A 114,953-nucleotide genomic window follows, 5' to 3' on the forward strand; every position below is an offset into this window, starting at 1 on the left:
CCAATAATGAAAGCCACTATTTAGCCAATATTGGCTTAAGATCGGCATGCAATAATGGCTCAAGAGTGTGATAGCAATATTGGCCAATATTGTTAAAATGTATCCCCTCCATGCTTCCAATATTGTGAACCATTATTCAGCCAACAAAACGCCAATATTGGCTTTAGATTGTCATGCAATAATGGCACAAGATTGCAATAACAATATTGGCCAATATTGTCAAAATGTATCTACGCGCTTCAGCCAATATTGGGTGCAAATTGTACTCCAACATACAGCCAACGAAGTACAATATTGCGCCAAGATTCAATGCTACTTGGGTACCGTACTTTTTTCATTCTAAATACGAATGTTAATGAAATATAATGACACCTAAGAGTAATGTTCCACCTAAAGTTTGTCAAGACAGAAAGAAAAAGAGAGTTTCTGACTATTAAAGAAAAACTAAAGGTTCCCGATATGCTTGAACAACTAAAAAATGCGTCTATTGTCAATTAAATGCGATAATATTAGGTGTGAGTGAATCTTCAATATGTACAATTAAATGTCAAGATAAGGAAATTCGTAAAAGTTCGCTGAGCAAAATGCAAAAATTATGAAAATGGAAGCTCCTCGTTAAGAATTGAAAAAACCAAGAAGAGGGGTGTTTCCAAAAAAGGAAACGTTATAAAAGAACTAGCGAAGCAACTGTACTCAAAAATACCTTAGAATAACGATTTGACCACGCAGCATAAATCAATCAACATCCTCATTTATTAAAGTTACAAATATCATTACTGAATCTACTGCACAGTATTATTATAGAACTAGCAAAAAATACCCGGCGTTGCCTGGGTCAGTAATAATTATTAGAAAAAATCGTTACTTGCTTTTGTTTTCTGTTTTAAGTGAAAGAATTTAAAACACATCTTTTTGACGTGATTAAAAATCGAGTTTCTTCCTTACCCATAAAACTAAAATAGCAATAAGTATAAAGAACAAAGTAGTGTTGATTTAGAAACGAAAGCACTATATTTAAGCATATACAAATTTAAAAACATGAAATTAATCTTCTCATGTTTAAAAAGATTAATCTGTTGATACTTTTTTTTAACATGGAGTCTAAAACCTTCTCTGTATGGCTAATGAAGTACGAAGTGATTAAAAAAAAGTAGCTGAGCTCGTATAATCCCCTTATTCTTGCTTTAGTTATTTCGGAAAATTTTAATCATTGTGGCTCTTGGTGCGATTTTACAAATTTGCGAAAGTCGTTTCGGGGTACCTTCGATGATGCTCTCCCATTCTGTCCTTACTTTGTAAAACGATATGATATTAATTTTCGTTACAGAGATATCGTCGCCAGATGCTGAGATATTTTTGGTCACCATAAAATGGCGCTAAACAGTTTCATCCGAAATGTTACCAAAATAAGTAAATGTGATTGCTTGAAATTGTGCAAAAAGGAAAATTAATGGAAGTTTTTGTGCTGTTTATGGATTTGCCTAATTTAGTTGCTGGATTATTTAACACAGTAAAAAAAGTCTTTTGAAAATTCTTTGATTGGCGATATTTTGTTTACATGGTGAAAGCTGAGAAACATTATGACGTAGTCTTCGGCTTCAAAAACAGCAACGTTAAAAAAACTGCCAAATGCATCAGCTACGGAAATCTTTCTGCAAAAATTTTGGCGATCTGCTGGTTGTTTGGATAATGAGTAAGTGTTCAATCAGCATAAATAATAATAAAAACCATTAATTACATTAAAGTTCCGTTTAAATGGAAAATCATCAGCCAAATCATGTATTAATTGCCAATCTTGTGCAAAAATCTTACTTCAAGATTTGACTTGAGAAAAGCCTTGAACAATCACGAAAAGCAAAGAAAATCAACAATACAACAATTGTCGCTATCGACAGGGAGTTGAGATGATACACTAAATACTGTATTGAGTTGAGGAAAGCCTTCGAACATGGATCTAAAAAGCTCATAACTCGTTTTTATTCTACTTAGAAATTTCGAACAGGTGCCATCTTCAGCAGAAAAATCAGAGCTTTCGATGGACATATAATGTAAATATGTGCAAGTATTTTTTCATCCCAATATTAGAGAATTTATACAAAAATTGTGTTTTATTGCCCCCCTAAGGGGGTTTTGCCCCCCATAACGGGACGAAAACTACCCTTTGTGTTATTCTGATGCATAAGCTATATTATTGTAAAGTTTCATCAAAATCCGTTCAGTAGTTTTTGCGTGAAAGAGTAACAAACATCCATACATCCATACAGACAAACTTTCGCATATATAATATTAGTAAGATATCATTTTATTATTACTACGTACGGTACTGGTTTGTTTTATGTCTCTTTCCCGTTGATCACTAGTTTTGTGCATCGTAACATTATTTTATGCTGATTAAGACAGCTTTTTTAAAAATAGAAATAAAAATTCAGTTCTTTATGTAGGAAATGGTAATGTATAGTTAAGGAATGGTTTAAAACAGTTTGAGGTGGTGTTAACAAATGTCTAAACTAATTTGATATGTTTATAAAAAAAAAATTACGCATTCCCTTTTTCACAACGCGAAATTTCGACTTACACGAGGGGTCTTGGAACGCATCCCTCGCGTAAGTCGGGATTCGACTGTATTTCACTTTGCCTCATGTTTCCCTAGTTCTCATTTCTGTGTTTTTTTTTAATTATTATTATTATTATTGAGAATGACAACATGTCTTTTATATAACCTAAAAATTATGACCTACTTTGGCCCAGCGTAAAAACTTGAAAATATCCGCCAGGGTGATTTAGAAAAGTAAAGAATAGCTAAAATTAAGACTCTAAACAGGAAAAACTCAAGAAAAAACCTGGAATTCTCGGCAATGGATAAAGAAACGGATTGCAGACTCAATTCATCAGGGCTTACTTACATGGCTTTCAAGGCAGTTAAATAAGTAAAATAATTATCATAGTCGCAGTAATACTAAACATTTCATTACAGTCGACTCCCACTACAACGCGATTCGACTTACGCGAAAGGGCTATAACGCGAATTTTTCACGAGTAACGAATTTTTGAGCTGACGCGAATTCCTCGTCGACAATATGAATTTTTTTGGAAGGAAGTATCGGCTTTGTATTGGCTACTAAATATCGATTTCGTGAAACGTTATTACATCTCTTTATCATCACTGACAGCGAAAGCTCTCACACGAAACTAGTCTACGCATCGTTTTGTTAGTGCATCAAATAACCACCTCAGCAACTTTCTTTTTTTTTTTTCATTCTAATTATTAAAGTTGATGAAATATAATGACTCCTTAGTGCGCTGTTTCCTCCAAAGTTTGAAAATGGGAAGAAAAAGAAAGTTTCTTCCAAAAAAAAAAAAAAAAAAAGCTAAGATTCTCGATATGCTTGAACAACTCCAAAACGTCGACGGTAGTACAACAATAAGTATGAGTGAATCTTCCATACGTACAATTAAAAGTCAAAACAAAAGGATATTCGTAAAAGTTCAGAACTTAGTTTTAATATTGAAGCTTGCAGAGTTGTGTCTAAGCCTAAGCAAAGCAAATACAGTGGCTCCCAAAAGTCTTCGTACACCTACGACTTTCAACGAAATAGGCCTCTATCCATTGGTTAGAATTAATATTTCGGAATAGGTATTTAATTATAAGATCTATGATCAATTGTTAACAAAACTACATGAAAAGTTTTTAAAAAATATTAAAACTTAATTTTTTAAAAATCAAAAACCAAAAAGTGCCGGAAATTTTATCTCACAAAAGTCTTCGTACACTTTACAAAATGTCTATATATTATTGAATAATCTAATTTTTGATTAAGTTATTAATAAGTAGAATATCGTATAGTATTCATAACATCTTTTAAACCTCTGGGAATAGATTTCATTCTTTTTCTTTCTTTTTTTTTTTGCGTAATTTCTGAGTAAGTGTTCAACCACACTTCGAGTCGTACTGTTTCTAGCTCGATTTTCGTTTTAAAGCTCTATTTTCGTAATCTAGCCCCCAGATCTCTCTAAATACGTTACATTAAGTTAAAATCTGGAGATTGAGGGGGTATTTTCTAAACTTTAGGACAATTTTCGAGGCACTAGACGCAAACGTTGAAAACCGTGTGCTTCTTATCGTTATCTTGATAAAAAAACAAAGTAGTTTCCAATAACCAAATTTTTGGCTAAGAGTTCAAAATTGGTTTTTAAAATATTTAAAGGAACAGCATGATTCATTATTTCATCAAAAAATTACAAACTACCAAGTCCTGATGCTGATATGCACCCTCACACTAGAACACCTCCACCGTCCTGATTAACTAATCCAACTAAGTTCTTAAGATTAAGTTCCCAATTTTTTCTTCTACTTAAAGTTATGCAACAATTTAACCAGAAATGTTGAATTAATTTTTATCTGTAAGTAAGACGTGAATCTACAACGTTTCTAGCTTATTTATCATTGATTTTGCGACGAAAAGCGTAAGCTTTCTGTTTTTCGCACGACCAAGAAAATTTCTGCGGGAAGAGGTCCCATTTAATCCAGCTAATCAGAGAACTCGGAGAACAATTTTAGGTGAAAATTAAATGTAAAATGTTTCATTTAACTCTGCAGAAACTTTTACAGCTCTCAAATGTGTATTTTTCATAATTTTTTTCAACTTTAAATCTCCGATCACGTTTTGTCAGCTTTGCCGGTTGACCTTTTCTTACCTTGTTTTCGGTCCGATTCCTTTCTTTAAAGCATTTTATCAAGCACTTTACTATACAAACAAAAAAATTAACTAATTTAGAGACATTTCAAACCAATTTACCGCTACTGTGGGGAAAAAAATTCAAATTTTGCATGGTGTTTGCGGTTTTTTACGAATACCAGCCATTTTACAGTAATAAGCACAATATTAAGGAATAAATAAGCAAAAATTAAATCCAAATAACTTATGAGGGTCAACACAATGCAAAAATATTAATAAAGCGGCATATGATAATTTTAACTATGAATTTATTCGAAAATATTTGAGTGTACGATGATTTTTGTGGTGTGTTATTTCTCTGTCTCTTCGTTTTCTGACCCATTTCAAAAAGAAGATCCGTCAATATTTTTAAAAAACCAATGGGTTGCATTTGGAATGACATAGAGATGATGTGAAAAAATATTGGACTTCATATTCGAATTCAGTTTCGAGTTATTTTGGTTTTACTAAAAAATTTCAAAGTGTACGAACACTTTTGGGAGCCACTGTATGTATCATGAAAATGGATGCTGCTCTTGTGCTGTGGATTAAAGAGATCAGGAAGAGAGGCTGTTGCATAAATGGAAACGTTATAAAAGAAAGGGCGAAGCAAACGTATTTAAAAATGTATTAAAAAAGAATAACGATTTGATCATGGAGCATAAATCATCACCATCTTTATTTTTCAACTCTTGAATATTATTACTGTATCTACTGTACAGTACTGTTTTACGCAGCTTTTATTGTTACTACATAATGTGCGTGCCGTGTTGTTTTAAACTATGTCTTTCCCTTCCATTGATCATTCATTTTGTGCGTCTTAAAGTATTTTATTCTGAATAACGGCTTTTTTTATTTTTTAAAAACAGTAAAAATTCAGCTCTTTATGTAGGAAACTGTAATGTATAGATGCGAAATGCTTTAAAGTAGTTTAAGGGGTGTTTAACAGTGTCTAAAAGAATTTGGCATGTTTCTAAAAAAAATGTATACGTACGTTTTTCTATACTACGTACGTTTTTTCTACAACGCGAAATCTCGACTTACGCAAGGAGTCTTGGAACGCATCTTTCGCGTAAGTCGGGACTCGACTACATTCTTGTCAAACCCAACAAAGAAAAAAAAAATCGATGAAAAAACGGATGCAAGACATTTGAACAGATGATCTATTATTTCAGCGGCAGATCATAAACACCCGATAACAAGCGGCCTATCATCGCGATTATAAGTCATCGTCATTGGACTAATAACACGCTCTCTGCAGTGTTGTTTATAGAAACATTTGGAAGTCCGCATCCGCAAACTGATTTATTAACCACGTTCTGGAGCCTCGACTTCAGCGCTGGACGACGCTCTGTCCTTGCACTTTATAGCTTGAAACCGGAAGTCAGTCAAATTGCTTCCGGCTCACACTGTGAACAAGTTTGTAGAGTGAAACGAAAAAAGCCGTAGCGAATTTAAAAGTGAAAATTAAATTCAATAATGAAGTCTCAGACATATCTCCGGGGCAGGGCAATACCCTCCAGGAGGATGCTAACTGCCCCCCCCCCCTCGGAGAAAAAATTCGTTTTGCCTTACCATGAGAAGTTTTCTTTTATCCTAAATGAAAAAAATGTGGAAATAATATAAAATTCTGAAATTTATCTGGAGAAGACTGAAACCTATCTCGAAAGGGGGAAGAGGGGCTGTCGGTCTCTGTGACCGCCATTTTGCCACTGTCAATGAACAGACCCTCTCTGTCATCAAACTGCGTAAAGCACCCCCCCCCCCCCGGTAAAATTCAGGCAATTAATAATTAATGTTAGACGGTGAAAAAAACAAGAAGAAATCTTTCGTCTTTTTTTCCCCTCTTTTGTCTGTTGTCTCTTTATTGCTGTTCTGATAGGAATAGGGTGGCTGGAACTATGGCATACCTATCTAGTGAGATCCTGTTGGTAGGCTTTGTTCTGTCGGTATGGTCCGGTTCGGTACCTTAGGACATGTACTCTGTGGGCACTCTTGCTACAATCTGGTAGGAAATCAAAAGTATCCCGGATAACAATCGCTGTACGGAGAGGGAATGAATAGTCAGCTGATTTGAGTCATCTTTGGCGGACTAATGGAAGTACCTATGTTCGTTTCTCTTTTGTTTGAAGTTAAAATTATTCAGAATGGGAAGTTTTTAATTCATTTCTTAGAGAGGGGTTCGTGCCCGACTCCTTAAATATGCCCTTTACCCTTACGAACTCTTAAAATGCCCTGCCCCCTTAAATATACCCTTGACCCCCTCCCAAACTTTTAAAGTGCCCTCCCCCCACATCCCAGATCAAAAGATCTGAGAGAAATACTGATCCTTGTTACGCCTTGTAATAAGTTTAGTTTCAACTCAATATTGTTCGTCTCGTGTGTCGGCACCTCTGCTGCATTGTTAAAACAATAATCGTTTTGTTTTGATAAGTTTGTTTTGACAATTTAATTACATTAGTTTGCAATGCTTTGAGAGCAACTAAACTGGATATTCTGTTGATCCTAATTAGCTATGGAATTAAGTAATCTTTTGCGAGTATTTTAAAAGAGAGTTACAGATTTTTGGTTTTCAGTTTAATTTCAGTTAAAGCATGAGAAGGCATCATTTGGCGTCCGTGTAACAGGACTTGTAGCAAAAAACTTGCAAAAGCAAAGGGTACAGGACTCGTAGTATTAATTTTTTTGCAAAAAGTGAAGCGAACAGGTATTATTTTGAAGAAAATTATTTGTTCAGAATTGCGTAGGATATTTTTTTTTTTTTTTTTTTGCTTTAATAATGCCTTATATAATACAAAAGCGTCAAGTGCTTCGCTCTGCATTAACCCGTTTTTTCCAATAATATTGATAAGCCTTTAAAAAATGAGGACATTGGTAATACAGATAGTTGCGAAATGTTCACAGAACTTGAACTTCTTTTTGATGAATTAGTCGCCTTAAATGAAGACATTTTAAGGAAAGTGCTTGAAGATGAAAAAACCAAAGGTGATTTTGAAATTGAAAGTTGGACATATGATGACTATTTGATATTGAAATTTGAAACATGTTTCTTTATACATAAATCTTGAGAATGCGAAAGTAGGGTTCTAATCTTTCGCAACTTTCCCGGACTTGACACCGAATTACGGTACAGTTAGAAAAATGAAGCTGAGCACCTCAAATTGCTAGCCTAGGTGGCACAAGACGACAACAATGATGTTACTCCCGGGCCGCCGCGTCGTGAAAAACGAAAAGCAGCTTCGCAACAACAGAGCGGATGCTTGTTTCTCCGCAGTGGCCTGACTTAAAGCCCTCGATCCAAGTGGCGACACGCTCCAGCGTCCGCCATTTTGTGTCGTTCCGCAACTTTCTCCCTATCTCAACAGTAGAAAAATAGAGTTTCGCTCATTGAAAAGTATCTTTTTATCAACGAATGTTTACAGATTTTTAATCGTAACTTATGTAACTGATAATATACATACAAAAATGTTGAATTTTACCTTAGTAAAATATTTTTTTTAATTATTAAACCGAATATTAGTAAAAAGGTGTTTTGAAGAAATTTTCGACTATTTTTAAGAGTAATTTCTTTTTTTCCCCCATGTAGACCTTCTGAGTTATAAATTACTTGAAGTGTTTTAAATATGCGTTTTATTATTAGAAAGTTGATGTAGTAGAACCAGGGGCGGATACAGAAAATCTCTCGGAGGGGACCCGGGAAGTTGAATAGCACCTTCTCCTTCTCCTTGCCACATACGATGTTTCATAACAAAGTTTTCATTACTTTATTTTAAAATGTCTTATTTTAAATTTTTTTATGATCCCTTAAACTAATGATCCACTTCTAAGAACATACATATTATGTACCAATATATTTTGAATGTGGACGTAAAACATCTTTAACGTTTCAAGCCAATTAAATACTAAACCATAATAATGTTACCGAAATGCTATACAATTAGTGGTTTTAATTTTAGGAACAATGTCGTAATGATTATAACACGAGGGCAAGGTTATTCAATAAAAAATATACCCATACCTCATTTTTAATATTATTTTATAGTATTTTAACTATAAAATATTATTTAATTAAGAAAAGCTTAGCTATTAAACATATAAGTTTCACTGAAAAATTCAGGGCAATTTCTGTGTGGATTTCGAAGAGGTTGCTGATTGTTCTTGAAGCCATGATACAGTTGAGATAACATATTCATATTACATGCCGCCTCCATTAATATCATGGCTTTCTCAAGAAACTACGATATGATTTCTTTCATTTTGCATTTTTTATAAGCTGAAAAAGAAAAAGCTATTCTTTCGCAAATAGCTTCCTGGATCAAAATAATTCTTTTAGGCACGCCTGCACATTTTTTGAAGAATGTTAGTTATTGATTCCATCAGAGAAAAATTAATGGACGAATCGCGAAATTACGTTCCCTTGAATTCAAAACCAGCGAGTTAAATGTATAAATGTATTCTGCCACTCTAGGACTCCAGTATGACTTCATTAGCAAATAAAAATGCTATTATTCAAAATATGCTCTATGTGTGTTTTGTGTTTTGTTCAATTAACTACATAAAAAACGAGCTGATGTGTGCCTCACATGACTTCCTTTTACTCCATTTTAATGTCATTTTCCCATTATTGGCAATTTTAATGTGATTCAATAGTTTAATCTCTAAATATTAAAAACGATGGCCAAATTAAAACCAGATAAAAAAAATCGCCAAATTTTCCGCCAAGTTGGCGACAAAACTTGGCGACCAAAAGACTGGCGATATATCGCCAAGTGTCCGCCAAATTGTAATACCACTTAAGTTTGCATTGATATTAACAATGATTTCCCCCCAAAAAGGTGCAAAAGACCCCCTTAGGAACATCCGAAAGCAACCAAAAGGGGAGGTGCACAACTAGACCCCACTACGAGTCTATGTACCAAATTTCAACTTTCTGGACATACCATTTTTGAGTTATGCGAGATACATACGCACATACGCACATACGCACATACACATACGCACACGCCACGAGCAAAAAAGTCGTTGTAATTACCTCGGTGATGGTCAAAATGGATATTTCGCGTGTCTATACATTCTTAGGCACTTTTCCGCATGTGGTCGAATCGAAAAAAACTCAACATTCATTTGGGGGAGCAAATGAAATTAAGGGCGATTTTTGAGTGAAATTTTTCCAATACAATACTTTTTGTAAAAGGAAGTAAAATACAATGGAGAAGCCAATTAAAAAATAGTGAATAAAATAGTTAAATAAATTCATCCTTTTGGGGGGAGAGGCACGGGCCTCCTGCCCCCCCCCCTTAAATCCAGTACTGAGTAGAACAGTAGTGAGCTAAATTATGTCATAAATTATTTGTGGGTAACAGTTTGAACTTCTGCATGCAAAGCAGTATCATTTATATTGTTAATGTGTGTAGTTTTCTTATGGAAAATTATTCACTTCTAAAAAATTGCAAAATTTCTTTTTGTTTTAACTAATAAGGTTTTATTTTCGGCAGGACTCTTCCATGTTTTTTTTTTTTTTTTTTTTTAACATTTTACCAACACTTTCTTGTTTCTCATGACGATTTTACATTAAAAAATGCCTTTCATTTAAACCTGATATTTAAGGATACTACTAGTTCTTAAAAATTCAACGAACTAATAATAAAATGTAACCAGTTTTAAATCAATATTAAAAAAATAATAATAATTGAATTGTTTGATACCAATAGGAATTCAAATAAAAGAGTGCAGATTACATCTGCAGTCTTTACATCTTCTTTTTCACACTACGAACTGTTATAAATAGTAATAATGAATTTATAAATTAACAGATACTGGGATAAATCATATATATATATATATATATATATATATATTAATTAAAAAGGTTTTCACATCAAAATAAAAATTAAACGAAAACAGATTTCTTCCGGGCAAAAAAAAAAAAAAAAAAATTCACGTAATTATATAACTTGACTTGAGTTACATGTTACTATAATCTCAAAGAAGTTTAGTTTTTTTAATGAATAATTTCATACTTTTAATATCTTAATTTTTATGCGCAAAATAGATAAATAATTAACTTGGCAACACACTGAAAGTCATGGTTATGACACAATTAAAAGCAAAACGACGTGTTCTTAAAATAATTTTGCTACAGTTATTGAGACATTTTGAAACTAACTAAACAATAGAAAATTTACATTAAAAATAAATAAAAGAATATTTATATTTAAATTTTGACGGCTTTGTTATCTTAAACTCAGAAAAATCAATTTTAAAAATAGGGCAACTATTTTACTACTGCTAGCAATTTATTAGGTGCCGTTACATAGTTGAGCTTCACAATATCTGAAGGAACTATTTATGATGATTTTAGTGAATGTCCCTATTATCCCATGAAAATTAACAAACCATCAGCCAGTTTCATGAAAAGTAAAAAATATTATTTCAACAAGAGTTTCAAAAAGTTGAAAAGTCTGAAATTGCACAGCAGTATTGATAAAAAAATTTAAAATACATAAATAATCTTTCAATGTACTTCGATATAGTAATTTTGAACTGTTAGAACATCTTAATGCACTACACCAAGGTATCTTCACATTAAATATAGCGTTTGATGAAAAATACGAATAGCAAAGAGAAAATATCTAGTCTTCCGCACAATGAAATCACACAGGCAACGACACAAAATGGCGGACTGAACCCACGTGACTGCCCGCCTCCAATCGCAGTCGAAAGCGGCGCGCAGTGCATGGATCAAAGTGTGTCGCCACAGCCTGACCGATATGAGTTTGAGTAGTTTCAAAGGACAATGCAACGTTGTTGGGGGTCTATGCAACGCTTATGAAACTTTCCGCTTGTCATTGGTAATTCTTTTTAGTAGCGTATTTATTAGTTTTCATTTCTTTTACAAAACTCGGTGTCCATGACTGAACTAGTCGCAGTTTAGTTCTAATACAGGTTAGCATAAAGGAATATCCCGGTTTTAAACATTTATCTTACTACTATTATATATGCGAAAGTTTGTCTGTATGGATGTATGGATGTATGGATGTTTGTTACTCTTTCACGCAAAAACTACTGAACGGATTTTGATGAAACTTTACAATAATATAGCTTATGCATCAGATTAACACATAGGGTAGTTTTCGTCCCGTTATGGGGGCAAAACCCCATTAGGGGAGCAATAAAATACAATTTTCGTACAAATTCTCTAATATAGGGTTGAAAAAATACTTGCACATATTTACATTATATGTTCATCGAAAGCTCTGATTTTTCTGCTGAAGATGGCACCTGTTCGAAATTTCTAAGTATAATAAAAAACGAGTTATGAGCTTTTTAGATCCATGTTCGAAGGCTTTCCTCAACTCAATACAGTATTTAGTGTATCATCTCAACTCCCTGTCGATAGCGACAATTGTTCTATTGTTGACTATCTTGCTTTTCGTGACTGTTCAAGTCTTATCTCAAGTCAAATCTTGAAGTAAGATTTTTGCACAAGATTGGCAAATAATATATGATTTGGCTGATCATTTTCCATTTAAACGGAACTTTAATGTAATTAATGGTTTTTATTATTATTTATGCTGATTGAACACTTACTCATTATCCAACCAATCAGCAGATCGCCAAAATTTTTGCAGAAAGATTTCCGTAGCTGATGCATTTGGCAGTTTTTTTCAACGTCGCTGTTTTTGAAGCCGAAGACCACGTCATAATGTTTCTCAGCTTTCACCATGTAAACAAAATATCACCAATCAAAGAATCTTTAAAAAACTTTTTTTACTGTCTTAAATAATCCAGCAACTAAATTAGGCAAATCCATAAACAGCACAAAAACTGCCATTAATTTTCCTTTTTGCACAATTTCAAACAATCTCCAAATTTTACTACTTATTTTGGAAACATTTCGGATGAAACTCTTTAGTGCCATTTTATGGTGACCAAAAGTATCTCAGCACCTGGCGATAATATCTTTGTAACGAAAATTAATATCATATCGTTTTACAAAGTAAGGAAAGAAGGAGGGAGCATCATCGAAGGTATCCCAAAACGATTCCCGCAAATTCGGTAAAATCGCACCAAGAGCCCACAATGATTGAAATTTCCCAAAATAACTAAAGCAAGTATGTTAAAAAAAAAGTATCAACAGATTAATCTTTTTAAACATGAGAAGAATAATTTCGTGTTTTGGAAATTTGTATATGCTTAAATATAGTGCTTTCGTTTCTCAATCAATACTATTTTGTTCTTTATACTTATTGCTATTTTACTTTTATGGGCAAGGAAGAAACTCGATTTTTAATCACGACAAAAAGATGTGTTTTAAATTCTTTCACTTAAACCAGAAAACAAAAGCAAGTAACGATTTTTTCTCATAATTATTACTGACCAAGGCAACGCCGGGTATTTTTGCTAGTTATACAATAATTTAGATTGCCGGTGTAGCGCTGGATATTATGTATTAGATGGAGATCGGGATTATAAGGGAACTGTTTCACTTTATTTAAGAATAGTTGACCTCACTCGAATTGGATTTTTTGGGAATTACCCAAACTGACTTCTTTACAACTCCTGAACGTTTTCGTGATTTATTTTTTGCGATTTTTGGGTTTCTTCTCAGTTTTGCCAACATTTCATTTACTCCCTTTCCCCCTAATTTTCAGTTTTAATCATACCTTTTGACACATTTAAGGGGGAAGGCAATTTGAAATGTCGGCGAAACTGGAGACAAACAATGTTTTGGTAACTATTTGACCTCTGCCTGTAATGACCATTAACTTGAATCAATTGAAAAAAAAACTACATCAACGTGAGCGAAGTCGCGGGCAAAAGCTAGTATTTCATAAACTATTACACTTAGCACTATAAATGATACGTAAAAATAAAGATAGACTGTGAAAGATTTTTTTTAACGCACGTAACTACTTAAACGTGCACGTTCCGCGCTAGCGTAGCCAGAAATTCCTTCTGGGGGGAGGGGTTTTTTGTTCACAACAGTCCTTAAACATGTATTAACTACTGTATTACTATTGGCAACAATGTTAAAACTAAGACCTCGCGGGGGGGGGGGCTCCCACTTCGCTGCGCCACTAAAGTTCCCAAACGCTGAATTGGCCGTGCATTTGATGATGATTTACCCTTTATGCGTTGGCCAGCCAGATCCCCCAAACTTAACTCTATGTGATTTTGTTAACGAGGTTTCGTCAAAGACTGGTTTTGCACCACCATTGCATACAACATTGCAAGCCAAAAACCTAACCTTGCGCCAAAAAACCTACTCAAACCAACCAACATTGCAAGAGCTGAAAGATCGCATCTGTGTAGCATTACAAAAAATTGACAGTGAAACACTACAAAATGTATATTATAGACTGTGGGTCACGTTACGAAAGGCGCACGCATCGAACATTTGTGAGTGAAAAAAAACTTTCACAGTTTATCTTTATTTTTCACCGACTTCAAAAAGGAGGGGGTAATGCAGTGATTAAAATCTGCTTAGCTGTCACAGTGCTAAGGTTAGGTTTGCCTCAACTATATATATATATATATATATATATATATATATATATATATATATATATATATATATATATATATAGTATTTTTATTGTTATCATCTATGCCAATCACAGATGATCTGGGCTAAGTAAGGAGACACAGGATTGCATCACAAGCAACTTGTATGCTGTGAAATATAAATTAGTTACGGAAAACGTAATATTTAAATGGTTATAATTAAATTAACACACAAATGAATTCCAGGAACAGAGATAAATTTTTAGTGCCAATAGCTTAAAGTTTAAGGCACGTTCATAGTATTATTTTTTTTTTAGTATGGAGCATTTTTATGAAAAAAAATAAGGTGAAGTTTCGTGACGGAAACTTACTATTTCTGAAACACATTTACACTTAAAAGAATGAAAAAAAAAAAGAAAGAAAAAAAAAATAGAACCGACTTCAAAATTGCTCTAAAAAGTGAAAAATAATATTCTTTTTGAAACACCATCGATGATACTTTTAAACGTAATTTTTGAAGTTGGCGCAAAAACGATAGAAAAAATCATTCACAGCCATAACTCAACTACAACTATAAATTTAACCAGGCTCAGTTTCTTCACTACTACATGCATTATGCATTGATGACAGCATATGTGAGTAACGATATAAATGTTTCATTCCTAGCTTTGGATGATTTTCTGAAAAAAATATGAACGAAGAATGGTTACACTGGATTTTACTTTTTGCCTTTACGCCAACTTCAAAAATTATGTTTAAAAGTGTTATCGATGGTGTTTCAAGAATAAAATTATTTTTCACTTTTTAGAGCAATTTTGAAGTCGGTTCTGTTTATTTATTTATTTATTTTAACCGGGATATTCTTTTATACTAACCCTGTATTTAAAAGGTGCAGAGAAATATTTCGCATCCTGTAATACACCAAGACTTACGTTATTGAAATAGATCATTTTATGCCATCATATTTTTCTGGAAAACGGGAGAGTTGGGGAAAAATTAAACCTCCACCATCGGATTCAGTGCCCTCGATGTACATAAGAACTACTGTTTTGTAGTTCGTTAATGTTACAAGTGATCTGAATTGAAATGTAATGGCTTTTCTTGCGTTAATTTTTATTTTGTGGAATACAGTAAACGATAAACATTATTTTGAAAATGTTTTTTTTTTCACTGAAAATAAAAATTGTCTTTTAAATGATTGTCTGTTAATGGCCCGCCGAGATACCATCTGTTTAAACACACTTAGAGGTAATTACCTGTGCATAAAATTTGGTTGAAATTGAAGAGGGCCCATTGTGAGTAATTTTCTTTTCAAGTTACTCCGCTTTCGAGTCAGAAAACCATAAGTAAACGCTCAAAACAAAAATGTAGAAGAGTTACACAAGTTAAACCCGATTTAAATTGAAGCTTACATCATTCCGAACAAAATTTTTGAAATATAAAGCTCTGTGACAATATTTTAGGGAGTTGAGCCATTTATACCCGACTATGTGGTATTCAAAATGGCGGTAGAAAAATCATCTTGGCATAAAGGCTCATAACTTTTCAGTCCCTTCACCAATCTCAATATAATTTATATTTTCATAATCAGCATCATAAACTCTACAGGTACAGTAAATATGATTAAAACTGGAGATGGTGGCTGGCATTTTTGATAATTTTTGGATGATTTGACGTGAAATTACCCCATGTTTTTTTTCCCCTGGAAAACAAGTCCGTACCTTCCCTGTTAGTATTTCAAAAAATATGAGGACTTTTTTGATAAACTTCAAAATATGTTTTGCTTATTCATTGAGGTAACGAACGTTAAAATGTGTCCAACTTGAGTGGAAAGCCGATTGCTACTTGGCTTAATAGTTTCAAAATTTGGCCTAGGTCATTATGTTTTAATCAAAGCTTCACTTGATTCATTTCACTCTTATTCGGAGTCCTCCCTCCACATTTTCTTTTTTCCTTTCTCTTCCCCCCCTTTTTTTTTTTTTTTGTTGAGCAATCACGTTTGCTTATTGTTTTGATGTGCTATCATTTTATTTTCCCGCCAGCACCCTCTGCAGCATCACCGTCGACCGGCTCCTCACGATGCTGCTCCTATAGCGAAAACCGTCTCCAGGTTGCATCCATATGCTACACACACGCGCGCACACACACGCACACACACAAATACATATACCTACACACAAACAGATACACACACACACAAACCCATACAAACACACGCATACATACAGACACATACACATACATACAGACACCTACACACACACTTACACACAACTACCCACACACTCATGCCTACACACAACTACCCACACACTCATGCTCTTTTACACAGACACAAACACATATCCCTACATACGCATACACACTCCTGACCACACACAAACACTCACACACACAACTACCCGCACACTCATACCTGCACACAGACACAAACACACATGCCTACACACACATACACATACCCCCTACACACAAACACACCGCCCCCCACACACACATAAACACACATGCCTACATACACACACACACACACACACACACACACACACACTCGTGATTGCGAAAAACCTTAATTTGAATTCAAGAGGTCAAAATTCAAATTAATTTTTTTTTTTATTTGCGTTAGTATCCCGGGCCCCTAATTTCTGACTAGGCTGACATGGCCCCTCGTCGGGCCTGCACTTACTAATACTATATTTATTCCAATGAGGCTCCTCAAGTTCTCTTCGTGGAGTACTCTTCTCCCTAACACAGTATATTAATCCTGACCTTTTCAATTTTGCAAGCGGTGTGTGTATAAATTGCTTGTTTTTTGCATTTTGCCGATTGCCAGCAATAGTGAGGTGGACTATATTTTGAAAAGTTCCTTTCTACTCTGCAGGCACTCCGAGAAGCCCATGAAGATACTCGAACTGGCGCACTACGTGCACGCGCTGATAGCCACTTGCCACAATCCGAGGGACTTCCACGGCGTGAACGTGCTGAAGATGCTCAAGAAGGCGATGGCTGACCGGCAGGCCAGGGGACTCTTCGTGAGCCCCGTCGCGTACGTGGCCCTCTGCAACGCCAACGAATTTTCAGACTCCTACATCCGAAAGATGAAGAATATGGCCTACCGGAGGAGCGAAGAACAACGATGGTTGGGTAAGGAAGGATTCCCTCTTTTTGAGCACTCTCGATTACTTATTGTTTCCACTTAACTATAGTTGATGTTCCTTTGACTTTATTTTCCTATGCTTATATTGAAAATTCTTCTGGTCCACGGTCCTCCGCGAGCACGTCCTACCTCCTTTGCCTGTGTGGTGATATTTTGATGGTTGAAATTTTAACCCTAACACAGTGGATTAATCCTAAGCTCCAGTAGATAGAGTTAATTGTTTTGGTTTCTTCGTTTTCCTAAAATGAAAGTCTTACTAGTAAAACAGTTAAGTTACCGGGTCGAGTTCAGCGTTGTCACAATAAAGCCTTTCTCTGCATGTTAAACATTACCAAAACATATTATCAAACTATCATGCCATGGCGCGAGTTTCATTGTTGAAACACGCAGGTTACTCGATCATCGGCAATTATTTATATGAGTATTTTTTCTCTTATTTTTCGGCATAAAACTAGAGCACAGGACTTACTCCTATGAGCCCGTATGAAAAACATTTTCACGTTGCAAAAAAAAAAAAAAAGGAAGCATCGCATTTTGCATAGTTTGGGTCGCCTCGCCGATCTTCAGTAGAATCTTCCCGTATTATTCAACTTAATTTACATACATAATTAAGATTAAAAATGATATTAAGTATGCTTATATTGTAGCATTAATAAATATTTATGTTTCTGGGGATCCACTAGCTCCATTGCTAATCACGTCTTGATATAGTGAAAAATAATGGGGCAGTGCAATGATCAAACAAATAATTAGACTCTTGTTATTACTTTACGATCGATATCATCGATGTGTTAATTTTGAGCATCAATGTTTTGAAACATCGCTGTTTTTTCATCGATGTCGCACCACTAACTTCAAGGCTACAATGAAATCGCTTTAGGAATTGGGATCGATTGTGGCCATTTTGAATCAAACATCTCGACAATAGCACAATAGCAGTTTGACTTTTTTTTTTTAATTTTTTTACGGATTTTATAATTATAATGACTATTAATGCCCCCACTAGATGGCGCTGACGTTAAAGGGGCTTGTCAATTTATGACTTTTTCTGTGTTAAACCGATGATGTGTTATGATCATGTTAAACCGATGCAACTATGATCTGCTCATGCATCTACCAATGAATGTCAACGTTTCAAAATTCGTTTATGATTGATTGGACGTCGACCATTTTGACGACAAGAGGCTATGAACGGAACCCCAGCATCCAAAAATCAATGGCAACGTTAATGATAACAGGGGTTCCCTGAAGCGCCCTCTTTGTTGCCATGAGTTTCAGTGGTTATCACGGCCTATGAGAATTAAGCGCAACCATGGACTATTACTAAATTCATCTCATGACTGAGTCGCGCGGATAAGTTAACGAACTCTGTTTCTAAATGTTACACTGTTTTGGATATTTTTAGCGGTCTTTTCGCGAAATTGTGTTGCACTTAAATAGAATTACCGACTGAGATGTACACTTGTGATGAAATTTTCTTAGCTCCGTGGATTGGTGCTGCGGTTTTCATTAGTAAGTTGTCAAAAAATACCTATGTCACCTGCTTGTCGAGAATACGACTTTTACTCACTTTGCATTTTGAACGTAATTAAATTTACAATTAAAACGTTTGTTATGATTTCAGGTTTCGTGGCTGTGCTTTTAAGGAGAAAAGCGTTAGAAAAGGTTAGTTTTAACTTTGATGGGAAATTGAAATGTCTTGTGTATCCGGTTGTATTACGCGGTTGGCGATAGATGTGTAACTTTGGCGAACACATTTAAACTTTCATCATGTTCGCTGCATAGTATGAAATATAAATGAAGATGCTAGTAATTTAGTTTTTTGTAAAACTTTGCAGTTTACATATTTTTGGTTCCGTTTTCCAAGCAATTCAGTAAGAATTAAAGCATGTCGTACAATTCTTTTGGTGGCTCGGGAATCTTATGATTTACCATGGTCGCACTTGATTTGCTAAGCTTATAAAGCGTACATAGGGTAGTCATGCACCCCTTACAGGAATGTGTCGTATTCCGTCCCGAATTACTATTTGTCCCATTTTCTGGGGATATTTCGATAATTGGGAACCTGGCATGGTCGACTTATTTTTGGCGTAAATAATTTTATTTTGGTAACCCTGCTGATTTATAGTAACCCTATGTGAATAGATGTTTCCGTTCTTTTTGTTTAGATTTGCAACGAAAATACCTCTCGCGCAGGAGCAGAAGCCAAAACTTGACGCCATGAAGAAAGATCGCCAGATTCCCAATAATCGAAATATCCCCCATTTTCTCCTTATAAGGCTGCGCAGTTCCAGTTCTGGGCATTTTTAAGGCAAGCGTGTCCCCCATGTATTTGACTTTAGAAGAGTTACAGTAACGTAGTCGTTGCTTGTGATCCAACTCTGAAAAGTAACGTAGTAACAATTCATGATTTGCTAGGTATTTTTGTGTATATATATATATATATATATATATATATATATATATATATATATATATATATATATATATATATATATATATATATATATATATATATATATATATATATATATAGCGTTTGTAGGGGGGACACACCACAAATTTCCGCCCCCGGTGTCACCCATGCTAGGTTCGCCACTGCTTACACTAGTGGCCCAACTGAAATCGAGTTTTCTTCAGTTAGCTTTTCAGGGGCGGCATCCATGAAATAACTAACTATACTAGAGTAGCACATCACCCATCTACAGTCAGGTCTGTTATTTGGGAGGGAGGGGGTCGGGGGGAAAGATTGTCCTTCTGGATTTGAAAAATTAGTGTTTTTATTAGTCTCTGGGCAGGATTTTAGTTGTTTTCAAACAAAATGTGCATTGAGTATGCACTCTTTGCCCCCCCCCCCCGGGAAAAAAATTAGAAATGATGGGCCTGACTACAATCTACAATTTTATGGGCAGTTCTCTTAGAAAAGGCAATTTTCAAGTTCGATGAAAATTCAGAATAGAAAATATAGGAATTTTCTCAACGTTATCTCTTAGTATTATTTTTAACTACATTTTTCAGATTTTAAAGTTATTGAGAAGCGTTGGAATATTGCGTTCCCGGCAAAACCCTTCGCTAGTGATTTGTCAAAGAGATGTTATAGACCTCACAAAGGCTATCAATCAAGTAAGAAATTCCATTTATTTCTAAATGGGTTGATTCCCCAATTGATTTTTAACAATATTTTTTTCTGAAAGACCATGTTTAAAATCATGGGTTTAAATCATTTTTTAAATAATTTGACAAAGTTTAGAATTTTTAAAAAATTATTTTTATCGGTGTGCAGATTGCATTTCATTTTTTACGCTTCTGCTCATGACATCACAAGTGATGTAATGCACTGATGACATCAGCGCAGAGCTCAATATTTTGGTAGCGGCTAAAGTTAGAGCCGCTATATAGATAGGCCGACGCATCAGCTTAAGTTTAGCCATTTTGGATCGGATTTTTCATTGTTGCGGAGCTAGTGCTCCCCAGAGTAAAGTTTTGGGTTTTGCCAAATTCGCTAAAAATAATACTTCATTTAGTAAACAATTCACGTATAGCTAATAATTGCTCGGAGTGAGAAATTACCAAACGCGATAACTTGCCAGAAAAGACAACCACTTAAACACGCGCTCCGATCCAAAATGGCTGATCTTAAGCTGATGCGTCGGCTCGTATATATAGGGGGCTTAGCTAAAGATATTTATAGTGCAACTAGCAAAAATACCCGGCGTTGCCTGGGTCAGTAATAATTATGAGAAAAAATCGTTACTTGCTTTTGTTTTCTGTTTTAAGTGAAAGAATTTAAAACACATCTTTTTGACGTGATTAAAAATCGAGTTTCTTCCTTACCCATAAAACTAAAATAGCAATAAGTATAAAGAACAAAATAGTATTGATTTAGAAACGAAAGCACTATATTTAAGCATATACAAATTTCCAAAACATGAAATTAATCCTCTCATGGTTAAAAAGATTAATCTGTTGATACTTTTTTTTTTTTAACATGGAGTCTAAAACCTTCTCTGTATGGCTGATGAAGTACGAAGTGATTAAAAAAAAGTAGCTGCGCTCGTAATCATCTTATACTTGCTTTAGTTATTTTGGGAAATGTCAATCATTGTGGGCTCTTGGTGCGATTTTACCGAATTTGCGAGAGTCGTTTTGGGGTACCTTCGATGATGCTCCCCCCTTCTTTCTTTACTTTGTAAAACGATATGATATTAATTTTCGTTACAGAGATATCGCCGCCAGATGCTGAGATACTTTTGGTCACCATAAAATAGCGCTAAACAGTTTCGTCCGAAATGTTTCCAAAATAAGTAGTAAAATCTGGTGATAGTTTGAAATTGTGCAAAAAGGAAAATTAATGGAAGTTTTTGTGCTGTTTATGGATTTGCCTAATTTAGTTGCTGGATTATTTAACACAGTAAAAGAAGTCTTTTGAAAATTCTTTGATTGGCGATATTTTGTTTACATGGTGAAAGCTGAGAAACATTATGACGTAGTCTTCGGCTTCAAAAACAGCGACGTTGAAAAAACTGCCAAATGCATCAGCTACGGAAATGTTTTCTGCAAAAATTTCGGCGATCTGCTGGTTGATTGGATAATGAGTAAGCGTTCAATCAGCATAAATAATAATAAAAACCATTAATTACACTAAAGTTCCGTTTAAGTGGAAAATGATCAGCCAAATCATGTATTATTTGCCAATCTTGTGCAAAAATCTGACTTCAAGATTTGACTTGAGAAAAGCCCTGAACAGTCACGAAAAGCAAAGATAGTCAACAATACAACAATTGTCGCTATCGACAGGGAATTGAGATGATACACTAAATACTGTATTGAGTTGAGGAAAGCCTTCGAACATGGAACTAAAAAGCTCATAACTCGTTTTTTATTCTACTTAGAAATTTCGAACAGGTGCCATCTTCAGCAGAAAAATCAGAGCTTTCGATGGACATATAATGTAAATATGTGCAAGTATTTTTTCATCCCAATATTATAGAATTTATACAAAAATTGTATTTTATTGCCCCCCCTAAGTAGGTTTTGCCCCCCATAACGCGACGAAAACTACCCTATGTGTTATTCTGATGCATAAGCTATATTATTGTAAAGTTTTATCAAAATCCGTTCAGTAGTTTTAACATGAAAGAGTAACAAACATCCATACATCCATACAGACAAACTTTCGCATATATAATAGTAGTAAGATAATACTAATGAATTTCATGTTTGCTACAGAAACGCCTTCATTAAAATTCTCATTAATGATAGCTATTAATACTACTGTTTAATGACAACTTTTTTTTTCTTTGCGTAAACATTCAGTGCACCAATGGGGTAGCAAACCAAAGTACATCAAAGTAGTAATGTTAAAAACCAATCATAAAGAAACTTTTGAATCAAGACTTCTCTGAAGCAAACATGAAATTCAGCATAAATCCTAGAGAGGAACAAAGATTAAATTTTAGTGCCAACTGCTTGAAGTTTTCGACACGTATATAGGTTTTTTCCCTTTTAGTACCGAGCATTTATATGAAAAAATAAGGTGACGTTTCGTGATGGCAAAATTATTCTGTTTCTGAAATACATTTACACTAAAAAGAATAAAATAACAGAATTTTTTTAAAAATACTAAGTACTTTTCAAAATGCACTCAAAAGGACAAAATAACTTTTCAGGGTCAGAAAGGGCAATTTAAGTATTCCTTTAGTTTTCGAAAATTCAAAGAAATTGACACCACAAACGAAGAAAAGTGCGGTTCTAGTAATTTGAAACCAAACTTTTCCAATAAGAAAAATATGCATGTGTCAACAATCAAGATTATGATTGGAAGCTAGATAATGATAAGAGAAATTCTCTTCATGACTTGAGCCGCAGTTTTATTCGTTAGTGGTGTCATTTTCTTGGAATTTTCGAAAACTAAAGGACTACTTAAATTTCCCTTTCTGACCTAGAAAGGTTATTTTGACATTTTGAGTGCATTTTGAAAAGTGCTTAGTACTTTTAAAAAAAAAAATTTTATTTCATTGAACATATAAATATTTTTTTATCTCTACTTTATTCCTTCTTACTTTCTTTATTTTTCTCATTTAACATTTCAAAAAAAAAAAACCTTCGATCCAATTAAGTATGAACAATTAAACCACCTAAGTCGATTCAAATAACAACGTTGTTAGGCATTAATAGATCATAATTTTCATCCCAATTAATCACAATTTTTCAATTAATTACAATTCAAAAGTAATGTTATTTAATTTTAATTTAGTAATCGTAATTTGAGGTCGCGCTTGTTTAACTGATAAGTTGTTTAAGCGCTTTTTTCGTTAACTCGCAATAATTAAGAGATCGTACTGTGATCTCTTAATACGGACGGGTATCACGCTTAATTGGAAATACTCAGCCAGTCCTTCGCTCCGCTATTTTATTTGTGAACTACTTTTGAATTAGAAGTGGGAAATTCAAATTTGGATATGTGCCCTTTTGATATGAAAGTGAATGAGTGGGTACCGGCAAATGAGGGATAAGTTCCACTTAGCTGTAAAAGACCTGGCGAGAAATAAGCGGATGGATATACACAGTTTAGGAGGCAAAGTCAATGTTTACGTATTTTTAAACAGTAGATATAAACCACTTCGAGAAGAAAGAAATTCATGGGTCGAAAAGGCTTATATTAAAGATTCAGAAAACGAAAAAAGAAAAAAAAAAACTTTTTTTCAAAAGTAATCTGTTTTGAAGGTAAACTCAACTATTGGGGGGGAGGGGAGTTTTTTTCTGGCTCCATGTTACTATTATTATTTTTGCTTATTCTATCAATTTCAGTGGCTAAAAGTAGTACTTTTGACTGAAGGAAAAAAAAAAACCATTGTAATTTTTTGGTTTCTTCTTTTTTGGGGGATGTGAGAGACCCTTAGGCCTCCTTCACACAAGGCAATTTAGAGGAATCAACATTCGAACGGACGGTTATGAGGAAGTGCAACCAGGTCCACTAGGTAAAAAGTTGCAAATATATATATATATATATATATATATATATATATATATATATATACACACTGGTGTGCAAAAATTAAGGACGAGATGGTTTTTTTTAGTATAACTTTGTACAAAAGCTCTCCAAATCAACACATTTAATACCGTAAGATTCCCAATACGTAAGGACATACGTAATGTAAGCAACACTTACTAAAAGAGAAGTCAGAGGGATAAAAAGAAGCTTTATTGAAAAAGTAGCATGGAGCGCAATGCGACTGAAGGCCGAAACATCCCTGTGATGGGTATCCAGCAAGAAACATCCGGTCTTTAGTAGGGGATATGATCTCCCCCGACTGCTAGGCAGGTTTCACAGCGTCTGCCCATGCTGAGAATGAGGGTGTCAATGAGTTGTTGAGGCATTGCTGCCCATTCGTCTTGCAGCGCCAATCGAAGCTCCCGAATCGTTACTGGTGGTAAGGTACGAGTTACCAAGCGTCTGCCTAGAAAATCCCATACATGCTCGATGGAATTGAGATCCGGAGATCGTGCCGGCCAATCCATACGTTCAATATCCTCAGTCTCTAAGAGCTGTTCGACAGCTACTGTGCGATAACATGGTGCATTGTCGTCCATGAAAAGGAACTGCGGACCCATAGCGCCTCTAAAAAGACGCACATATGGAAGAAGAATCTCGTTACAATAACGGGTCCCGTTGACTGAACCTGCGTCGAAGATGTGAAGGTCTGTACGATTACCAAGCATGATGCCTCCCCAAACGAGAACACCGCGACCTCCATACCTGTCCCTTTCAATGATGTTCGAGGGATGATTGCGGCTTCCCCGCTCTCTCCAGATGAGAATGTGATGAGAATCGCTACTCAGACTGAATCTGCTCTCTCCGACTGAGTACTCGTCCCCATTCATTGTCTCTCCAATTCCGGTGTTCCCGGCACCACAGAGAACGCCTTCTCCGATGGGCAGGCGTTAGAGGTACACACCGTATACGACGTAGTGCAAACAGACCACCACCGTGCAGTCTTCTGGCCACGGTAAAACGCGATATCGGTCGTCCAGTCGCCTGTATCGTGTGTCTAGCGATTTCTCCCGCTGTCTGCCGCCTGTTTCTTCTGGCCTGTAAGACAATATACCGGTCATCTGCGGGTGTGGTTCCTTGTGAACGACCACTACTGAACCCCCGGATAGCTGTTCCTGTAGTTTGAAATTGTCTCCAAAGTCGTGAAACGATGCTGTGAGCAATTCCGAACTTTGCAGCCACACTTGTCACACTGCGGTCTTCCTCCAACCTCCCAATGATTCGACCTCGGGTAAAAGCATCCAGATGTCGTCTAACAGATTGATTATTCACCATTTCTCGCTGAGTTTAACTGCTATACGGCGTGCAATCTCTTTGCCAGAAATACTGATCTTTCCCCAAACAGCACAAATCGTCCCAAAATCGTAGAAGTAATGTAACATCAACGTGATCACATGTACCGAAATCCTCTTAAATTCGTAGAGAACTGGTTGATAAAACAGCAAAATGTCCGCCCAGCACATCGATTTTACGTGAAATCGCTGTAGATATGATATGACTTTCAACATTTTTGGGAGCAATTATCAACGTTTTTTGGATGCTTACAAAATATCAACGATATTTCTATTTTGGTTATATTGTTCTCTGGAGGAGTTTTCAACGGATTTTAGAGGTTAAATAGATTTATCTACCAATATTAGATGAACTAACAACCTGTTTCAGATGATTTATCAACGATTTTCTCATGTGTTTGTGTCACGAAATATCTACATAAATTGCATCTTGGTAAGTTACCAATAATTTATAGCCTGTTTGCACACTTTTTGAAAGTCTTAAAATCTTTTTTACCCTCAAAATTTTTAAAATATACTTAAGATTTTTTAAAAAATCATTTGAATGAAATTTAAATTTTTAAATATAACTCAATAAAATAATTAAGAAAGACAAGAAAATGAAATAATTTTTAAATTAATTTCAAATATAAATAAATATGTATATTTTATTTAAATAATTTAAGAAAATAACTATTTCTAGCGTTTTAAAAAAGTAATTTTAAAGATTTAAGACTTCCAAGAAACATGTAAGTAATTTATGAATCATTGATAACCTATTTTGTATTCATATTTAAGTAGACAATAAACCATTTCTTTTGTATGCACAATTCACAAATTTTATTCCAGCAACAATCTGAACAAACAAACAAAATAATAATAGTAATAACATGAGAACTTTTAATTCAGAGCTATCTCTACGTCGTTTCTACGATCAGAACATTGTTTCTTGAATTTAGAAAATATAATTTTAAAAAACTTAAAAAGCAGGCAATTACTTACTTCACGTTAATACAAGAAATCGCTAATTCTTTTACACACTCACGCTCGCAACAATACACAACCCGACAACTAACAACGTGGAAACATACTACAGTCAGTAAATAGCCATTTTTCTAAACTGAAATTGTTGCGCATGAGCAGATTAAACAGTTTTCAGACATGTAAAAACTCGTCAAAATGATTACAAAAATTAGAGATACGCTATATACTATAAATGTAAACTTTCAAACATATTTTGGATTTATTTTGAAACCTGTGCCAATTTCGTACTTTTGTCAACCATATTTGGAAAAGCCCAACTACGTGCGGAAATCTACATCGCGTCGATATCCGTTTGTGATATGTCATGAGTTTTGCACCAGTTCAACGACATAACAACGAATATTGGAAGGTCTGTGCTGTCTGGGTTGGGAACATTTGGTTTAAAATGACTAATTAAATGGTGCTTCAATATGTGGTTCAGGTTTATGACCAAAAGTGGAATAGTGTGGTGAATACGAAGATTAAGCCAGGTAAGTTTCATGTTGAACTGAAATAGCGTTCCTAAAATTTATCTACAAAACATTTGCTCAAAAGCCACACCTTATAGTTTCTATGTAATTTTCCTATTTATGACCTGTATGCAATTCTTTTAGATTACACAAGACTGGAAAGAAGTAATCAAACTTCTCATCACCATTCGAGACACTCAGGACGGCTTTGCCAATCAGATGAGGATGAATTACGAAGAACTGTTCGGGAGCTTCCAGAATGACATTAAAGCATCTTTGGAAGAAGAAAGCCTCAGAAGTCGCTATCTGTTCGCCGAAATTGTTCGAGAGATGGAAGCCATGAGAGCCGAAATGGAATGCATGAGGAAGACCATGAAAATGTTCTCCGAAGTTGATGGACCAAAATGTCTGAAGCAACCGGATGGAGTCCAGTGCAAGCAACTGTTGGATGGTGTCGAAAGTGGCACCCAAACTGACGGTGATATAATTTTACGAAGACGACCGAGAATAGGATTAGTGAAACCCGTAAGTTCTTAAGAGGAATTAACTTTCAGACTTTTAAGATATAGGTCACGGGAAAGCACTATAATCTTCGAAAAAAAATGCCCTTATTCAACAAGTTTTGTCTGACGATTCGGTAAAAATTATCATCATTCAGCAAAACTTGGAGATCCATTCGGCAAATTGAGAGTTTCCGCCCTCCCGAAAATTTAACTTCGGGGTGCTCTTGCAACCATTCCCTTTTACTTTTCCCGAGACACGAAAATGTTTGATCACGTAACCAAGATCTGTCAGTTTCAATTGCATAGTTGTGTCTGATGCCGGAGTATTTGCCACTTACTCCGGTAGCATTTAGAACAAAAATTGGGGTCCAGGCTTTGCTCATGTGGCTTATTTGTGTGTTATCAAACTCTGCCCACTTGCAGTGCCTATAGTTGGAGCAGACCTTACCTGGCAACATTATGAAGACTACGCAGATTCTAACCACAGCATTACGACGCTGCAAGGTTAGCTTTGCCTCAACTAACTATAGTAGAGGAGCGACATCCATCTTCAAAATAAAAACATCGATGTTATCGATACACCAACCAAAAAAAAAAAAAAAAATAATAATAATAATAATCGCTGTTTTAAATATGTGGGGTGTCCGCAAAAGTTCGTTGTCATCCTAATAATATCTGAACGGCAAGAGCTACAGCCATAAAAGTGGGATCTAGATATAGTGAAATTGCCTTGCGCCTCACAATGTAGCGACTAACAGCGCCACCTGACAGGAAAACTCGGAGTTAGCGTTTTTACTTAAAATTGGCACGAAATACAGCAAATTTCAGTTATAAAGTTTTTCAAGATCATCAAATGAAAGACATCTTTCCCACAGTAATGATAAAATATAATAGTCCAGTAGGCGTAAAATGCATTTCAGCTACAAGTCATAAGGTATGGTGGTTGAGTAGAATGACCTCCACGTTCACCTGACTTTTAGACCTTAAGACCAGAACCCCTTAGACCTTTTTTTGCAAAAAAGATACATCACGCAACGAGTGTCTGCAACATCCACTAGCGTTACAACAACTTGAAATCGTAATACATACGTTAATGCTAGCAGTGGTGTCACCTGCCATGTTGTGTAATTCAGTTGCATAGTGAGAAATTTTTCATGGGGGTTGGTCGTAGGCAATTTGTCGAAATTAAAGACCTAAAGCGAAATTAGGCCCTTACATGAGTTATTCATACTAGGCTTGGAGTCAATTAAGAAAGAATGTAATCGATTACGATTACGATTACAAGCTTGGCACATAGAAGATTACGATTACGATTATAATCATCTGCCAAAACATAATTACGATTACAGCAATGATTAGATTATTTTAAAAATGTAATCGATTACAATTATGATGGGCCGATTATGATTTTGATTACTATTACAGATTCGTGGAAGAAAAATACCTGCGCATTATACATATTATTCTCATTGCTCGTTTGCGGTAACTATGTAATAGTTGAAAAAATTATGATTTTTGATTGCGCATTTAAATACTACATAACTACACTCCTGTTTGTGAAAGTTGCAACACCACGAAGGACTTACGCGAGTGAGCTGAAAATTGCAGGAAATGTAAAGTAGGGTATGATATGCAAATGATTAGAATTGCAGACCGGTAGCGCATGCGTATGCTGAGCAGCGCCCTCTGAACGGCGGATCGAACCGAATATAAATAGACGACTGTAGCGAGGCGTGTATGATTATTGGTGGTTATATGCTAGAGTAAACGTTAACTGAAGCTTTACCATGCCTATTCGACGAAAGAAAGCGAAATTTGAGCAAAAATCGGAGTTTGAACGGGGCAGAATTGTTGGCCTTTGTGAAGCTGCATTTTCTTATCGTGCAGCAGCCGCTCGTGTGCAGCGTAACAGCAGCACAATCATACGTGTTTGGAAGCAATGGACGGACGAGGTCGGACAGCTCGGGGAGTGGATCCCGAAATGTGACGTCAGCTCGTGATGACAGTCACCTGGTGCGTATGGCGCTGACGGACCGCACAGCTTCTTCTAGACAATTGGCAGCACAGTGGTCAACAGCTACAAGTGTTTCATTGTGTGCTTCATCAATTCGGAGACGTCTGCTGCAGCGTGGGTTGCGCGCACGGATTCCTTTATACAGGATTCGTCTCATGCAAAACCATCGCTGCCTGCGGCTACAATGGGTCAATGGAGACGGCGTGCTGATTGGCAGCAAGTCGTCTTTTCTGACGAATCCCGCTTCAATTTGTGGCACCGTGATGGCCGAATTCGGGTCAAGCGCTATGCCGGTGAACGGCACATTCCGGAGTGCATTATCGATCGACACAGTGGACGAACACCCGGAATTATAGTCTGGGGAGCCATAGCACATCATGAACGATCACAATTGCTACGAATTGTGGGCAATTTGAACAATACCCGATACATAACGAAGTTTTACAGCCCCAAGCAATTCCTTTCCTGCAAGGATTGGAAGGGGCTGTATTACAGCAGGATAATGCCCGTCCACATGTCGACAGGACTGCCAAATCCTACCTTGATGCGCAGCAGGTACAGCTTCTTCTGCATATTCCTGCATATTCGCCGGATATGTCACCGATTGAACATGCGTGGGATTTCGTTGGGCGGCGTCTCGCTACTGATCCTTGTCCTGTTGCTTCGACAGACGAACTATGGTTGCGCATACAAACAATATGGAATACTCTTCCGCAGGAAGATATTCAAACTTTGTTTCACTCCATGCCGAGTCGTGTAGCAGGTCTTATTGCGGCGAGTGGTGGCCACACAAAATACTAATTTCTATCTTTTTTTATTGTTTGTTTGGTTTGAAAATGTAATCATTTATTTGTATTATTACCACTCATCTGTGTATTAAATTACATTCAACTATGATGCTTCCTTCATGGTGTTCCAATTTTCACAAACAGGAATGTATTTTGACAATATATCCTGCATAGGTAATTAGATATATCATATCTAAATGACTCGCCCCATCATGATGCATATTGTACGGGATTTAAATATTCATTGTTATTTTGCATACAATCAAAGGATACGGTTTCTAAAATTACCGTGCTGTATTTCTACATTCCATTCTCTACAATTTAATATAATACTATTTAATTCAGTCCAATTATTGAGAAAAAAAAAACTATGTTTTTTTAATGCAGGAATTGTAAAACATGCATAGCATTTAAATACAAATAAATGATATGAAAGTGAATGTTCAAAAATAAATACTGCATTTCAATAGCATCAACGCTTCAAAACTGTCAGGTGTCATTCTCTGAGAAGTATAAAATTTTCCAGCCATGCCGAACAAATGCTCAACTGGAGCTGATGCGCAAAGGTGCAATTTTACTAAGCAATGGGTACACATGAGTGTTTGATCCCGAGTATTTTAGGGGATCAATATCATGCCCATTTGGTGCGCTGGTTTCGTAAGCTTTTAGTTCGCTTCCAATTTTATCTTTTATGAAAGAACTATCACTTTTGGAAGTGTGGGCGGTTTTCCTAAAAATGCGAGCAGTTTCTTTCTTTCTTTTCTTTTTTTTTGAAGGTAGGTTTGGTAACACATCTCCTGTGTATGAAAATAAAAAAAATACCAAAAGGTATATCTTCTTTTTACGTTTCTATTGAAGTCTTATCTTCTCCATTTTCTCCTCTGTCCAGATCCCATTTCCTTTATACCATTGTAGAATCTCAGTTAACACGTTGTTCAGCAGCAAGTCAGGATTACACGATTACAAGACTTAATTACAATTATTGAAGTTTAGATTACAGTTACGATTATGCACAAGAAACAGTTGATTAAAATTACAAGATTACGAATGTCTCATTGCCAGATTATGATTATGATTACACAAAAATGAAATCGATTACGCAGATTACGATTACGTAATCGGCGATTACTCCAAACTTGATTTATACATATAGTTTTGAGCCTCAGGAGGGAGGCATGACCTCCCTATCCCCCCCCCCCCCCAATCTACCGCATCCTTGGAAACGTAACTGGTACAATGTGCTGAAGGAAGTGCAGTCCCGTGTCTGTCAATGTATTTATGCTGAAATACACCATTTTGAACATCACAAAAAGATGTGGTTCATTTCCGGCAAGTGCAGTTTTGTTCAACACGATAGAAAAAATATGCATTTTACGTATGGTGCATACACTTAAACTTGTCATCTTTACTAATAATAAAGCTGAAAGTCTCTCTGTCCGGAGGATGTCTGGATGTCTGTGACGCGCATACCGTCTAAACCGTTCGGCCGATTTTCATGAAATTTGGCAAAGTTAGTATGTGGCATGGAGGTGTGCACCTCGAAGCGATTTTTCGAAAATTCGATGTGGTTCTTTTTCTATTCCAATTTTAAGAAAAAAAAACATAAGATGGACGAGTAAATTACGAAATTATCATAACGTGGAACCGTAACATGGGCACAAGCCAATTGGCGAGATACGAAATTATCATAACGTGGAACCGTAAGATGGGTACTAGCCAACTGGCGAGAAAACTCACCATACATTATTTGTAAATATACAACGAACCAAAAGACCTTTTGATTTTTCTATTACGGGCAAAGCCGTGCGGGTATCACTAGTTTAACAATATAAATCAAAGACTTAATGGGGAGAAATTATATGTAGGGAGAGAGAGGAAAATTATAATAACTTTGAATTTAGTTCACACTTAATGCCAGAAAAAGAGATTGCGAACTTATTTCCAAAATAAGTCTACTTCTGTAAACAATACTGAAATCGCTTTCCAACATATTGGATGTCGTTGCCATTGATTCATGCAATAGTTTTTACCATAACTGCTCTTCCAGAAACATAATCTTGCCATGTTCTTCCTTCCTCCGCCCGCCCCCCCCCCCCTTTTTTCCTTTTAGCTATTTTGGGTTTAACACTAAAACATCGAACGCAAAACGTCGATGTCAACCCTAGTACATGGATGGTAATAACATTGGTTTTTCGAAAACATCGACATCGGTGTTGCGACCCGAGACAGAGGCGCATAGACTTTAATAGTTATAGCATAGTTGCGTAATGCCATAAAAGGAAGAGGTAAAATAATTTTTTTTTTTAATTTAAAGCCACAGTAATCTATTGTAATAGGAGTGAAAACAATGTACGTATTTTGCAGCTGTCGCGGGTAATGGGAAATTAAAATGATGCTTTGACAATAAACGCACAGAACTGTTTAAGGTGGCAAATGCTTTGCTGATTCAAAAATTTCCCCACAGGGTACTAACTGCGACTCAGAAGCCGGTAAAGCTGTAATTGCCGTTGTAAAGAAAAGCCTGGACCAAATTCTAAAAGAAGTTAATCATCATTTATCAGTGGACAAAGACGAAGAGCGTAAAGACCTTCAAACGATTTTCACCCAAATGAGGGAAGACAGGGACGACATTAAAAATGCCATCGTTACTGCTTTCTCTTTGACAGCCGAGAAGACCAAAAGGAATTTCGAACAGTTCGGCCAGTTGGGACAAGACGCTGTGCAGTACATATCTATGCTCATAGAAAAAAATAACAAGTTTCTTACGAGGAAGTTGGAAGAGGCTGATAGCAGACTGAGGGAGATTCTGAATGGACTGAACTGCCAAAATCTAGAAGTCAGATCGATTCAGGAAACGTTGGATAACATTTACAGGCAGTTTGATGAACTGTTTCGTCTTGTTCAGCTGGGATGCCAGCTGAACGCAGGTCGCTGTGAAGACATGGCACAGCACCTGACGGCTAAGGCTACTAACTGGGGCACGCAAGCATCGGAATTGAAAGATGTTGTTGAAAGCTTTGCTCAAAGGGCAGATAAGATTATGAGAACACTGGAAGACTTGAAAGATCTGATGCATGCGAGAGCGAGCAGTGTTCCAGAGACAATGTTCCCTCAACAACCTTCTATGAATTTTGAGGGCCACTGGTCGTCCAAAGCGAGTGCTTTTCAGCACCTTGACCAATTACACTTTCTGCCGAGTCTTCTGAACACCTGTTCCGAGAAATTGGAGCACCTGAACAAAAAGATAGAGAACGGCACCGAAGATGTACACGTCTTAGTGAAAGACCTATTGTTCAAATTGCGGTCCTTGAACGATTTAGTGGAAGTGATCGGCGAAGACATGAAGGGATTGAATTTCGACGGGTCCGATGACAAAATTAGCATGACTGCTGAAGTTGCTGGCGTCAAACATTTGCCGAACGCCGGCGATTGCATTCTCAACTCGTCGGAACAATCAAAAAGCGTAATTACAGATCGAAAGCTTCTGAAAATCATCGAGGTGATTTTGAAGTCTGCAAAAAAAGGAAGCTCCTTGGATGCTACAGACTCTTTGTACTGTTTGGAACAAACTGCACACTCAAACAATCCTCCAGATTTAAAAGACTGGTACCGGAATGGAGTTAAAGACGAGACATAACTGTTCCCTCTCTGGTAAGATTTAAAATCGTTTAATTAGGTTGCATTTTCGACTTTCACCGGTGATTCACCTGAAATATTCGATCTTTCGCCAATTTCTTTGGTAGGTGAATGTTGATATTCACCGGCTATTGTCGACATTTACCAAATTTTGGACTTTACAATAGCATAACCGAGATTAACTAGGGTAACGTGAGAAATTTTTTAATTCTTCAGAAGATGCCGTGATTGGATAAGTTTGGTAACCTTTTTGATTGTTAAAGACTATTTAAGTAGAAAATAAGTTCAGAAGACTTCAGTTCACCCAAATATCATCTAAAAGAGATTAATTTTTGCTTTTAACTGCCAACCCGTACAGCACTTTTGCAATTCATGATTTGTTTTCTAATTTATTCACATGATGTGTGATTCATAATATGGTTGATACGCACTAATTTTCATTCAAGAAAAAACGAAAACTTTTAAATTCACAATCAACTAATGAGCAGTAATATGTTAAGTTCTTATCCCAGTACTCAGTACACAAACTTATTAAGCACTTTTATTATACTTGGCCTGATTGTCAGGGAAAAATCTGAGGCCTGCTTTTATTTATATCTCAGCAACTAGACTATTTAGAGACTTCGGAATTTCACTAATTGATTTGCTTCATCTTAAGGTACAATTTGACGTTAAAAAATTCAATTCTAAAATAAAATCATTTTTTCGGTTAAGATGGAAAACTGCAACTGTTATGTAACTTCACCATCAAATGTTTAAATATAAAACGCATTGCTACAAATTCTGTTGCCTTACAACAGCAATACCAGTATTAACAGTAATCATAATAAAAATTTTGAATCAAGGCTGTGCTTTGGAGCAAGCATTGTATCCACTATCATTGCTTTCTTAAGATTTTTATCCTTATCTATGCCAATAATCGAAAGCGGTGCTAACTAAAGACACATATTAGGATTTGTATCACGAGTAACTTGTATGTTGTGAAAAATGAATTAGTTTCGCAAACCTTTAACATTTAAATGATTCTATTTAAATTAGCACACAAAGAAATGCTAGAGAGGAACACGGATTAATATTTACTGCCAAATGCTTTTAAAGTTTGAGACACGTCTATCGATTTTTTTTCCTTTTAGTATGAAACATTTATGTGAAAAAAAGAGGTGATATTTCGTGATGGTAACATTATTTTATTTCTGAAATACATTTGCTTTAAAAAGAATAAAATAACAGAATTTTATAAAAAATAGTAAGCACTTTTCATAATACACTCAAAAGGACAAAATAAATTTTCTGAGTCAAAAAGGACAACATTCAAGTTTTCCAGTAGTTTTCAATCATTAAAAGACAAGAACTCCACAAACTAGAAAACGTGCGGCTCAAGTCATTTCACACCAAACTTTCCCAGAAAAATATGCATGTTTTCAATGCTCAAATTTGTGACAAAATTGTTAGATAATACTAATAACTTCTCTATCTGACCTGAGCCGCACTTTTCCTCATTTTCAATTATTTCCTCCTTGGAATAATTGAAAACTACAGGAATACTGAAATATTGTCCTTTCTGACGCAGAAAAGTTATTTTGTCCTTTTGAGTGTATTATGAAAAGTGCTTACTATTTTTTAAAATATTCTGTTATTTTGCTGTATTATTCAACGCTGATTTTTGGTAACATAGAAGTTGTATTGAAAAAAAAAGCTAATTTGAAAACGATTACTTAAATAAGTTTTCTTTTCAGATGACGCTGGCCGAGAGTTAAAGTGAAAATCAGAAAATTTGGCAAAACGGTCTTTTATTAACTGTATGATTTCAATCAAAAACTTTGCAAAAAATAAACTAATTAATGGTCGTAGAATAAAATAATGTAAAATACAGTGGCGTAGCGAGAGTACTTCCCCTTAACGTGTCGCCACAGATAGCTTAAAATATCTCTTTTAGAAATTTCCGTAGAAGAGGCTCCAGAACTTTCCTTCGCAATGACTCTAAAATAATTGACCTCTATTTCGGAACAGATTTTGAGAGAATTTTGAAATCCCTACTACTCATCCTCCAAAAATTCGCGGTTATAGGATATCAATTTCGAAAAATTTCCGTAGAGAGTCGCCTAAACTTTTTTTTTCCTATCGCCCTGGCCTTAATGTCACCAAAGATAGCCTATGTAGTCCGGTAATTTAGACATAAAAATAGTGATCAAATAATAAAAATTCCGACAAAGTCAAATCTTAGCAGAGACCTTGGGTTTACCATTACAAAGAAAGTGCCAAAAGTCCCCATCGATCCCATGTGAGCTAAAAAAAATTTATTCAGGGTCAAAGGACAAAATTTTAGGTTTTTTGGATTTTCCTCGAAAATGGTAAGTTTTATCAAAAAGTACCTGAGACCAAAGTTGTAGCTCTCAAAATTCTCTATAAAAATGGCCCTAATGATTTTTTTTCTCTAAGACCAATCATTTCCCAGATATCGCGTACTATCAAAAAAAAAAAAAAAAGCCCGTCACTTACGGAATCTCCTCTACTCGCATAGCCTTGAATAACATCTGGCTATTCTAGTTCGCGTGGCGTCGTTCACGTACCCAGGGGTGCCCATCCCCTCAATATCGCGGAGACCACCAAAAGCAAGCCCCCCCCCCCACCTCCCAAAAAATGCTCCTCTAAAAATTTCGATGGCGCAGAATGCTCCTAGGTAGGCACCTCTGACGTACCTGCTACTTTTCGAGTTAAACGAGCAGTTCGAGTGAATAAACGTATTTATTACAAGCGTCTACTGTTGTTTGTGCTGATTAATATTTAAGAAAAATGTCACAGTTTTGCTTTATTTGCAATAAACTTTTGACTGAAGGTGAAACTTGTGCTGAGCAGTCGTGGAATGCCAACTTTAATCGATGCAAGTGTTGCGAGAAGTGATGAGTTTGCTGATTATTTAAGAAGTCAAAAGTCCGTTACAATTCATGTGGATTGAAGAAAAGCATACACCCGGAAAAGTTCAATCCCTGCAGCAACGTTTGACAGCAGAGGATGAGTCGGCCATTACTTCAAAAGTAAGTTCACCTCGTACTAGAGCGCGATTAAGTGAATCTGAATCCAGCTTTTGTTTTAAAAAACACTGCTTATGGCGATGAAGCGGATGAAGATGCTGAGAAGAAGAAAGCGCAGAATTATCACAGAAAAATTCATAAAGTTTTTACACTTACATTCTCAAAGAATCCTTTTAAAATTAGCTAAAGATTGTTCTGATAATGTTTCAAAAGCTGTCCTTGCACGTATTAATTTTGAGTATGATTTAATACATGCTTCATGAATTTTTTCTGCGATAATTCTGTGCTTTCTTCTTCTCGTCATTTTCATCGACACAAAATAAGCAGTGATTTTTAAAAAAAAGCTGGATTAAAAATCACTTTATCGCACTCCAGTACGAGGTGGACTTACTTTTGAAGTACTGGCCTGTACACAAGGATGGATACAAGGGAGGGGAGATGGGGGAGGGGAGATCTCCTTGAGGGACTCTGCACCGGCAATGTTTTGGAATTGAAGTGCTAAAAAACTAAACTGTAGGCTGCCTTTGATGATGTTACAGGAACGAATAAGATTCGAAACCCTCCCGGAAACTTTTCGAAATTAAAGTTTCAGAATAGCAATTTTAGAAGATCTTCGGTAATGTTTTGAGGCCTTCCCCCAGATGTTTTGAAAATTTAAGTTACAAAGTAGACCATTTCAAAAGGATAAGATACAGGTAATTTTTCGAAATTGACGATCCAAAAGAACGTAATTTTAGACAACTTTCGATGACGTTAAGGAGAGGGTGTTTGAAGCATTCTTCTGGAATTATTGCGAAATTGAAGTCACGAAAACGCAACTTTAGAATATCTTTGGTAGCGGAAAAGAAAAGAATAGGTCCGTGAACTACTTACCTCCCCCATCTTAGGCTAAATCTCTATATTTCAGTTGTTTCAAATTTTAATGATGTTGCAACCCCCCTACTAAGTATGTGTAAATCACATACGTAGTAAGATGCGAGTAAAAAAGTAAATCGCCCTCTCCTTGGCAAGTTTCTGGATCCGTCCTGGCCTGTTCACATAGGCGGATTTATGGGGGGGGCGGAGGGGGGCAATGCCCCCCCAGTCTTGGGAGGACTTTATACATAGTAACAATACACCTTCCAAAATCTTAAAAGAAAAAATTATGATTTTTTTTTTTTTTTGAATAGTTCAGAAGCGAAAATGAAGAAAAATAGCTCTTGTCCATTTCTAAATGGTGGGGGGCGGGGGGGCTGGGGAGAAACCATACAATGTATTACAAGTAGTAAAGTGGTCACTGGGATGCTGGAATGTAATAAAAACAACTACTTCGAACTGAAAACCATTAGGGAAAGTATATAAGGGTCATTCTCCAGAAAAGGTAACTTTTTAATTCAAATATTTTTCAATTTCAAAGCCTTTTCTTTTCTTATTTTTTATTCTTACATGAAAGTGTTACCTACTAGAAGTAACGACAAACAATGGTCTAGCAAGGTTCCAATAATTTTACTCATAAGTAAAAAAAAATTAAAAAATACTTTGTTCACGGAAAAAAAAGAAGAAAAAACTTTTAATGTTTAAAAACTGTGGCTATTTTAGTATCAAAGTAGTAATTTTGTTAATTTTTCAAACAATGAGCTACTTTAATGATTAGTGGGACTCTAATCAGGGGTCTGGCTAGAGGATATTTGGGTCCGTTAACGGACCCTTCACAAAAATCCGATCAACCAAAACGGACCTTTCACAAAATCCCGATCAAACAAAACGGACCTTTCACAAAATCCCGATCAAACAAAACGGACCCTTCACAAAGTTCTGATGAACAAGATCGGATCTGCCAAATTGTTTATTGAAAGAGCAAATCTGAAAGCAAAATAACGCATATTTCTGTGTATAAACCGATAATTTTTGGAACCCTTTTTAAGTCAAATTAGACTGATCAGCTTATACAAAATCGGCTAATTTTGTAAAAAAAAAAAAAATCGGCACTCTTGGGATGCTCCTGCAAGCGATAATTGCTACTGCCAAATAAATATAATGGTTGTTTGTTTTATCACAGCTAATTAGCAGCGGTGTTTTTGTAAACTTTTCTGAAAAGGCATTGGTAAGCACTTTTCTCCGCTCATGATTTAATAAACAATAATATATATATATATATATATATATATATATATATATATATATATATATATATATATATATATATATATATATATATATATATATATATATATATATATATATATATATGCGAAATGAACTTAGAACTGCAAAGGGATAGTAAGGGTGAGGAAAAAATATGATCGCTTCAGATAGTGTTACCAACTTCAAAATTATCACCACTTAGCGTCTGGCGTTGAACCTTTATAATGACTTGATTAGAAAATATTCTCATCATTTTGCCAGCTTGTCAATATTTGCGTTTTTTACGGTGCGGTGCGATGTTTAATTGTTATTTTGGGAGAAAATTATATGGGTTTTGATTTTTCGATGCTAATAAGGATGATTAACTTTAAATAAACTCTTTTAATTACCGTTTTTTTTTTCTTTAGATGTCTACATTTTGAAAAATGCAATCTTTTAACATCCGATATGAGAATCATATTTTGTTCTTTTTTCAAGCTAACTTCGCTTTATTAGGGTTCAAATAAATGAAAAGTCTCTTTATTTCTGTTAGAGCTCTCATTTCAAGTTTTTAAAGCAAAATTCCATTTTCTGTTATGAGTCAAAAATTAAAATGCTAAATAGATGGTTTATTTTATTTTATTTTTTGGGTCAACTGTGTCCACAGATATTAATGATATGTTTATCATAGGACTCTAAAATGCAATTTTAAAATAATTTTATCAAAAATATTTCTTTTACAAGCCGTTTTTATACTTTTGATGCCTTCACTTTGAGAATTGCGATCTCTTTGCATCCGCTATGGGAATCCGATTTTTCGAATTTTTAATGATTATTACGCTTTGTTAAGAGGTAAACAATTGAAATATCTTTATATTTTTGTTAAAATCACGGAATTTATAAGTTTTGAACGAAATTCTGTGCTTTTTAAGAGTGTCTTGGGTCAAAAAGTTGAATGCTGAACCCTATTCTGAATTTTATTTTATTTATTTATATTTTTGTTACAATCATTTTAAGTACTGTACAGAAATATATCTAGTATAATTTAACATAATGTAGAATGGTAGATAAATATTGATATTTGAAAGAGCGATGCCCCCCCCCCCCCGCCAAATATCAGAAAAAAAATCCAGAATGATTTTCTCGAAGAAGAAGAGGAAAACACTCAACTTTAAGTTTAATTAATGCAGTTTGTGCCATCTCTAAATTCTAAAATTTCGTTTTAATAATTTTTTTTTTTTTTTTTTTTTTGCGAAATTTTTTGATTTTTCACAAAATTAATTCATTTTTCACAAAATTATTTGATTTTTCACAAAAAACGGACCCTGTGAAAAATCCTGGACAGACCCCTGCTAATGTTAAGCTCTCTTAATTAAAGTACAGCTTAATTAGTAGGTTTCCTTTTAATTAAAATGTGTGTTAAAAAGTAGTATTTAGTAAATTTGAGAATATACTGGCAATTTAAAATTTTGGTTAAATTTGAGAATATACTGGCAATTTAAAATTTTGGTAGAATACCTAAGATTGCTGTATTTCCCCTCCATCATTTATTTTCACCTCAGAAATAATGACATTGATAAGGCCTGTCATAGAGGTGAGGAATTTTCCATTATTATTGGCCTAATATGGATACATTTTTCAGGGAAATATTTTTTTCTTCTTCGTTGCTACAATCTGTACGTGTAAAGCATATGAAAACATGTTCACTTATTTTTTTTACATTAATTTACATCCCTGAAATTCAAGTTCACGGAGGTGAGAAGTCACAGTAACCATACTTAGTTTTTAAAGCAAAATCTGTCTTCTTGTTTTTCGACAAAAATCTCACAACTTCTTTATGGCTGAAAGTAAACAAGGGGGCCCCCTTGTATCATGGAAAATAAAATTTGATGTCAAGACTGCCACGTGTTAATGAGGAATGGCATTTTGTGCTTCAGTAACGGAGGTGAGAATTTATTGTGTGACACAACTCCTTATCCTACTAAAACGATATAAAACACAATATTAAAAAATAAATATACTTAAACAATTGGTATTTAAGTAACTTGTGAAAGGAATAATAAATAAATAAGTATATACTTTTAATTAAACAAGTTATAAAGCAACATAAACAGTCACACAAGGTGTGTAACATGCCACGGAGGTGAGAATTCACATGTTGTGAACCAAAAAAACAAAAAAATACTAAAATAAAAATTATTATTAAAAAATTGTTGGCAGGTTTAAATAGATATATTTTTGATGAAATTAAAAAGCATTGTTATTGTTAGATGAATTGTTCCTTAAAATTTTTACTGTGAAAGGCGTGCGACTCAAAAGTTACACTTTTTAAAAAATGACCCATAAATGAAAATATCGACTGAACGACCTATGTATTTATTCAGCAGCAATACATGAAATAATCAACGACTATTTCAACAAATTAGAATCTCAAATAAAGATTAAAAAAAAGAAAAGAAAGTACTTGAAAAAATACATTTCATTTTAAAGTGCTTGAAAACTTTGGAAAAGTGTGGATACAAACCATAAATTTAAACATTTATAACAAATGGTAAGGGTTAGAGGGATAGATGCCGAAGTATGTTAAATTTTGTTCCTTGCCTCATTCTGCATCAAAAATGCAAAAATCATGGTTCTCACGTTTCTGTAACATATTGAGATAAATTGTTGTGACTCAAATGTTTCATATCTTGCTGTTTATTTAATCCCAAATGCAATGCATTATTTTGGAAATTCTAATATACTGCTTGCTTTTATCTTGCTTCGAATGCATATTGTTAATCTGTTCAGCACGAGAAAAAAAAACACTCGTTTTCTGCACTGCTTGTAATTGAAGAAAAAAGTTGTTGAAATGAAAAATCAATATATTTTTTTTTTTCTTTTAAACTTAAAGTAATTGTATCTTACAAAGTTAGAACAATACTGTAAAACTGTAAAATCTAGTACTAAATTTCAGAGACTGAAAAGAGCAAATGAAGCCTAGAATAGTTTTAATTGTTCTGGAGTCCTTGAAATGGATTAGACGTGTTTTTGAAATTCCTAAGCAAAGAGTGCTTCAAATTTATTTCATATCAAGTGTATAAATTATAAATTATTCAAATGAGCAGCATGTTAATCTGTTGTTACCTATTTTCCAAATCTGTACACAGTTTCTTTTAAAGCACTTTTTACTATTGATCATTTTGTATTTAATTCATTGTTGTATTTGCGGGTGGATTGAAGACGTGATCAAAAACTAATTGAATTGAACCGACAGCCGATGTAAGCAAATAACAATGCATAACCTTCTATTCTACCTTGCTTTTTCTCTCTGAGGACTGCCGTCACTCATTTGCCAACACGAAAACAATTTTTACTTTGTATTATCGTAATTCGCATAAGATTATTTTGCTATGTTTTTCTGAGATTTTTGTGGTTCCAATTACCCCTTATAAGGCTTAAAAATGCAGAATTTCATATCTATTTTACAAAAATTCCTCCGGGAGGGAAACCCCCTGACCCTTTAAATTGGGGATATTCTATACACTACTTAAAAAGGACACTATTTCCCAGCATATACCAAATGTATAATGCATAATGGGGGGGGGGGGTTCGGGGCCATATAAAATATGGCCTTTTTTGCCACCGACAGAAAAGCTGTTTGGACTACAAAAAAGACTCAAAACCTGAAATAGCTTAGGGTCACATGAAGTCTAAATCTAGCCTTGATTACAACTAATATTGCTCAAAAAAAAAAAAAAAAAAAAAATCCTGCCCCCCCAGGAACTTAGTCCTAAATCCGCCTATGCCTGTTCATCCTCACGTTGCTGCACAGATTGAACTTTTCCGGGTGTATGCTTTTCTTCAACCCACGTGAATTGTAACGGACTTTTGACTTCTTAAATAATCAGCAAACTCATCACTTCTCGCGACACTTGCATCGATTAAAGTTGGCATTCCACGACTGACCACAGCAGTTTCACTTTCAGTCAAAACTTTATTGTAAATACAGCAAAATTGTGACATTTTTCTTCGATATTGATCACCACAAACAGTAGACGGTTGTAACAAATACGTTTATTCAATCGAACTGCACGTTTAACTCTAAAAGAAGCAGGTACGTCAGAGGTGCCCACCTAGGAGCATTCTGCTCCATCGAAATTTTTAGAGGGGCATTTTTTTGGGAGGGGGGGGGGGGTTGCTTTTTGGTGGTCTCCGCGATATTGAGGGGGTGGGCACCCCTGGGTACGTGAACGACACCACACGGACTAGAATAGCCAGATCTTCATCAAGGCCATGCGAGTAGAGGGGATTCCCTAAGTGACTGGCTGTCTTTTGAGAGTACGCGATATCTGAGAAATGGTTGGTCTCAGAGAAAAAAAAAATCATTAGGACCATTCTTATAGAGAATTTTGAGATCTACAACTTTGGTCTGGTTTGCTTTTTGATAAAACTTAACCGTTTTCCAGAAAAATCCAAAAAAACCTAAAAATTTTGACCTTTGATCCTAAATAACTTTTTAATTAGCTCACATGGGATCGATGGGGACTTTTGACACTTTATTTGTAAAATTAAACACAAAGTCTATACAAAAATTTGGCTGTGTTGGAAATTTTTGTTATTTCCATTGTCTAATTTGACTTGACCAATGACTGCGTTTGCAGCAATGGCGAAAATTTTCCAGACATAACACTCAAACCTTCCCAGTTTTCTTAATATCGCCGATATTAGCTTAAAGTTGCGTTTTTATAACTTCATTGAGCTAATTCTTTCTGAAGAAAAGAAAACATCCTAACCTTCCCCATTCCTTTAACGTCAACAAGGATAATTTAAAATTTTGTTTTTAGAAACTTCAGCGCGCGCGCGGAAGATTCTTCGAACACTTCTTGCCCTAAGACAGTTAAGAGTAGACTTTAATTTCGGAAAAAAACCCCACAAAACAAAACGAGAAAGAATGCCTGAAGCCATCTGAATTATTTTTTCATTTCATGTTTGGGTTATCACCCTAACGTCACCAAATATAGCTATCACTATGCTTTTCAGACTACAATGACGAAAAATTTCTAGAGATTGCTCCAAGGGCGCCCATACAGAGGGGCAGGGGGGATCAAGCCCCCTCCCCTTAGAAATAAGAACTTCCTAGCTTAGTGCTTTTTTCTTTGCAAAATGTATAAAAATTTCTTTTCCAGCCATTAATGAATAAGATATTAAAAATGTCAAACTTTAATATCTCTAATCTGTACTGAAATCGGTTTCCACGGGGGAAAATTTTTGAGCCCCCCCCCCCTTTAAAATTTTGCATATGGGCACCCTTGGATTGCTTCCGAACTGTCCCAGTTTCTTTACGTCAGGAAAATTACCCTAAAACTGTGTTTTTAATGACATAGTCATCGAACCTTATCCTTTCCCTTCATCACTAAAAAGAGATTGAAGTTTCGTTTTTAGAAATTTCACCGACAACAATTAAGCAAACCTTTCCTTCTCAAAGATGGGCTAGAATTCACTTTTCAAAAACACCAGTTTCCTCGAAAGAAATTTCGGAAGGGAATCTTAGCCCCTTTCTTCTATCGTAACCAATCATAGCTTAAAATTGCGTCTGCAAGATTTCACTGTCGTAAAACTTTTAGAGAACAACCGAATTCCCCAGAACATGAACCAAAGATGGTCAAAAATCGCATCTTAATGACTTAAATTTTGAAATTTTTCCAAAGTAGATTACCAAAAATAGTATTCAATTATTAAGTTTTTCAGAGTTCAATGCCAAAACATTTTCGTGAAAGCTATAGAACCTACCTAAATGTCATTAAAGATAGCTGAAAATTAGGTACATCTAAAATTTCAATTCTGCAGATTTCCTGAAGGTATCCTCAACCCTCCAATGTGACCAAATACAGCGCAAATTTGACTGTAATTTTGAAAAAAATCGAAAAGGAATTCCTCCTCCCTCCACTTAACTTTTCCAAAAATTGTCTGGCTTTCGGCGCCAATTTAGCACATTTACAAGCCGAAGAGCGATGAAGATCTTTGAAAAAGGTGAGAAAGCTGACAAATTTGAAAACGATGGTGACAAAAAAGTAGCTAAGAGGGACTAGAAGCAATTTATTATATAATCAAGAGGCAGAAAATTGTACATAAATTTCGTCCTGATAACTCTTAAAAATAAAAAAGCCCCTATACTATCATAAGATTTCTTTGTTGTACTGAAAATGAATTTTGAAGTATACGGAAAACAAAGATAAAAATAGCAAGATAAAAATTTTAGAACATGTTTTCAAAACAAATTTCAGAATAAAATCTATGTAACCTTCAAAGAGTTTTTTTTTCTCTTTTTTTAAATCAATATCACAAAGCTTGATATTATGAAGATTCATTTAATGAACATAATTTTATTTTATGCAAACTTTTTTTTTTTAATAACCTTTGATCCTTTTGTATAATAAATAGCATTTGAAAATTTTACCATTTCAATAGCAGCAAAAGGTGAGTTATGCAATTCGCTCCTCGGCCTGTATTTATCAGGGGGTACTATATCATGATCTCCATTCTCCCCTCTTAACACCTCAGAGATAACTAAAATTGCCTTTTTTTTTAAAACTTCCACTTTGGAAAATTTTCAAGGGTGATCTTCTTGCCGATTTCTTTTGAAGGGGAGGAGGGAGGGGGACAGTCCATATCCTTAGACTCCTCAAATTTGCCCTGTGGAAAGTCAAGTTTGACATCCTATTAAAGAGCCCAGTCCGGCCCTGCATACACTTTTTTTTTTTTTTTTGAAGACTGAATTTTGCAACCTGTACAGAAAAGTGGCGCCTATGAATACAAGTATTCAGAATTGTAAAATGTTTTATACATTGATGTCAAAAACTAGAAAAAGCTATACTCAATTGAACTAAACTTATTAGAGTATGGTAGCAAATATGACTTTAAGTAAAGATAGTGTGATTTTCTTTTATTACTTGAAAACAATAATACATTTAATTGATGTACAAAGTAATATAATTCATTCTCTTTGAAATATAAAACTAGAAAGTTTAAAAATCTGTCACAAATGTCTCTGCTTCTTGTCATGATTGAGAAAACATGATGTCGTTTCCTTAGGTTTTCATAGAAATACATAAAGCATGTTCCTATCTCTCAGTTAAAATTATTTTTATTTATTTGAAGATCCAGGCAGAATATGGCGATAGTTCAATATATCTGCAGAAGTTAATGGCTGTTCATCTTCATTTATATGGCAAACTGGAAATGAATTGCCAGTTTTGGGAACTTTTTTTGGAATTGGACAGTCTTTAATCGATGTTGAGGGCTCAAATAACGAGCTGCCATTCCCCAACAATGCTGCAACAGCTTCTTCAGTTGCTGACGATGTAGATGGAACAGCATCAACAATAGTTTTTACTTTCTTCATTCTTCTCTTCAATAGGCTTACAATCAGGAACTATTTGGCAGTCTGTTTCATAAGACATACCCATCCTAAATGGAGGAAGAGTACCATTACTACGGCTAACAACAGAAAACCAAACATCAAACAATGTGACTCACTAAAACAAAGCCACCCTAATCATGAACCCAAACTTAATATGAAACAAATTAGACGATGTACGAATAGTGATTGGATCAAAAAACTGAATGTCGAACATTCGGCCAAAAAGGAGGTTGAGTAACAAATATTCGGTGGCCAAGTAGTAGCTTAAAAAAAAAAAAAAACATCAGTAAATATATAATTTATAATATTTTAATTTAACCATTAATAATGACAAGTCATATTGAAAAAAATTAACATTCTTGGCAAATTTGTTGTAATAGTCTGCAAGTTTTGAAACATACATTATATGGAATACGAATAAATAATTTATTTTATGAAGTATTTAAAATACAAATACAAATGTCACAAGCAGCAACAGGCTCTGGGCCTAGATAGGTTGGTCCTAGTCAATCATTATTCTCAAATGAAGATCAATGACCCTCTTAAAGCTATCGATCCCCTTGCTGATTTCAGCCTCTTCCAGCAAGCTGTTCTAAATGCCCACAGCCCTTCTAAAGTAACAATTTTCCTTAATTTCCAGGTCATCTTGAGATTTAGACTAGCTTAAAACAAAAATTTCGTTGGAAGCAAAAAATTTGTTTTCTCTGCATCAATAATAAGTCCCATCTCCTTTGTCGCTTTAGAATCAATAAAAAGGTGGTAGGTGTCAATATTATACTTTCTGGTTTTCCCCAAAATCTGCCGGATAGTGTGTATTTGATCGGTAGTTGTTTCGCCATTTCTGAATCTGCACTATACTTGCTTGCAACAAGTTGACAATGATGTCACAACCAGGGGTGTTCCCATAGGGTACACCTAAGGTAGGGGGGGTACTCCATATACTCTCAAACATTTTTTAAACATATAGCATATACCCTCAAGCTTCAATTTTTTTTCATTTTATGACATATTATGTATATTACCTCATACACATTTTGTGCGTAATGGATTACTGGGAGTATACCCTCAGAAAAATTGATGGGAACATCACTGGTCACGAAGCGAAGAAGAAAAACCTGAGTTAAAAGACAAAACGTCACACTTACTAGCTACTTACTTTGCGAATGAGAGGAGATTCCCACCTGTCTATGAACTGCTATTGGCTGGTGCGTTTGATTCAAATGTGTGAAATGCTTTGCGCTGCCTTGCTCGTAAAAGTGAAAATACTTAACGATTGACAGAAATTATGACAAAAAAAAGGTTACGTATATGCAGAGCCCGATTAAGATATCGAGGGGCCCTAGGCCAAATACTTTTTCGGGGCCCCCTTTATTCAAACTTTATAACTTTAGCCGTTGGCTGAAACAATTTTAGCCATAGAGTAAAGTAATTTCAGCCATTTAGGGGCCCCTAAATATTGGAGGCCCTAAGCCAAGGCCTAGTTGGCCTATTCAGTAATCAGGCCCTGCGTATATGTAAGTTCAACTAACTAATCCAATTTTTAAAGTGACACGCTTTATTTCACCAGAATATTGGACAAGGCGCTAGGAACTATTTCCTTCGCTTAGCCTCTGCATATTTCTCCATTTCCAAGTAAGCTTGTATTTGAGTATAGCAGTTTCCAATGATTTAGAGGTGTAGTTTTCTAATTGGTTTAATAAGATAATGGAGAATATCTTGTATGTCCGTAAAAAAAAAAAAAAAAAAAAAAAAAAAAAAAAAAAAAAAACAGTTAATTCTTGCAGCTTATAACATTGCAAGAGGAAGCAGGAAGGAAAAAATGATTCTAATAAGAAATCCAAATAGATGGTATATTTTAAACAGCTAAACAAATAAAGAATTCAACAATGAAAAAAAAACTTGATTTTTTTTAAACAAAAGTCATTTGGAATTATAAATGTTAATAAGGTTACTATGTTATATACATACATAAATAAATGAATGATCAAACCATATTCACATGATTTGGGTACGTTCTTTTTTCAAAGAAACTACTAATTTTGAGCAAGTTCAATTTTTCAGAACATTATAATTCTCTAACTTTGTTGCTACTCTAGAGAAAGCAACAGGAATAATAACACTGACAACAGTAGATATCTTTTCACAAAGCTACACATATTTATTTGACTAACTTACCAAGATCCTAACAAAGCGTTTAAAGCATCAAGAACTTGTCCAGCAGTCATTCTCTGCGTTGGGTTCAAAACAAGCAACTGCTTAATAATCATATTTGCACTGTCTGATACCCTTCCATCAGAGCTATTGAGAAAATGTATCACTAATGTAGAAATACATATACATGTTATAAAATCGAATGTACTATTCCAAACAGACACTAACCTAGGTATTGAATATTCAGATGCTTTAATTTTTCTGAATAATTCCTGTGGCACTGAATCATAAAAAGGAAATTGACCATACAACATAGTGAAAAGAACTACACCTAACGCCCACATGTCACTGGGCTTTCCAAGATAAGGTTTCCCTGGAATGATATAATACAATTAATAATTTACAATCAATACAAATCACAACTAAAATAGAGATATGAATCACTCAACAACATTAGTAGTCAAGAGCGTCACAACCGAGGAGGGGGGTCGTCCACCTTGTATGTCACCTGTCTAGGAGACGACACTCAGCATACATTTGCAAGTTTAGGAAAAATATAAATACTTTAGTTCGGAAAATTTTCTCCAATACAATGCAGTACCATCACCAGTAGCACCACCCCACGCACTGGATGACACTCCTAGGGAAGGTGGCACCAAAGTGCATCCAAGAGTATATGAAAATTATATATATTTGAAATTAAAATATTTTTTTTTCCACAACATTTGAAATTATATTTAATCTATCGAATGTATAGCAGCAGCACCTACTAAGGCTACTAGCAGTCTATGAGCCAAGCACCAATCGTTCAAATTTGTTTGCCAATCTTGGGGACTAAGAGAACTTGCTTGAAATCTATTATTATTGATGAACTCAATAGAAAAATGCAATGTTCCCAAGCAGAAACTGTCTCATTAAGTCTTAATTAGTGATTGAAATAGGAACTATGTTCCATGGCCTGTTAGCGCTTAAACAAAAGAGGGTTGTCTCTAGGTGGTGCTATTATGCAAAATATTTGTAATCTAAAAATTAAAGAACCTGTTTTTCACAACCGCAATTTCACTCTTTTACTCAATTTTTCGTTGCAAAATATATTAATACGTTTTAAATTCCTTACTTTTGTTTAGCAATTTTTTAATATAAAGGAAATCAAAAGTTGTATCCATCCGCAGTTCTGCATAATCTTATTCTCAAGATTCAATTCATTACACTAGTGGCAGCGCAGATATACATTGTTGAGTACAAAAAATTAAAAGGGACTTTACTTCACAAAAAAGACATTAATAGATCACCGAATAGCTATAACTGACCTACAAAATCTTAAGAACATAAACTCTAACAGATGCCAATACATGTTTAAAAATATTATAAAAATTAAACATTAGCAGATGATAAATTTAATAATTCAAGGTATATTTCACTTTCATATCACGATGTTTTATCTTTTTCTTTTTTATTAATATTGCTTTTTCATTATAGACGATATTTTGAGTTCATTTTTAAGCCTACTTTCCGGTTAAAGTAAAATAATATAAGTAAAGAAATGAAAGGTGGTTTATTGGGTTAAGGTTAATGTATCGTAAAAAATATTGCTTACTACAAAAAAAAAGTCAAAAACAGATAAAATAATTAAATAAATATCAAAAGATTAACAAGTGGAAAGTAGGGTTTTGAGATGGGGAAAATGTGTCTGTCGGTTGGCCTGTCTTCAAAGTCATCAGAGCAGTGTTGCACTTGGCATTCCAACATTTTTTATGCATTCCTTATTTTAGTATTATCAGGGAGGCGGTTTACCATCAATGCATTGTTCATTCGGTTTATCAGCTCCACCATAACCACCACCACTCATATCTGTTGGATTTCCTATCATATATTAGTTTCCAGGACAACGTTTTTTGCAAAATCTTAAGCAGCTGAAGCAGTTTATAATTCTTTCAAACCTGATTCCCTGAATTGAAAACTCATAGCATTAAACAACGAAATGATCACACAAAAATAATTTTAACACATGAATGAAAAAAGAAAATTAGGCCAGGGTGATTTTGATAACAATAAGCAATTGATAACACAAACTGTGAACACATTTAAAGGAGACTACAGGATTAGCTGAAAAAATTCATTTTAACTTTTGGATAACAAAAAAGAAAATTGTTACCCTTTGTAACTCCGACTAATTATTATAGTAAATGATGGTTTTCCCTTTTCTTTTTTTTTTTTTCGAGATTTTTTTTTTTTTGGTTTCCTTATTCACGCATTAAAAAACAATGAATTTGAAAAAAACACATGCTTTTAGTTTAAAATTAAAATACATTTTAGAAAAAACATACCACTAAGCACATCTGGACTGATGTAGGCTGGACTACCTCTCTGATCTTTCAGCAAGTCATTTTCATTAAGTAAATGTTTCCCAAGACAAAAATTTGTAATAATAATTTTTCTAGTTAATTTATTTAAAACAATGTTGCCCAACTTGAGATCACGGTGCACTATGTTTTGCTACAAAAGAGAAAAAAAAACTTTTAATGATGCATGCATTTTCATAGGACAGAAATATTTGTTACAAATTAAAAAACAAATTGTAAAGTAGATATAATAAGCAATGGAACAATTAAAATGTCTGTGTTTAAGTAAGTATGAGGTATGTTAAATCATTTTAAAAGAGTTTGGAAAAGGTTGAAAAGCACAGTGCCTGTTTACATTTTATAAATAAGACATTAAAAAATCAAAACTATTTCCATACCAACATCCTTTATAATTTCACTTTGTAGATAAGCCATTTTATGGACTTTTATATATTACTTTGAAATAGTGACTTTCTTTTGTTTAACAATGCAGAACAAAATTTTTAATTAAAAATGTTTGACCAAAACTTTTTAATTTTTAAAAACTGTTCGCCTGAGTGCAAAGCAAACTGGTAAGGGTTTTCTTACAAAAAGGCAAATTATGTTCCACATAACTCAAGCAAATGTAAGTCTTAGTCAATCGGACTTGGTCATACAGTCACAGCTCCTTAGAACAACCCCTCATTACAATCTATTCTTTTGTTATAGCAACCAATGCATGAAGTCCTGTTTGCGATTTCACAGATACAATGCTATTTTAATGTCTGTTAAAACATCCAAACTGAACTGTTTATTCCAATATAAACAGTTCCTTTAAAATTAAGTTTAGACTTTTTTTTTTTTTTGTAATTCTCGATTGAAAAGAATTACTGGACAGTGAAATGGTCAAAGAAACAATGAGAATTATACACAAGTGATCAAAAAATGAATTAAAATTTTTTGAAAGAGCAGAAAGCCTTCAATACCTAAGTTAAGAGAAAAAATTTGTTTTTGAAAAATCTCAAATAAGGCAGAAGCAAACCATGATCTCTAATTAAAACAAGCTGATGTGTGCATCACATGACTTCCTTTTACTCCAATTTAATGTCATTTCCCCATTACTGGCAATTTTAATGTGATTCAATAGTTTACTCTCTAAACATCAACCAACAGTGGCGAAATTGAAACAGATTAAAAAAAAAAAAAAATCGCCAAATTTGTCGCCAAGTTGGCGATAAAAGACTAGCGATATATCGCCAAGTGTCTGCCAAATTATAACACCACTTGAGTCTACATCGAAATTAACAATGATTTCCCCCCCCCCCCCCAAAAAGGGGCAAAAGACCCATTTAGAAACACCGGAATGAAACCAAAAGGGGAGGTGCACAACTAGACCCCACTAGGAGTCTACGTACCAAATTTCAACTTTCTTGAACTTACCCTTCTTGAGTTATGCAACATACATACGCGCATACATACAGAGGTCACGAGAAAATTCGTTGTAATTATCTCGGGAATCGTCATTATAGTCGGTGGAGTTTGTGAAAAAACATTTCACTTCCGGATACCAGTATGAAATTTTATACAGCGCTTATGTTCATATAAGAGAGCAAAAAAACGCCGGGAGGCAATTGATTGGTGGTCAAAACCCCCCTGTGGTGACGTCAACAAAATGCCCGCCTTGTATCGGTTAGTACGTTGGTTTAAAATGCTTAGAACTACATAATAGGTCATAATTTTGTAAAATTCATATACATTATCTGAAAGCCATTTAAAAAAGCTCTTCAACAGTGCTTAGTTTTATTTTCTACTAGCGGTACCCGCATGGCTTTGCTCGAAGTAAAAAAATTAGAAGGTCATTTGATTGTATTTTTACTTATTTTGTTTTACACACAATGGATGATCAATTTTTCGCCAATTTCCTATGTTAATTTGCTCGGCCATTTTATGGTTCCTTCCTTCCTTCCTCAGTTGCAAGACAGCCCTGGGTGAGCCCTGGCCTTCAACAGTTTTTTGTGTTACGGTTCCACGTCATGATAATTTGGTAATTTACTCGTCCACATTATGATAATTTGCTGGGTAAAATGTTCTTAAAATTGAAATAGAAAGGGAATAAAATCGAATTTTCGAAAAATCGCCGACAGATGCACACCACCATGCTACAAACTAATTCTGTGCCAAATTTCGTGAAAATAGGTCCGAACGGTTTAGGCGCTATGCGCGTCACAGAGAGACATCCGGACAGACATCCCGACAGATATCCAGACAAACTTGGAGCTTTATTATTAGTAAAGAAGACAAATAGTTTAATAATTATTACAATATCAACGTGAAAATTGATAGGAAAACAATGACTTTCTTGTATTCGCCGATATTGAAGTAAAATGTTTACTGTTCTACCTGCATTATAAAAGAACCTTTCAAGTTTCATTCAATTTAATTTTGTACTTCATGTTTTAACACCTTTTGTCAGTATTTTACCTGTATACTGATTGAAAGGGAGGTTAAAATGCAGAAATAATCAATGTCACGGCCCCAAATGGATCGAGGACTTAACTATTAATGCTAGCATACAATAAAACAATTTTGTTAAACATGCTTACATTTTAAACATTTAAGAGAAATAGATGAAAATTACATGCTTTAATACAAAGAAAAAGTACCTGTTATAACGAAAACTGTAATAAGATTTTTTAAGGAACGTTTTACGTATTGCACCGACTCTCACAACTACAAAGAAGTGTATAATTCAGACCTAATCTGACACATCGACAGCATGTAGACATCTCTTTGCACTTGCATGATATAAGTTCCTGTAATTTCTCAATTGTTATTTCGGGGTGTGCATACCAAAGAGGTTCAAACTCTTCACTAATTTTTTTCCCTCACCACTGACATGGATTCAAGAGCTGAAAATTTTTCTGAAGACATTTTGTCCATAGTGAACACTGCAACATTTCGCTTTAGGTAATGCAGAAGAACGTTGCTAGATGGTGGAATACATTTAACTGGTCTGTTTTGATGGGTGAAGAAAATTCTCCTAGCCTCATTTACGGTTTCCACTAAGCTTGATGAAATGATCACGTCAGGACGATGAAGCGCTGAATAAGTAGAAAATGCTTATTGTCTTCATTGATGCTTTCAGGTACTTTAGTATAGTACAAAAAAACTTTGTCAACATCTCTAAAACGCCATCCACATTTTCCATGCAGTACCTAGTTTTACCAATGTTGGCAAAACTAGACACCGGATCAACTCATGTAAAGGCATGGAAAAAAGACAGAAGATCTGGTGCACCTTGTGGAACTTTATGGTGCAAAACGTAGATGGAAAGATACCGCAGATATTCTCCACTTCCATACTCTATCCATAGCTCTTGCAGTTTCGGAACTCGGAATATAACTCACTACATCATCCCTGTCAACAGTTTTCACGGTGGTCTTAGCATGACTCGAGTATTCTATAGCATGCTGAATTTAAGGAATAGCATCGCATCGGCTTCTTCGTGGGATACAGGAGACATGGTTTCAAAATTGTTTTTGACTGAAGCAATTACAGTGTCTTTGTAGGTGCATACAACCTGCTTCCCATCCGGTAGATCCATCTTCACGAGATTATCTGATCACAGTATTGTTGGACAATTCGAGTAAACTGAGGAAAAAGCACGTGAATCAGTGCAGCTCCATCAATGAACAATTTGGTTCCGGAATAGCTGTCAAAACCTGTCCAGTGGATTGGACGATACAAGAAACTACGTCAGACTTTTTTCTTGGTTTCCTAAATTTGCCAGAGTTGGATATAGAAGGTGGACATGAGCTGTTTTCATGGGAAAAAAATCTTTTACATCCATTTGAGTTGCTTGGCCGGCAACATATAGTTTAGCAAAACGAGTCCTGCCCTCCTCAAATCAACAATGTTTTGCTTGTCTTTGCACTGAACAGAAATATTTTCTGCTCATCAAGAGGAGATTGTTTTTTTTAATAACATCATGTATGGATAATTTTCTTAACACTAAGCGATCTTCTACAAATGTATTGAATTGGCTTGCGCTGGCATTACAGAAATGGAACTTTCTTCCGAGAGAATAATTTTGTTGCTGTTTACTGCAGTTAAATCGTCATCTTCGAAAGGATTCCCGTGTTCTTCAATTGTTTCAACTAGGCTGGAAACATGAGTTTCATATTGAATATAAAAGCTTTTAGTATCTTCATGTATCTAGTATCTAGCTTTTCAGTAGTAACGTCAGACTTCACGCTCTGATTTTCTTCAAACTCCCCAATCATGCGCACAACTTCCTGTTGGCCCTCAGGAAAAGGACCAACGGATGTGGAATGGTAAGTTCGGGAGAAATAAAGCAATGGAAAGTGAATTTCAATTTAAATAACATTTTATTTAAAACATATGTATAAGTATAAATAGGAAAAACAAATATTCAACATTTATAAAATCAAATCCCCATAACAAATTAAATATTTCTCCCCAACATACATCAACAAGAAATATCACATTATTCGTTTTCTCTAAATTTCAGTTCTAAAACGACCTCAATAAACAACCCTAAAGAGCATGCCACATTTCCAAGAAAAACTATTGGAAAAATTTCATACCCTTGTAAGTCCACTCACAAGCACTTGGCACACAAAACATGAAGGCCACATCCATCAAAAGGATGAACTTTTGAGTTGAAAAAAACCACACGTCCACTCGTAGATGACAGACCATTCTCTGTCAATGGTCATTGCATTCCAGGCACACCCATACCACAGTAGAGGATTCCTCACCATATGCAGTACAGGAAATTATTTACCTGGTTTCTATGCCAAACAGGAGAATATTCAGCAGTAGAGTCTCTTAGAGGTCACCTCACCCTAATAGGGGACACGCAGTCGAAGAAATGCCTCACCCTACACTGAACCCGTACAGTCCGACCAGCTCGGAACCTAGGATGAGCAGCTTCGGTCCTCTGGTCCTGTTAAGCCTATTTCAATACATCAACTCTTTCTTTCTTTTAATTTTATTTTCACATAACCGCCTTCTAAACATAGGGTACTGTTTCAGAACTTATCCTGCACTTCAGGCAGGCAAAACGAACTTTAATTTTACACTTCTTTCTTAAAGTTCCACGCCCCTGCGTGGACAAATCAACCAGAGCTCTGATGCTCACATCAAAACAAACCGTCTGCAGAACGGAAGCAAATCATAAGAGATCGATTGATTGACTTTCTATTTAACCCATCACTGTTACCCCGACGCAATGACGTGACATCATCCAAATTTGCATCTGTTGCATCTCAAAGCAACTCAACACAGTTACTATTTTAACTGTTGCTATTTTTAAATTATCTTCTTTACTGCTTTCAGCAGAAAGATCCTCAACTCTTGAGGCCAGACATCACGTCCGCCGATGGGCGAAACACGTGATTGACTTGTTGGGTGTTTAGTCACTTGGGAATTTCATACCTCCGCCGGATAATTTACGTCTTTTAAAACCGGGAATCTATTTTTCTCGGATTAGTTTGAATTTACAGGTAAGTTTTAAACAATTAAAAATACATTCAAGCTCTTTACGAATCTCTCCAAGAACCAAAATAATGGCTTTTGCCAACACTTCCGGTCCAGCAACGATCCATTGTATTAAAGAAGCCTCATGTGACTTAAACGGGATAGATTAGTTGATGATTTTTAAATTAATTTGTTGTTTTGCTCATGCAAATGGTAGTGTGCCATCCTGGAAAATTTCCTCTGTTTTGGTACCAGATATATTTCCCCTATGAAACTCCTGGAAAATAGTTGGATGCATCTCTGGTAACTGCTTCCAGTTGAACAGAAATACTGAAGGTCATCGGGCATTATTTGTATGATCAAGAGCAAACATCTGTGGACATATGGTCTCAAGAGTGACAGTAAAACCTGAGAAATTTCCTTGACGAATAGTGCGCACCAGATTTAAAAGTATACATTCTAGCTCCATGATCTTCCAGTACTTAAACTGAGGCGATTCTTCTGATCTACGCTTAACCCAGTCTGTAAATGTTTTGTCTATATCTTTTCGATTTTGATACGCTTTCTCTAACAGAATTTGGAGAGTGGTTACTGCAAAATCGTGAGCGTTATCGACTTCTCTTCACATGCAAAACTTTCAGTGTTCCTTTTGCTCTTCCTGATGTTGTTACATGAGTTTCTACTAGGAGTTCAGTTCATCCACTTCCTCCCAGCCATGTACATATTGCAGATGAAACAGCCATTTCTATGTGGAGACCACCTAACATGACCAACCTTTTATTTTCGCCATACTCATTCGGCATAGCCCACTGAAAAGATTTTAGCAGGGCGGGTAGATGGGACCTAGATTACAAACACTTAATTCAAATTCATTAAATATTTTACTTTTTCAAAAGCACATTAAAGAAATGATTGCAAGCTATGTTAGTATTTTGATGTCACATGGAACAAATGAAGGAGAAAAATTTATTCTAAAATATATTGAGAGTTTTTTTAATACGTTTTGCTTATTGAAAATGACATAAAGGAATAAATAAAAGCTATATGATAATTTTAATACTAGATGGAACGAACAATCGAAGTTATCGATTTCAAACCGTAATGAAATTATATGACTCACCTTTATTTGATATTATTTGCTACAGCATTAACCAGTCAAAAATTCAGTTATTGAAAATTATATATGTATAATAAAGATATCACTGTGGAATTAGTTATTGCTGAGAACAGCAGAACTGGAGAGAAATGAACTAGGCGGATTGCAATCCAAAGTTACAGCTTGCTGGCGTGAAAAAATCGAGTAGTCGTTCTGATTCTTGCCGCTAGACGGCAGCTGTTCGCACTTGCAAGAGAAGTGAATTATTATGGGACAATACATATGTGTATTTAATCTGGTACGGAATTTTTAATTAAAAGTTTCACTGCAGGTTAGATGCGGCGGAACAGTTGGAACAGTTCAATCAGAATCCCCCCCCCTTCGCTCCAAGTAGTTACATTATTGCCGTGAAATTTTTAAAACTATTTACTAAGGGGGGGGGGGGGCAAATGCATATTTTTCTAGTTTATTTTAGAGCTTTTATTTAGTGCACCTATTTTTTACAGAAGAATGATTTCTAAGGGCGTTTTGAGCAGTAAAACGAAACTGTTCACCTTTTCACGACAGTCATTTTGATAACGGAAATTTTAATAACTCTAAAACTACTTGTCTTCGAGGAAAATTCAGTCTCTGTTAAATAGTTCTTTTAAAGCGTTTTCAGATGATACACATTAATACTACAACATAAAGATCTGTAATATAGTTCTAAGCAGTTAAACGTATGTACTTATCTTTCCAGGCATCCATTTTGATGACGTTAACTGTAATAACTCTTAAACAATTTGTGATAGGAAAAAAAATTCAATCATTATTAAATAGCTCTTTTAAAGCGCTTTTAAATGATATACTTTAAAATCACAATATTAAGATCCATAATAGAGTTCTAAGCAGTTAAACGAACGTACTTTTCTTGAAAATGCTGCCATTTTGATGACGTCATCACAGGGGGTTCATGACCTCTGATCAAATGCCTCCCGGCAGATTTTTGTTCTTAGATATGTACATAAGCATTGTGCAAAATTTCAGACTGGTATCCGGAAGTGAAATGTTTTGGGTATTTTTGTCACAAACTCCACGGACTATTATGGATATTTCGCGTGTCTATAGGTTCTTAGGCACTTATCCACATGTGGTAAAGGTCGAAAAAAACTCAATATTCATTCGGGGGTGGGTAAAATGGAAATTAAGGTTGATTTTTGAGTGAAATTTTTTTTTGCGAATACAGTATTTCCTTTTTTGTGAAAGGAAGTAAAAAACTACTAATTTATGTTGCTTATCTTCAATGTACTTTTTTGTTTAATGTACTTTTTAAAGTGATATGCAAGTGGGAGTATTGAAACAAAAATAAAAAATAAAAAATTGAAGATATTTAATACAAATATGATGACCAGCAACAGGCACTGGCCTCCGCTAGGCTAGTCTTCTACAATGAAGATCAATGGCCCTCTTAAAGCTATTTCATCCTTACTCATTACAGCCTCTCCTGGTAAGTTTTTCCCAGGCTCAAAAAAACCCTACTAAAGTAGTAATTTTATTCTAAATTGCTGGTTAGCCTGAGATTTGAATAGCTTAACAAAGACCCCTAGGCTTTCGTGCAAAAATTTAACCCACCAAAATTTAAATCTTTCTTTGTGATAAATTTAAACAACTGAGTCATCTAGTCTTTGAATTTCCTGCGTTGCAGGCTACACAAATTTAAGTCTTAAGTCTAGAATCATGATCTGAATTTGAAATTTTTCTTGCTAACCTAGTAGCCCTTCTTTGAATTCGCTTTCCGATAAAGAAATATCCTTTTTGAGATAAATTGACCAAAACTGAACAGTGTACTCCAAAGGAAGTCTTTCTAAACTTTTATATATAGGCAGAAGAACCTTAGATTTGCTTGAAATAGATCTATTGATAACCCCAAGCATTCTATTGGCTTTGTTACTTGCTATGCTGCACTGTTGATTACACTTATCCTGATCTATTAAGACACCTGAATCAATAACACTTTCTGCCTGGCTATTTACAGGGTTATTTACAGGGTTTTTGATTAAACCCTGTAAATAACACATAGGCTTATTTCAATGACTTAAATGTGTACACTTGACGTTTCCCAACATTAACTGCCATACACTGCTTATCTGCTCACTTAGTAATATGATCTAAATCCTCTGGCAGCTGTTTTGCTTATTCTTTATTTTCTACAATCCCCATAACTTTGACATCATCAGCAAACACTAGTGCAGTTTTTCAATGAAAAAACCTTCTGGAGGGAGTTTTTTGATGAAAAATACCTTCTGGAGAGGTTTTTTTGATAAAAAATACCTTCTGGAGGTTTTTTTTATTGATCAAAAATAACTTCTGAAAAGGATTTTTTGATCAAAACTACCTTCTGAAGCTTTTTTTTTTAAATCAAAATAGTCCTTTTATATGCATAAACTAGTGTATTATAATTTGCATTTATGCTAAAACCAATGGCTCTGGGGGGGGGGGAGTCACCCCCGCCCCCTCTTGCTGCCACTGTCGGCAAAAGTTCATTTTTCCAGAAATATTTCAATGACTATCATTCATAGAAATAATATACAAAAGGGATCTGAAAACTGATTCTAGAGGAACCCCATTTAAAAATACACTCCATCCATTCCTAAAGCGGTTTCATTGTAGCCTTGAAATTAGTGGTGCAACATCGATGAAAAAACAGCGATGGTTCAAAACATTGATGCTCAAAATTAACACATCGATGATATGGATCGTAAAGTAATAACAAGAGTCTTATTATTTGTCTGATCATTGCACTGCCCCATTATTTTTCACTATATCAAGACGTGATTAGCAATGGAGCTAGTGGATCCCCAGAAACATAAATATTTATTAATGCTACAATATAAGCATACTTAAGATCATTTTTAATCTTAATTATATATGTAAATTAAGTTGAATAATACGGGAAGATTCTACTGAAGATCGGCGAGGCGACCCAAACTATGCAAAATGCGATGCTCCCTTTTTTTTTTTTTTTTGCAACGTGAAAATGTTTTTCATACGGGCTCATAGGAGTAAGTCCTGTGCTCTAGTTTTATGCCGAAAAATAAGAGAAAAAATACTCATATAAATAATAGCCGATGATAAAGTAACCCGCTTGCTTCAACAATTAAACTCGCACCATGGCATGATAATTTCATAATATGTTTTGGTAATGTTTAACTTTATTGTGACAAGGCTGAACTTGATCCGGTAACTTAACTGTTTTACTGATAAGATTGTGTCATTTCAGAGGGAATGAAGAAAAGAAAAAATGGTCAACAATGAGCGCTACCTACTGGAGTTTAGAGTTAATCCACTGGAGTTAGGGTTACCATTTCAACTATAAAAATATCACCAAACAGGCAATGGCTTCGTTCAAATGTAGAAGCAATTTCCACCTGTCATACCTCGACATGCAACTTTTTAGTTCAGAATATTTTCCCCTTACAACTACTCTGTTTCTTTCCAGTCAGCCAATTTCTCACCCAAATTAAAATTTTCCCTCCTATTCCCATATCAGCTAGTTTGCTTAGTAGAGGACCAAGCAGTACTTAATCAAAAGCTTTTGAAAATCAATATGAATAACAATACGTACATAATTTTTGCTATGTACAGACATTGTAACTTTATTGTAGAAATGCAATGAATTAGTAGCATACGATTTATCTTTTCTTGAAACCATGCAGCAAATTAATCAACACACAAACAGTCTCAAAGAAATTCATAATCATGATTTATTATTTTGTTTTTTATTCTCTTTTTAAAATGAAGCATAACTTGCAAAATTTATCACAGTATTTTAAAATATGGGACTAAATAATATGCAATATTTTGAACATTTAACATGTCCATGTAGCCACTGATTTTTTTGGACGAGAGGGGGTTGTTATAACGAATAAATGCCTGAATGTCGACTATGGTAAAAAAATATTTTAATAAAGCATTATAACATACCTTATGTAACGCTGAAACAACACTAACAACATCATGAAAAATCAGCATTGCTTCTCTCTCTGACAACTTCTTTTCTCTAATAACATAGTGCTGAAGATTTATCAAAGCAGCTGTGTCTGAACTGAAGTCATGTGCACACAAGCAGTCTAAAACAAGGCAAACTCTTTTCCTCTTTTTCAAAATAATCTTTCCAGCTGCATTTTTATGTTCTTCGAAACATTCATCCTGCATCATAGAAAAGTTGAAATACATTTGGTAAGAATACAAAAATGAAAGTACAAAGGATATAAAAGGAAAATTATGATTTGAAAATTTACATGAGTATAAATTAATCTTTACTTTTTCAATATCATGAAATTAATAGAAAGTTGACTCTTGATATCTCCCCCTTAAGACTAAGAAGGACATTCAAAATAGCTGAAGTTTGGGAAACTGAAAAGCAGATATTTTTGATTTGGGGCACTTTTTATGATCAAGCATTATGGAAAAACAATTATACTAACTGCCTTCTGAAATCAAGAAAAATCCATTGCTACTTTGTTGAAACAGCAGGTTTGTGATGGGTGACATGAAATATGCTGCAAGAAAGAACTAGCTGTTTGTTACTATAGGCAGACATTCATCGTACTTTTAACTTTTAAATTGCAGTTCAAGATGATGAGCATTTATGTACTGTTAAAACTAGAGAAGTGGGGTGGAAAATTTTCCAAAAAGTTCTTCATTCTGCTCTCTGTTCAACCATCAATCACTTCTTTTTTCAAAATAATGTCTACATAAATTCTTATTTTTATGAAACATGGGTCATTCCATAGCATCGAAGGTACATAACACATTAGGCACAATCATGAACATTTAATTTTTCTTATTTGATTAATTTTTCAATGAATTTGAACAGTTCAAAAACACTTACCATAAGTGCCTGCGGGGTTTCTAGATGTTTCTAATAAGGCATATCTAGAAACTTAACTAAAGCGTGGATTCGTCTCCAACTTTATTTAAAACAGTCTTTGACAAAGAAGATTTTCATAAGAGGGTTTTCGATTTCGCTATTTTAAGGATACTTTTTGAATAAATCAAAAATTGCTACCATGTTCAAACTTCTGGATCTAAAATAACCAATATGACTCAAAAATATTTTCTACAGCTGTAAAATCAGAGTTCAATATATTTTTTTGCTTTTTGTTTTTAGAAGTACAATAAAACCCAAGTTAAATAAATACTAATGCGCATGAAAAGTAAAATAAGAAAATAAACATCAAAAGTACAAATTGCAGATTACTGCAGACCGGTGTTTCGGCATAACAATGAATGCCTTTTTAAATGCAAAAGAAATGAGTTAGTGGATGGTGTCTTTTCATCCATAGCATCCATTTCTTATGTTGTTATTTTCTAATAGAAAACAACTATTAAATAAAAACAAAAATTATATTTTTCATAGTCTACACATTGATACAAATTACAGATTGGTTGAATCAAGGTAAGTGAAACCAAAGCACCTTTATTTCTGTTCATAAATGTTTTTAAGATGGAAGTTTTTACTATATTCTAATTTTATTATTCTTTTATTCTTCACAACGGGGGGGGGGGGGGGGAGGCAAAGTTTGAGCTTCATCTTTCTTTAAAGAAAGAGGCAAATGATTCTTTTCCCTATACAACTTAATGTTTAATGCACTTCCATAATTGTTTTATTGTGTATATACATATATGTATATACAGGGAGAGTTTGATCGAATCTGCCATACGAAAGAGGGTGATAGAAGAGCCTAAGCAGAGCATAGAATCACCCATTACCGTGTCCAATCCTTAACTGTAACCGAGTTATGGTAGATATAACAGGGTTGGCCGGATTGGACCCAATTGGGTTGGACCCAATGGGTTTTTTTTGAAAAAACCCATTTAAAAAAACCCATTATTTAGCCCACTTTTGGGTTTTTTAAAATTTTCTGAGAACTTTTTTTAAAAAAATAATTAATTTAAATACTTTTACAATTTAAACTTCTTTTTTATTTCTTCTTCACAATAGGCAATGGACATAAAAAATGAATTTTGAACTTTAATAGTATTTCTTAACTCTTAAGGGCATTAAACATGCTTCAAAGATTTTAAATAAATATATTTAACTTTTTCCTTCAACTGGTCAATAAGGAACTCAAATTATCTTGACTAAGTCCTGTCACGTCAGGTTTTCTCGGTATGTGCAGATTGTACAAAGGATACTACTTTAGCTAAAAGGCTCTCATGTGAATTATTTTCTGCAAACCAACACGTCACAAAACTCGAATAAACAAGGTATATTTTTTAGAAATTAACAGGTTTTACAAATGGTCGGACAGAAAACGGAATATTATGTACAGTATTTTCATTATCTTACGAAAAAGTTTAATATTTCTTACTCTGTACACAGAAATAGAAAAACAGGCAACATAAAATTCAAAGAAATGTCTTAATTAAGCTGGAATTCAGTAAAAAGGGATTTTAACTACTTGAGGTTCTACAGTAGTTTTTCATAACAAAATGAAATACAATAAAGTAAAATACAAAAAAAAAAAATGTCGCAATAAAAAACGAACAAATAAACAATAGATTTTATCACTGAAGAAGTAACTTTGCCTTAACTGTTGGTAATCATGGAAACTAAAAAAATCTGAAACTTCACCATTCTTGAATTTTGTTGTCTTTTATACCCTTCTTCAGAAAACGCTGAATTTTCCAGCTTTTTTTATCAAGACAATTTTTGTGCTTTGTCCATATACTTATGCTACAATATGCTACGAGTACCCCACCTTTCCCCTAAAAAAAGACAAAAAAACCCACATTTCTTTTAAAAAACCCAGCTTTAGTTGGGTTTTTTTGGGTTTTATTTAAAAAACCCTGGGTCCATGGGCTTTTTTAAAAAAACCCGGGTTTTTGCCAACTCTGAGATATAAGGAAAACAAGTTTAAAAAAAAAAATCTGAGAAAACGACCGATTTCTGTGGGACCTACACACAAAATAAGTACATATTTTAAAAGAGCAGACTAAATCCTACAAAATGGCACTTTTCCCATCAAAATAGTCGCATTTTAAAGCGATTCTTTTCTGTTTCCAATTTAAAAATTTTAAGCATGATCATTTTTTGAAACTGTTAGAGAGAATGTGTGTGCCTATATTTACAATGTTTAGGTTTTCTTTACACGAAAGGACAGATTACGAATTACTACAGTATTATAATAATTGTGCCTCTCCGCAGGCCTGCTCAAAAACATTTTTTGTTTATTTTATAAAATACACAATAAGCACGTTAGATTAGAAAAGTTCAATTCCTAAAGACAACATAAAAAGATAACGCATTTTAAAATATAGATTTAAAAAGAAAAGTTTAAAAAAACAAAGGGTACAAAATAATTGTTAACACCAAACTATTGATGTTCTAGTAGTAAAACACATAAACAAAAATGAGCATATTTCACAAAAGTGGATGTAATCGGACTTCAGAATGTAAAAATCGAGGTTGACGAAAACCATGAAAAGTCGCTAAAAGTGCAAATTATAATGCCAAAAATGTGAACATTTGTAGCTGTGCAAAAAAATCACCTTATTAGTCTTCAATCAGTAAACTATGTTCATGCAAATGCCCTGTAAGTATGCAAGTGTTATTTGGTTGGTGTCTTAACAGGTGTAATTTTTGAAAAAGTATACAGCACCAGCATTAGAATACTTACTTTAAATAAACCATGATGGTGAACTACACCTTCTTGATTGTGAAGCAATGATAAGAGTGAATATTCTGTATGAAGGAGCATTTTACCTTGCCTGTCATCTTGAGTTTCATCCTTAAGGTCTTGTAGGGTTAAAATCTAAAAAAGTAATTTTATAATTAAAAAAAAAACACACACACAATCAAAAACTTAAATGATCACAAAACGAAAATAAGGTTTTTTTTTCAAGCTAGCATTTCAAATATATGTATACCAGTGCGACCCAACCTATGACCTTCTGGGCACATGAAGTCCACAAAGCTAATCCACGTGGCTTGTTGTTACATCCAATGGTACAAGAGTCATTTTCTAGAAATGTGGAATTTTCCATCCCATATTTGCTGCAACCTCATAAATTTTTTTAAATTATTTTTTAATACTATTTGTCACCTTCTACCAAACAAAATAACATAGATTTAACAGTGATAGACAATACCTATTTTTGTTGAGACAAAAAAGATATATACTAAAAAGTCGTTAACATCCACTGTCTCTTGACTCAATGTTTGTCTTTTGTGATCTAACTATACTGCAAATAAAACTAAAAAATATCTTGACATTTTTTTTTTCATAATTGCCTCACACAATCAAATTCAAAACAAAGTTTATTTTTCGTTTGATTGCAATTTTGAAATTTTTGTGAAACAGTTTTAATTTGTCCCTGACATTTTGCATCATTACTATCCAATGGTTTTTGCACTCTTTCATAACCACTTAATGCACTATTAACCCAAACTTTATTCAGTTTTAGTAGCAGCCACTTTAAGTTTGTTTGAAAAGCAAAAATTTACTGAATGGAAATCTTCATGCGTCTTGTCGTCAACTTTGTTAATGCAAATCGCTTTAAAGTGAAAATATTGTTTTACACAAAAAACTTGTTTGCCCCTGATGTAAGTAGTAGTCGACAATCACTTATACCAATAAGATGAAAACCGATTATCATAAAATGATAAATCAGATACCTAGAGTTTTGCATTAACAGGGTTTGATTGTATTTAAAATGTAAATGAGCAAACAGAAGTGCATCAGTTTGGTTTTTCATATAAAACAGTTCTTGCTTCGTTAGAAAAATGTAACACAATTTCTCTTTTACAATAATTTTTAGAAGACATAAGAGCAACTGGTGTCTGCCCAGTTTCGCCGACGTTTCATCCCCCCCCCCTGTTTTTCAATTTTAATCATACCTTTTGCTATATTAAAGCGGGGAGGAAATTTGAACTGTCGGCAAAAACTGAGGACAAACCGAGCAACGAATGCAAATTTTTTTAAAGCAAACTGGCAGAAGAGTAGATTTTTCCAAGCCAAGGGAGGAGGACCCAAGGGAGCTAAGGAGCTAGAGCTCCCTCCTTTAGGTTCAAAGTTACATTTAATTTTTAGCTGTGTAAATTTTTTTTTTTCGATCCCAAATTTGCTATTAATCCTTCAGACCCAATAGCCAAAAAGATACTTACCCTCATAAATCCCGTTAATCCCCCCCCCCTCATGCCAGACACTGCAATAGTTTGCCTTCTGGGTATACTGGGGGATTAGTCTTCTTTGTGGTCTAGCTTTTATAAATTTTGCAAGATAGTGTTTTTTTATGGTTTTTCTTTACACCTGTAAGTGCAATACTTAGTCCCCTCGCTGTTTTTCAAAACCAGTTGAGAGATCCGAGGGGCAAGAATCTTCTCTCTTTTGCAGTTTTTATCTTAGTTCACCTTCATTTGGTCCAAAAACTGGATCTGCTACATCCCTTCTCCCCCCCCCCCCAACCCCTTTGTTCCATAACTCTGTACATGGTCAACTATAGGGAACAACCCAATTCATTATAATTCAATTCCCTTAATATCACAGAAATTAAGTTATTTTTTGATTAGTATAGAGCAGGCTTAGAGTAATGACCGATTACGTAATTGTAATCTGCGTAATCAATTACATTTTTCTGTAATCGCAATCATAATCTGGCAATAAAACACTCGTAATCTTGTAATCTTAATCAACTGTTTCTTGCATAATCGTAACTGTAATCTTAATTTCAATAATTGTAATGAACCATTGTAATTGTGTAATCCTGACTTGCTGCAAGTGAAAACTTGTTAGCTGAGATTCTACAATATATAAAGGAGATGGGATCGAGACTGAGGAGAAGATAAGACTTCAACAGAAACGTAAAAAAGAGGGCCTTTGGGCACTGCTGACGGTTGTCAAATGAGGATCATAAATGAGCTGTATCATGAGTTGTTTGTACCCTGTAGGTGCCATTGATAGGGACCCTGCAGGAATGCAAGGCGGGGTTTTAAGGATTGGTCATCAATTTTCCTTTTCATCACTCAATAACAGGCAAACAAGTGAAGCTGGGGCCTTGGAAAGAGAACAATATAAACAGTACTGGCATATGTTTTTGGTTAGAAAGTTTAGAAAAACAATATGCCTTTTGATGTTTTTGGGTTTTTCTACCTTCATTCACAGAAGATGTGTCACCAAAACTGCCTTCAAAAAAATAAATAAAAGAAAAACTGTTCGCATTTTTGGAAAAACCTGCCCACACTTCCAAAAGTGATAATTCTTGCTTAAGGGTCATTCTCCGGAAAACATAACTTTTGAATGCAAATATTTTTCAATTTCGAAACCTTATCTTCTTTTTTTTGTTCTTACATGAAAGTGTTACCTACTAGAAACAACCATAAAGAACGGCCCAGCTAAGTTCCAATTATTTTAAGCATAAATAAAAAAATTTAAAAATGCCTTGTTCCTAGAACATAAAAAAAAGAAAAAAACTTTTAATATTTAAAAATCAAGGCCAATTTAATATCAAAGTAGTAATTTGTTAATTGTGCAAGCAATCAGCTATTTTAATGATTAGTGGGAATATAATATTAAGCTCTCTTAATTAAAGTACAGCTTAATTAGTGGTATCAAATGAATGTTGAAAAGTTTGTTGAAAGAATGAATGTTTTTAGTAAATTTGAGGATATACTGGCAATTTATAATTTTGGTAGAATGCCTATTATTGATGTATTTGCCCTCCGTCATTTATTTTCCACTCAGAAATAATGACATTGAAAAGGTCTGTCACGGAGGTGAGGAATTTTCCATTTATAATAGATACATTTTTCAGGGATTTTTTTTTTCTTCGTTGCTACAATCTGCACATGTTAAGCATATGTAAACATGTTCACTTCTTTTTTTACACTAGTTTACAGCCCGAAATTCAAGTTCACGGAGGTGAGAAGTCAGAATAACTATACTAAGTTTTTGAAGCAAAATCTATCTTTTTGTTTTTTGAAAAAAATTTCACAACTTCAACTACGGCTAAAAATAAACAAGGAGGCTCCCTTGTATCATGGAAAATAAAATTTGATGTCATTTCTGCCACATGTTAATGAGGAATATTATTTTGTGTTTAGGTAACGAAGGTGAGAATTTATTGTGTGACATGACTCCTTCTCCTACTAAAACGAACTAAAACACAATATTAAAAAATTAAATTTACTTGAATAATTAATATTTGAGACACTTGTGAAAGGAATAATAAATAAATAAGTATATACTTTTAATTAAACAAGTTATGAAGCAACATAAACAGTCACAGTGTGTGACATGCCAATGAAGTGAGAATTCACATGTTGTGAACCAAAAATATACTAAAATAAAAATTATTATTAAAAAAACTGTTGGTAGGTTTAAATAGAGATATTTTTGATGAAATTAAAAGTCATTGTTAAATAAATTGTTCTTTAAAGTTTTTACTGTAAAAGGCGTGTGACAGAAAAGTTACACTTTTTGTGGAATGACTCATAAAAGAGAAAATTGAAAGTCAACTAAAAGCTTACGAAACCAGCGAACCAAGTGGGCATGATATTGTTCCCCTAAAATACTGGGGATCAAACATTCATGTGTAGGCATTGCTTAGTAAAATTGAACCTTTTGCGCATCGTCTCCTCCAGTTGAGCGTTTGTTCGGCATTGCTGGAAAATTTTACACTTCTCAGAGAATGAAACCCGACAGTTTTGAAGCATTGGTGCTATTGAAATGTAATAAAAGATTATTTTAAATGCAGTATTTGTTTATGAAAATTTACACTATCATAGCATTTGCTTATAATATCTGAATGTATTTTAATACTATGCATATTTTACAAATCCTGCATTTAAATGAAACATAGCTTTATTTTTCTCAATAATTGGGCTAAATTATGTAGTATTATATTAAATTGTAGAGAATAGAGTAGAAATATAGCACGTAAATTTTAGAAACCATAACCTCTAAAATTTTGGTTGTATGCAAAATAACAATGAATATTTAAATCATGTACAATCAGGGGTCGATCCAGGTTTTATTTTTTGGGTCCCCATTTTGTGAAAAAGCAAAATATTTTAGTGAATTTTCTTTATTTTTGTGAAAAAGCAAAATATTTTTGTGAATTTTCTTTATTTTTGTGAAAAAGCAAAATATTTTTGTGAATTTTCTTTATTTTTGGTTAAAAAAAAACCTTCTCGTGTTTTTTTTTCTTGGAAAAGATTATATAAAAGCATTTTTAGCTGTCGTATCGTCAGACTTAGATAAATTGAAAAGCTTTCTGCGAACACAAATCTTAACTGAAAAATTTTCTGCAAATAATTATTTTGCCTAACTCACCCTTGAATAAAAAATTAAATTTATATTCAAATAAGAAAGAGACAAAAAAAAAGTGCTTTAAATCATTTAATTTTTTTTATAATAACATATAGTTTGCTTATTTTTCACCAACTGAAGAAAACTGCCAAAGTCATTATTTTTTTTACACGTGTGCTTTAAAAGGCTTTTGGAAAAAGGCTTTTACAGAAACAAACTCTGGGATTTTCTTAAAAATTCCCTTTAAAAAAGAAATTTTTTTTTTTTTTTTTAAATTAATGTTAGCAATTTGAAAAAAAAATTTCTGCAGAGCAAAAAATTTTTCTGCGAACGCCGTTCGCGCGTTCGTCTATATTATGCAAGACTGCGTATCGTTATAGAAAAGCCCTAGAGAGGTTTCAGGGGTGATTGTAAGTTTTTGAAGAATACCTGAAAGCTGTCTTAAGAGAAAATGCGCTGGGGGGAGGGGGGAAGTAAGACCCCTAACATTTTAATCGTAATTTAACACCTACATTACATTTATTGTTTTTTACAAATATACATATGCAAGGCACACTTTCTTAAGGTGAAAGTCTCACAATAGATTTCCTGTTTGCCTCTCTCAAATACTTTTAGAGCAAAGAAAATTGCACATGCTGCTGAGCGTAATGATAACTCCTAATAAATACAATATGAACAGACTCAAAGATATCACATATTTCTTAACACAGAAGTGAAATACTCATTAAAGATGCCATGTATGTGTTTGAAAAACTTAAAAGTAATTAAAACCCAAAATAATACTGCACCAGCATTCAGCATTTAATTTTTTGACATTTGACGTTCTTACAGAGTAGGTATTTCCTTTAAAACTTTGCAATTTAATGATGTTAATAAATATATAAAGAAATTTTATTTGTTTGCCTCTTAACAAACATCAAAAACAGTAAACATCAAAAATGTGAAAAATTCGTTTACCATGGCGGATGTAAGGAAATCAAGATCTTGAAAAAAATAAAAATATAAAAACAGCATCTAAAAGAATTTTATTTTAAGTAAAGTTATTTTAGAATTTGATTTTGAAACTCAACACAAATTAATACTAAATATATATTGCGTAATCAATGTAAAATTTAGGATTTTCCTGAAAACAACAGAATTTCGGTATTTTCAAAGATAAATGTTTTGAACTAAAATGTGGGATAAATACGTGGCATTTTTACCACAAGTTAGCAAATGTTTTTTTTTTATTTCATTGTCATCTAAATTTTTTCCCAAAAATCTAACTAGAGATTCAAAATTCTCAGAAATGGCCCATTGCTTCTTGATTATAAAGTACCTACAAAATTTGAATAAACTTACCAATCAATTTTCTGTTATTTTTTTTTTTTTTTGCTTCATTTCCAATCTCTGCACTTTTAGATTTTTTTTGAGAATTCCTTCTTTTGCACTAAATTTTTGTATATTGACAGCCTCTCTGTGATTTTTGCTGCACTCATGTTTTTTTTAAACTCTATAGGGTGACGGCTTTTCTTGATATCAACTCCAATACTTACCCAAGGTTTGTTCGAATCACTAACATTCATGAAAGATGAACATATTTTGCACAAAAAACCCTTAGCTGAATAACTATAGTAAAGCCCGCTATACTCCTTTTCATAATTTGCAATGTACTTTTCATTTATTGCATGCTTCTTATTTCCATTTGTACTCTCAAATACAATGCTTGAATCATTATTTGATGGCTCAATCTCAATATCATCATCAGTTGAAGTTACTCCAGATTCACTTCCAGTATTTTCTGCCTCAAAAATCGTTATACTTTCACGAACTGCCTCACTGTCATTTGATGTACTATCTTTTACCGCATTTCCCGAGTCCTCCAAAATGGGAACATTTGCGTTACTATCTTTTACCGCATTTTCCGAGTGCTCCGAAACGGGAACATTTGCTTCACTATCATTTACCGCATTTTCCGAGTCCTCCGAAGCGGGAACATTTGCATTACTGTTACTGCATGATGAAGTGGTGGTAACGATTTTATCAGGGTTGCTAATTGCTGACTTGAAGAAATTCACAATATTTTGGGACCCAACGTTCGAAGAGCGAAATTTTTTAACATAAAACACAGAATTTCGGGAGGTACCTCCCGTTGCAGGACGTCCTCGTTTCATATTTTAATTTCTTGAAGAATAATTTTCAACGAACAAGCGATCTCTCCAAACTGAGATTATTGCGGTTGCTATCTCCAGCGCTCCATTATCCGCTAAAAACGTAACGAAATATTTTGCAAAACACAAATTAATAATCGAATAGAATAACAACTTGTACTTTGATGCGCCTAAAAATGTCCACTTAAACATGCGAAGACGCAAACAAGCTTAACTACGAAAAATATCGTCTGTTCTCCTGGATCGCAAACGATCTGTTACAAAAGAAAAATTAATACGGAGAAAGAAAACGAACTGGAATAATATACAATTACCACATTTTTTAAATTTATCATCTGCGGGTTTTTTTCAAATTTATCGTCTGCAGATTACGCAATTCCCGCAACTTTTTATAAAATCCCACTCAATAAAACTTCTTTTGCGCGCTGTTCCCGTTGCTCACCATTAGCGGACATACGTTAAAAAATTGCGAAATTGCTCATCTTGAAGTTTCATATTTATTTTAAGAAGACAGCAAGATTAAATAGAATGACTGACATTATTTTTCAGCTGGCATTGTATTTTATCCATAAAAGAAGGAATCTAAGAATTAAACTACAAAAAAAAAAAAAATAATAATAATACCGTTATTCTTTTGGTTTACTGTATGCTGTACGTTCAAACTAGTGTGACTTTGAAAGTTATCTTTTGCTTCTACACGTATAGTCTACAAGAAAAATAGCACGAAAAAAAATGAATAATGCATTTTAAACCAGCAATTCTCCGCAGGCACCGGTCCAAAAATTTGACCGGTCCTCGAAGAATTATACCCGTTTCCAATAAAATAAAATTTCCTTATTTTATTTTTATTCCTAATTTTATACAATATTTTATGCATTAATATATCTATTACTTTGCATACGTTTTGTGGTTTCTCTCCAAGATTTAATCTTATGAAAATTTACACAAATTACACAAATCAAACATATTTTTACAATCATCAATATTTTTTATCAAACATATTTTTACAAATCAATATTTTTACATTCAAAGTGTGTAAGTTATTAAAAACAATCTTACAATTAACTTTTGTAAGTTCATTTTAAGTAGAAGGTTTTTCTTTCTGGCATTCGTTTAAAAAAAAAAGACAAAACAGATTAGTTTATTTTAGTTTAAAAAAAAAGTAAAAATTTCTACCGGTCCGTGAAATTTTTTGACGAAGTTTTACCTGTCCGAGTATCAAAAAAAGATCGAGAAACGCTGCTTTAAACTAAAGAATATGAGAAAAAGTGGGTACCCCTGGCCTAATCACACCTTTTTTTTCATTAAATGCAATCATGTCAAGTGACTTTCGAGAACGGACAGTATCAACTACAGACTACAGGGAATTTCGCCAATCGGTTGTTCGGCATTTCCCGCGTAGTCACTCATACTCTAACAGGATTTAATTAATTGCCATACAATACGATTTGCATCAGCATGCGACAGTATTCAATGCGAATTTCTATGCAATTGATTAAAAAAAGGGAAATATAAGATTTTAGAGTGTTCTTTTTAACCTTCGTTCGGGAATAATTTTCATAAATTTAGCTCGTCCGTTCCGTAAGATAACCCCCAACTATGAACCTTAAACTTTTTCAAAATAAACTGAAGGAAATAGGAACAAATTGAAACAACAGGAGAATATTTAAAAAATTTAAAAAAAAAAGAAAGAGGAAAAAAAAAACAAAAAAAATAGAAGATCTGCAACTGGCAAGATTTCAATTTGCAGTTAATTTTGAGAATTAAAAGTGCATAATTTGATAAAATAATATAGATAAATAAATGAAGGATGCATGCAACTAAGACACAATTGAAAGTTACAATGATTCAAAGGAATATTTAATTCAGAAGTATTTGGTCATTGAAGCAAATCAAACCAACAGAATATAGGCAATAAATTTGCCGTGGCGTGAAATGAGTCAGTCTTCATTTCGCACTCATGGAATAGCAGAAAATCATCGAATCAATTCTTTATCACGTGCTCATTATTTTTCTTGGATTTTGGCTAGCCACCAATCACAAGCGTCCCTCTCCCGTCCCCACCTTGACGCTCTCAAGCAAAAACACGTCACGCAGCAGGCAAACAGATAAGATGGGGAGAGGTGGAAGAGGGGTAGGCTTCCGCGTAGATGCGTACACATTTGTAGTTAAAAAATATTGTGAAAAGGCTGCCTTTTTATAAATTTTTGTGAAGGGGCTGCTTTTACCATGCGGAATTTTGTGAACGGGGCCGCTTTTGCGACGCGGAATTTTGTGAATGGGGCCACTTTTGCCATGCGGAATTTTGTGAAGGGGCCGCAAAGCAGCCCCAATTTGGCTCTGGATCGACCCCTGACAATATACATTATGATGGGGCGAGTCATTTAGATAAGGGATATCTAATTACTTTTGCAGGATACATTGTCAAAATAGTTATTTAGTATTTAAAAGCACAATCAAAAATCATAATTTTTTCAGCAATGACGTAGTTACCCGCAAACGAGCAATGAGAATAATATATATATTATACATGTATTTTTCTTCCACGAGAATGTAACCGTAATCAAAATCGTAATCGGCACATGATAATTGTAATCGATTACATTTTTTAAATAATCTAATCATCGCTGTAATCTTAATTATGTTTTGGTAGAGGATTATAATCGAAATCATAATTGTAATCTCCTATTGTCAAGCTTGTAATCGAAAACATTCTTTCATAATTGACTCCAAGTCTGGTATAGAGTCTGTATTTACTCATTTTAACATAAAATGGTTCTTTCTTTCAGAATCTTTTACATGCTCCAAAAAAGTTTATCCTCTCTCCTGTAAAATTACTATGGCGTGACATACATACTTCTGGCTCTGAGGTATAGAAATATGTAAAGCTTTCAAATAAATTGTGGTATGAAGAAGAATAACAGCAATAATCAATTTGTTAATTTAAGCCATATCAAAAGTTTTCTACTCTTATTAAATTGTGGAATTTTTAACCGATTAAATAATTACTTTCTGAAGAACCCATAAAAATAAAATTAATATCTGGCATTAAATGATTTTCAAGGAGAAATATCTTCCTCAGTGAAAAAATAATTAAATAAATTAAACCAGGAGACTTGCCAGTATCTCGGGTTTAAAAGGGCGCTTAATGTATTCTTGAACTAGATCAAGTTAGTTTTCTAAAGATGAATGGATGCATAATATCCTATCATGCATTCATCATCTTTAGAAAGATTTAGAAATGATTAGATGTTCCCATCTTATCATTATGGAAACTTTCTTATTTCAGCATGCTAGTAATAATTAGTGGATATGGGATTCTGAGTGATTGCCCAGGTTTGCAGCCTTCCCTAAATTAATTGGCCTCTTAGACTGCTCAAAGTAATTAAATAAATAATATTATGACAAGCAATTTATTTTACAATAAAACTGTTTGCGAAGAAAAGAACTTTTTACACACTAGTTACTAACCTTCAAAGTATAAAAGTTATCTGTGCCTATTTTTCTTCCTAAGCATTGGACAATGCTCCTAACAGGAGAATTTCCTAGCCTAGGACCTAAATAATGAAACAGGAAAAAATAAACATCAAATCACAAAAATTTATCAAAAGGAAATTAAGCAAAACATGGATAACGTTTTTGAAACTTCATAAAATGTCAAGCAGCTACATAGAAAAATATGGACATAGCAATAACCACTTATGTTTTGGTTTGATTTATCTTAAGATCAATAAACTCAAACCAACTAACCAAAAAATGTTGCATTTTTTGGTTCTGGAAATGTTTTCAACTTATCTTTTTTTTTTTTTTATAATAATTAATAGCATATAATTTCCACGACTCTAAAATAATTTGCTGTAGCAAAAATTTAAAAATTTTCATCTGCCTGCAAGGAATGAAAAATTTAGCAATTGTGGGGATCATACCTACCAAGAAGAAAATTTCCAGCTCTTTTGACAGTTTTGTTGCCATGAGAACTTACGTCTGGTCGACAAGTTGAACTAGTAGCATAATCGTGAAAACCAAGAAATTCATAATTAATGCGTTTCATGAAGTTCGTTAATTACAAAACTAGGAAATAAAAAACGTTGTTTTTTCCATAATTCGTGCAATACATTTCCTCTAACACAATAATGTTTGCTTCCCCCTCAAATCTCAAAATACAGCAGAAAGCCAAACATGTTGCCACATTTTCTTTAGAAATGTGTTACAAACCGCTGGTTTTCTGTAAAGAGTTGTGAGACAGTAAAATTCTATGTTATAAATGCTTTAAGAAGCCACATGTTACATATTCTAATAATTTTTTACAAAAATGTTAAATTTGAATTTCGTTTCAATCTTAAGATGTCCCCTTTCCGATAGCACTCCAGCTAAACGAATGCTCCTCAAAAGAAGAAGTGAAATCCAAAGAGCCGTCGTACTTCAAAATGAAACTTTTGCTGGTTTTGCTGTTTACAGAATAAACATTTAAATGCGAGAAAGGAATTTTATGTATTTATTTAATTTTGATTGAATATCCTTAAGATTTTGAATATATAGTGAGATTATTGTTAAAACGATAGCTTTTTTTTGCTGTTATACGAATGCAAAACAAGAATGAACTCGCAGGAAGATTATAATTTGGAAAACAGGTAAACACTTGTCAAAACATCAATTACGTGTTTGTTGTGCATGATTAGTTCACAATGAAACGCTTTCCACATGTAATTGATCCATTGTTTTGAAATTATTTTTCAGAGTGTTGGATTTGATCTCTAAAAGTTTAAATGGCATTACCAATAAAATGCTACAAAATTCCATACCTGATGTTGGTGTTGTGCAGCTGGTAGATGCATTGAACAAGTTGACAGAAGCTGTAAGATTTATTTATTTTATGTATCAAAATGAAATTTTTACTTGTGTAGCAACATTAGGGTGGTTCAAAAAGGCTCTTTATTAAAATACATTTCGATTTTTACTGGTTCTATGTAAAAAATAATTATTGAGAAGTGACCACAAAAAACAGGTCACATACGGACAGATAGACAAACATTTTCCAAAACTAGTCAAATTATGCAATGTGATGACCGATACAATAAATAAATCATATTTATACCAAAAATAATTTTGTTCAATAATAGGCTTTGTATTGCATTCTAAAAAAAATAACTGAAAGTGGATGTTGAAAGATTGCTGCCCAATGACAATGAAACAAAACGTCAAATGTTTATTTGCTTATTTATGCCCAACTCATAGCTTTAAAAAAGCTGAACTGAAAGTACTATGTTTTCAACAAGTAATTGCTGAATAGTAACAATTTTTAAATTGGAAAATAAAGGAAGAAATATTCTTTTTTATTTATTTATTTATTTAATGTAAGGAAACCAGTTTTGGGGTCTTTCGAATTTCAGGATTACAAAATTCTGTCTCATACTGCAATACACCTTGATCCATTCAAAATTTGTTGCTCAAATTATAATATTTTGCAGTTGATCAAAACAAAGATGTCATAAAATGATTAACAGTGTTTTAATTGAGGAAAGGGGGGGGGGAGGAATTATATTCGCTGAAATGTTTGGTTTATTATTGTAAAAATAATGCAAATTTGATACAAGTATATCTATAAAAGGCACCTTTTTATTTTATTGAAGCATGCATAAGTAACCGAAGCTGACCTTTTTTGGCCTGGCAAATATATGTCAACCATGATATCTACCCAGTGATGTAGTTGGAAAAAAATATTTTGGGGAACTCACCTTGGGGTTGGGGATGATTCACCAAAAGAAAACGTGGTTTAAAGCCAATTTACATAAGCATTTGCATTATTTTTACAAAAAAAAAAAAAACATCGGAAGACAATGTACCTTTACTCCCCCCACGACCGCCACCAAATGCAGCACTGCTACAAAATGCAATGTTCTTTCTTTATGTACACTTTAATTGTCTAAATAAAAAATAAAGCTCCAGTTTCCTCATTTTGACAAATGTAATTTATCTTTACTTTTCCATTTTGCCCTACATTCCTCTTGTATAGTAAGGTGTATAGGAAGTACACCCCAGTGGAAGACCTATATGACATATGAATATAGTTTTAAATTTTCTTTACATTAAAAAAATAACGAAAATAATAAATAATATAACAATAATAATAATAATAATAAATTATTATTCATAATTCTTATGTGTATACTTTTATTTCCTTAAAAAAATAAGACTTTTTGTATGCTTTAAAATCTCAGTGTATACCAAAACAACAAAATATCTGTTACAATAAAATAAATGTTCACTTTCATTTTAATTGTTAGAATAAGATTTTAAAAAATTTGTTAAAACTAAATGGTTGTTTCTCAAAAATCCACTACAGTGAAGTAATTAGATAGAGCAAAAACTTCTGCGGCTCAAAGCATAAACTTTAAAGGATTTTTAAAAGCTATCCATTGAAGAATTATTATTTCTAAAGTATAGTAGTGCATGCACCCATTCTTTTGAATCATTAAAAAACATTAATTATTTAATAGATATAAAAGAAGAGGTATAGGGTCATCACAAGACTTTTTAAATTTTGTGATGTTTTTCATCTTTAATTTTCTATTGAATTCCATGATAAAATTCCTAGCACAGTTAGCAAAGTGAAAAGAAACTCGTAACAGGATTTTACCATATTTAGTGAATAATATATGTAATATATTGTAGTTTTTTTTAATGTTTCCTGGGCGATTCTCGAAAAAATGTCCTGTGCGTAACGCAAAGGTTCTTTTTTTTCCAGCTAACCAAAACCTTCAAGAAATAATGCTGTTGGGGAACAATACATGCTTTAATATACTATCAATGCATAACAGTTAATCCCATATTTAATTAATAGTTACTTGAATAAAATAAGAACTTAGCGTTACGCACGGGACATTTTTTCAAGAATTTCCCTACTGTTTTTTAACTTTCCATAGTCATGTTTTAAATAAAAATGTATGTTTTCATTTGATATTTTAAAGGACAAAATACAAATTTTCAACAAAGGAAAACAGTTGTTGTATATGGCTAAAGAGCAAAATTCTTCTGGGTAATGTATTCGAACATGTTTTTATATATGTTTCTAGATATAATTTAGAAAACGTTATTATTGCCTTGATACCCAAATTTTTGTAGATATCAGTCTGAAAGGCAAACTTTTTGTGATAAGAACATTTAAATCATAAAACTTATTAAACTATTCTTCCAAGGCTCATTAGGCCTTGTGGTAGAACTGTGTGTACTGGTAATGGTGATGCCTGAGTCAAAATGTTTATATGATTCACTTTTAATATTTTTCTAAACTTAATCAGGAACTGATGTGATATACCCCACCCTTGGCGACTTTTTCCTGTTGGGGCCAAGAAAACGATGTATGACGACATATGTCATACATCGTTCTTATCGATGCTTTTTTAGCGCCAACAGGAAAAAATCAGATTAAAAAAAACATGATCAAAGCGATTCAAATTACGATGTTTAAAGCGGAAAACATCCCCAAAATCAATAACTATTTCAGCCCAAAAAGCGCTTAGCTACTCAAATTTCGATGTATGAAAAGTAGAAATGTCTCAACAGAACATCCTAAACACAAACAATACAAAAATACAATAATTTATTTGCTATTCAGACATGCTTTCAAAATACCTATTATATTTTACATAAAATAACACCGGTACAGATGTGATATACCCCCCCCATTTGGCGACATCCGATTTTTTGCACAAAATTGAAATATTTTTCTCGCCAATGAGGCGATAAATTTTTAAGCATGGCATCCCTGGTGAAACTAACCTGTGGTTGGCAACGCGAAGGCAAACTTGTCCGAACTTGTTTACTTGGGTTCTTGGTTTTACGCAGGAGAGATACGTGTTGTTTTGTGCAATATACCTTACAGGAATGCTTATTTTGTGTTAGTTTAGATTCAGTAGTTGTGTTTTGAAGTAAAAACATTAGAAAATGCCAGTTTCTTCAAACTTGAAGGTTAATTAAAAGTTAACTCCAACGTGGTGTGTATCTATAACGCGCCATTGTCAGATGATGTTTTGTTTTGGACTGAGTGTGAGGATTTATACCATAAAAAGGTAAGTTCTTTATTTTAGAATTCACATAAAAATTCTCACTTCGGAAATTCTTTGTTTTTTACAAATCCTTGAGGGGTTCTTGTAGCTTTTAACTTTATTTTTACTGTATGTTAATTAATTTTACAAAAATAGTTTGGTTATTTTGTTCTAAAAGTTAATCCTTATCGATGCCACGAATTATTTAGACATTAACGTGCCTCCTTTAGGTACTGAATTTTAAGTTAACAATTGAAAGTTCTTTCGGTTGTACTCTTAAAAATGCTGAATTTTATTAATAAATCTGCACAATAATGGTGCATATTTCACACTTAAAACTGTCATTATTGTACACTGAACGGAAGGAGCCACCCTTGGGTGTACATACACATGAATATGCATAATATACATAAATATACATAATTGTGACCATACTCCGACTGTAATGTATATTAACAGTCGGAGGGATAACGGACCGAGCGACAGCGAGGTCCTGGCGAGCCCGAGGTCTCATAGTACTTTCGTAATGAGACCGAGGCAGGGCCGGCGAGCCGAGGTCTCATTACGAAAGTACTATGAGACCGAGGGCTCGTATCCCGGAGAAATGATGAAAAAAAATTAATGCATTAATTTCGACTTGTAATTAATACAATAATTTATTTCATTGTATTTTAATATGTTTACAAAAAACCCCGGCCCTGTACATTTTTGAAGCATATATTCGTGATATTTTTTGTTGTGCTTTTATGTTGTTTTTATATATATTGTGTTCTGAAGTGCTTTGATCATGTTTTTTTATCTGATTTTTTCCTGTTGGCGCTAAAAAAGCATCGCTAAGAACGATGTATGACGTATGTCGTCATACATCGTTTTCTTGGCGACGCTTTCTTGGCGCCAACAGGAAAAAGTCGCCAAGGGTGGGGTATATCACATCAGTTCCATAACACCTTTATATTTTTATAAAATGCTGGAGTCAACTTATTTTCAGAAATTCAGTACCTAAAGGATAATAGAATATGTCTAAATAATTTGTGACATCGATAAGAACTGACTTTTAGAACAAAATAACCGTAATATTTTTGTAAAATTAATTTACATACAGTAAAAATAGAGTCAAAAACTACGAGAACCCATCAAGGATTTGTAAAAACAAAGAATTTAGGAAGTGAGAGTTTTTTTTTTTGAATTCTAAAATAAAGAACTTACCTTTTTAGGATATAAATCCTTCGTTCAGTCTAAAACAAAACATCATATGACAATGGCACATTACAGATACACACCACATTGGAGTTAACTTTTAATTAACGTTCAAGTTTGAAGAAACTGGCATTTTCTAATGTTTTTACTTCAAAACACAACTACTGAATTTAAACTAACAAAAAATAAGCTTTCCTGTAAGGTATATTGCACGAAACAACACGTATCTCTCCTAGGTGAAACCGAGTAAACAACCCAATTAAACAAATTTATACAAATACAAATACAAAAGTGACGACCAGCAACAGGCTCAGGGCCCAGCTAGACTGGTCCTAGTCAATTTACAATCCCCAGTGAAGACCAATGGCCCTCTTAAAACTATCTACTCCCTTGCTCATTACCACCTCTTCCAGTAAACTGTTCCAAGGTTCCACTACCCTGTTAAAATAATAATTTTTCCTAACATCCATGTTAACCTGAGATTTAAATAGCTTAAAACAATGACCCCTTGTCCTGTTTTTACTGCTAATCTTCAGCCCCGTAACATGTTTCATTTTAATAAATTTAAACAACTGAATCATGTCCCCTCAATCTCTTCTTTGCTCAAGACTACATTTTTAGCCTTCTAAGTCTGGAATCATAGTCTAAGTGAGAAAGTCCATTTATTAGCCTTGTAGCTCGCCTTTGAACCCTTTCCAATACATTAATGTCTTTCTTAAGATAAGGAGACCAAAACTGAACAGCATACTCCAAATGAGGTCTTACCAAACTTCTATATAAGGGCAGAAGAACTTCTTTAGATTTGTTTGAAATTGATCTATTGATAAACCCAAGCATCTTATTGGCCTTGTTACTAGCAATGCTGCACTGTTGGCTAAATTTTAAATCCTGACTTATTAAGACCCCCAGATCAGTAACTTTGTCTGCCTGACTAATGACTGAACCTTGCAAATAATAACTTGTACACTTATTTTCATGCCCTAAATGTAGCACTTGACATTTCCCAACATTAACAGCCATACCCCATTTATCAACCTACTCCGTAATATGATCTAGATCCTCTTGCAGCTGTTTTGCTTGTTCTTCATTTTCTACAGTCCCCATAACTTTGACATCATCAGCAAAACAATTCATGTTCCCAGAAATATTTTTGTGAATATCATTCATAAAAACAATGAACAAAGCAGGCCCTAATACTGATCCTTGAAGAACCCCGCTTAAAACCTCACTCCAATTAGAATAATTTCCCCTTACAACTACCCTTTGTTTCCTTCCGGTCAGCCAGTTTTTTACCCAAATGAAAGTTTTCCCTCCTATTCCTATATCAGCTAATTTGCTAAGTAGAGCAACATGTGGTACCTTATCGAAAGCTTTTTGAAAATCAATGTAAACAACATCTACAGGCTTCTTATTGTCCAAAGCCATGGTAACTTTGTCATAGAAATGTAATAAATTGATTGCACAAGATTTACCTTTCCTGAAACCGTACTGAAAACTGGTCAATAGATTATTAGTCTCTAGAAAATTTACTATCTTAATTTTTATCATTGTTTCAAAAATTTTGCACTCCACCGAAGTTAGACTCACAGGTCTATAATTTCCCGCACTCCCTTTAGACCCTTTCTTGAAGAGCGGTGTAATGTTAGCCAGCTTCCAGTCCTCTGGCACTGTCCCCGAGTTATAAGAAGCATTGAAAATATTTACGATTACATCTGCTAATTCTTCCGCACATTCAACTAAAATTTTTGGATAAATATTATCAGGTCCCGGAGCCTTAGTCTCTTTAATTTTTTCAAATGAAGTAAAACGTCATCCCTGGAAAATACAAAGTCTTCAAGCTGTACTATAGCTTGTGTCTTGTTGGTGTCAACTATTAAGATACAGTTATCGTTCAAAACACTTGAAAAAAATTTATTAAGAACATTAGCAATATCACTATCGTCCTGAATTAAAATTCCGTGCTCATCAACCAGTGGCCCAATATGACTATTTCGAACTTTCCCCGAATTAGCGTATGCAAAAAACCTCTTGGGATTCCTGTTTATGTTATCTCCCAGTCTTTGCTCCAACTCTCTTTTCTGAATCCGTACCAAATACTTAAATTTATGCCTTGCCTTACAATATTGGAGCCTATCTGCACTGTGACCAGTTTCTCTAAACCTATGAAAAGCAGCTTGCTTGTAATTTAGAGCGTCTTTAGTTTCCCTGGAGAACCACATTGGCCAAATTTTAGTGTTGACACCCTTTCTCCTGAAAGAAACATGATCCCCAACCGTTTTCGCTAGCTTTTCCTTAAACTCTGCCCACTGAAGATTCACATCGCTATTGTATAATCCAGAAGAGAAACTGCTTTCAAAATCTGCCTAAGCAGGGTTGGCCGAATCGGACTCAATTGGGTTGGACCCAAAGGTTTTTTTTGAAAAAACCCATTTAAAAAAAACCCCATTATTTAACCCAGTATTGGTTTTTTTTTAATTTTCTGAGAAGTTTTTAAAAAATTAATTTAAATACTTTCACAATTTAAACTTCTTTTTTATTTGTTCTTCACCACAGACAATGAACGTAAAAAATGAATTTTGAACTTTAATAGTATTTCTTAACTCTTAACAGCATTAAAAAATACTTCAAAGATTTTAAATAAATGTATTTAACCTTTTTCTTTAACTGGTTAATAAATAACTCAAATTATATTGACCAAGTCCTGTCATGTCTGATTTTCTCAATATTTGTAGATTGTACCGAGGAAACTAATCTAATTAAATGGCTTTCATGTCAATTATTTTCTGCTAACCGACACGTCACAAATCTCGAATAAACACAAGGTATATTTTTTTAGAAATAAACAGATTTTTCAAACGGTCGACAGAAAACAGAACAGGTACAGTATTTTCATTATCATATGAAAAAGTTTAATATTTCTTACTCTGTACACAGAAACAGAAAAACAGGCAACATAAAATTCAAAGAAATGTCTTGATTAAGCTGGAATTCAGTAAAAAGGGATTTAAACCACTTGAGGTTCTACTGTAGTTTTGCAAAACAAAATGAAATACAATAAAGTAAAGTGCAAAAAAAAAAAAATGTAGTAATTAAAACGAACAATAGATTTTATCACTCAAGAAATAACTTTGCCTTAACTGTTGGTAATAATGAAAATTAAAAAATCTGAAACTTCATCATTCTTGGGTTTTTCATCTTTGATACTTTTCTTCAGAAAACGCTGAATTTTAACTAGTTTTCCAGCTTTTTTACCCGAAGACAATTTTTGCTCTTTGTCCATATACTTACGCTACAATATGCTAAGTACCACACATTTTCCCTAAAAAAAGACAAAAAAGCCCACATTTCCTTTAAAAAACCCAACTTTAGTTGAGTTTTATTAAAAAAAACCCTGGGTCCATGGCCTTTTTTAAAAAAACCCCGGGTTTTTGCCAACCCTGTGCCTTAGTGCCACAAAATCAGTATTTCTGAAATTGGGCACAAACCTAAAATTCTCTACTTTGTGCGTATCAAATTTAATCCCAAACCTAATACTGTTGTGGTCACTGTCTCCAATGTGTTCCCCTACACATAACCCCTGAACAGAACCTTCCATATCACAGAAAACTAGATCCAAAATCACGTCCTGTCGAGTACCCTGAGTTACAATTTGATCTAAAAAACAGTCACCAATTATTTTCAAAAATTCCTCTTCTCTGCTATTACTATGGTAAAAATTATTCCAATCAATTCCTGGAAAATTAAAATCTCCCATTATAATGACTGACCCCTTGCTTGAAATATCACTAATAATACTAAACATCTGTTTATCTTGACCCTGGCTTAAGTTGGGTGGCCTATAAATGTTCCCTAAACGTAGTTTATTGCCCTTATTGCTCATCAACTCCAGCCAAATCATATCAATCTCATTAGGTTTATCATTAATTACCAATTCATTGCAAGTTAAAGTGTCTCTGACGTAAAATAAAACCCCACCACCTCTTTTACCTACTCTACCTTGTCTAAACAAATTATACCCAGCAATAGATAATAAATCATCATCACTTTTGGTAGCTCATGTCTCGGTAACTCCACTAGTATCCAACCTCTCGTCTATTGTTATGCTTTTCAATTCTTCCATCTTGTTCCTAATACTACGAGCATTTATATAAAAAACCTTAAGTAAGCCCATCTTACCTTTATTTAATGCTGCGTGATTATTTGAATCCCAACTGTTAAAATCTTTTCTCTTACTAGCCACCCTATTTCCGTTTCTACTAAAATCCCAATAGTTACTGCCCATACGAATTCTTCTCCTTAAAGCATGCCCTCCCATTCCAACTTAGTTTTTTGATTCTGAATCCTCTAAAACCAAACCACTAACCATTTTGACCCCCGTAGAGCTCAGATGCAGGCCAACCCTAGCAATCCAATCACGTTTGGGCAGTTCTCAAAAGGTGGGAACAAACACAGACCTCAACTTTGAAGCTTCAACACCAAATAACTTTCATTTTAATAAACTCAAAAATTTTTGAGTTAAACTATAATACTGTATAGAGACAAGAATTGACATAAATTATGGAAAAAATGCTCTTCAAATGCCCTTAAAAAAATATTTTCTTTGCTAAAAGGCACAATTTTGGACATACCAAAACGTTAACTGAGCAAATGTACCATTAAAAAAAATTTTTTTTTAATTATTTCCATACGTTTCAAAAAAAAATTAAAGGTATGAATCTTACACTGAATAACTTTTTGTTAATATTTTACACAGATAACAAAAATAAAGATAGATTGTTTACTTTGTAAACGATTTAAAAAAAACGTAACTTTGAAATTTGATGTATGTCCAAAAATTGCGATCTTTAAAATGCTATTATTTGAGAACTAAGTATATGATGTTTTTGTTTTAAAGGTATTTATCGATCCTCAGAATCAATTTTTAATTGTTTAAAAGTGTTTTCATAAGCTTTTATGCAGTATCTTAGAAGAAAAATGATTTTTCTTAAACATACATGTGAGATGTCCAAATGGCGTTACGATCTTGATGCCGATAATTCTGTCCGTTGATTCATAATTTTTGATGATCCACTGTCTTCTAACCTCAATAAAAAAGGTTATTATAATGTTATCTTTTATAATCCATTGGTATTTTGCATAATTAATACGTTACACATTGAACAATGCATAAATTACAGTAGTAACATGGCTTTCTATGATCGAACGAAAGCCATTTTGCGCTAACATCGCCAAGCAAACTTCCGCTAGCGACAACACAGTATACGATACGCTAAAGGTTACCAGAGGGGAATTCCAGTCTGACAAATGTAGTTTATAGTCAGCTGTACCACTTTTGGCGACTTTATCACCTGCGCTAGCATTTTTTTTTTTTTTTTTTTTTCCGCTTTTATTATTTTAGAATTCTTTTTCTGTTCTTTCTTTTGGAAACATAATTTAACGATCTCCAAATAGAAATACGAACTTCTTTCTTCAATAATTTTTTTAGACATCATTTTAATTCTTATGACATTAGAAAAAATTGATGATTAAAACTGATGTCACTTTTTACAATTGTATTATTTTTAATTTGAAGCTTTTTTTTAACTTTGCATCAATTTCTTCAAAATCATTCCAAAACTTTATTAAATGTAAGGAGCAGCATGTATAGCCATTCAAGTATTTCATTAATATCCTCTTTATTATTAAATTGCAAAATTTAAAAAGTAATAAATAAAATTTTCATTGGAAAAGTTAAAAATCAGATTAACAATTGTCAAAAATGATGAAACTTACGTTATGATGATGTCCAAAATCCGTTACCTACAGGAAAGCAATGTCCAAAATCTGTTACCTACAGATTGCTGATTTAATTTGCTAATTAACAATTTTTACAAATACCTGCTGTCTTTTCATGTTCATATATTGTGTTCTAGGTATGCATACTATAGAATAAAATCAAAATTGATGTCAAATTCGAAAATTTTTGAAATTGCTCAAAGTTAACTTTTTTGTTCCCACCTTTTGAGAACTGCCCGTTTACATTTACTCCACACATCAATAAACTTGATACTACGCTTAATGCAAATTTCCTTGAGTACCAGGTTCATACACCTAGAACAGATCTAAGACAGATCTGATACCTTTGAACAGATCTAAGATTGCCTTCGGGTTGCCAAACACGGGTTAGTTTTGGCAGGGATGCCATGCTTAAAAAATTATCGCCTCATTAGCGAGAAAAATATTTCAATTTTTTGCAAAAAATTGGATGTCGCCAATTGGGGGGCATATCACATCTGTACCCTTAATCAATATGCTATGAAGCTTCTCATGCTACACAAACTAATAAAATTCTCAATCATCAGACCTGAAAATTAATGTTGAAAAGCAAAGCAAAAACAAAAATTCCGAAAAAATATTGAAACGCTAAATAGTTAAGCAAGTGTAAAATAAGACAGTTCAATGAGTAATTTTTCACTATATATAATGCCTTGCTTATTGATAAGTCATTAAGCATATTCTTCTTAAAAAATAGACATGCTGACGTGTTTTTGTATTTAATATTTTAAAACTCTCTTCAGTTTAGCTCTAGTTTTCAAGATACAGAGCTAACTAGGGTAGGAGAATGTCACAAATGCTTTTTTCCTGGCAGAGAAGAACCCTTCATAGGACTGACTGTCTTCAAAACTTTGACCCCTGTTTGTGGTAGAAATTCTCTACTTAAACCGAAATAGACTTCAAAAAATGTTAATTCTGGGAAGAGAAATACCCAAAATGAGCCTCTAATAGATCCACCCATTTCTGCTTCCATGCATACTTATTCTGCTGGGAATAATGAAGAACTTTGTGAAAGCTGTGAATGGAAAATGGTTTTCCAGTGCCTTAGTGAGAAATTTCCAAGATATATTGAAGCTAAGGTTAAGGAGAGAATTTTTACTGGCCTTTCAAATATGAGCAATTATTAAATTCACTGTTTTTGAAAAAAAAAAAAAATGAAAGGGAAGAAAAGCCACTTAGGAAGCCTTTAAGGGTGTATTACAAATATTTCTTAAGCAGCAAAGACAAGAACTGAAAACAGTTGGTTAAAAAATCCATATGGAAGTTCTGAGACCATTGATGAATGATCTCTCTCTGAAACTCGATTTTGTTCACTTCCTCCAGGAAATTTTCAAAAAAAAAAAAAAAAAAAAAAAACAGGCTATGACCAATAGGTGTGAGGAAAGGTTTCACCAAAATATCTTTTCAATGGAACCTAAATATCAGGGTCATTGGGCTAAATTAAGCTTTTATGCAAGAGATGGTCCTTTAACGCACAAAACGAAATCAAAAATTAAGCATTTGCAAAAATAGGCCAAAAGCAACCATTGCTATTGAAAATATAAATTTTTGTTTTATAAAACAGGATCTGTTTAATAATATTTGTTGCACAGGATCCCCCCCCCCCCCCCTTTTTTTAACCTTGCCTTCAAATCAATGTGTAGTTGTTGCCCAACTTTCTCCAGTGAGCTTTTGTGTATCTTGAAAACAAGAGCTAATAAAAAAAATTTCTACTACTATATTCATTTTTCTCGACCCAAAATTAGTACGAATTGACTGTTTAAAACCAGGATGCAGACAAAAGTTATTTTTTACTGTGTAGTCTTATGTAAGAAAATAGTGGCGACTATAGATATTAGCATCATTCCCTACCCAGTCACCACTTTCTCCAACCTTGTTTGTGTTATTATTAGTCCATCCCTTCCATCTCCAAAAATTTCAACTGGACATCATAACTTCACATGAGCAGTACCGCATGCTAGGTTCTAAAAAACTTACGGACTTGGCAAAACAAAAGTTCAGCGATTGAGAGGACCTAATCTGATGGTCGACAAAGGCCAAGGTTCTTTGATATGCTACTCTGTAGACTAGACAGTACAACTGTTTCAACTATTCCTGTTTCGTTGCTCACGACAACTGGATTTTCTCTTAAAACTAAAGCAACCTTCAAAGTTCAATTCAAAGACTTCGCTGCAACTAGTGTTATGAGCTTGTAGTGGTCAGACACTGTCTAGAGCGGGTGACCTATTTTAACCTTTGCAGTACCTTCGTAAAATGAAATGGTTTACAGTTCAGGTTACAGCACAGTTAACATTAATTCCATTAGTTAGTCATACTTACTTTTATTGCCGCCTGCCTTGTCTAGTGGTCAGAAATGTCTGACTGCGACAGGAAGGTCTGGGTTCGAATCCCGACTCAAGCATGGACGTACTTTCTCTCTGCTGTCCTTGTCCTTTTTTTGCGAGAATGTGTTGTTGTGCTATGAATGGTTGCCTACCCTATAAACGGGTCCTTATGGCATGTGTGTGCTGTAGAAGTCAGACTTCACACCAAATTACAGTACAGTTGGAAAAGTGAAGCAGCGCACCCCTAATTGCCAGTCTAGCTGGCACGCAACAACAACAACTAACTTTTATTCAAACAGATAACCTTTTCATAATTTTTATAGTGTACAGTTTAAAAGTTAATCTGTTATTTAGTTACTTTGGTTTAGGAGAAAGTGGCAACTAATTGACTTGTTTTTGCTCACCACAGGAGACCAGAAAATTTTCCCTATCTTAACCCCTTGCCACTGTAAAAGAAATTTTTTTTTAAGGAATATATTATTGAGGGGCTTGGAGTATGCCTGTGCTCAGCCAGAGGATCATGTAAAAAAGTCTGACGTAAAAATTATTCCAAATGAATAAGGCTATTGATTTCAAAAATATCTCTCATGACCCATATAAAGTGCTGCTATATGGAGTTTAGAGCTTGTTTATAAGACTGTAATATGGTTACAAGATTTTTAAAAGCAATATTTTATTCATATCAGTTGTGTAAAAACAACAATTAACAAAAATCATGATCACAAAAACAAACCCTTTAAGAAAATCTTGTTCACAAAAGCAAAATCTTTTCAAAAAATATTATCAAAATCGCATATTTCTGTATGTATGTATATTTCTTACCTTTCATTTTCCTCCTTTGTAAATCACATTACTGAAAAATGTGATAGATCTTTTTTTTTTAAATATTATTTGTATTGAGACGAATATCTAAATGAACGTTCCTGGGGAGTACCTGAGGCGTGGCCTCGCACCTCCCAAGTCTTGCCATTGGTGGGATGGATCCTCCGGAGAGGAATAAGCTTATTGGTCGGCAAGTTAAGCCGATGACGTAGGAGCTTTCCCTGGCGGTCAAAAACATGACTTAAGATTATTTGTATTGTGAATTTTTATACTTTTAAATGTGTTTTTTTAATGTTTTTAAAGTTGTAAGCATTTTTTTAATCTTTTCTTCTTTAAAAAAAAATATATATTAATGTTTATTATTGCAATTTGGGTTTAATAAACTATTAGTAAAGTATATTCAGTAAATGACCGCCCAATAGCCATGGCTAAAGCAGAATTACATGAAATACACCGCCAGCTCAGTCATTTCCAGCCGAGGACTGCAGTTTCGTGCTTATTAGCACTCATCAGCCCAGCATAGGAAAGTGACTGAGCTGGAGATGGAAAACCTCTTAAGGAAGCCAAGAGTGCACAACAAACAGATAGCTAATATAGAATCAGCGCAGACCAGACGAGTGACCGAAGCGATTGAGTGCTAATAAGCACGAAACTGCAGTCCTCGGCTGGAAATGACTGAGCTGGCAGTGTATTTCATATTAGTAAAGTGTTTTTAGTAATCCAGAAAATCAGGAAATTCTTATATCTGGGATTGGTATGGTTCTGAATATTCTGGATAAGTCTTTGCTGTATTTTGTTTTAAAATGTGTTATGGAGAATCTTTTTTTTTTTTCATCAACATAAGTAATTAATTACCAAATTATTTTTTCTTCCAGGAAATTTAAAACTGAAGATGTTGAAGAAAAATTAATCTATCAGATTATTGAAAATGCTGGTAATAAAGGTAATTCTTCTTTCCGTTATATTCTAAGGAGCCTACCAAGTCAGCTTTTTTTTTTTTTTTTTTTGTCTATTTGAGGCTTACTAATTCTTAAAAATGAGGTCCGTGATTAATTGCTTTTTCAACTCATTGCAAAATCATTTGAAGATTCTTAAGAGTCTTTCATTTTTAAGCACTTTTATTATACTTGGCTTGATTGTCACAGAGTAATCTGAGGCCTGGTTTTGCTTATATTTTGCAACTAGATCACTTAAAGACTTCTGGATTTCACTAAATGATTTGCTTAATCTTAACGTACAACTTAACGCTGAAAAATTAAAATTCTGAAATAAAATTATTATTTCGGTTAGGATGGAAAATAGCAGATTTCATGCAATTTTCCCATTAAATGTTTAAATATAAAACCACTAGCAAAAATACCCGGCGTTGCCTGGGTCAGTAATAATTATTAGAAAAAATCGTTACTTGCTTTTGTTTTCTGTTTTAAGTAAAAGAATTTAAAACACATCTTTTTGACGTGATTAAAAATCGAGTTTCTTCCTTACCCATAAAACTAAAATAGCAATCAGTATAAAAACAAATTAGTATTGATTAAGAAACGAAAGCACTATAGTTAAGCATATACAAATTTAAAAAACATGAAATTAATCTTCTCATGTTTAAAAAGATTAATCTGTTGATACTTTTTTTTTAACATGGAGTCGAAAACCTTCTCTGTATGGCTAATGAAGTACGAAGTGATTAAAAAAAAGTAGCTGCGCTCGTAATCCCCTTATACTTGCTTTAGTTATTTCGGGAAATTTTAATCATTGTGGCTCTTGGTGCGATTTTACCGAATTTGCGAAAGTCGTTTCGAGGTACCTTCGATGATGCTCCCCCATTCTTTCCTTACTTTGTAAAACGATATGATATTAATTTTCGTTACAGAGATATCGTCGCCAGATGCTGAGATATTTTTGGTCACCATAAAATGGCGCTAAACAGTTTCATCCCAAATGTTACCAAAATAAGTAATAAAATTTGGTGATTGTTTGAAATTGTGCAAAAAGGAAAATTAATGAAAGTTTTTGTGCTGTTTATGGATTTGCCTAATTTAGTTGCTGGATTATTTAACACAGTAAAAAAAGTCTTTTGAAAATTCTTTGATTGGCGATATTTTATTTACATGGTGAAAGCTGAGAAACATTATGACGTAGTCTTCGGCTGCAAAAACAGCAACGTTGAAAAAACTGCCAAATGCATCAGCTACGGAGATCTTTCTGCAAAAATTTTGGCGATCTGCTGGTTGTTTGGATAATGAGTAAGTGTTCAATTAGCATAAATAATAATAAAAACCATTAATTACTTTAAAGTTCCGTTTAAATGGAAAATCATCAGCCAAATCATGTATTATTTGCCAATCTTGTGCAAAAATCTTACTTCAAGATTTGACTTGAGAAAAGCCTTGAACAATCACGAAAAGCAAAGAAAGTCAACAATACAACAATTGTCGCTATCGACAGGGAGTTGAGATGATACACTAAATACTGTATTGAGTTGAGGAAAGCCTTCGAACATGGATCTAAAAAGCTCATAACTCGTTTTTTATTCTACTTAGAAATTTCGAACAGGTGTCATCTTCAGCAGAAAAATCAGAGCTTTCGATGGACATATAATGTAAATATGTGCAAGTATTTTTTCATCCCAATGTTAGAGAATTTATACAAAAATTGTGTTTTATTGCCCCCCTAAGGGGGTTTTGCCCCCCATAACGGGACGAAAACTACCCTATGTGTTATTCTGATGCATAAGCTATATTATTGTAAAGTTTCATCAAAATCCGTTCAGTAGTTTTTGCGTGAAAGAGTAACAAACATCCATACATCCATCCATACATCCATACATCCATCCATACAGACAAACTTTCGCATATATAATATTAGTAAGATTGTTACAAATTTTGTTGTCTTGCAAAAATAATGTTAAAAGCAATCATAATGAAAATTTTGAATCAAGGCTTCTCTGAAGCAAGGATGAAATTAGCAGGCGTAAATCCTAGAGAGGAACAAGGATTAAATTTTAGTGCCAGCTGCTTAAAGTTTCAGACACATATATAGTTTTTTCCCCTTTAAGTACCGAGCATTTATATGAAAAAGTAAGGTGAAGTTTCGTGATGATAAAATTATTCTATTTCTGAAATACATTTACACTAAAAAGAATAAAATAACAGAATTTTTTAAAAAATACTAAGCACTTTTTATAACGCTTTCAAAAGGACAAAATAATCTTTCTGGGTCAGAAAGGACAATTTAAGCATTCCTGTAGTTTTCAAAAATTCCAAGAAAAGGACACCTCAAACGAAGAAAAGTTCGGTTCTAGTCATTTCAAACCAAACTTTCCCAAGAAGAAAAATATGCATGTTTGAACACTCAAAGTTATGATTGAAAGCTAGATAATGATGATAAATTCTCTTCATGACTTGAGCCACACTTTTCTTCATTAGTGGTGTCATTTTTTTGGAATTTTCGAAAACTACGGGAATGCTTAAACTGTCTTTTCTGACCGAGAAAGGTTATTTTGTCCTTTTGAGTGCATTATGAAAAGTGCTTAGTATTTTTTAAAAAATTCTGCTATTTATTTTGAAACTTTTTCATTATTTTTATTGTTATTGCATAATGTTCATATTGTAACGGATTCGGTGCGACTTCCACTTTCTTGAAACGAAGACACAGTTCTTGATAAAAACACAGGAAATTTATTTACACTATGTACAGGAAAGATCTTCAACAACTGCTAAATTATTCATCAGCAATTAAGCAATTATCACACAACACCGTAAACTCAACGTTTACACACGTATTTACTTCCAAATACGAAAACAACACAGCGAAATGCCTCGCTATAAACAGAGCCAATACACTAACGAATTCTCAATCGAAACTAACTGTTTATCCATCGCTAACGGCTTTTATACACCGAAAAGAATTTTCCACAACATTCTTACCTCTTCGCGAAATGCGTAGACCGTTATCAACGAAAAGAAAGAAAATAGGGGTCGTATACTTCAGCCGAATGAAAAAGGGGTTGTATATTCATTACGGGAAACTATTTACAGGTTACGTTCCTACAATAATTACTATTTACAGAATTTGTAACATTGCCCCCTTCCTAAGGACTGCACGTCCCGGGCAGTACAATCCCCAGAAAGGGTGCCAAACTTCTATCACAAGTTTACAAATATACACATTAATTAATAACCAATAATGCATAGGAAACACAATAATAACAAGAAATATTACTAAACATTAAAAGCAAAAATTATCTACAACTTTTATGTTATCAACCATGGTTGTTTACGTAATACTCATGAACTATGGCCATAGTATGGGGCTAACCGATCATAATGTACAACCCTAGGTTTTGCATTAGGTGATTTTTGGATCCTCACTACGACGTCATTTAGTCGGTTAACGACTTTGTAGGGTCCATCCCAATGCGACTGCAATTTGGGTGAAAGACCTTTCCGTCGGATGGGATTCCATAACCAAACCTTGTCGCCTTCGTTGAATTCATGTCCAGTAGACCTTGTGTCGTATCTGGTCTTCATCTTCTCCGCCGCGATGTTGATTCGCTCTCGTGCGAAGTTATGAACGTCTTCCAACCGGGCCTGGAGATCCTGGATGTACTCCTCAGGCGATGAAGGCGCATCCGGAGGACGACCGAAGACGAGATCACAAGGTAGCCGAAGCTCTCGTCCGAAGAGCATCTGAGATGGGGCAAATCCGGTAGTCTCGTGGACAGCACTGCGGTAGGCCAGCAGGAACAAAGGTAGCTTCTTGTCCCAATCCTGTTGATTTTTGGATACCATAAGTGAGAGATTATTCAGGATTGTGCGGTTAAATCTCTCCACCATGCCGTCCGATTGTGGGTGTAGTGGTGTTGTCCTAGTTTTCTCAATTCCGAGAATTTGACATAGGCCCTTAAACAAAGCAGAGATGAAATTCCTCCCTTGATCGGAATGAATCTGCAAAGGTGTTCCGTATCTCGAGATCCAATGTTGGACTAGAGTCTCTGCTACGGTGGTAGCTTCTTGATCTGGAATGGGATATGCTTCCGGCCATTTGGTGAAGTAGTCGATGGAAACAAGAATGTATTTGTTCCCATCAGCAGTTCTTGGTAGAGGACCCAGGATGTCGATCCCAATTCGTTCGAAAGGAGCTCCAACGTTGTACAGATGTAGCTTCCCTCTGCTTCTCTTCTTCGGTCCTTTACGAGCAGCACAGGCGTCACAAGAATGGCACCACTTCTCCACGTCATCCTTCGCCTTGCTCCAGAAGAAGCGCTCCCGAACTTTATTGAGGGTTTTCAACACACCAAAATGTCCTCCAGTCGCACTACTATGTATTTCTTTCAGAACATCTGAAATCCTTGATCGGGGAAGTAGTAACTGCCACCTAGATGTTTTGCCGTCGTCAGATTCCCATTTTCGGTGTAGCACGCCGTTCCGTAAATGGAGCGAATTCCATAAAGCCCAGTATCTTTTTGTTGCAGGACTGAAGATGGAAACGTCCTGCCAGCTAGGTCGCCGACTGTCACTTTCCATGAATTCCAAAATTGGTTTTATGTCGGGGTCTTCAAGTTGATCTTTTCGAACTTGGTCGTCACTCCATGGATCAGGTTCAGATGATGTTGAAGTCACTGTCACCTGATAGGCAGTAGGGCTAGTCGTTCCATACTGTTTCTCGATTCGGGAGCAATAGTGGCAGTTCTCAGGACAGGGTCTCCTTGATAAAGCGTCAGCATTACCGTGAGATAACCCTTTTCGATGCTTGATCTCCATGTCATATTCCTGGAGCCGCTGTATCCATCTGGCTATCTGGCCTTCCGGATTTTTGAAGTTCAAAAGCCAAGTTAATGAGGCATGATCTGTCCGAAGCAGAAATTTTCGGCCGTAGAGGTAATGATGGAAGTGTTCTACAGCTTTCACTATGGCCAGTAACTCCTTTCTGGTGACGCAGTAATTTCGCTCCGACTTGGATAAGCATTTGCTCCAGTAAGCGATGACATGTTCATTTCCGTCAATTTCTTGGGATAAAACAGCTCCGATGCCCTCGTTGCTCGCATCAGTGTCCAGGATGAAGGATTTTTCAGGCTGAGGATAGGCGAGGATAGGCGTTGATGTTAAAGCCTCCTTCAGTCGTAGATATGCATCTTCGCATTCTTTGGACCATTCAAACTTTTGCTTGCTCTCCGTCAGCTTATGCAAAGGTCGTGCAATGTTGGAAAAACCCTTTACAAACTTCCTGTAGTACGTGCAGAGCCCCAGGAAACTTCGCAGCTGATGGATGTTTTCGGGACGACTCCAACTCTTGACCGCGGATACCTTTTCCGGATCGGTTAGTACACCCTCGGAAGAGATGATGTGACCAAGGTAGTTCACTTCCCGGCAGAACAAATTACATTTGGATGGGCTTAACTTCAGATTGGCTTCCTTAAGCTTTTGCAGCACTTTCCTAAGATTTGCCAGATGTTCTTCGAAACTGCGTCCCACGATGATGATATCGTCTAAATAGACCAGACAGGATTCGTAGGAAAGTCCTCTTAACACTGTCTCCATAAGACGCTCGAACGTAGCTGGTGCATTGCAGAGGCCGAAGGGCATCACTTTAAACTGCCATAAGCCTTGTCCAGTTGTAAATGCTGTCTTCTCTCTGTCATCAGGGTGTATCTCAACCTGCCAGTAGCCGCTCTTCAAGTCCAGGGTCGAAAACCACTTGTGTCCGGAAAGAGTGTCCAAGGTGTCGTCTATCCGTGGAAGAGGGTAACTGTCTTTCTTGGTGATTTCATTCAGCCGTTGGTAATCGACACGAAATCTGGTGGAGCCATCTTTCTTTCGGACCAAGACGATGGGAGAGGCCCAAGGACTGGATGAAGGTTCGATTACATCATTCTCCTTCATCTCTTTCAGGAGGGTCTCAACCTCTTCCTTCTTGGCGAACGGTAGTCGTCTCGGATGCTGTTTAATAGGGGGGTGTTCTCCAGTGTAAATCCTGTGCTGCGTTAAATTCGTACGGCCAACATCCTCCGATGTAGATGAAAACAGATGCTTGAAGTCGTCCACCAATTCTTCCGCAGCAGTTCTTTGATCTTTCGATAATGGCGCACTCCCAATTAACTTCGATGTCAAGGACTCAGAAGACACAGTCTCGGGGAAATTGATTCTTCTAATGATGCAGTTTACTGGAGTACAAGTTGCTAACACTTCACCTTTCCGGATATTCCTTGGCCTTTCACTCACGTTGGCGACTCTCACAGGAATTACATCCTTAGAAAGGTCCACAAGCGTAGATGCTACCAGCACTCCTTTTAGGCTATTGCTTAGGTTAGGGTATTCAATGAGTCCAAATCGAAAACTATTGCTTTCTTCAAGGGAGCCAGGTATTAATGATTCTGACCTTGAGGGAATCGATAAATCGGTTTGGGCTATTATTTGATGAGCGGATTTTACATCACTTTCCGCAGGGAAAACGGCTATGTCTTCTCTCATCGAGTGCAGCTCATTAGTCTTGAAGTCGAGAGTGAAGTCATATTTCTTCAAAAAGTCCAATCCGAGAATGAAGGGGTCCGTGATATTAGCGACGAATGCCGTATGATGGTAGGTGGCATTCCCAAACACTATTTCCAAGTCCACTTTACCCTCAATCTCGATCTTGTCACCTGTCACAGTCTGGAGACTTACGCGTGGCGATGTCCACAGCAGTTTCAATCCAAATTCACGAGCCACATCTGTCCTAATGATTGTCACATTGGCTCCAGTGTCGACAATCAGTCTGCAGGGGTTCCCATTTACATGTGCGTGAATGAAAAGTTCATCACTGCCACTACTAGAAGAGGAAATCTGCAGAGCTCTAGTGGTGGTGATTTCCTTCCCTCGCGTAGCTTGGCGAGCCGGACAACTCCTTCGCAGGTGTCCTTCACTACCGCATTTCCAGCACTTCTGCTCTTGTTTCTTTTGGGCTGTTATGCTGCTCAGATGTCTTGTCAAGTCACCGAGTTGTCTCTCAAGTTCAGCGAGGTGGGACGACCTGGAATCAGACTCATCAGCTTCCTGAGTCCGGATTAGATGGCGATCCACACGGGTTGCTTCTTGGGCGGCCTCGTATCTCATCGCATACACAACGGCAGAATTCAGGTCTTTGACATCCGCCATCCGTAGAGCTTTCTGGATTTCCGGATCTCGAACCCCGTCGATGTAGTAGTTGAGTGCCAGGTTGTCTCGAACATCCGCAGGGCAGTCGCAAAAAGCAAGATGAGACAGTCTCTCGATGTCCGCCGCGAGCTCTTGCAGGGTTTCCCCGGTTTTCTGGAAACGGGACTTCAACTGGAGTCGGCTGAAATCTTTCTGGCACTTCTCACCGAAGCGAAGCTCCAACGCAGATGTGAGAGCGGCGAAATCCAGGCGCTGGCCGTCCGGAAGGGTCTGAAGAATGTCCGCTGCATCACCTCTCAGGGATGCTGCAAGATGGCAGGCCTTGGTAGCAGAGTCCCATCCGTTCGCTTCCGACACTATCATGAACTGAGTTTTGTAAACCTGCCACGAAGTTTTCCCATCAAAGGTGGCAAGTTTAATGGACGGTCGAGCAACCGATGTGGGAGCGCCAAACTGTACAGAGCTGCTTTCCGCGGTCGCCAATCTCCTTTCCAGGTCTTTAAAGATGTCTTCTTTAAGTTGATGAAATTTTCTATCTTCTTCTTCCAGTTTATTTTCTACAGCATTGCATCGGCCTTCAACGGAACTTAATTTTTCTTCAAATTTCTCTTCGATTTTATTTTCCACTGCGATGAATCGGCCTTCAACTGCCTCAAACTTTCCTTCAATAGCATCAACTCGATGCTCTATCTCATTAAATTTATTTTCCATCACAGTCTTTACCGAAGTAAGATCGTTTTTAATTTCCTCTTGGTTAGAAACTAGGTCATTTTTCAGCACCGTTAAATCACTTTTCAATTGGTTTTGATTAGCCGCCATATCACTCTTCACAGAGGTGATTGCGTCAAGAAGTTGTTTTAATTGTTCATCCATTGCGCGAGTACTCACCATAAAAAAATAAAGTCCTAATTCAAAAAAAGTCTTTATGAAAAAATGTCCAAAGTCACACTTACTCCAAGAAAGTCCAGAAGAAGCCCCACGTTGGGCGCCAAATTGTAACGGATTCGGTGCGACTTCCACTTTCTTGAAACGAAGACACAGTTCTTGATAAAAACACAGGAAATTTATTTACACTATGTACAGGAAAGATCTTCAACAACTGCTAAATTATTCATCAGCAATTAAGCAATTATCACACAACACCGTAAACTCAACGTTTACACACGTATTTACTTCCAAATACGAAAACAACACAGCGAAATGCCTCGCTATATGTATACTTTAGCCGAAAGAAAATAGGGGTCGTATACTTTAGCCGAATGAAAAAGGGGTTGTATATTCATTACGGGAAACTATTTACAGGTTACGTTCCAACGAATTCTCAATCGAAACTAACTGTTTATCCATCGCTAACGGCTTTTATACACCGAAAAGAATTTTCCACAACATTCTTACCTCTTCGCGAAATGCGTAGACCGTTATCAACGAAAAGAAAGAAAATAGGGGTCGTATACTTTAGCCGAATGAAAAAGGGGTTGTATATTCATTACGGGAAACTATTTACAGGTTACGTTCCTACAATAATTACTATTTACAGAATTTGTAACAATATCAACAACATCTGTATTAAAATAACTTTCCAAAGATGTGAAGGAAAAGATCAATGCTGAACAGCAGTTTTCACCTAAGATCATGTGGTAAGTCGGTGTGTGTGGGACCATTTCTTTAAAACCAATTACTAAACTGAGAGATAATGTATAAAAGTAGAGATGCGTTATGCGTTTTGTTAATGAGTTATAGCTTAAGCCCTTTGTACATTTATTGAGGAAGTGATATTTTTTCATGCTGGATTGCTAGATGTCATGTCTTTGAGTCGGGGCTGCCATTCAAAAGGGAATGAGGATTTGCTCCAAGCTCCAAAACATACTAGATAAAGGACTGCCTTAAGGTACACAGTTGATGTTATTGGAATGATTTTTAGTAGGACAAAGTTCTCTCTCGCAAGTGAATGATCCAGATAGCTATTTTATATATTCATTGCACTTCTTTTTAAAATTTTGGTACAGTTATTGTTTATTATTGTCTGTTAGGAAGAATATGTGTATGAAACACTAAAATGTTGCTAAAAATAATTAACAAGGTCAAACTTGAAAATCATATGAGTCAGTGAAAAGCAAAGGAATGTAAGTGGACATTTTCAAATTTTGAGTGAAATGCATTTAAAGATAACAGTGTGGTGACAGATCAGGGAAAAGTCGGGGAACTTTATTGATCAGGGAAAAATCAGAGAAATATCATCGAATTTTGAAAAAATAATAAAAATTCAGGAAAAATTGATCAAATGAAGAAATTTTTTTTTTTGCTTTGCAAAATTAAATACCTTTATCTCCTATTCATTTTCTGCCAATTATTTGTTTTAAAAAAAAAGTAAAATTATTGAAGTGCGATTATACACTGACACATGTTTGTGCATTTTTTTCCTTAAAGTCAAAGTATTGAATCTTAAGTTATTAACTACAGGATAAACTTCCTAAGCTTCTGTGCCTGTAAAGTTGTTTATTTTACGTAATTTGAATTTTTCTGCCAGGCGTTCCATGCTACGTAAAGTAAACAACTCTACAGGCAAAGAGAACGCTGCCATTAAAGACTTTGCTCCATTGCCTTTACTCATTGTCTTGAAGTAGCTTGCATACTGTAATCACAATTTCAAAAAACAAATCTTTTTTTTTCTTTTTTTAAATTGATGCTGCTAAGAGCTTAAAAGGTATTTTACTTGGCATTTTCTATTTAATTACTAAATTTGAATGTTAAATGAAAATCAAGCTTGTTTTTTTTCCCATTTTATTATTCGCTGTCGCTTTAGATTATACAAAGGTTTTTTTTTTTTTTTTCAGACTTTAAAATTCTTTTATTTTAAAACCCAAGTTATATACCATAATTTTTTTTTAATTAATTATTGTTTTTTTTTACATTTCAATGTTTGTTACAAAAGGTTTTTTTTTTTTTTTTTTTTGACTAATAATCATTTGAAATTGAGCTGTGTACATAAGTAAATATTTTTACTATTTTTTAATACGTAGTTAAAATGCTGTATTCCTTCATTAAAACCTAAGTTCTTGATTAGAGAATAGCTCAATATGACTGGTTGTTTAAAGGTTCCAATTTGTTTTACATAATTATGTCCATCATTTATGTAAGTAAAACTACATTACTTCTATACTTTCACAATTACTTGTTATTCTCACAGCAACAATTATGCTACTTGAAAATTCAGTTCAAAATTATTTCCAAATAAACTTTTTTAGTTTTATCATGATTAGATATGTCTTTAAGAGTGGTTTTAATAATTTCTTAGAATTCTTATATTAACAGGTTACTGAAAGTAAAGTTGTTTTAGATTTCTTATAATATTTCTCCGTAGATATTTTAATATACTATTTTTACTTTAAAAAAAAAGAAGCTTATTTTCAAAATGTATTTTTAATTAACAGCTTAAAACGTTTTAAACTCTGCATTTTATTTAATATGCAATGGTTTTCAGGTAGGGTAAAGGAAGAAAACTATTTTCCTTGGTAATGTAAATCAGGAAAATTCAGTAAACTTCATCAGTTAAATCGGGGAAAAGTCAGGGAACTTTTTTTCGCCGTTCCTGTCGCCACCCTGGATAAGGTTTTAGGTAGGCTTTCATTGAAAAGTGTTTCTAAATCATGCTGTATAACAGCACCTACTTGCTAGGGCTACTAGTATTATCTCTTGCCATGAGACAGACGAGAGGTTCACATACCATGTGTGCTGATTATCTCCAAATTTTTTATTTTGCCACTTACATCTCTTTGCTTCTCACTGCCTAATATGGAAAATGTGTTGTAACACAAAATGATGAATTTTCACACCAGTTTCTTTTGCAAGGTCTTAAATTGCATGTTTTTCAAAAATGACCCCTTCTACAAGTACTTTTTGTAATTCTTACTGTTTTATTTTTAGGTATATGGATTAGAGATTTAAGATTTTCCAGCAATTTGCCTCAAACACAAGTCAATAAAATACTAAAAAATCTAGAAAGCAAAAAGCGAATTAAATCTGTAAAGTCAGTTGCGGTAAGATTTAGTTTGTTTGTTCTTATATTATAATATTGCGCACTTTAACTTTGCCAGTGATTTATTATGTGAAAACACATTTTAATCTATGTACTAGCTGCGTGCTCGGCGTTGCACGAGCTACTTAAAAAATGAAAGAGATATCCAACTGATGTTATTGTATTACCCTGACATCAGTTTCTAAAGCGCTAAGTAAATGAATACGCATAATGCAAGGTTTGCAAAACACCAGTAGAGCATATTATTGTCAAAAATATCTTTTATGTTAATCATAGTTATCAATGATACAAGTTATGAGTATTTTCAATTAGCACAAAAGATGAAAATGTATGTATTATCAACTATAATCTGTGCTCACGTTAAAATGAAATCTGAAATATTTATGTACAATTACAATCAGCTTTTTACATAAAATGACACACACTTTTTGGTTGATTATGTGAAACTAAAACACCGAGAATAAATAAATACCAATAAGCATTAATTTAATACCACGTCATCAGATTCCAATTTATCTGTAGTTAAAATCCTTAAAAATAATCTTTTTTGTTCGACTCTGTTTCACTTAAAGCAATCCGAACAATCTTAATTTAACATGCTCTTTTAACGATACAAACTGTATTTCAAAAATAGAAACAGGGAGGAAAAAAAGTTATTACAATTCGAAAACTCTCCCATGTGACGGGAAAAAGTCAAACAAAATAAACAATTAGTCGCACATCCTGAATGTACCAAAATATGAAGCCGATGAATGATAAATTTACACTACAATCAATAAACATAGCTAAAGAAACAACTTTCATGTGCTGAAAAGAGTTAAGAACGTTAAATGTAAAAAATAAAAAAAGGACAGACGATACAATAAAGGCTATGTCCGAAAAGAGCAACCAATTTTAAACTAATTTAAAATGAAATTCTAGATGGAAACGTTGTTTTAAGATTTGGACAGCAACCAAAAAAATCTCTTTTAAAACAAGTATTAGAATTTTACTTGCTCACACATATGCAAAATGACAGCAGAAAAGAAATAAAAATTCTTGAATAACGTTATGTTAATTAACGTTTTAATTCATATCTCCGCTAATTAAAGTCGCACAATTACAATATTGGTCCTATTGTTTTCTTTGGAAAATTTCGAATTAATGGATATCTTGTTTGACTCTCGATTCGCAGCGGTTCTTTAAAAGATCGATCTTCAGACAGACGTACGCAAGCAGATTTTAATATTATAGTGGATGCATCATTATAGATCTCGTCTGAAATATCATTCAATAATTTTGTACAATTTCATTTTCTTAGTTGGTGTAAATATCCTTATCAAACAACTGGGTATGTAGTCCTTTTCAAGAAGATATGCTTTTAAAATTCATTTAGTTATCCTGTAACAGTTCTCTAAAGACTCATTTAAAAAGAAAATACATTGGTCTTAATGAAAGGAGTGAAAGTTTAGTTTAATATTACAACCTGCAGTTGACCAATACCAACTTGAAACTAACCCACTTTCCATCCGGTACAGAGTAGGTCAAAATTTCTGCCTGCAGTGTTTTTTATCATCTCTCTAGTGTTAAAAATTTTCTTTGTGGTTTAAAATAAGGCTAATGAACTGAGATTTTAATCAGCGATGGACTCTAAAAGTTATGTTTAAAGATCATTCTTTGGTCTCGTTTGCATACTGCTGCTGGTCGGTGGATCACAAGACAGCTATTGACATCAGTGTTTATTAGCGGGTTGTTCACCAACTAATGATTCATCGAACGCTTTTGGTTGATCACCAGTTACTTGTGCAGAAGAATAACACACAGGTGAAAAGTACCTATTATTGGTCAAAAATGTCATGTGATCCAATCAACCAGCTTAAGTTGTGATTGACTGTTGGATCTACCAGTAAAGCTATTAGAACGACTTGGGAAACAACCAGGTATTCGGTAGCTCTATTAGAACATCCTGGTTAGTCACCAGTCGACCGGTAGCAGTATGCGAATGTAGCCTTTGATTCAGACTTGACTCGGTGCCAGGGCTTAGATTCATCCAAAGGAAGTGTAAAAGTACTAAAATCCTCAAGACTTTTTTTACGCATAAAGTAGCCTGAATTTTGCTTCAAATGTTAAAATTTGCCTAAAATTGAAAAGATCAGCAGCTCAGCACCTGTGAACTCCTATGCAAATTCAGCCCTTCTTAGTGCTAATAATTTTCCTCTATTGCAAAAAAAAAAAATTTTAATTTTATTACCCTGTTGATGCAATTTCTTTGTCTGTAAGTCTTTTCCATGTATACTTAACTGAAATATAAATATAGAAGCAGAATAATGCAAAACCTAAAAATCAAACTGAAATATTGTCAAACATTGAGCCAGACTTTGAACTTTATTGTTCCACAAAACTGCTCTGTTGATAGGTTTTTCGAAGAAAACATATATGCTTACCAAAGAATTGGTTTGCTGAATAATTTCCTAGTACAGTAAACTCTCGATTATCTGCAGAATAGGGTGGCAAGGAAACCTCGCATAAGCAAAAACTGCAGATAACCCGAACAATAAGTAAAAAACGATACCTAGTATCAGGCCCTAGTGATAGGCAGCGAGAGAATTGCTTGTTTCAATGAGCAACGTAGTTTCACCGCCACCATAAGATATAATCAGGGCCTGATAAACTTACGGTCTGGCAGGTGGGATCTGGGCACCGCAATTTTAGAAGCAGCAAAATGATGGTGAATTTCTTGATTTCTTCCCTTTTTTTGAAAACTTCCACACGAAAATGTGCAGATTTTCTTGTTAGAGGAGCACCAAATTTTGCCAGGGCCTGGGCATCACTTTGGGTTGAGTGAGCCCTGGATATGATAAAAAGTTCAATTTTATAATTTTTTATTTGGTTGGAGAGAATCCCAACCATTTGGAACATTTTAGATTGGTAGAACTACGCGATTTTTTGACTTAGGCTCCGTCGTGCACGGCACGACCTCGCACATAGGGACGGCGCGGCCCTGGCTAGTGTATACAATAGCTAAAAAATATAAATAATACTCACACCTACATTTAAATTATGGTTAAAACGTTGCTACATTGCTTCTACTAATATAGAATGTAAAAATGTACATAAAAGCTAAAAGCAAACAATAACATAGTCATTAGTTTAAAATGCATTATGTTCCGCGGATAATTCGAACCATGGATAATCTGATTGCCAATAACCGGGAGTTTACTGTAGTTTCTTTTAAAATATTTAAGTTTATCAATAATTATATTGGGTATGGAAACAAGTTTTAATCCTTCTTTTACAGACATTTCTTATAGTATAGCTTGCAACTTTTTAAACTTTTGATACATGGATTTAAAAGGTGTGTATTTAAGCTGTTATATACAAGTATTTTGTTTGGTATGCTAATTGCAAGTATTAATATTCAGCATTGCAACTGGTGACTAAAAGAGTGACTTTTTGACTGTATCTAAACATAGATAACTATGGCAACATTTTTATTGAAAAAAGGCCCTAAAGTGATTATTTTTTAAGAATTGGCAACTTTTTGCAATTTTTGAAGTCTATATGTTCATACGTAGTGATATGCATTGAGGGAAAAAGAGAAAAAATAATTTTGAGCACACCATTTGCATTCATTCGTATCACAAAGACAGCATGTATTTTTTGGCCAATAAGGCTCCCCGCATCAAGCTTATCAAGTTAAGAAGGACAAATGCAAAGCCCAGAAGGAGGTATGTAATATTATTGCTTTGATATGTTGAAATTTGTTCCAACAAAGTAGCAATTGATTCTTCACTACAACCTTTAAAGAAAAGTGCTGCAAAAATCTGCCATTTGCTTGTGAGTTTTTGTTTCCACCATACTCCATCAGAGTCAGCATGCAGATACAGTATAAACCCGCTTAAACGATTGACAAGGGACTGAAAAAAATTATTGTTAAACCAAGGATATTGTTAAATAGAGGAGCATATATGTTCAATGCAGTCAAATCTGGACCAGAGAAATGTATCATTAAATTAAGGAAATAGATAAATCAAGTTTCGTTAAATCGAAGTTACACTGTATTGATTTCAAAAGAGTGTTGATTTCAGTGTCAACTACCAAGAACATGATATAGCCCCAAAAAGTTCACAAAAGAGGAACATGCTCCTTGAACCATCCAAAACTATCAATGTTCAATATCACCGACCTCAACTAATATGCTTTAAACAAGCTGTTCAACAAAACAAAGAAAAGTCCAAAATGGTGCGATAAAAGTGAGAAGCTGATTTTGCAGCACAAGAAAGCTTGGCCACCTGTTGGTGAACTGTCTGCACATACTTGAAAGGGATACTGAAACTGATATGATGGTTGCCCCATGGTGGTTGCTGACACATTGCTTTTTCAGACTGTACATATAATTTGTTGTTTGATGCAGTAGGCACTTACTGGATTGCTCTTCATTTCATATGACAACATACAAAAATGGATTGATGACCGATTCACTCCAATGAAATAGAATTCTTTACTCAATTTATTGCCAGAAAGGTGGGCAAGTTTCTTCTTTTGACTGTTAAATAGTTTGTATAAAATAATTTAATATTTTCATTTTCGAACTATGTATTTTGTAGTAAGTTACCGCTCTAAATCAGGGCTAAGGCCGAAATACATAAAATAAATTATTAGCTACCAGTTTGTTTGGCTCAATTAAGAGGTTTTCAGCTCGCTCAATTACTTCCTATTTCGGGCTGATGAGTGATAAAAAGCACGGAACTGCAATTCTCAGATAGAATGACTGAGCTGGCGGTTGTATTTTATTTTATGCATTTTGTCCACATGCAAAACAATTAAAACTTATTCTCGTACCGAATACTTAGATGTGCTGTAAATATGTTTTAATTTCATGAGCTATTGTGCACATAGAAATATATATTTTTCCACACTTTAAACTTCATTGTTATTTTACCAGTAACTTATTACTGTATAAGTGGTTTGCAGGTTTCATTTGGAATTTAGAAAGGACTCCCAAAGGGGAAAAGGTTGAGAGCCACTGGTTTAGATCAACTACAAATAAGTTTTGCTGACATTATTGAACTAAAAAATTAAAATTATCAGCTTTTATTTCAGACTAGATTTTGACAATTGATTCTTTTCAAGCATTATTAAACAAAATTGTGCTATAGTATTGTCTTGTTTTAAAATATGAAATAATATTTACTTTAAAAAATATTTTACTATGAATTCAGTACTTCTGAAACTATCCTTTTAAAGATTTCTATTTTATTGATTCATTTTCAAAGATATTCAGTGGCAAAATATTGCATAAACAGTTATTAATCAAAAAATTAAATAATATCCAATTTTGAGAGTTTCACAAAAAACTTCTACTAAGTATTGCATTAAACTTTTATTTTTCAAATTCTTGAGTTTTTAAAACAGTTGCTTATTGTTTTTCATTGACTATTATTTCAGGCTTCCAAAAAGAAAGTTTATATGCTATATGACATTGAACCTGATCGTACTGTCACTGGGGGAACTTGGTATAGTGATCAAGAATTTGAATCTGAATTTGTGGATGTTCTCAATCAACAATGTTATAGATACCTTCAGCAAGTGGTAAGTTTGTTTCTGAAATTATTTGTGCATTATGTACATGTATTTGTATTTTGGGGTGCTGTTTTTTTCCCTTGATGTTAAAAATATTTCAACTCAAACAGTATTTCTTAAACATTTTTGTGAAACATTTCTTTCATCTTTTTTAGGGAGGGGGGATAAATCACATTGTAATCTTTTTTTTTTTTTTCAAATTATAGCTATAGGGTTTTTTTCTGAATCATAAATTTTCAGTCATAAAGGCAACTCATTCCATGATAAAGTTATTCATCTACTACTCATTTTTGCAAAAAATTGCATCATACCGTATTTTCCTGCGTATAATCCGTGGATTATCTGCAAAAAAGGCAAAGTTTATGAGGTGCGGATTATACGCAGCCGCGGATTATCTGTGATTTTTTCCCCCCCTTAACACCAACGCATCGAACCTCAATATTTTTACAGTAAGATTCACCAATCGAGACCGTACGCCGACTGAATGTTGTTTATTTTACGAAGCATGCATGTTCTTCTTCGCTGCCTGCCTGTATGTTGGTTATTTTACGTTGCTTGAATGTTCCTCTTGGCGATTCAGGTCATGTAAAATAAGCAAGATTACAGTGAAATAGGTAGCCATTTGCACAAGATTAGACCGTTTGCTCCTTTGTCTTGACTCTTTGTTTTTCAAGTAATTAGCGTAGTATAATCAAGATTTCAAGAAGAAATCATTATATTTTAGATTATATTTCAGATTAATTTTGATTATGCCTTCAAAGTAATTACTTTTTCACGTTTTTAGTTTAGTTGCTCAAATGGTATGTTAAATTCAAACTTTATTTTTTTACATCTTATTATCTGCGGATTATACGCCGCCGCAGATTATACGAAGCTTATTTTTCTTCAGGCCGATTTTAGAGCCTGTGGATTATAGGCCACCTGCGGACAATACGCAGGAAAATACGATATTTGGTGTTATCTGTGAGAGTTGGAAAAATTATTAGTCATTGTTTAAAACAAAGCTCAGGCTATGAAAATGTTGTCTACTATAGAACCAGTATTTCTTGTTTTAAGATGCTGATTTTCACTTTTACTTAAATAAATCAAACGCATCATCCCTGTTTAAGTTTTTACTGTCACTTGCATTTACACTCACTATACATTCCACTAATATTTGCTTGGAAAAATCTGAATTAATTTTAAATGTTTACACTATTTTCTTGCCTATTTTAGAAAATATGTGCCGACAAATTAAATGATCCAGTGTCTCAAAGAAATGCTTCTTATAAATCATCAAAGGATATTTGTAATTATATTAATGGACTAAAAGTTAGCAAAGTAAGTAGAGTAAAGTTGTTTCTTATTACCGTATTTTCGGGAATAAGCGCCACACCCGGTGTAAGCGCCGTATCGTAATACCTTCTCAAAGAAACATTTTTTTTTAATGTATGCGCCGCACCTTCCATACGCGCGCACCCAGCATTAAACAACTTAAAAGCACAATCAGTAGTAAAAAATGCTGGATTAAATGTAAATAAAAAACAAATTTGTTTCTCATTATTTTTAATTTACAATAATGAAATATTTTTAAAAATCCCCATTTTGCATTTTTTGCCTTTGGCATCCCTCGACTGGTCATCACTTTCGATGGTGAATTTATCCGACACATTTCTCATTAATGCCAAACTCTCTGGCAGCAAGACGATTTCCAATTGCTTCTGTCTTTTTTCCTTAAACTTAAAGACTGCAGTATAACTTTTCAATCGCTTAGGAGTCGTTTCAAAAGCAACTCTGTGAAGAAATTCCGCAAAAAAGTAAGCCAAGAGCACACAAACGACAGTAAAAGATGCAACGCGACGATGTGAGTGAATAATAAAGTTAGAGCTGGGAGACAAGTTTTTAATTAGGTTGCTTGAGCGAGCAACCCACTTTTGTAAGGCGGTGATAAATTCCCTTTACAAAACTGGACATCCATCCCTCTTCCTTACTAGTACTTTTGCTGCCTCCTCTCCCTGGCCCCTTTGTTTGGACGCGATAAGGCTTGCTTGCCCACGTGGATCAGCATATCTCTCCTCAGTGAAACACGTGCAATCGTTGACTCACCTCCCCCCCCCCCCCATCTTTGCTTTATTTGTCGCCCAAGGTCTAAGGATTTTGCAAAATGAAAGGAAACAATGTGATGCCATGTATAAGCAGCATTTTCAACTTTTTTTTTAAACTTGAAAAAAAAATGTATCCGCTGCACCCGGTAATTTTTTACTTTTTCTTGTATGCACCGCGGCACTTATTCCCGAAAATACAGTAACGTTTTGCTTTGTTATTAAATTTCAACTGTAATATTTTCATTATGCAGAGATTGCTTTTATTTTTCAAATAAGATTTTGTATGGCTCATGCAAATACACTTGTCTGAAGCATTCTGTCTGTAAAGCAGTTTTCTTTGGCTTGTTCCTCTATATTGAAACTTTTTGTGCAATAAGTATTTTACTAAATTTAATGTTTTATTTTTTATAAGGTCCAGTTAAGTATTCAAGACATTGAAACTATATTGGACACTCTCATTTATGATGCCAAAATTGAAAAGACTGTGATATCAAACTTGCAAAATAAATCCGGTTCTGAAAATTTATATCGAGTTACAAAGTCGTTAGTATCAAGCTGCGGGCTAATGAGGGTACCTTGCGGTGTTTGTCCAGTAAGTACTTCTCTTAACTAAGTGTAAATATCAATTTTCTTCCACTTAATTACCTATAGTATGTGATGTGTCTATTTATTTGTTTTTTCATTGAGTGCTCCATTCCCTCCCACACTTCTCGACGATCTTGGACAAGCATGTTTGCCCAGTAAATTTGATCAGTGGTTCTCAACCTTGGGGAGCTTTACAATGTAATTCCTCAAAAAAAGATGAAAGTTCTAGAAAAGTTTAGCATAACCACTATTTTTTTAAATTTAATTCAATAGCCTCTGGACATAAAAGGGATGTAGATTGTCAGCAATTAGCAACCCTTAAGTTGAATCCTGGATGTGCCACTAACTATATGCATAAAAAATCCAAGTAGTTCTCAATAATAATTTTTTTTTTGATGTATTTTTTAATTCAGTGTACGCCAGTTAATTGAATCTATTTTCCAAACACAGAACTAAGTCCAGCTTTATTGAATTAGCTGCTTTATGGAGTAAAAACTGTATGAACAAACGTGATTCATATAAGCGGCGTCCACTGTACTTACTATTGTAGTTATGGTTTTGAAATAGTTACCAAGAATCTTTTTAATGTTTAGTTTAGAAGATTATGTTAAAAACATGGAAAATTCAGATTTATATTCAAATTGAATTGTGAGGCAAATATGGAAAATTTGTTTCAAGGCCAAAGAAAAACTTGCTTTTGTCATGAAATTTTGTCAAAATTTAATAGGAGCATGGAGAGCGCATTGAGAAAAGCGAAAAAGAAGGCAATGTATAGCGCTCTTCTAAAAAGCCCTGGAGTGACACTATTGTCACTCCCTACCTGCATGTGCGCATGCCAGAAGGAAGTATTAAATGTAATATGCAAATGCAGAACTTACACTCTCAGCGTGTGTGAAGCTTAATATTCAAATGTGTTTTAATAACAATTTGAAACGAAGTGTTTTTTTTATGCTAGTATAAAAGTTTTTCTTTTCCAATGGTGCATTTTAATAATTGCAAATTATCAGAAAGTCTTTGACACTCATGACTTTTTGATAGGCTGGTTTTGGTGAATAAAATTAATAAATCCATGTTTACAATTGCTATTTTTTTGTGAAGGATCTATTTTTGAGGTCCTAAAAGAAGTCTTTGACATAAGTAGTGTTTTGTCTTATTAATGAGTATAAGATCATGTGCATTATTAATGCTTTCAAAATTAAGAATCTGTTAATTTATTTAAATAACTTTAAATTTTGACATAATTTAACCCAAAAGCTTGTACGTTTTGGAAGTATCATTACTGCTTGAAAAATATCCTTCTATCCTGTATGTCCAGGGTCACCAAGAGCGTAGGCAGGAAGCCCCCTTGTCAGTTTAGTTGCCTCGCCTCTCCCTGTGAAACTTATGAAATTTATTCTACTCTGATTCATTCCTGCCCCCCCCCCCCCCCGCACACTTCCTAAGGGAGGGGCAATGGGGAGTGATTGCTCCCTCCTTCAGTCGAACTCTTCCTCCGCATATTTCCGACACTGAAGTTCTAAAATCCAATTTTTGACAATCTTCAATAATGTTATGAAAAAGAGGGTTCTCCCTTGGAATTTTCTCGGAATTGTTAGTCTTGAAAATGCAATTGTAGCACATCTCTTATCACTTTAGTGAGAGGAACCGGAACTTTGTATGGAAAGTTTTTTGAAGTTCCGAAAACTTAATTTTAGACGATCTTAAATGATGTTAGATAAGACTAGGGGGCTCTGCCCTGGAAGGATTTTTAAATTGAAGTCAAAAGAGGCAATTATAGGACACCTTCAATGACATTAAAATAAGGGATGGGGCTCAGTACACTCCTCCAGAATTTTTTTAAAAACAGGAAATTCCAAAAATAATAAAACACAGGCAGAGGTTTGGGAATTTTTTTAATCAATATTATAAATCAATCGCCCCTCCTTGAATACTTTCTGAATCCCTCGTCCTGAAGTCCCACCATTAAGAGCCAAGCCCCCTAGTTTCTGACTATACTAGCATAGCCTCTTGTTGGCTGTGTTTGTCTGATATTCTTGAAAGGTCACAAAGGTATATTTTTATAACTTGTATACTAAGTGAATTCTCCTAATATTTCAGTAGAGCATTTTCAAAATAAAGTGTTGTATAAATTTGCATTTTTGTTATTAAAAAATTATGAAATGTTTAGTTGTGTGCATTACTGCTAAAAGAAATCTTAATGGTAGGGATTATGTGTTGTTGGTTAGCTAGTTACCTTTCAACTCATACACTTATCCCCCCCCCCCTCCTGTTTTTTTTTTCTCAAAATCTTTCTGCATTTGTGCACTAAACCATCAATATATTTAGATTACTTGATTTGAAGTTGTCTAATCAATATTAATTTTCATTTTTCCATATTACCTTCAGGTACATACTGAATGTCATGAAGGAGGTGCTGTGTCCCCATCTTCTTGTCCATACTTAAAAGAGTGGTTAGATTTTTAGGTTCTTACTCTTTCAGTCTTGTCATATCATCGAGGTTTATATTCACTTTAACATTTAACAAAAGTTTTTTTTAATGGCCAGAAAGAGTGGAATCATAATTTGGAGAAAGCACTGAATTTCATGAAGAGGTAGTGACTGTTGGTTCCCCAAGGAATGGTTGAAAACTTAACTTATTTTCTGATAATTCAGTACTTCTTCATCCAGAATAAATGTCATTCTTATATATAAAGCGAGCTCTTTTGTAGCATATAAGCGATTAGTGTATATAATATGCAAGCATGCTCAATAAAGCATTTTTCAATTGTATATCTGTATTGAAGTTTTTTATTACAGACATTTTCAGTGCCGGATCTCCCGTGGTAGTCTTTGCTGGGGGGGGGGGGGTAACTTTAGAGGGGTAGCAAATTTACTCTGTTTCAGTGGGGGTTTTTTCATTGAAACTCAGTATAAAAACTTTTTAAAAAAATGGGTAAGGGAACGATTTGCTCTGGGTGTGGTTGTTGATCCGGCACTGAACAATTTCGTGACTGTTGCAGCGTAGCTAGCCTAGAAAATAAGCACTCACCTCTCACTTCCTGACAACAAAATGTTTTATTGTGGCAAACAAATAAAATACTCAACTGGTCACTTTTTAAAAGCCAAGAAAGAATTGTTTGCTTCATTTTTTTTTCCAAAACAAGTCGTTTAAATTTCCACACACTAAATTTAAAATAATGCAAGAACAATCCCATATTACCAACAGCTAAGAAAACCATTTGTTCCTTTTACATTCCCAACCTACCCCCTCAAGATCTAACCAGTACAAACTCGAGGACCTGTGATATTGTCTATTGGCTTCTAAAAAGAAATGCAAAGCAACGTTGCTGTTTCACTTGCAGTGCTCTTATTAGTTTTTGGAATCCAGTGAAAAAAATGAATAATATCACCACTTGATGGACAGGAGGTAGAAGAGGAGAACTAATATCTCAGCAGTACCTGAATGGAAACAAGCAAGTGCTTCTCCTCGGACTTGTACTTCATCAGTAGTTTCATTTGTGAAACCAGAGATTCCAGAACTTTATGCAGTGGTCGTAAGTAGTGCAAGGAGAATGGCTATAAGATAAAATTCTGAGGCAGATGACAAAAGAAACTAGTATGTTGTGACCATTACTTTCTTATAATTCTGATCATTCTCCATGCTTGACAAGGAAGCAATATTCTCAACAAAATCAAAATTACACACGCAGAAACTTGGCGACTATTCCAATTCCCAAATGATCGCAAAAGCAAAGCAAAGAATGAAAATTAAAATTATTTTGAAAGCGTTGCTTAAAATAACTGTGTTTGTTAACAAATAAATAGTTTATTTGTTAACAAACGCAAGATGGCAACAGTTAAAAAGTTTGAATCATTGAGATTTTTCGGTCGTTTTCCAACAATCAAAATCATTGGAAATGTGCAGATGACAGTCTATTAGAATTTATTTTATTGTTGCATTAATAAAGCTATTTTTATTTTCACAAAAAAAAATCCCCCCCCCCTCCCTTGAAGCGATTGGCACCGAAATTGAACCAACACCTGTTTACATATAGGTTCCCATTTATTCCAAATTTATCCAGAACGTAGCATTACTTCTTGGAATATAGCACTCACAATGAAAAAGAAAGAATGTTCGATTGCACCACCCCCTTTTTCAGCTTTTGACGCCAAAATAGAATCAGC

General features: G+C 34.4%; 3 protein-coding genes across 3 annotated transcripts in view; 1 reads left to right on the forward strand and 2 right to left on the reverse strand.

The window, feature by feature from the left end:
• Window positions 1-9,784, reverse strand: part of LOC129235300 (serine/threonine-protein kinase 40-like) — an 89,396-nt gene extending 79,612 nt beyond the window's left edge. Inside the window, exon 1 of the mRNA XM_054869030.1 lies at window positions 9,748-9,784. The gene's annotated coding sequence lies outside the window, so the exon portion shown is untranslated. The remainder of the gene's footprint in view (window positions 1-9,747) is intronic.
• Window positions 9,785-46,190: 36,406 nt separating this feature from the next.
• On the reverse strand, window positions 46,191-76,350 carry LOC129217189 (serine/threonine-protein kinase 40-like). The gene is made up of 8 exons (XM_054851452.1): window positions 76,122-76,350; window positions 75,663-75,748; window positions 65,413-65,547; window positions 61,712-61,936; window positions 51,157-51,325; window positions 49,058-49,202; window positions 48,854-48,976; window positions 46,191-46,725 (listed from the first exon to the last, which is right to left on the reverse strand). Exons 1-8 carry the CDS (start codon window positions 76,240-76,242, stop codon window positions 46,635-46,637), a joined length of 1,095 nt encoding a protein of 364 aa, XP_054707427.1. The 5' UTR covers window positions 76,243-76,350; the 3' UTR covers window positions 46,191-46,634.
• Window positions 76,351-76,611: 261 nt separating this feature from the next.
• LOC129217190 (DNA-directed RNA polymerase III subunit RPC6-like) lies at window positions 76,612-113,555 on the forward strand. Its single transcript, XM_054851453.1, has 9 exons — window positions 76,612-76,822; window positions 76,929-77,046; window positions 79,160-79,227; window positions 91,269-91,336; window positions 102,447-102,559; window positions 107,986-108,129; window positions 109,336-109,440; window positions 110,617-110,796; window positions 113,175-113,555. The coding sequence occupies exons 1-9, from the start codon at window positions 76,788-76,790 to the stop codon at window positions 113,250-113,252; spliced, it is 909 nt and encodes a 302-aa protein (XP_054707428.1). The 5' UTR covers window positions 76,612-76,787; the 3' UTR covers window positions 113,253-113,555.
• The last annotated feature ends 1,398 nt before the right edge of the window (window positions 113,556-114,953 follow it).

Source organism: Uloborus diversus, chromosome 2, assembly GCF_026930045.1.
Source record: "Uloborus diversus isolate 005 chromosome 2, Udiv.v.3.1, whole genome shotgun sequence".
In the NCBI taxonomy this organism is placed as follows: Eukaryota; Metazoa; Arthropoda; class Arachnida; order Araneae; family Uloboridae; genus Uloborus; species Uloborus diversus.

Bases quoted from the DNA above. Each gene is read 5' to 3' on its own strand.
- LOC129217189 (XM_054851452.1), bottom strand. From the start codon at position 76,242: ATGAAACGCATTAATTATGAATTTCTTGGTTTTCACGATTATGCTACT. The intron at 65,548-75,662 runs GTTAGTAACTAG...TTACTTTTTTAG, and splicing joins ATAACTTTTATACTTTGAAG to ATTTTAACCCTACAAGACCT. The intron at 49,203-51,156 runs GTATGTTTTTTC...ATATCATTCCAG, and splicing joins CAGTCCAGATGTGCTTAGTG to GGAAACCTTATCTTGGAAAG.
- LOC129217190 (XM_054851453.1), top strand. From the start codon at position 76,788: ATGAACTCGCAGGAAGATTATAATTTGGAAAACAG. The intron at 109,441-110,616 runs GTAAGTAGAGTA...ATTTTTTATAAG, and splicing joins ATGGACTAAAAGTTAGCAAA to GTCCAGTTAAGTATTCAAGA. The intron at 110,797-113,174 runs GTAAGTACTTCT...TATTACCTTCAG, and splicing joins TACCTTGCGGTGTTTGTCCA to GTACATACTGAATGTCATGA.